The sequence below is a fragment of the Callospermophilus lateralis genome, unplaced genomic scaffold (assembly GCF_048772815.1).
Source record: "Callospermophilus lateralis isolate mCalLat2 unplaced genomic scaffold, mCalLat2.hap1 Scaffold_66, whole genome shotgun sequence".
Taxonomy (NCBI): domain Eukaryota; kingdom Metazoa; phylum Chordata; class Mammalia; order Rodentia; family Sciuridae; genus Callospermophilus; species Callospermophilus lateralis.
Genome location: NW_027514882.1, coordinates 6,809,636 through 6,953,814, shown reverse-complemented (window position 1 = coordinate 6,953,814; position 144,179 = coordinate 6,809,636). Strand labels below are relative to the sequence as shown.

The window sequence follows — 144,179 nt, the reverse complement described above, 5'->3', positions numbered from 1 at the left end:
GGTAGAGAGGTTTCCCATGTACTTCCTGACCCCACCATTGCACAGCCTCTCTTGCCATCCACATTTCATGCCAGAGTGGTACATTTGTTAAAACCGATAAACCTGCATTGACACATCATTATTATAAAGCCCATCATTTGCAGTCAGGGCAGGGTTACACAATTTTATGCCAGGTTTCCTTGGGTTTGCATATAACCCAAGCATATTCGAATGCCTGAGCATATTGGAATCATGCTACTTTCTATATCACATGTCTTAGCACCTTGAGTCTCCACCCATGGGGTGTGTGTCTTACTATGGTAATTAGGCTAGAGTCATTTCTCATACACCAAAATCTCTAATGCACCTACTTCCTAAAGGAGTGATTCCTCCAGGTGCCTTGTGGTTATCTTAAAGTTTTGTGTTTTTTTTTCATCAGCCAGTCAGCAAGCTTTAAGGACATGGGGCTAAGGACACTGAGCTGGGTTGCCCTGAGTGTTTTGTTTTGATTTCCAAAGGTTTGTGATTGTTTCTGTTTTGAGACTTAGTGTTCTTTCTGTATCTCTAAATTCCTATCTCATTTTCACTGCCCTGAAAACCTTCTTTGCTCTCTGTACATTTCTCCCTTCCCCCAGCCACTGACAACCACTGAGCTTTATACTGGCACCATAGCTTTATCTTTTCCAGAAGGTGATACAGTTGGAATCATATAGTGTGGAGCCTTTTCAGATTGTCTTGTTTAATTCAGTAATATGCATTTATTTTCCTACCTGCCTTTGCATGGCTTGATAATTCTTTTATTTTTTAAAAAAAAATTTTATTTATTCTTTTTAGATATACATGAAGTCGAGTGTATTTTGACATATTATACATACATGGAATGTAACTTATTCTAAAAAGGATTCCATTCTTGCAGTGGTACATGATGTGGAGATTTTCTGGTTGTGTATTCATATAGGAACATAAGAAAATTATGAGAAAAAGCAGTCATGAAATTCATTTGGAAAAATAAGAGACCCAGAATAGTCAAAGCAATCCTTAGCAGGAAGAGGGAAGCAGGAGGCATCACAATATGAGACTTTAAACTATACTACAAAGCTATAATAATAAAAATGGCATAGTATTGATACCAAAATAGACATGTAAACCAATGGTACAGAATAGAAGACAAGAGAGAATCTCACATAAATGTAAATACATGTATCTCATACTAGACAAAGGTGCCAAAAATATACATTGGAGAAAATACAGCTTCTTCAACAGATGGTGCTGGGAGAACTGGAAATCCATATACAGCAAAATGAAAATAAACCCCATAAATAAACCCCCCAAATAAACACCATGCACAAAACTCAACTCAAAGTGATCAAGGACCTAGGAATTAGACCAGAGACCCTATGCCTAATAGAGGAAAAGGTAGGCCCAAGTCTTCATCTCATAGAATTAGGCCCTGACTTCCTTAACAAGACTACAAAAGCACAAGAAATAAAATCAAGAATTAATAAATGGGATGGATTCAAACTAAAAAGCTTCTTCTTAGCAAAAGATACAATCAATGAGGTGAAGAGAAAACCTACATTTTGGGAGTAAATTTTTGCCGCATGCATGTCAGATAGAGCACTGATCTCTAGGATATACAAAAACTCAAAAACCTTAACACCAAACAAACAAACAAAAACAAAAACAAAACAAACAACCTCAATAAATAAATGGACTAAGGAACTGAACAGACACCTCTCAGAAGAAGATATACAATAGATCAACAAATATATGAAAAAACATTCAACATCTCTAGAATTAGAGAAATGCAAATCAAAACTTCTCTAAGATTTTATTTCATGCCAATCAGAATGGCAGTTATTAAGAATATAGACAACAATAAATGTTATTAAGGATATGGGGGGGAAGGCACACACATACATTGCTGGTGGGACTATACATTGGTATAATCACTCTGAAAAGCAGCATGGAGATTCCTTAGAAAACTTGGAATGGAACCACCATTTGACCCAGTTATCCCACTCCTCAGTCTTTACCCAAAGGACTTAAAATCAACATACAATAGTAATGCAGCCATATCAATGTTCATAGCAGTTCAATTCACAATTGCTAAACTGTGGAAGCAACCTAGAAGCCCTTCAACAGATGAATGTATAAAGAAACTGAGGTATATACATATTGGAATATTACTCAGCATTAAATTATGGCATTTTCAGGTAAATGAATGGGGTTGGAGAATATTATGCTAAGTGAAGTAAACCAATCCCAAAAAACCAAATGCCAAATGTTCTATCTTATAAGTTGATGTTTATCCATAATGGGGTGGGACATGGGAAAAATGGAAGAGCTTTGATGGGGCAAAGGGGAGGGATAAATGGGGAGGGGGCATGGGGGCAGGAAAGATGGTGGTATGAGATAGACATCATTACCCTAGATACATGTATGACTGCACATATGGTGTGATGCTACATCATATACAACCAGAGAAATGAAAAGTTGTATTGCAATTGTGTACAATGAATTAAAATGCATTCTGTTGTCATATATACCTAATTAAAATTTTAAAAAATTAATTTGAAGTAAAAGAAAGTTATGTCCAATTAATTTTACTATCTTTCCTATTTATATCCCTTCCCTGCATTCCCCTTTGTCTAATCCAGTGAACTTCTATTGATAATTATTTTTTTGTGTGTGGGGGGAGGAGGGTACAGGGATTGAACTCAGGGGCATTTGCTAACGGAACCACATACTCAGCCCTATTTTGTATTTTGTTTAGAGACAGGTCCCACTGAGTTGCTTAGTGCCTCACCATTGCTGAGGCTGGCTTTGACTTAGTGATACTCCTGCCTCAGCCTCCTGAGTTGCTGGGATTATAGGCATGAGCCACCACACTTCAGCTATAATTCCTTTAAATGGGAATAATATTTCATTGTCTGGATGTACCACCATTTATCTAACCATTCCATTACTGAATGACACCTTAGTTTCTTATCAGTTTTTTATGAGTTAAGCTTCTATGAACGTCTGTGCACAGGTTTTTGGGTAGACATGAGAGTTTAAATGATTGCTGGATCTTAGGGGAAAAGTGTCTTTGAAGAAATCTGCCCAAATATTGTCCAAAGTGGCTGTTGCTTTTGCATTCCCCGGAGCGATGAGTGAGTGAGGATCCCTTTTGCTCCACATCCTCATTGGCATTTGGTGTTGTCAGTGTTTTGGATTTTTGCTGTCCTAGAGGGTATGTAGTGGTGGAGATTGCTGCAGCATCACCAGATCATGGTTAACTGTAATTGTCCTGTACGAATGCTCTTGGAGGACTGAGGCATGTTCTGAGAGGAGCAAGAGTCCCCTCTGTGCTGACTATTGAGACACAAGAGAAGATGGCAGACCAGAGATGGAGATGCCAGAATTTCATTAAAACTGCAAGCTGTGGTCAGTTCTGTCTTGTGCAAGTGCAAGTGTGGGTCTGGCAAATAAAAAAGTGGCAATACTGAGTCTAAGCTAGAAAAAATTCAGTCCAAACTCTGGGGAGGCAGGCTTGGTTTTATTTGGTGCTTGGTTCATTATGAGCATAGTTTCTGAATTATAGTGTAATAGTGTGTGTCTGGTGGTGGTGGCGCGGGGGTTGGGAGGGTATCGGTTACCTCAACATGCAGCTTTTGTTTTCTGATAGCAGCTTGTGTAACCAGCTGTCAGATGGAAGGGGCCTCATTAGCAGAGCAGATTCCTGGAAGGTATTACAAGGAAACAGAAGCTGCCAGAACTTGGTTGGCCAGAAAAGGCACGTCTAAGTAGGTTTCTGATCCTCTTTGTCGTCAAAAAGGAAACATGCTCCCTTGTGAACAGAGCAGGGGAGTCGGGGCCAGCGTCATGACAGTGTGGCCTTTGGCTATAAATATGGATTGGGAGCTCCATTCATAACAAGGGTGCTGTAATTACAGGCACAATTTGACTCAGCCTTTAATTGACCTTATGTTCCTGAGTGATAGCCTGAAGCTGTTACAGCAAAGCCTTTGGGTTCCTAATTATGGTCTTCATGTCCCATTGGTTTCTCTTGACTCCACCCATATCTCATCCTCACATTCTCCCCACCCCCAGTTCGAGCCTGGCCTTGCATTTTAGGCTGTCATTTTGTCTGACCTTTCTCTTACACCCTTGGCTTTTTTTGCTTGGGCGGGAGGGGGGGTGAGGTCTGGCATACAATTTAATGCAAACAAACAGGAAGCTTAGAGATGGGAAAGTGTCTACTGAAAAGAGTGTGAGCCTACCGAAGAATGACTCTCAGCTTGCTCCTGATTCTGCCCTGATTACCCTGATCCTGGGGCCAATGAGGACCTACTGCATTTTGGGATATTTTCCTATTCTTTCAGGTGGTCCCAGGATCATTTTCTGCTTTGCTGGTCTCTGGCCTGCTTGTCCATTCCATTTTAAGCCCCCTGCATGGATTTTCTCATTGGTTTTGTATTTGAAGATATCACTTGGCCAAGACATTACAATTAACTAGGTGTTAGTAGGGATTTGTATTGACTGAGGAAAGTGGAATTGAAATATCTTGGTAATGCGATATAGGTAGAGGAAATTGGGTGTTAAATGTTCAAAGCATGGTTCCTGGTAACGTGCCACACCCTGCAGCCCTGTGGTTGAACTGTGTGGGATTCTGTGCTTCTGAGAACTCACACCAGCTGCGACTCAGTGGTCCAGCGGGGAAACTTAGGCCAACTGCAGACGTGCCTACATGAGCCCAGCTCTAACTTTGTTTTTGATCTTTGCTGTCTGGTAACTGTTGAAGGCAGAGGAAATAATTTCACCAAGAAATAAGGCTATTCAATAAGAAAGAGTAAGAAATGAAGGAAGAAATAAATGATGGAGGGTTTTTCTTTTCTGTTGTCTTTTTTTTTTTGCTTATCAGAAGAGAATTAACACTTCTTGAGTTCCAGGCTCATGTATGTGCACACACAATTCTTGCATACACACACACACACACACACACACACACACACACACACACACATATATACATAAAGTATATATATAGAGAGATATAAGTAATTCTATGAGATACTTACTTATATAAGTGTTTATATATTTAATTTTCACAACTCCCATATAAAGTTGGTTTAGTGTCACCATCATATAAGGCACATTGAAAGCTCAAGAAAATTGCTCTTTGAGTCAGAGTTTTTCCAATTTTGCATTTCGTAGAGATGATTATATACCTTTGTCCTTTTTCTCTCCTTCACTTCTTTTCTTCAAAAACTGTTTAGTTTGGTTCTTATTCTGTGCTCACTTCTACATTAGGTACCCTTCTACTCAGCACAGAGAAACCTCACTATGCACTGGCTGTATATATTTAGACTTTTACGTTTTAATAATCAGATTTGTAGAGGTCTTCAGAGAAGGGCACAGGGGCAACTGTGCACCCATCCTCCAGCTCCCTTGGAGTTGCTGTCTTACATGACTATAGTACAATATCAAAACTAAAGAATTGACATTGCTATGATCCATAGAGCTTATGCCAACTTCCCCAGTTATGCACACACTCATGTGTGTGTGTAACTCTATGCAGTTTTCTCACATGTGTAGTGTTGCATGACCAACACAATCAAGAGACTCTACTGTACCATTGCCGTAAGACTCCCTCATGTTATTCTTTTATAGCTCTAGCTCTAATTCTTGCAACCACTAATCTGTTATTCATATCTATAATTTTGTTATTTCATGATGTTATGTACATGGAATCATATAGTACATCTCACTAAAAACTGGCTTTTTTCCTATTCAGCAGAATTTCCTTGTGGTTTATCCAAGTTGAGGTGCATAGCAATATTTTGTTCCTTTTTGTTGCCAAGTAGTAGTCCATGGTATGGATGTGCCACAATTCATTTAACCATTCACTCCTTGAAGGATATTTGGGTTGCTTCTGGTTTGGGGTTATTACAAATAAAAGCTGTTATGAGCATTTGTGTACCAATACCTGTATGGAAAAGAGAATAGCTCTTATAATGTATTGAAATTAGTTTGTGCTTATGTATGAAAAAGAACCATAATGTAGAGAAAGTTTAGCAGCTCATATAGAGAAAAATGCACTTAAAACTTAATGCCAGTGGATGAGGTTGTTTTTCAACAGATATAATCTTTAGTAAACATCAGAGGTCACAAGAGATTTCAACCATCACAAGCCATATGTTAAAGCTTTCACTAAACTTTCTGGCTTGTATTCTGATTTTGTTTTATCTATCTTATTCTAGACAATATTTTCCCCAGAACCAATGTGTAGTATCTCTTATTTCTTAGCTCTTTAATAGAAATTAATCAGCTATAAAAGCCAGCAGAAGAGGTCTTCCTTGGCAATGGGTTGGTCCATCTTTGATGTATATATGTGTTTAAGGGTGAAAGCAAACAGAAAACAGGGAGGGCAGGAGCAATGCGCTTTTATTTTCCAATTTGCATTTATTTTTTTTTTAAATATCAGAAAAAAAAGAAAGTAAAATTACACTGGATTGTAATGTTAGGAAAATAACAGACTATTTCTTATTGATTTCCCATATCCTTGAGATTAAAATAAAGTGACATGCAAATGCTGAAAAAATTAGCATTCTGACATTAATTCTTTTATTCAAGTAGATCAAATCTGATGGAAGAGTTTTCCACAAGGTCCTTTAGAAAGAGGTGGTTAGCAATTCACATTAATGAATGGATTATGGAAACTATATTCATAATCTTATTTTTAAAGTACCATGCCTATACTGATTCATTTTTTGTTCATTCACTCATTCATTCAAATCATCTCCTAAATAATTATAATACTTTTGCTGATAAGCCTGGATACTATTGAAGCTCCATCCCATATTCTATTTCCTAAAAACTGCTTTCTTTTTCTAGCACCCCATGATCTCCTGCATTCATGACTTCTCCCTAGAATTACATTTGTCCATTTTGATCACTTGTCTGAAATCTACCTGTTCTTCAAGGTGCATTTCAAATATAGCCTCCTCTTTTGAGTCCCTAATGTTACCTCCAAGCTGAAAATTACATAACTTTCTTCTCATTTTCCCCAACATTTGATCTGAGTTCTTTTAATATTTTCTGCTCCATGTTTTGACTATTTACACACATTTCACATCCTTGCTACTCTATTGTCCATTTCTTAAATTCTGGACTCATTTTTAATTCTTCTTGGTATCTATTATTCTGTCCCCACCTTCCCTCTTTTCTTCCTTTCATCCTTTCATTCTTTCTTCTACCTTTGTTTCCCTCTCTCCTTCATCCATTTCTCCCCTCTCTCTAGGTATTCATATACTGATTACCTATTACATGCCAGACACTGTAACAGGGACTTCAGGTGAAAAGAATTAAAGCACAGACTAAGTCCCTGAGATGACTTGATTGTATATTTATTCTAAACATGAGGGATTTTTAAAAAATCTTATTGATTGTTAGACTGAGAAACTAAAGACAGCATAAAAAAGAATATTGAATATTTCTCTCCAGAAATTTTAAAGAAAGTCAAGCTATTTTTTACCCTTAAGAGAGGAACATTTACATGTAATTTTCCTTAATGCCAGTAGTCTGAATAGAATTTAAACTCCTTCCTGGGATTCTGTTAAACTACAAAAAAAAAAAAAATTATTGTTTTCTAAGTTTTGTTGACAGACATCAGCTAAGTGTCAGCTGATGACATCAACTGAAAATATTCCAGTAAGACATGAGGAGGATTCAAATTATGTCTTGGGATGACTTTGGTATACGAAATGATTCAGTAAAAATTATAGCTCTGAAATATTAAAAAATATTTTCAAAGTAAGTGCAAATGGAGAATAAGTGTTTGGTATGCTTGTCACTTACCTGGGTGGTATCTAATTTTGTATCTTGTTCCACAATGAGGTGCTTGATAAATGGTAGAGAGAATGCCATCCTTTAACTATTCTTTGTCACCCTCTTCTCAAAAAAAAAGTTCTTGCAGTGTTTTAGTCAGTTTTTTCACTGCTGTGACTAAAAGACCCAAACAGAACAATTGTAGAGGAGAAAAAGTTTATCTGGGGGCTCATGGTTTTAGAGGTCTCAGTCCCTAGACAGCTGGCTCCATCCCTCCGTGCCTGAGGTATGGTGAAAGAGTGTGGTGGAGGAAAGCAGCTCACATGATGATCAGAAAGCAGAGGGCATGGGGGAGAGACTTGCCAGGCACAAAATATATACCCCCAAAGAACATCCCCAATGATCCACATCCTCCAGCCACACCCTATCCACCTTCAATGACCACTCAGTTAATCCCATCAGAGATTAATGCACTGATGACCTAATCATTTCATTTCTAAACTTTCTTCCATTGTCTCACACATGAGCTTTTGGGGGACACTCATATCCAAACCATAGCATGCAGAAAAATCCTCCTGGAAGCTGGGAACTTTCACTGGTTACAATTTGTTGAGAGTGTAGTCAATCCAAGTGGGGATTTGCAGGGAAAAATGTACAAAGCTGTCAGAAGTTCAGTGCCCTGGATTTTAGGGGAAAAAACTGTAGAATCTGAAGGAGTTTATTTCCACACAGTGAAAATCTGTGGGAAACATTTCTTTTACCATAACATGAGGAAGGCATTTGCCACTGGGAGTGTGGGGCTAAGAGAGTGGGATGAGAGATCGTGGGAGCAGGGCAGGCTTTAGTGACCATCTTCATTGGCCCCATTAGAACTGGATCAGAGTGCAAAAAAAGGAAGGGAGACAGAGGGGTGAGTTGAGGAAGGCTTCCTTAAAACTCACTAGTCTCAGATGTTAGTTTTGTGCAGCTTCTCTCCTGCCCATCTTTGTTTCTGCTGCAAATCATTTGGTAGCAGAGAAGCATGGACACCCACCTGGGTCACAACTTTGCAAGAGTTTGAACAGATGGAGGGTCTAGGAATCACTGCAAGCCAAATGTGACTTGGAATTTTATGTTCCTGGCAATTACAAAGAAAACAAATGCCGTATGAGCTGTATGTCATCAGGAAGATTTTGATTTGCTCCCCAGAGTAAAACATAGATCTGTTTAAAATTTACCCAGCATACATGAACTCTTTGGGGCCTTGTTTGAATAGTTTATTCTTATACAAAATAGGGGATTTGAGGGTCTTGTGTACTTTTCAGAAAAGTGCAACTGAAATTTTACTCAATTGTTTTTATAGCAGAAAAACAAGTATTGGCATTTTTTTCTTGATTTTTCAAGACTGTAAATTCCTGTGCTTCAGATTTTTGGGATTTCATTTAAGTGCTCTCTCTCTCTCTCTCTCTCTCTCTCTCTCTCTATATATATATATATATATATATATATATATATATATATATATATATATATATATATATATATATATTTAGTACCAGGGATTGAACCCAGGGGTGCTTAGCCACTGAGCCACATTTCCATCCCTAATTTTTTAATTTTTTTTATTTAGAGTCAGAGTCTCACTAAATTGCTTAGCACCTCACCATTGCTGAGGCTGGCTTTGAACATGCAATCCTCCTGCCTCAGCCTCCTGAGCCGCTGGGATTACAGGCATGCACTATCACACCCAGCTAAGCATTCAGTTTTGAGAAAATAATCTGTAATAGCTTTGGTATTTTGAAAATCTTTGTATTGTTTCATGTGCTCACTATTTCAAAAGAATGACTCCAGAATTTGTAAATTTAAATTATCTCCTTTTTTACAGTAGTATTACAGTAGAATTAAAAAATAGTAAAAACTACTGAGGATTCCATATGTGTATTTTTTTTCTAGCAGTGATTAACAGATTCAGAACTGTAAGTGCAGGAGTGAACTTATTCCCCAAAAGCATCTGGTCACCTGTTGGTTGGGACAACTGCTCTGAGTAGTCAGTGTTTGATTCTAACATATTACGATATTAGAAAATAATTGCAAACTAACATTTGTATTGCACTTTTTAGTGGCACCCTGGTGAATGGGACCTGGGATCTGACTCATGGATTAGAATGACTATAGCCATTCTAAAGCTTTCTAGATACGTTTAGACCCATTTCTCTTTTGTTCTTTTAATTTGTCTTTATTTTTTAAAAACTTATACTCCCAGAAGCACTTTCTACTGGAGCTGGCCTGTGCTTCCTGTGTGACCTCTTTTCACTTGGGCCCGGATCTCATGGTGTAGGACCTCACCTGAGCCACATATCATAGGGTCCTGATGTCACTTACATTCTTTCTGTCCCCTTGACCAACAAGACCTTTTTAGGGCAGGGATGTGTTGGCTTCTTTATAGCTCAGCATCCAGGATGGTTCTTGGTGCCCATCATTCCTCGGTATTCTTGGAAAGCTTATTGATGGTGCCTGAGAAGGGGGAGATGTTGGAAAACTAAACCAGGAAGACAACTGATGCGGGCCCAGGCAGCCAACCTCCAGGGACAGAGGAAGATCTTACAAGAGGCTGAGGGACTGGGGTTAGGCTTTCACAGCCCAGGTTTTCCGTGTTTCCTGGGTCCACTCCATGTCCTCTTTACTTCTTCCCAGATACTGCAGCTACTCCAAGAGGATCATCTGGTCTTTTCAGCCTCTTGATTCTTGGAACTGTAATCTGTTGGCTAGCTGTGTTTCCTGATCTTCAGACCTATCTGTCCGACCTGACATCTCCACTTAGAAGTCTCACCGGCACCTCAGTGTAACAAGTCCAGATGGAACGTGTTCAGAGTCTTCCATTCCAGATTTGCTGGCTCCTATTTTAGGAAAGGGTGCCATTATCCATCCAGTTGCCCAAACCACAAATCTAGGGGTCATTCTTTCTTATAAAATCATAAATTTGTGTCTATTCTATTTGTGAAGTATTTCTTGAATCTACCTGCCTTTCTCCATCCATACCATCACCAGCACCGTTCAGGCAATCCTTTCTTACCAGGTGGCTCATGTGGAGCTACACTAAGGTCACAATAATCTTGTAATAAACCAATTACATTTTTTTTCTGCTTAACAGCTCTGCTTTGTTTTCAAATTGTGTTATTTATTTATTTATTTATTTATTTATTTATTTATTTATTTATTTTGCTGCTGTGATTAAAAGGACCTGACCAGAACAATTTTAGGAGGAAAGGTTTATTTGAGGGCTTCTGGTTTGAGAGGTCTGAGTTGAAAGAAAGCCAGCTCCATTCCTCGGGTCTTGAGATGAGGTTGAACATCATGACAGGAGAGGGTAGTAAAGGAAAGCAGCTCACATCACAGGGATCCAGAAGCAGAGAGAGAGACTCCAGCTCCAGATACAAAATATATGCTCCATACCCACGCCCCCATTAACCACTTCCTCCAGCCACATCCTACCTGCCTCCAGTTACCACTCAGTTTATCCCATCAGGGATTAATTCAAGGATGAGATTAAGATTGTCACAACACAATCATTTCTCCTCTGAACCTTCTTGCATTGTCTCACACGTGAGTTTTTGGGGGACAGCTCACATCCAAACTATAACACAAACTAATGTCCAAACTCTCTAACAGAGCACACCTGACCTTTTATGAGTAGCCTCACTTGCGTTTCCTACCAGTGTTCTCAGTCCTCGAGCCATATGGCACGTATTGCAGTTCTTCAAACAGTACATGTCTCTAGTCTGTTGAACATATTCTTTCTGCCCAGCACACAGCTGGTTTCTTCTTTCCCAGCACACTAGCTTGATAATTAGTTCATTCTTACATAGGTCACTACTTCTACCATTGCTCCCTTTCCGGCCTTCCCTGTGTGGCCAAGTGCCTTGTGCTCTGCCCATCTTGACATTATTATTGTTGTTTATAACAAGCCATGGCTTGTGGTTCCCTTCCACTCAATTACAAATTTCACTTGGGTCACCCTTGTCCTATTACCTAGCAGTGGGCCTCCTGTGTCACAGGGACTGAATGAAAAATTGGTGACTAGGTCACGGGTGAGAGGAGGGGAATATGGACATAAAGTATCTGAATTGCATAACATAGTAGAAGATCTTTTCAGACTCCATTTTTTGGCTTCCATTATGAACGGCTGGCTCTTCAAAGGGAATTCTTAAAAACCATGCTCAGATTTACCAGGGGAATAGAGAGAAAATTTTTAAAAATATATGAAATTTACCCACTTAAGTGGGTAAATTCCATGGTTTTCTGTGGGGAGCCATCCGTGAAAAACACATCAGGATCTTCTCTCAGCATGAAGCCAGGGAGGTTTTAGGTTTAACCTTGGGAAATATTTGTGGCTCTCCCACTCAATAGATTGCCCAAGGCACATGACCTTTTTCTTCATTCTGCCAGAGAGAGCTCTCATAGTAGTTCTGGAGATGGGCGCAACCCATTGGGAACTGGACAGCCCACCTTTAACTTTTTTTGGTGAATAACATTCTACAGAAGGCCTTTGATGTTTCCAGATTTAAATAAACCTGGTGCAGGCTCCATTTTGCTGTAGTGTGGAAGCTCCATCCACATAATCTATCGGCTTGCCTTTCCCACTCTCCTTTTTTTTTAAAGAGAGAGAGAGAGAGAGAGAGAGAGAGGGAGAGAGAGAGAGAATTTTAATATTTATTTTTTTAGTTTTCGGCAGACACAACATCTTTGTTTGTATGTGGAGCAGAGGATGGAACCCGGGCCGCACGCATGCCAGGCGAGCGCGCTACCACTTGAGCCACATCCCCAGCTCCTGTCCCGCCCTCCTTTTGAAAACATTTTCTGTGTCCTCTGATTTTTTGTCATTCTATTTTTTTAGCTTTTATTTCTCAGGCATCCCATTCCACTGAGGGGAACCCCATTCCCACCACCCATGTGGGACACGGGTGAGAGAGTTACATATAATCAGAATTGTACAAACAGTCCTAAAATTTGTTTACAACATTTTTATCACTCAGAAGAGAACTTCCATATCCATTCTTACTCATTCCCCATTCTTCCTTTCTGTTCTTCCCTCAGCTCTTGATAGCTGTTAATCTACTCTCTGTTACTGTAGATTGACCTGTTCAGGACATTTCATATAAATGGAATCATGTGTTTGTGACCTTTTGTGTTTGGCTTCTTTCACTTAGCAAGATTCATCCATGTTGTAACAGGTATGAACATTTTGCTCCTTTTTATTGCTAAATAATATTCTATTCTGTGGATAGAACAGATTTGATGGACATTTTGGGAGTTTTCACATATGGCTACTTTGAATAATACTTCTGTGAATATTCTTGTCTAAGTTTTTGTGTGGATATACGTTTTATGTTTTCATTTCTCTTCAGTATATCCATAGGTGTGGAGTTACTGAGTCATGTGGTAACTCCTCAGTTTACCATTTTGGGGATCTTCCAATCACTTTTCCAAAGCAGCTGCACCATATTACATTCTCATTGGCAATATGAAAATGTTCCAATTTCTCCACATTGTTACCATCACCTATTATTGTCTGTTGGTATTAGCAATTTTCCATAGGAATAGACCCAATAGGAGATATATGTTCATGTATATGTATATGAAAAAGTGCAGCTCAGACTGAGGCTGAAGGCCTGGAAGCCCCATGGAGAGTCACTGGTAGAAATCCATCTTCAAATCCTGCAGAACGAAGTCCTTGGATGATGGCAGCAGCAAAAAAAAAAAAAAAAAAAAAAATGCAGCCCCTCAAGAAGAGTCCAGAGTGCATGTATGTTCAATCTGTGCCTCCAGCCTATGTGGTTGGAGCTGCCCACTTTCAAAACAGGTCTTGCTGACACACATGATAATTGTCTCTGGAAATACTCTCATAGACCCACTGTCAACTGTGCTTTACCATTTTTTAGGCATCTTATCAGTCCAGTCAGCATGGCAACCAGGATCAGCCACCATGTCTGTTTTCTGGATCATTGCTATCCTAGCTGTTTGCAGTGGTGTCTCATTGTGGTTTTGGCTTGCATTTCCTTAGGGGGTGATGATGTCACACATCTTTTCATGTGCTCATGGACTGCCAATGATATATTTCCTTTGGGAAAATATCTATTCAGAGCTTCTGTCCATATTTAAAGATTTGAGTTAGCTTTTTAATTAATAGGTTTTTAAGGACTCTTTGTGTGTGTATATATATATATATATATATATATATATATATATATCCCTTATCAAACACATGGTTTGTGAATATTTTGTCCTGTATGTCTTCTTTTCATTTTATGATGATATCCTTAATGCACAAAGATTTTTAATTTTGCTCTAGACCTATTAAGTGTTTTTTTTTTTTTTCTGGTCATTTATGCTCTTGGTGTTATACCTAAGAAACCATTGCCTAACCCAGGGTCACAGAGATTTATTCCTTAAGAGTTTTATGGTTTTAGCTCTTAATAGTTAAGTCTATGATTTAGCTTTATTCTTTTATGTATAGATATCTGGTTGTCCAAGCACTGTTTATTGAAAAGACTGTTTTAGTTTCCCTCTGAATCCAAGGGGAATTGGTTCCAGGATCCCCTACAGATAAAAATCTGAGGATAATCAAGTCTCTCATATAAAATGGCATGGTATTTGCATGTAGTTTACACATACCCTCCTTTTTACTTAAAGACATTTCTAGATTATTTATAATACCTAATACCTGTAAATGCTATGCAAATAATTGTTTAGAGAATAACAAAAAGAAAAAAAAAGTCTGTTCATGTTTAATACAGATACAATTTTATCCCCCAATACTGGGTATTGAACTTAGGGGTGCTCTACCACTGAGCCACTTCCTTAGCCTTTTTTTATTTTTTGTTTGAAAGATGGTATCACTAAATTGCCCAGGCTGGCTTTGAACTTGGTGATTCTCCTGCCTCAACCTCCCAAATAGTTGGGATTCTGTGTATATAGCCCTGCATCCAGCCAGATGCAGTTTAAAAAAAATAGTATTTTTCATCTGTTATTGGTTGAATTTGTAGATATGGAACCCATACATGTGGAGGGCTGACTTTATTTTCTCATTGAAATGTCTTGGTATCCTTGTACATGTCAGGGTACTTTTTCTTAATTGTTCTCAATATTATTATTTGTTATATAAGTAATACTTAGTGTAAGATAATAATAATTAACATTGTTGAATCTTGAGTAGGTGCCAGGTACCACTTGAGTTTTACCACTTGGTAACACTTTGAGATGGGCAATGCTGTTATCCTCATGTTACTGCCAAGAAGCAGAGCATGGAAAAGTTAAATAACTTAAAACAGCTGGCAAATATCAGGGGGCAGGATTTGAACCTGCATGAGCAGACCCTAGAGCATGTGTTCCTAGCCATCATGCTATGCCTGATTGTGTCTTATTTATAATAGACATAAAAGTTTAAAACAATTAAAATTTTATTGTCCCAGGGAACTAATATCAACATTTTTATGTATAGGTAGGCCTTCAAACTGTTCTATGTGCACAACTCATTTGTCTTAACAGTGGGATTAGATTGCATGTACATTCTTGAACGGTTTTATTTACTCTATTATTTTTGGCTTTCCTTGCTCATAAGTCTACATCTAACACACCATACCTAATGTCTGCATAATATCTACCCCATGTCTGCAGTATTATTGAGTTTACCAATCTACTGTTGTTGGACATTTAAATTATTTTCAACTTAAAAAGAGTGATGCATGTATCTTGGAATATACTTCTTCTGATGTACTTTTGCCTTTTCATTAGGCTAAGGAGAAATTGCTTTATGGAAATTTAAAAAATATATAAAAAAATTTTTTAACTCTTTATATGTATTGAAGAATTTTTCTCCAGGACATTTCTGTTTACCATTAATATTTTATATTTTGTATCTAAAAGGGAACTCTGATACTATATCATTTTAGTATGTATTTTTAATAACCAGTATTACCAGTGAGATTGAATAGGTATCAACAATTATTATACTTTTCTTTTGTGAATTATTCATAGTTTTACTTGTATTATCATCCAAGAATTTCTTATATGCTTAAAATGTTAACCTTATGTCTTTTTTTTGCATTTCCCCCTAGTTTGACATTTTCTTTGATTTTTTCTTTAAATTTCTTTTTTTAATGTTTAGAAGATTTAAATCTAAATTGCAAAATTATCAGCAAAAAGAAAAATACAAACTTTCTTCCTTATGGTTTCTTTGTGTTTAAAAATAAAAAGTCAAAGAGGTAGCTCCTGGCTTCCACCAACTGGGAGGCAGGAATGCAAGCATAAATGCAAAAAACAGAACTTTTACTGTTTTCTCTGCTTGTTTTATTTCTAGCATTGGTTATCTACAGTCTCTTAGCTTACAGAGAAATAAAGCATTGGTTTAACCATTTGGCACTGAAAGTGTCAGTAGTGCGGTAGTCTACGGTGGAGAACTGGCATCTCCTCAAGTGGTGAGGTTTTCAGTAGTGTCACCCATTCTCCACTTGTGGTTTTCATTCATTCAAGTTTGCTCTTAGCATTTAGACATGATACCTTATAACCCAAGCAACTTAAGGTATATAAGATCATATGTTCTTTTAGGACAACTTGGTTCAAAAAACCAATAAGAGTTAATTTTGAGCTTCACTTATGGGCTGTCGTGGTTGGCATACCATGGAGATTTGGGGTTTTCTGCCATAGTAACTGGTTGTTGCTTAGGCATTGGAACCATTTTCTGCCCTCCTAATTGGATTTGTGGTTAAGACAATGATGGCAACCAGACTGACTTGACATGATTTAGAAAATGGATCTTTCTCCTTTTTAATCTGGTTTTCCCATATGTGTGAAATATATGTCTAATTTGAACTCTGGCTTCAGAAGTATCCTCTTTCCAAGTGTTTAGACAGAGAACTAGACATGTACCTGCCCTTAGTTAAAAAGTAATACTAAGTACTTTCTTTGCAAAATACTGTTTTTATATCTATTTTGCATTGAAGGAAACTCAGGCTTCTTAAGGTTAAGTAAGTTGCCCAAGGTAAAAGCACCAGGAAACATTTCTAGGAAATATATGTATAGATTCAATCCCAGGTTAGACTGTTAGACTGAGCTAGACACTGCTCCAAAAGGGAAAAGAATTAAACAACTTTACTGAATTTAAATCTATTGAAATCTTTTAGAAATAAATCTTAGAGCATGTTCATATTGGAAACCACTCTTAGTATAAGCATTGTAATTGCCATTTTATGCCTGGAAAATGCAAAGCTCAGAGATAAACTTGCCTAATTTAACAAAGCTAGAGAGAGGTAGGGCCAGGACTTCGAACTTGGGCCATCTGAATATAAAATGTATAGTTAAAAGCATTATCACATTTTTAGTTGCCTATAAACCAGAGGGCCACTATTCATATAAACTAAGAATTTTATTCCTTATTTTTGGTCATTGGTTTAGTAACCTCTGTTTTACCTCTGAAATTTTAAAATAAACACTCCCAAAAAACTGGGGGTTAAACAACATTCCTGCACTGTAATTGAGATTTCTATGCAGAACTGCAGACCTTGTCTCCTTCAATGAACTTGGAAAATATATGATAGGAATAAATGGGTTCTTTATAATCTCCAAGTTAAAAAAAGAACTTGACTATACTTCTTAAAGATGCAGGACTATAAATACAAGTCCTGGAAAGTGTTCATTTCCAAACAAACCATTTGTGGGTATTAAAATAATGTCATCTTATCTTTTCAGAAGCCACTACTGTGATGGAGTGATTTTTTTGAACTTTAGTTTGGTTGTCTGGATAGCTTTTAGATGTTTTAAGACCATCTTTTCACGACTTGACATTTAAAGCTTTTGCATATGAAGGCTTTTTTTTTTGATTTTCTAAGATTTTAGCAAACTACAGTCCTTTTATGTCTTGCCCTTTGTCAATTATTGCAATGCTTTGGGGCATTTTTCAGATCTGGTCTTTTACAAGGGTTTCACCCAGCCAGTCTCTTCTGTTTGTATAATCCCAGGGGTTCACCCATGTGGTCACTAGGAGGGGGAAAACTTGTCAGTGATTTCTTTCCTGAGGATCTAAACTAAATCTCACTTAAAAAAAAAAAGAATCTTTAAGCTGAAAACTTAGGTGTGTGTATTTTTTTAAAACTAGGAGGTGATTTTTGTGAATCACAATTGAGAAAGTCTCACCATTGTGTCTAAGAAGTGTTATTTTGCTGTGATTTTATAACATTTAAGTCATTGTGTTTATAGCAGGGCATGTCACAACTCATATTTGAAAATATTTCAAATTAACAGAGATACTTGCTTTGGACTTTCTTCTAATGCACTTTTGCTTTAGCAAAACTCATTAACATTCATGCTTTCTGATGCACTGAATGAGGAGGTGGAGGAGAGTTAGTTTTCTAGATTCTAAAACTACGGGCTGTACATTTTGGATTTGAAATTAGGTTTTTATTTAATAGGAAGTTAGTAAAATGAGTGGCTTCATTATTTTTTATTAGCAATAATAATATACTGAGTATCTCTATTTTTCAGGTACTAAATTTGTTGTCATTTAATATTAAAAATAACCCAGTGAAATGAACGTTATAAATTACCATTTTACATCTGGAAAATATAAAGCTCAGAGATAACTTTCCTAAGATAACAAAACTAGGAAGGGGCAGGGCCAGGACTTGAAACTGTAGGCCATTTGAATGTGAAATGCAGATTTTAAAGTAAGTTTTACTGGGTTCATGTAATAAATTGCATGAAAGTATGCAGTATATTTTGATATACACATATACCAAAGCCATCACCATATTATAAATAAAGAACATATCCATCTGTGTTAATCAGCTTTTTGTCACTGACAAAATACCTGAGAAAATCAACTTAAAGGAGAAAAGATATATTCTGGTTCGTGGTTTCAGTCCATGGCCACATGACCCCCATCTGTCTGCATCTGTCGTGAGGCAGAATATCATGGCAGGAAGCACATGGCAGAGCAGAGATGCTCACCTCATGCCAGTGGAAAGCAGAGAGAGAGAGAGAATGGAAGGGCCAGGGACAAGATATGTTCTCAAGAACACATCTCTAGTGGCCTGCCTCCTTTAATTGGGCCCAGTCTCCTGAAGTTACCACCATCTCCCAATAGCACCAACAGCTGAGGACCAACCCTATGGCACTTGAGTCTTTGGAAACATTCCAAATCCAAATTATAACACCATTACATCATGGCTTTCCTCATGGCTCTTTCTAATGTGCCCTTTCCTCACAGGCCCATCCCAGGCTATCAAATATATTCTTTCTAGTGTTATAGATTGTGTTTCATTTTCTTGAATTTTATGTATGTGAATTCATACAGTAGGTGCCTGTATTACTCAGGGTTCTCTAGAGGAACAGAATCATCAGGAAGTGTAATTATAAAAATGAGACCTATTAGGTTGGCTTATGCAACCAGAGGCAGGATATTCCACAATGCCTGTCTGTAAGCTGGAAGAACCAGTAGCTGTGCAGTCCAGGCGCTGAAGCCCCAGAACAAGAGGGATTAATGGTGTTACCCTAGTCTAAGACTGAAGGTTTCTGGAGAATCACTGGCAGAATCTGCTTTGGAAGAGTGAAGAAGCAAGAGTCTGGTATCCTCAGATGATTGCAACAGCAATTAAGAACCTATTAAAGAAGAATCAAGCTTGCATCTCCTGCTGCTTCCTTGTTCTTCCAACTTTTATTCCAACCAAGCCATCATCCTACTGGTCAGTGTTGCTCATACTTAGGGAGGGTCTCCATTTCAGTTGGCTATCCTACATGCCAGTCATTCCTAGGCCACCCCTAATTGTCATATCCATAAGCCTTTTAATCCTTGGCATCTCTCAATCCAATCAAGTTGATAACTCAAATTAACCATTACAGTTTCTTTGTTTAGCTGGCTTCTTTCAGTTAGTATTGACTATTTCAAGAGCCATCTATGTAGTCATACATATTATTGGTTCACTCCTATGTTATCAAATAATATGTGGGCTATCTGCTACTATGTTTAAATTCATTCACTGTTGCTGGGCATTTGGGTTGTTTTCTTTGTTGCTAAGAAAATTCATACATAAATCTTGGTATGGACATAAGCTTTCACTTTTCTAGAATAAATACCTAAAAGTGGACTCACTAGATCATAAAGTAGCTGTATTTAATGCTCTAAGAAACTGCTATGCTTTCTCCTAAACATGTGCCATTCTACATTCTGCAGGCAGGGTATGAGAGAGTTCTTGTTGCTCCACATACTTTCAATTCTTGGCATGGCCTGTTTGATTTTAGCCATTATAATAGGCTAACATTAGTGTATCATTGTGACTGCAATTTGTGTTTCAGTAACATCTAATGATGTTGAACATATTTTTTCATGTGCTTATTTGCCACAGGTGTATCTTCTTTGGTAAAATATCTGTCAATTCTTTTGCTTATTATAAAATTATTAGTTCATTGTTGAATTTTCATGAATTTGAGATACAAGTCTTTTATCAGACATATTGGAAAATATTTTCTTCAGTCTGTGGCTTTCTGTCTTAAAGAGCACAAGTTCTTAATTTCGATAAAGTCCAATTGACCAATGGATTGTGATTTGGGTGTCTTCTCTGGGATGGATTATGTTCTCCCTAAAAAAAGATTTGGAGTCTTTCTCTGTGCCTCAGAATGTACCTTTATTTGGAAAAAGAGACTTTGTAAAGGTTATGAAGTTAAAGTGAGGTCATTAGGTTGGGTCTGTACTCATAAAATATGGGAAATGTAGTCTTAGATACATACAGAAACTGATGCAAAACAGCTTTCACTAAGCCATGGAGAGAGGCCTGGAGCAGATCCTTCTTTCACATTTCTCAGAAGGAATCAACGCTGCCAACATCCTGATTTCTAACATCCAACATGGAGAGACAATATATTTTTATTGTTTAAGTCAACCAGCTTTTGGTCCTTTGTTGTGGTTGTGCATAGCAAACTAAAACTGTATCACAAAGATTTTCTCCTGTATTTTCTTTTGGAAGCTATGGCTTTTGGATTTATGGTGAGGTCTATGATCGATATTTATTTATTTGCACAAATATCAACTCAAAGTGAATCAAAGACTCAGGAATTAGATCAGAAACTCTGCAAATGCTAGAAGAAAGTGTAGGACCAACACTTCATCACGTTGGCACAAAAACCAACTTCCTTAACATGACTCCTAAAGCATAATAAATAAAACTAAAAATCAATAAGTGAGATGGAATCCAATTTAAAAGCTTCTGCACAGTGAAGAAAACAAGAACATGAAGAGAGAGTCTACAGAGTGGGAGAAGATCTTTGCACCTGCTCCTCAGATAGGGCATTAATATCCAGAATATACAAAGAACTCAGAAAACACCAAAAACAAAACAAAACAAAACAAAAACCAAATCAATAAATTGGCAAAAGAAGAAATACAAATGGTTGCAAATATATGAAAAAAATTTTCAACATCTCTAGCAATTAGGAAAATGCAAATCAAACCTATACTGAGATTTAATCTGATTCCAGTTAGAATGGCAATTATCAAGAATACAAAAAATAATAAATGTTGATGAGCATTTGGAGAAAAATGTACACTCATACATTGTTGGTGGTACTGCCAAGAAAATAAAACACAAATTAGTGCAGCCACTCTGGAAAGCAGTGAGAATATTTCTAAGGAAACTGGGAATAGAACTACTATGTGATCCATCTAACCCACTCCTCAGTATATATCCAAAAGATTTTAAATCAGCATATTATGGGGATTAAGCCACATCAATGTTTATAGGAGCTCAATTCACAGTAGCCAAAAGGAACAGACCTAATTTTCCTTCAACAGTTGAATGTATAAAGAAAATGTGGCATATATACACAACGAAGTATTACTCAGACTTTTTTTGGGGGGGCAGCACCTATGGGGGATTGAACCCAGGGGTGCTGAGCCACATCCCCAGGTCTTTTTATATTTTATTTAGAGACAGGGCTGCACTAAGTTACTTAGGTCCTCACTAAGTTGCTGAGGCTGTCTTCCAACTCATCATCCTCTTGCCTCAGCTCCAGAGTCGCTGGGATTATAGGTGTGCACCACCACATGGGCTGGGACATTTTTAATAGTAATATAGAGAATCAGTGACTTCAGTAATCTCTAATGTTTGCTTCTGTTTCTAAAATTCCATGGTTTCTAGTTAACTGTTCTTTTTCTTACAGGTAAATTTACTATTGTTCATTCCATGACAACTGAGGTGGAGATCCCAAAACATTTTTCATGAACTGCAGAATGCAAAGTCATAGCTACTAAAACTACCTGTATAATATTTTAATTTCTAATATGACCAAGTCACTTCCCACTGCTTTTGGAACTGGATCTGAGTGTCTGAGGTAGCTCAGATGCCCTCAGTGACCTGTGCCTGCCTGTTGCCCATCTTTGCTCCTTCACCTTCCCACTCATGCTCCATGAGCTTCAGCTGTTCAAGTGCCAGCTGTCGTGGATTTGTTGCCTGTGTATGTCCTGTTTCCCCAGCTTGGATTGAGTTAGCTGGTGAGCCAATGCTGGGGTTGGGGCAGGTAGCAAACCAGCAGTGAGGGGCAGCTCTGGGCCATGGGAGGGCTGAGCTGGTTAGGATATCAGTCTACACAGAGAATTGCAGTCCTTGCTCGTCAAGATACAATCCAAGAGGACCAGCAATAGTGCTCAGTGGGAAGAGGCAGCTGGGACAGGTGGTCAAAAAGGGACCAGAAGCCACCCCTGTATTGACAGTGTGATTTTTAGCTGCCTTCCAAGAGGACTGCTACTAGAGCCTTGGCTCCTAAGCACATGACCATTACTAGACTTGCACCCACAGCTCTGTTGACTTACAGTTGCCCCAGCTGTGTGATACTGGACGGATGTTTGAAACCTTCAGGCAACTACCTTCTTATAGATCAAACATACATAACAGTAGTTGGGATGATTACATTCTAAAAGGCACATAAAACTACAACAAAGTGCCTCGAACATACATGATAATTGATATTCCCATTGAAACTACAAGTGCTTTCAGGAGACTTCTTAAAATAAGGGTGCTCTTTATCACCCATGCCATCCATCTCTAGGGGCTCTCATAGGACTCTCTTGCCCTCACTCTCTTCATAACTCTGTTCTGGATTGACCAATAAATGTCTGAGTGAAACTTAAATTTTGTTCATTCAAGAATGTGATTATGATTAAAATCCATTAGAAAGGGATCTCTGTGTGTGTGTGTTTAAAAGTTACTGCCAAAATCAGCCATTGATGTCTTAGTGAGGAGGAATTTCAGAATCTTGAAAGATCTTATAGTTATAGCACAGCACACACAGAAATTTGCTACTGGGTTTAGAGGCTGAGGGTGCAAACAGGCAGGTGGGGTGTTCATAGGGGTATGGGATGACGTACAGATATAAAGTATATAAGGCATGGGTTGAGGGAGAGCTGAGACCAGGAGGGAACTCTCGTGTTCTGCAAAGAAAAAACAATTTGGTTTGAACCTAGGTCTGCTTGAGTCCAAGCCCTTGCTTCTTCCTGGCTAGCCAAATCTTGATTCTAGTTTTCAAAAGAATCAGTTTTTTTGAATAATGAAGACAAAGAGACTAAACTAGGTTAATGGTGGGGTATTCATTTATTTTTTTTCCCTGCAGCTATGATTAGAATTAGAAGAGCTGTGATAAAGAACAACTTCAGTGTATAATCTGAACATCAACTGCATTAAGTGACCACTTTTAAAGTGCCTGCAGCCCAGCTTGCTCTGGCCTCGACCTCTGTGTCATACTGCTGTCACACTTTGCCATGTTTCATTTTTTCACAGAGCTTGTTCCACACAAGAAACTCTCAGAGTTGGAATGTCACCCTCTCTTAAAGGCTCCATGACCCAGCCTTTTTTTGCATACTAATAAATGTAACTCAATTACATTTTTATCTCTAAGAAAGAAAAAATGAACTTCAACCTTGTTTAAAGAATCGTAATACCCTGAACATGCAGATTCCAAATCTGTGTTTGACAAGCGTTACTAGCCATCAACTGACAACTGCAATGTGACAATTTATCCAGCAGGTGGCAGTGGTGTATAGGAAGAAAAGCCACACTGGGACAAAGGTCCCCAGGATAGAGGAGAATGGGGGCTAACTTGCTACATTCTGTGGGGCTCTGCAAACACATACTGGCCCTTCCATTCTCCAGGTACCTCAGGAGTTGTGAGGGGGGTGTCCAATAAGTAGTATGGCAGGGTCCCTCAGCTTGGGTAACTCACAGATTTAGGGGAGAATGTGTTCTTGTCTATCAGGCAGGGTCATTCATGCTGTTCTCAAAAAATAATTTTTAAAAAGCAAACAACAACAACAAAAACCCAGATAGTTCTTTTCTGTACCTGGACCTTCAGTGTTTGTCCTTGATAAAGGGACAGAGAAATCCCAAAGGCAAATCTACACATATTTCCAGGCAGCACACTTTGTCACAAGACCTGGCTAGAGAATAAGTATTTATATTTGCCTGGCCATTTATAGGAGGCATTCATCTCCCCAGTGATTGTATATAAAATTTGATTCCTTCTGCAGTTGTGACCTATCAAAGGTTCAGAAAAAGAAGACAAATAACCACCCTAAAGCCTTGGATTTAGGAAGGAAAAAGAAACTGGTTCTATATTGAACATCTACTGTGGGATGGGTATTCTTTTTTTGGGGGGGGGGTACCAGTAATTGAACTCAAGGGGCACTCACCCACTGAGCCACACTCCCAGCCCTATTTTATATTTTATTTAGAGACAGGATCTCACTGAGTTGCTTACTGCCTTGCTAAGTTGCTGAGGCTGGCTGTGAACTCAAGATCTTCCTGTCTCGGTCCCCTGAGCTGCTGGGATTACAGGCATGCGCCACTGTACCCAGCTATCTGGGATGGGCATTCTAATTTAGAAGCATCATCTCACTTAACTTTTGTTACTATCCCCCAAAGAGAGGGGCAGCCTTCATTCTCACTTGATGGTTAATAAAACTGAGGTTGAGGATTCACAGTAATACCTAAAATCCACAGCTAGTAAATGTCAAGGTCAAGATCTGAAATCTGACTCCAGTTTATATTCTATGTGCAGTAACAGGCCTGGGGCATTTGCTTATGTTGTCCTTGAATACTTCTGTGAAGCACTTTGCAAACACTAATTTAGCATGTATGAATCACAGATCTCCTGGGACTCTTATGAAAATTAAATCTGATTTGGGTGGGACAGGGGTTTTGTATTTCTAATGACCCCAAAGGTGCTAGTTGGAGCCCTGTACTTTGAGTAGCAAGATTTCAATTTGCAGAGGTTCCTAATCTTTTTCATTGTCTCTAGTTTTCCCAGAACACTAGGCTCAAAGAAATTCTTACTATTTTTTAAGATATTAGGTCTAAATGACTTAAGTATATAGGTTCTAACAACTTAGTAGCTAGTAGCTATTTGAAAAAAAAAATCTGTAAGGAAAGAAAACAATACTCATATTTTCCTCTTAGATTTCCACAATTACTAATGAAATAGAGGCACTCCTTGGCCCTGACCAACTCCTTGAATTTTGGAATTAGATTGTATCCCCCCCACTCTCACTTTCTGTTTTTTACTGATGTTTTACCTTATTCACTCTTTAGCAAAGCAACAGCTGAAAACTCAGCTTATAAAGGGAATGATACTGTCAAAAGGAATTTTGTGCATGTTGAAATAGGAAACTACTGGAGCAAGTAGTTCACATGAAGTGTAACAGATTCCCTCAGAAATCCCTGCTGCATTCTAAGAAACTTAAAATACCCTGTGGCACCCTATGACTCCTTGGTACACAAATTGGGAACAGTGTGTTTAATGCACTCTGACATACATGAAAGCACTATGGTGAGGAGACCTTGAGAGCTTTGCACCAGATTCTTACTAAACTACTGGCTAACTCAGCAGGTTGCCAACATCTTGGAGCCTTTTACTGACTCCAGAGTGTCAACCAGCCCTTAAGATCATGCTGATATAATATCCATGCTTCTAACTTTTTTTTCAACACATCCCATGACCTCAGCTCCCCCATGAAATTAAGCTGATAAAGGACAGGGGTTGTGTCTTATTCAGCATCATGCCCAAATACTGCTGAACACAGTATTTGTTCGGCAAAAATCTGTGCAATAAATGCCTTCTGAAAAGAACTTAATTTCCTGCGTATGTGTGTGTGTGTGTGTGTGTGTGTGTGTGTGTGTAAGTGTGTGATTTTTATTACTATTTTAATATCTAAAATATTTTTATGTAAGAAAGATGCATTTTAATGACCAGTGTCTTAGTAATAATTTTTAAAAGAAATGAAGGTTTATAGTGGAGACCCTTGTATCACAGAGTTCTAGAAATGGCAATGGATGCAGATGCAGTCAGAGCTGAGATTCCAATTATAGAATAGCTGCTTACTACCACAGACAACTAGAGCAAGTCATTTGATTCTTTGTACCTGTCTCTTTCTGTTTAATGAGGTTCAAAATGATGGTTCTCTTCCCAAAAGAGGCTCTGAATGGGAAAAAACGTGGAGAGGGAGGAATCCCCATCACCATCTCCGTAGTTCTCTCAATGTCCCCTCCACACAGTCTAACTTGGCTGTGTGTGCTATGTTCAGCAATGACATTAGATCTGAAAATCATGACCAATGAGTGGAAATCCTCACTCCAGCACTACTTGTTAAATTATGGGGCTCTGCTGTGATGCAGGCATTTGGAAAAGAGCCATTAGGGAGGAGAAGGAGACATTCCATCTCTATCCATTTGAGAGGTAACAAATTAGGCATCATCAGTCAATTTATCTCATAAATTTATATTTATGTGTCCTTTGAGATAGCGACTTACACCCTGATCTGGGGAACAAAAGAAAGTGGACATTGGAAAAATGCCTAGTGTTTTTATTGTTTCCTTGAGATAATCCTATGGCATGGCTTGTCCTGAGGAATGGAAATTCCAAGCTCAGAACTCTAAGTGTGTCAGTGCATTAGGGTACTTCAGAGTGTCAGATCTACCTGTAACTCCACAGGAATGGGAAGTTATACTCTGTGTAATGTATGAAATGTCAAAATACATTCGACTATCATGTATAACTAAAAAAAAATTAAAATTAAATTTTTAAAAATAAAATGCAAAAGCAATTACACATACATATTCTCTCTCTCTCTCTCTCTCAGGCTTGCCAAACACCACAATTTCTTGAGCCAACAGGATGTGATGCCTCACAATAGAGAGTTAGGCCTATGCTTATTCATGCTGTAGTAAGACCTCATGTAAACATTGCTAGACTATTTCCACATTGTAGGAACCACTAGGCAAATACATCCATCTTCCCTGGAGGTTCTCAGAGGGCAGTCAACCCTCTGGTACAAGACTTGGGATGTAGCAGGGATTCAGCAAACTCAGTTCCTCCCTCTCTCTTTAGAGAAGAATTTAGGGAAGTTGACTGCTTGTAAGACTTTGGTGTGTTTTAAGACCAAAGCTGTGAGTCCTGGGTCTCTGAGGGGCAATCAGCCTTGCAGTGAGCTATTTTTGAGCAGGATCCCATGTACAGCACCATCTACAACTGATCATCCACATTATAGACATGTACCTCTGACCTATAGGAGCCAAAGAGAAGGCACCCCCTTGTCCTAACTAACCATCTTAGAAAATACGTTATTACAAGCAAGACAGAGGAGGTGTCACTTTCAAAGGACAAGCCAGTCCCTTTCCTTTGTACAAGCACACTATTTTAATGTCTGGTTCCCCTAGACTGCCAGATGTTCACAGTTTATGGACCAGTTTTCCATCAGGTTCCTCTTTCATGCTTCTAGCCAAGCTATGCTTGGCTCCATTTGCTACAGACCCCAACTCAAGACTTCCTTCTCTCTTAAGCAATGCTTGGTTACCTGGTCCTGACCAATCACCAGCACTCCCTGCCATGAAATCATCAAGATGGGGGTCCTGGCAGACTGTGGACCAAGTTGGGAGCAAGCCTGGAGTTGGCAAGGGAGCCTGAGATACCCTATTGAGGGGCTATTCTGGCAGTTGGAGCCTGTCAAATGACCTCATTAACCTAGGAGAAGGATGGTGAGATTGAATCCATGTCCAGTGTTCCCTTGCCAAGGGCTAATGAGAGGAGATGTCTCCAGGGTGCATTTGTCTGTGAGTTCCTCCCGACACCCTCATTAGAACCAATGTGAGTTTCTCTGAACATCTGCCGAAGGCGCTATCCTTATCAGCTTAACTAGCATTTTGATTACTGCCAAATCTTTAGATACTAAAAGGCTCTTCAAAAACAGAGTACTTGAGCTAATATGCTAATGAAAGCTAGAATCATACAACAATATCTATAATTGCACATACTTAAATGTAAACATTTGCTGACTCAAAAATTTCCATAATGAGTGTCGAGGCTATGGCCATACAGCACCCCTCCAACCCTTACACATGCTGCAGTATTTGATTAACATTTTTGTTTCAATGGGGAAGCTGTTGATTGGGGATTTAGGTAGTGGCATATAGGCAACATCCATTGCCAAGAGATCAGAGTTCAATCAGTTAGGAAGTTCCCTGAATCAGCAGGTTTGCATGAAGTAGGAGAATTCTCATCTTCAGAAATTGTTTGACCTATCTCAAAGAATATAAGATTAAACAGAAAATGAAGAGGAACTAACATTTATTGAGGACTTTCAATATGCCAAAAACTCTGCTAAGTGCTTTGACACTTTATTTAAAAGTGTTCTAAGTGCTTTGAGATAGCCTTTATAGCCCCCCTTTTAGGAATGGATGAAATAAAAAAAGTTCTTAGTTGTGTTCATTTTTCAGAGCTTTGAAGGTACTAAGGAGCAGAAAAGGAAATCTAGAGTTTTCTTGCCTTCAAAGCCCATGCAAAATTTTATGTAGTCAGATGGCTCCCTGCCTGTAAGTATTTTTTTTCTTTCTACTAACTCTGTGGAAGTAAAATAAACACAAGAATGGGTAGAAAATAATCAGTCTCTATCAGGTACTGCAGAATCATGATTGACAGGTAGAATTTCAAATCAGAAGATAATTATAAAGCACTGCTATATAGAAAGGATTGGACTAGCTGATATCAAGGTCAACACCAGAAACATGAGGTGATTGAATCACAACCCAGTCCTCATGAATTCAGCAAACAAGTTGTTGATGTAGGTCAATTTACATAAGAGGTATAATAACAGTAATGAGAACAAAAGACCATACTAACAAAAATGGCAGAGTCTTGGGTATTTGCATGCCTATGTCCAGTAGAGAGTTAGTTTGGAAAAGAAAAAGCCATCTTGGACTTGAAAAGATGGGTTAACAGAGGCTTTGAGTTGGCTGAGGTCACTGGGACCTGGAAAATATATGTCAGTTTGAGGGTCAGTAAATGTGGGAACTCAGCATGGCTGAGCAGGAGTAGACTTTCCCACCCATCCTTGGTCCATTTCTCCTGAGAATTGTCTATATGCTCCACACTACCTTGCCTCGCTCTGTCCCTTATTTTCAAATGAGAAAGCATGTGTTATAGTCTGTGTCTTTCTTTCCTTCTCATTTGATTTAAGGACAGAAATATTTAACAGAAGCAAAAAAAAGAAAAAGAAAAAAAACCCAAGAAAATCAATTTAAGTCATACACAATTCTAAAGTAGAATTTCCCATATTGCAGCAAAATCTATAGAATGAGTAGACTACTAGGAAACAGGAAAAAAAATCATGGCAATGGATCAGAGTATGCTCATCTGGGTTACATAAGTCAAAATGATTACTTTGATGCAAGACTTATCAGATATTTTATTATTGCATCAACGGATGCAGCTCTACCATGGAAATATCACCATGTAACAACTCCTTCTTCCTTTGGTTAAGTGTTGGAATGGATAAATTGTAACTATTGGCTATTATTCTTCAGTCAGTTACACCAAGGTCTCTGGACTCCTTTTCCAATAGCAAATCTACTGTGAAAAAAGAAAGGATTTTGCCCCTGGCTTGCTCTCCGTTTTAGAGGCTGGAGAGTGACTTCTTCCTTCAAGTCCTGCATGAGGTAGGAGAGTTGTGCTCAGCCACCTCTGTTGACTGAAGTAAAAGACAAATGAGGGAAGGAAGAGGCTAATGCAGATCCTGCCCAGGCAAGTGATACAAGGAGTCATGGGAACCATCCTTCTCTCTGAGTGAGTTATCTCGTGGTTTATAATTTGCCTACCTGTGAGTGAGTTTTGGAAAATGTGTGTTAATTCTGCTCCAGGACCAAATATTTAGTTATTATAATCCCCTACCTAGAATATACACTCGGGGAAGACAAAAACTTTTTTTAAGTTTTGTTTTCTAATGTATGTCTAGCACTCCCAACAGTGCCTAGTGCATAGTAGGTTCTCAATAAATACTGAGGGAGTAAAGGCTGAAGACTTTGCCACTTGTGGTCACTTGAACTCATCACTTTGGCTCAAATACTCTTCGCCCAGTTATTCCCATGGTACTCTCCCACACTCCCCATTCAGGTCTCTCTTTCAGTGTCCCCTCATAAGAGAAGTCTTCCCTGCATCCCTACTCAGGAAGCAGTCTCTAGCTCTCTCCCTCTTTCCATACCCACCTTTACTTTTCTTCCTAGCATTTATCCCTAGGAGAGATTCTATTGTCTGTTTGTACAATTATGATTATGATTACTATTTTGATACCAGGGATTGAATCCAGGGACACTTTACCACTGAGCCACATCCCCAGCCCTTTTTATATTTTATTTAGAGATAGGGCTTCACTAGGTTCCTCAGGCTGGCTTTGAACTCCTGCCTCAGCCTCCCAAGGATTATAGGCATGCACTATGGTGTCTGGCTAACTCTATGATGATTGACTTTCTTGCAGTATTAGTGCCTAGAACACAGCAAGGATTTAATAAATATTCATTAAAATACTGAGGGTTGTTTGAGGATTAGACTTCTGCCTGTTTTAAACTTCTTGTGTTATCAGTATAATTTATTATGTTAAAAGATTACATGTAGTCAGAGCTCAGAAAGGCTGTTTACTAGAAATGGGTGTGGATATAAGTGTGTGTGTGGGGTGGGGTGGGGAGAAATACTGCTAAACATGACCAGGTGGGGTCACATACATTTTGATATACAAGTAAGTAGGTTAGTGGTGAAGAAGGAAGGATGGATAAAAGAAAAAAAGAGTTGGAGGGGCTGGGGATGTGGCTCGAGCGGTGGTGCGCTCGCCTGACATGCCTGCGGCCCGGGTTCGATCCTCAGCACCACATACAAAGAAAGATGTTGTGTCCACCGAAAACTAAAAAATAAATATTAAAATTTTTTTCTCTCTCTCCCCATCTCTCACTCTCTCTTAAAAAAAAGAGTTGGAAAGAGAGGATGAGTGGGATGAAAGGAAGGGAAGGACAGAGAACACAAATTTCGTGGAACTTGGGACTCGTCCCTCTAGCTTGCCTGAATATCTAAAGGCCCTGACCTCTTTTGTCATGGTGTCTTTTTCTGAGATGTCTTTTTCCTACTTTATTAAATTAAATAATGGAATGCTGGGTGTGGTGGTGAACACCGGTAATCCCAAGAGATTGAGGCAAGAGGATGGAGAGTTCAAAACCAGCCTCAGGAAAAGTGAGGTGCTAAGCAACTCAGTGAGACATGGTCTCTAAATAAAATAAGAAACAAAGGCTGGGGATGTGGCTCAGTGGTCGATTGCCCCTGAGTTCAATCCCCAGTACCCCCTCAAAAAAAATTAAACAATGGAAAACTCTTAATAACAATCAAATCTTATCTCCTTCCAAAAGTGGAACTTCTGCATTCATATGATGCTAGAAGTCCAAACCACCCCATAGTATAGTAAAAACCTGGTTAAAGCCGGAGAGGCTTGGATTTGAACTCCAGCTGTTCTACCTAGTAGTCTTTAACCTTGATTGATTCACTTATTTATCTGGTCATTCTATCATTAGTCGAACCAGTTAATCAGCCATCCTTCTATCCATCCTTCCATCTATCCATCTCATCCAGGTAAGACTTTAAACTGTCTGACAAGTGAATTAGATTGTCTCTCTGTTTCTATTCTATAAAGGGAGGTAAAAGCTACTCTGTTACATTACTCAGTAGACTTTTTAAAATCCATGATACAAGCCATATCTAACATTTTGTGGGTTCTCAGTAAATATCAGTACATCTCCCACTTGCTATTCTCCCTACAAAACCATCTGCATCTCTCTCTCTCTCTCTCTCTCTCTCTCTCTCTCTCTCTCTCTCACTCTCTCTCTCTCTCTCTCACACACACACACACACACACACACACACACACAGTCTCACACTCTAATCATCATGAGTGTACACATTTTATTTTCTAACTTGCATATAAAGTTCTCAGGGACAAAAACTATACCTCATACAGAGTCTCCCTTATAGCCTGGATTATAAACACAGATCAGTAAGGTTTTCTATTGGATACATAATAAGATAGCTATCAATATTTCTGCATTTCTCTTTCTTTCCTCCCTTTCTCTCTGTCCTATTTTGAGAACTTGGTCAATGAGTCCATGTGACTTGGGAGGATCAGCCATCAGTTACTGGACACACGATCAACTTGAGATGGGGAAAGGTATTTCACCAGTTCTCAAGGACCCACTGACATTTCTGTTTCACTGGCTCAGTGAATTTGACCAGCTCTGCTGAAGCAGGAGTAATCTCCGAGCTTTTGGCATCTCCAGGTCACCCCCCGGGGAACTGCCAATGAAGATAAATCTGAGAGGCAGCAGTAAATGTGACTCCTCCCTAGAGCACTTGGGCAAGACCGAGCTTGCTGGGCAAGGACAAAGGCCATGTCCCAGCACTTCCAGATGGTCAGGCTCCCGACCCATTCCCACCACCTCCTGCTCTTTTACCTGCTGCATAGGGGGGCACGTGCAAGGCAGGTGTGTCTTATCTCCTTGGCCTTTTCTGTTCCAGGTCAGAGTTATGAAGAGCTGGGTTTATTTTGCCCTTAGGATGTCTGTCCTGAGCATCATATCTTTTAAGTAGATGTTCTGAAATCACACCTGCATGGATAGGGGACAGAGAGACAGAAGCAGGGTCAAGTGAACATATCCCATATAGAAGGGTTGTGCATAAACACAGCACATACACCTGGTGAAGGTAGTCAAACTTATTTTAATAAATGAAGTTTCCTTAGTGTAAGAAAAATACTTACACAGACTGCACTAGGAACATCCTCTATACGAAGGGGTTTGCATGCCTGATTTCATTTTAGCCTCATAAATCCCTGAGGAATTTAGTATTACCACCACCATGATCTACCTAAGATGATAGGTGAGATAAAGAAAGGACTCAATTTATTCCATTTCCTAGGTGTTGGATGGGGATTGAGCCTGGATTTTTTTTTCTCCAAAGCTCATCTTCCTTAGCCGGGGGGTCATTTTCTGTTCTGCAAGTTCTGTGCCTCACACTTCCACCCTTAGACCTTAATTATTGCCCTACCTCACCTATTTGCCTTCTCACCTCTGTTCTGCAGGTGAAAATTTTCTCCATCATTTAATAATGCTCTAAAAATCAGAACTCACTACCCAGACTCAGTTTCCCTGGTTCTTAATTAGAACTTCCATTTTGATGTTCCTTCCTTTTCCTTTACTACCAGTGCTGGAAATCGAACCCAGGGTCTCAGGCATCCTAGGCAAGTGCTCTACAATGGAGTTCCATCCCAGCCTGTGATGTTTCTTCTTACTACAGATTTCAGGTGTGTCTGGACTGTTATTTCTTACACATATGAAAGTTCCTTCATAGAAATATGTTTCATTTATTTTGTACCCCCTCAAAGTATGTTGTGAATAGAAATGACATTAAGGAAATGACCAAGAGTGAAGGAAAAAGAGACCAAGCAAATAAAATTTTTGAGCATAAGGTAGTGTCACATGTCACATCTAAGGTCTCATAGAGAGACATGTTAGCTGTTCATCAAAGTGCTCCATGTTTTTCCTGGGCATGGAGCGGATTATATTTCTAGCCTCATTTGTAGTCAGGTATGTCCTGTGATTGACCCACATCCATCTCCCCACTAATCCTCCTTTCTGATGCCTTATGCCTGCTGTCCGTTATCTGGTATAAAAGGCGGGATGTGCAGGGCGGGTGTATCTTTCCTCCTTGGTTTTTTTTGGTTTGACTCAACATTCAGGTTTGTCTGTGTGTTCTTCCCCTTTCTTGGCTTCTTTTTGAGATCACAGTCCTTAATGAACTGGTCTGAAAGATCATCTGCTTTTGACAGGATATGAAGCAAAAAAAAAAAAAAAAGAAGAATATAACATGAGTAAGGGTTAGTCCCACACTGGGAGCAGAGGTCATTTGTTCTGAAAAAGAAAAATGTTTATTATTTTTGCCTCTTCCACAGAGAACTTGAGTAGACTTACAGAATGGTCTACTCAAGTACAGACTAGAATAGAGAGAAAGGAAAACTGGAATTCTGTGAAACCCCCAATTAAGAGAATTTGAAAAGCAAGACAAAGAAGAACTTCAAAATATGGTTGGGCAGATATCAGCGTGGGTTTACATGGGTTTCTGACTGGGTAGGCTTTCTGTACTAATGCTCAATTTCCTTTGCCCAAGGCTTGCTCTCTTTAGACACCGCAAGGCTCAGCATGGAATCTGCAGCTCCCTTGATCTTGGGAAGTTTCCCTGGGGTGCTCAGTAAATTCCCGACTCTCTTTCACTTTTGGGACAGCCTTGTCCTCCTGATGGTTCACACGGGGGTTCCACCACTCGTCTTTCTTTTCCCTGGCCTGGCAGATCTCCTATTTCCCATCCTAGCCCCAGCCCTTTTGTCTTCTTCTGCATCTCTTTCTTTTTCTCAGTCCCCTCAGTACCTCAGGAGAGCCTTTGGAGTCCAGCAGCTACCTCACTTCATCAGATCATCACTCGTGGCCCCTGAAGGTTGTTACTGCTTGCCTTCATCCTTCTGTCACCAGCCCTCATTCACTGCTCCCAATGATTAATCTGTTGCTCTATTCACATCTTCCCAGACATTAGGGAGTAGATGCTTTCATGCAATTTTATTCTTAATGGCCTCTCCCTTCAATAAGTGCATGTTGAATGAGAATCAGCCATGCCACGTCCAAGTCCTAACTTTCTCATTTGTCAATTGTGGGAGCGTGGCCTTAATTTGTAGAAACTTTAATAGACTCTCAATACTTAAAGCAAGGACAATATTAAATCAGTGTGTGAATGTGTGTGTGTGTGTGTGTGTGTGTGTGTGTGTGTTTGCTCATGTTAGCAAAGCATCTGATACATTTGATATATTCCACATGTTTTAATAAAATGTTCCTTCTGCCAGGGCTCAGCCCCTAAATTTCCACCAGGCCCAGAGGAAGGCCCCCTCTTCATCAGTCTTTCCATGCAAACTCCAGTCCTGTGTGTCCTTTCTCATTTTCTGAATAGTCACAGAATTTTTGCTCAGGTAACACCTTCAAAGTTGTTAAAGGTGACAAATGATGAAGCCTGAGCGTGAATCAGCAGGAGGCCTCTTCTGGCCTTAGAAAAGAAGATGAAGATGGGTGAGGAATTTACTGATGTAGTTTTGATTTGTTCAGGTCTTCTCTTCCCTTTTTTAATGATAGCATCTTGTCTTTCATCTGCTTAGCAGCAATAATTAAATGTTTGCTGAATATATGTTTGAATGAATGGACTCCAACATGTTTAGCGTAAGGAGACATTCTGTTAGGATTCAAAGAAGCCAATTCCACAAAAACAACCAGGTTATTTGTCCTCTCTGGAAACTCTGAGCCATGACCCGAATGCAGTCTGGCTAGAGCTACAAATGTGAAGGAACATGGGGGACATTCAGAGGTTAACTGGATCTTTCAGATCCCTGCCTCTCCCTCCCTCTCCTCTTTCCCTCTTTCCCCTCCTCTTTTTCTCTTTCCTTCTCTGTTTCTTTTTTTCAGTAAAATATTCAGGTAAATTTCTTGGAAACATTGAAAATTAAATAGGTCAAATCTCTTCATTTTAGTTTGTGGATCTGGACATTTGTGGATCTGTCATTTGATCATTTATAAAATTAATGTTTATTAAAGCTCCTAGTGTATTTCAGGCCCTGCTAGAGTCTAGGAATAAAAAGGACAAGTAGATTGCTCTTGCCTTCAAGTTTTATGGTTTATTGAGCAAACAATGGAAACAACTGTTTCTAAAACAATTATCCTTTGTTTTAGAAAATTCAGTATGCCTGAGGAAACCACCATCACTTGGTAACTGTACATTAGTATGCCTGTATTATCAAAAAGTCAGTATACATAACCCCCAAATCAAATAACATTATTTTCCTCAGTCACATGCATAATAATAAACATTTCCTTTACCTAAAAGATTTTGATAATTTCATTCAATCATCTCCATTTAATAAACATTTATTGAAGTCAAACTATGTATGAGGCATTGGATTATACAAAGTTTATATATACAATAAAAAGGCTGTAAAGAAGCCTTTACTGAGTACCACTTATGTTCTAGGTGATTCCATGTCATTCCAGCACACAAGATTGGCCAGCAGTTTTTCTGATTCATCTCTGCCTGTACTTTCCTGGTTGTTTAATTCCAAAAGAAGCCTACCAAAACAGTGTACTATTAATCCCCAATTTGCAGATAAGGAAAATGAGGTTCAAAATGTCAAATAAAAGGCAGAAGGGGACACTGATGGCAGGTTATGGGATCAGAATTAAACCTGGGCTCTTGGAATTGTGAGTCTTCATATGCCTGGTTCAAAGAGCAGTTCTTAAAACATGTTCTCCCACAGCACAGTTAATTTCTCCCATATTGTACATACCATAGGTAGGAATGAATGAATTACTGAATGAATGAATGTTGCTTAGAATGGGTGTTGCCCAGCTGTGGGGTCTCTGGGGGTGCAGCCTGGCAATGTACCTGTCAGGGGTGTGTTTGCTCATGTTAGCAAAGTAGTGCCTTTGACCCTAGGGCACTACTCTGCACAAGTACATAGAGCAAGACATTTGCTTCAGTTTATACTTTAACTTCAATCGCATTTTTCCCCACTTTTGGAGAAATTCTGAACATAAAATATCTTGATGGCAAATGGGGAGTGGGAAGAGGAGGGGGGAGTCATAACCGGGTGAGGCATAAACAAAGGCTATGAATATGCAAAAGGCCCATCCATCAAAAGTCTGAGTGTCTCATTTTTAGAAATGGGTAGAGGCAGAAATGTTTCTGGTATTTTCATTACAAAGGTTATGCAAAAAGTCAGTTCTGGAAAGGAAACAGATTGACAATAAAACAGAAAAAGGCTATTTAAAATTCTGTCTTGATAGGCAAAGAGAGATATTTGAAATATTTTATTGGCACTGCACATGGGGTGTAAGTGTGCCAGGAAATACTGGAAACAACCTCTACTGCCACATCCCATTTATTGCCTCAAAAATGCCTTGCCTGGGACTCTAAACAGACCCACAAAAAAAGGACAATGCTTCCTCTTTCTCTCTCTCTTTAACTCTAATGAACCTGTCCCCAGTGCTTCAGCTAATATTTCATGGCAGACCCCACAGACTCATGGCTATTTGCCCATCCAGCTGGTGTTGGCTGTCACCAGAAGGCACAGTCTATCAGGTTTCAGGGGCCTCTTTTCTGACTTGCCTGCAAGCTGTACGGCAGAGCAGCTTTCCATGAGTGACATTCGCAGTGGAGCACTTACCCAAGTGCCTGTAACGAGGGTCTAGTTTGTCTAGTCTGTCTTCTGAGAGCTCCAGGGGCTGCATTTGCTCAGTGGACATCATCAAAGGAGAGTGGGTGTGCTTCTTATACTACAGGTGTGTAAGAAACAGTCCGTAAGGGTGCCTTTGGCTCATCCACTCATTCACTTATTAAATAAATACATTTTTGAGCACTATTTCCCAAATCAATCTTATTTTTTAAGACTGCTTCTTATACTTAGGTATGAAACTTTAAGCCCAAATAAGATGGATCATACACCCACCCATGCAGGCACACAGATTTATTTGCTAATTGTCATATATCAAATGTTCAGTATTTTTCCTCTTTCAGAGGTATTTTAAGAGTTTCAGAATAAATACCTAGACCGATTCTGAGTTAGAAATGAGTTAGCTCAGAGTTATAGAAAATCTTTTTTTTTTAATTTTAAATTTATTTATTCATTCTAATTTGTCATACTTGACAGCAGAATGCATTTCAATTCATAGTACATATATAAGCACAATTTTTCATGTTACTGGTTGTTCAGAGTCACACTATTTTGTGTCTTCATATATGTACTTAGGGTAATAATTTCCATCTCATTGTACCATCTCTCCTAACCCCTCTCTTCCCCTCCCTCCCCTTTGCCCTATCTAAAGTTCCTCCATTCCTCCCATGCTCCCCCGACATCCCCATTATGGATTAGCATCCACATATCAGAGTAGAAAATCTTGATTGAACTTCACCTGTATTTTGTCAGCTGAATCCTGCAAAATAGGATTATGTCTGTTTCACAGATGAAGAAACTGAGGCTCACAAAGTATACCTAATTTACTTAGTCATGCATCTATTAAATTACCAAGCCTAGATCCAAATCTAGTTCTACAGACTTCACTAGACACATCTCTTAAAAACAAAGTGAATTATTGAATCCAAATTTAACCAGGCTTCTAGTTTTCTACCATTCTATCTCATAACTATTAAGTAATGAGAATGCTTCCCAGTCCATATTATGAGGGCGGTTGAGTTGTGCCAGGAGAAAATTTAGGCCTCAGATGGATCTTCATTATTTTCTCCCTAGGTATTCCTGACATGAGAGCAAGTCTGTCTGCCTCCCCTTATCCTCCATCTTTCCTGAACCACAAATCCATTTGAACTTCCAGAGCCATTAGATATAATCATTGCCCAGGAGGAGTGAAAATCCAGAATGGACATGTGTCAGGTCTGAATGAAAAATGCATTAGCTGAGATTTATAGGAAATCTTCATTAGAGACTGTTCAGATTCTGTTTCTTAAGTTCCCTTCTGAGGTTCTCTGATAATTAGCACTCAGGTCCTACAATAGCAAGAATGGTGGAAGAGGAACAAATAAGATTAAATTGGCTCAGCTGATCATCTTCTCTTGAGATTTTCTGGACCTGTGGTGTGCAGAGGAACACAAAGACCAATTGTGCTAACATTTCAAGGCCATAGAATAAGTTCAACTCAGTTGTCTTCTGAGGAATTAGCCATTGTTCTCAGGAAAGGCTGGAGGGCCTCTCCCCCTGTGAGCTGAGATCATTGCATAGCAGATGGAGCCATTAACTGATCACTTGAGCCTGGCTTTTAGTGTCACTCTGGGCAGACTGATTGTATGTGACTTCAGCAGAAATCAATGCGGACCATTGTTCTTAATGTATATATAGACATGGCCAACTCCCCAGGACAATAAAGAAGTGTGCTGTTATCTTGGGTAGCTCCTACCTCCATCTTTAATGATAAAAGCTATGGGAAACCACTTAGAAGGGGGCTCTATGCTGAGGTCTCAAGGAAAAGTTACATCCTCATATGGGGAACTTTGCACCTAAATAACCCATCTTTCTCTTCTCTGTGAAGTCATGGGTCCAGTCATAGCCGTTGTACAGAAAATCACCCCAGGGAAGATTTGACGCAAATAGTTATGCATTCATGGTCAAAGCCATCATTTGTTCTTGGAGTTCTGGTCTTATCTGGTGATTGTTCTTTTTCTTCTCCCCAACTTAAGGTAGCTCTTCTTCATGCTTGGGTCACAAGGCTGCCCCAAGTGTCCAATAGCTGATTATTTAATTTGAACACAGGCTTTCAAGTCAATAAACCTAGGTTAAATATCAGCTCAGTTACTAACTAAAAAGCTATGTGACTTTGATGAAGTTGTTAAATATTAATGATGAGGTGAGGGTAAATGGAGCCCCAGCCCAATATAGCCATTTTTACCCTCTCTCCCTGGAAGCTATGATGAAAATTGCAAGACCAGCTTCTTTGTTATTCCCCTATAGACTGACACTCAGGGACATATGGGCCCTCTCTTCTCTGCCCCTCCCCCCCACACAATTGCCATTTTTACTCAGTTTTCTTATTTGCAAAACAGAAATAATAACTGCCTCATAGAGTTCCTATGTAGTTCACTGCTTAGCACATTGTACTCACTCTTCAAGAGATGATAGCTCTTATAATGTGCCATTTTCTACACCTCACTAGATAGCTGTGTATGTGGAAAATTCTAAGAAACAATTGAACCTTTTGTTTTCAACAATTAAAATGCAGTTTCATCCCAACGAAGCAGCCCTGACAGCACCAGAGCAGAGAGGGAAGAACCTGCCCCAGGTTGATCAGTTCCACCATTAGAGGGCCCCAGACATGCTAGGGCAGCTAGAGATTCCTCATGAGACTGACAGGGGCTACCTCTGCAAGGAGGCTGTATCGTCCATGGGGAAAACAAACACTGTTTTAAATCAGTGGGAACAAGCAGGACTATTTGCGAGAGGGGTTGAGAGAGGATTTCCAGATTTGAGATTCAAAAATATTTTCTATCACAAAAATTTCTCATGTTTTGGGGAACCCATTCTGCCCATGGGGTTATGTCATTGTGACCTTCCTGTCAGAAACTCCATAAAGAACAAGTACTTGGAGGGCAGAGCTATTTGAAAGTGTACCCTCTTATTGATCATTGCCACTGTATTTGCCTGTTGAATGTCAGTTTGAGGCCACCACCTCCTCCACTCCCCACTTGCCTTCTCAGAGAGAAGGGTGCTCTTTACAAGCAAACCATTGTAAGACCTGAGCCTATTTCTTGAACTAAGAAAGAGGATATTTCTAATTCCAGCTCTCGACTCTTCCCTCCTTTCCTCTTTGATTCATTCTCCCCTCCAAGCAGGCATCATACAGGGACCTGCCCTAGTCACATGATCCAGGGAAGTGTCCATCATCTTCCTTAGCAGCTTCCTATCATTTGGGGACTAGGGAGGTACCAGTTCCCTTTATATCTAAGGTTCTCTGGGTCTTCAGATTGCAACACAAAAGCTAGGGCATTCAGTGGTACTTGTTGATGGAGACTTTACCTTTGGGGTTGTTCCATAATTGTCTCTAGTAGAAAGATTTGTGACCCTTCATTATCTCTTGCCTTTTCTGGTTCAGCATGGTCTCTGAATTTTAACACTGACACAGTGGTGGCTTGTTCTGCTCTGTAATTGTCAATTTGAGGCCACCTACCCTCACCTGATGAGCTTGAAGTCAAATGTGCTGTGGAAATGAGGGCATTTTTATTATATAATACCCCTAAGGGGCCTTAGGGAGCACCAGGGATTGCACACATTATTTCTGCAGCTAAATATGAATCTTCACACTGAATGGCAGCAAGCACAGACCCTATGAAGATTCCAATCCTTCTAGGTCAGGTTTGGCTACCAAATAACTTTATGTTGAGCTTCACACAAACAGCATCAGATTTTTTTTTTTTTTTTTGGTTTTCAGAAATTTTCACATTTCTTAATTAGAGAATAAAGGATTGTGGATCTGTACTCTTTTCTTGGGTGTTGGTTTGGGAGAATAAGCAAAGCATGTACAAGAAAGAGATCAGGAATTGTGATTTCAGGATCTGAGGAGGGTTTGTAGGGCCCCAGATGCTAAACTCTTACAACTTCCTGACTAATCCTTTTCCCAAGAAACAAAGCCTTTCTTTTCACAGAGACACTTGTAAAAGCAAATAGGACTGAGAGAGGAGATCTAAAAACAGATGTCACAGTTCTCAGCAAATGTTAATGGCAGAGGTCACCTAACATTTTGAGAAGAGCAACTGAAAGGACTAAGGAACTGGATGCCTGGGTAGGATCCCCAAGAAGTTGCCGGAGGGCAATCCAGCCTGCAGAAACTTGAGGAACTGTTTTGCCGAGACCAGCTTCCATCATCTCAGGCTAGTTCTTTTTCAGGTGGATTACATGCTATCTCTGCAGCTGCAGAAGATTAGTGAGTTCAGTTTGAGGTCTGAAGTTGGTCTGGGAACTTTTTCTTTTGAGTCTCAGTAGCTTTCTCAGTTGGATGTAAGAATATACGGCTTAACTCATGGGCAGAAAATTTCTATCTGTAAACCTCGGATGCTCGGAGGCAGAAGCAAATGCTGGGTTGCTTGTCCCTCTTTAACTTGGTGAATTTGTGAAATCCATGTGTTCTCTTGAAAAACTTGGCTTTCACATCTGAAAATATGGGATGCTAGTGCCTGAGAGTATTAATAATATAATATGTGGATATCACCCAGCCCAGGACCCAGCACATGCTAACACAATCATGAGACTGAGCTGCCTTCTTTGTACTCTTAGTCTTGTGATTATGATGCCTACATCTATAACTATCTAAATTGATTTTCAGAATAATCTCATTCCACACCTGGCCTTCTCTAAAGCTGTTAATAAGATTAGAACGTTTCAAGGCACAAACCAATGACAGAACACCCACTTTCAGATCTTGGGAACATAGCAATTCTCTGTAGCCAGTGGATACTTGGGTGAGATGATGGTATTTTAAAGAATATCCTAAAAGTAATCAGGTCTAGATGTACTTGATGCAATCAAAAGTTTCAACAATGACAACCATCACCCAATGTGCTGTCTGGTTAATGCCCCCTCTGGCTATGTATAATTCATATCCTTTGCTACCCCCCTCTCTTTAACCTTAGAAATTCAGGCCAAAGAGTACGACGTTTAAAAATCAAATTTGTTCACTGAGAAGACCTAAATCCACAGTATTCCTCAAGGAGTGACTTGAAGTAGGGCATGCAGATGGTTTTGGATAAGTATACTTTGCCCAGCCTGATAAGCTGAGACTCCTTGTGCTGTGTGAATATGCAGACACACACAACGCTCATCTTAAAACTTTACAATGTAGTTTGTGAGGGTACAGGCTTTCACAAAACTCAGGACCCCACATCCCTTGGAAAAAATGACACGAAAGTAATGACTTCTGTTCCCCACCATGCCTCAGCTTAGCCATGCTCCATATAAAGCCCAACCCCAGTGCCACCAGCTACAACCTTCTTTGTAAGAAGGTTGTAACTTATTGGAAAATTGCCTTGCTCATCACAAAAATTTGTCAAGAAAAAAATCCAAAGCACTTACCAATCGGTGAGGGCCCCTGGATGAGAAGGCCAGAGATAGGAGGAGGCTTTCCTATTCACTGAGGCTGGCTGGCTGCTCTGCAGCAGAGGCTGCTGCTGCCCCGCTCCAGCTCCTCTTATCTAGGGACCAGCTGCTGTTGTTGCTATGGGGATGATCTGCTTCTCAGGTGCCAGGGCAAGGGGGATGGAGAAGGAGAGAGGACTAACCTCGCCTTAGTCGGCACTGCTCTCAACAGCAATAACTGAATATTAGAAAAGTACAATACACCAAATCCTGCTTTAGGTTTCCAGTGTGCAAACCAGAGAAATTCTGACGAAGCAATTACATCCTTAAACCCCCCTAACAATCCAGCAATAGTTTTATATTTTCTTTTTTGCCTGATATTGCAAAAATGGAAACTGAGGCACAGAGTGGTTGAGTGACCTTAACCTAATGGTGATACAGCAAATTTTAAATTGACCTTCAAAACAATTTAAATTTCAGTTCAGCAGACTTTTGACCACTCCTACTGTATCTTAGAATAATATGATGATGAGTAAAGGAAAAGTAATAATAGCAATCGCTATTATTGTTGACATGGTGTTAATATTCCCATGCATCAGGTACTTTTTCAAACTCTTCACGTGTATCAACTCATTTAATACTCAAACAACCGTGTGGGATGAGAGACTGTCATTCCCCATTATAATGATGAGAAAGCTGGGACTCAGAGTGATTAAATCATCTGCCCTAAGTCTCACCACTACTAAATGCTAGGGTTGGGGTTTGAACCTGGCAATTGGATGCTAAGTTCATGCTTTTAACCACTTTGCAACACTGCTCACCAGTGCATTCCAAGTAGCACAACGGCAAAGAAGGCAACTCTTTACTATGCAGGTTGGGACGGGGAAGCCAGGAAAAGTTGGCTCCTTCAAAGGAACTGAACCAAATGTTCCAGTATTAGGAATGCACATGTGGTATGCACCCTTTGGAGCCAAAGAGTGCCTAAGCAAGGGTGCAGGGGAAGAAATCGTGCTATGAGCTATCTGTGCTGATTGGAGGAGCTGCAGTTCACAATCATTGCTCTGGGCATCTTTATGCAGTGAGGACAGTCCCAGAGATCAGGTAGGGATCAGCACTGACAGAAAGGAAGGGCTTCAGACCCCTGAGGGTAGCCCAGATACCACCCACTGATGCCCAAGAGACGTCTTTTCACAGATGACATCTGATCACTATCAAGCACATTGTTTCCTTCCTGGAGGTCACATGCAGTACAGGTCTTGGGCAGCCCCTTTCCCCTGCTTGTCTCTGGTAATGGGTGATGGATGCTTCCCTTCCACTGATGAGCCTGTAAAAAACAGAACTGGAATCACAGTAAACTAGTTTGAGGTTGACTTGCAGGGTTAGGATTTCTTCAGAGGCCTTGGTAACAAGTTGGCAGGAAGTGGGCATCCTTGTCTGATTCACTTGGTTGCTTTCTTTTTGGAACCTTCTAGAAGGAAATGGAGGCTGTCCAAAGGCACTACTTCTGGTTAGGAAGAAAGGCCCAGGTTCTGTGGGATGGTGCCTAGATACAACCCTCTGTGCCCGGCTTCCTGCTTCATCTTGTCCAAAGCCTTTTGGCCACTGAGTGAGCAGCGTCTTCATCCAACCTCAGTGGAAAAGATATCCTTTCCTCCTGAATGCTTAACTTCTTTTTAAGTGTCACCTTTCTGAAATAATGGTAGAGCCACATACATGTAGTTGTAAAGAATAATAGCTGGAGAACACTCATACTGTTCTCCCAATAGCAACAGCTTGAACACTATAGTACATTATGGAGACCTGAATAATGACAAGGAGACAGGCAGAAACAGAGGCTTTCCACCACCACAAACCTCTCCCATCTTGCCCTTAAAGAGGCACCCCAGTCTCCTTCCTCCTCACCTTCTCTAGCACCACCAATTTCTTAACACTTGCCCACTACTTATCTGTTCTCCACTTCTTTAATGGTGTTATTTCAAAAAGGTTATAAAAATGGAATCATAGTGCGTGATCTTTTGTGTTTTTCTTTTTTCCTCACTCAACTTTATTCCCTGGAGATTCATCCAGGTTGTTGCCTGCATCAAATATCAAATGTGTGTGTGTGTGTGTGTGTGTGTGTGTGTGTGTGTGTGTGTATCACAATTTTTTATATCTCTGGTTATATACAAAGTATATTCACACCAATTTGTGTCTTCATACATGTACTTTGGATAATAATGTCCATCACTTAAATGTGTTCCTTTTTTATTGCTGAGTAGTATTCTAGGGTACACACCAGTTTGCTCTATGTACCTGTTGAAGAACATCTGGATTATTCCTAATATTTTGCTGTTACAAATAAAGCTGCTATGAATATTTGTATAGGGGCTTTTATATGAACAAAATTGTTCATTTCTCTGGTGTGGAAAACCAGAAGTGCCAGTTTGGGCCATTGCATGTTTAATTTTATGATGCCATTAAAGTAGTTGGACTATTTTTTAATCCCACCAGCAAAGTACGATTGCTTCAATTTTTCTGAATCTTCCCCAGCAATTTGTGTTGTCACTTTTTTTAGAGTCAGTCTTATAGGTATGCAGAAATATCTCATTGTAATTTTTATTTGTAGTTCCTCGATGCCTCATGAGACTTAACATCTTTTATGTGCTTATTTGTCACCTGTATGTTTTTATTTGTGTCTTTTACTTGCTTTCTAATTGTATTAACTTTTGTTGTTGAATTTTCAAAGTTCTTTGTATATTCTGGATATCAATCCTTTGTCAGAAATGCAGATAGCAAATATTTACTCTTAATTTGTAGCTTGTCTTTTTAAACCTTTCAACAGTAAGTATCTTTCATAAAGCAAAAGAAGTTTTTAATTTTTACAAAGTCTAATTTATCAAAGTAAATTAATTTGAAAGCATACATTGTTGAGATAGTTCCTGAGGCTTTTTAAAGGAGGTGAACTATTTTATGGTATTTTAACTTGAGGATTTTTTAAAATTAGTTACTCATGACAATACATTGATCTTGACATATCATACATTTGAATCAAATGGGGTATAATTTCTCATTTTTCCAAGTGTACAGGGCCTGAGGATTTTAAGAAACCCTTTCGTTACTTCCCCCTTATTTCACCTTTGGAGAGACATGCACACTTCCCTCAAGTTCAGGTGGTTGCTGCTGTTGATTTTTTCAAGACCTTCTACATGCACTTTAATTGATTTTGTCCCTCCCCCTTCTAAGGCAGATGTAAACAGCAACTGCGATGGCAGATGGTCATGTAAATCTATACCTTGGAGAGTTCTAAATAATATCCGCATGTGTGCAGTGTTGAAGTCATAGACCCTGTGCCTACAGCGCTCGCAGGGTAAGTGCAAGGAGCCATTGTGTCTAAGACATGATTTGTAGGTCCAAAGGGCCTCTGCTCTGTGCCTGAATTGGCTTCTGGCTTCTTTCCTGATGGATGCTTAATGGTAACTAGGGTTAAATGAATCTATTTTCATTTTAATCACAAATATCCCATCCTTATCAACAGACCCATCACAGGGATGAATATTTCCAGATGATTTAGACAATAATCTATAAAATGTCCACTTGAAAGATTTGCCTTTCAGGTCAATCTGGAAGTTTCTGTGTTGATGGGTGACAGGACTCTGACTGGACAGGAATTTGTGAGGTGGAGGAATGAGGCTGAATATTTTTAGGCATTTTGTCCAGAATTCTTGCTGGATTTTCTTGAATGTCTCCATCAGCCTCTCATAGAGGGAATTAGCTGTTTTAGATCAATATCGTGAAAATAAGTGTCCATGTCTTTGCTTTGAGCAGTTTTGAATGTATTTTAACTCTTGATAATGGGAGGCTATTTGAGTTGAACTAAAAGAAAATATAATATTATTGCTATTTCATTGAAATAAATATATGGAAAACTTTCTCTGTTTGATATCAATTATGTTATACTTAATAAGTATCCATTAAAATAAGAGAAAAGGTGAATACTTTTCCTTGATAATTTCAAAGGCAATTTGCATGAAAATTATTGTAGATTCACATATAGTTGTAAATGATAATACAGAGAGAGAGATATCCCCTATATATTGTGATTAATAGTGGCATTTTGTAAGGGAGAATATCACACTGTCTCCATCAGGTAGGTTGGACCAATATTAAAATCCTATCTTACTCAGATTTTCTCCTGTGTTAAGTTCTATACAATTTTATCTTCTGTGCAAGTTCATGTTATTTACCATCACAGTTTAGGTGCTGAATATTTCCAACACCACAAGAATCCCTCCTGCTATTCTTTACAACCAGGGTCCCTCCCTTTACCCTCCCAACTTCCAAGACGTTGCTGGCAACCACTAATTTGTTCTCCATTTCTATAGTTTCATCATTTTAAGGATGTTATACAAATGAAATCATATAGCATACAATCATTGGTATTTGTTTTTTTTTCACTCAGTATTATTCTGTGAAAATTTATTGAAGGTTTTACAGATATTATCAGTAGCTCATTCATTATTTTGGTTGAGAAATATCCATGTTATGAATGTACCACAATTTGTCCATCCAGTCAAATGTTGAAGGGTATTTGGAGTGACTCAAGTTTCACTTATTTCAAACAAAGATGCTAGGAACATTTGTGTACATGTTTTTGTGTGAATGTAGTTTTAATACCTCTGGGATTAATGCCCAAGAGTGCAATTTCTGGCCCACAGGGTATTGCATGTTTGATTTTATGAGTGTTTTCTGGAATAGGACCATTTTTCAGTCCCAACCAGTAATACATGAGTGAGCTGGTCTCTTTGCATCCTCACCAGCATTTGGTGTTCTCATTATTTTTTATTTCACTTATTTTGATTGGTGTGAGGTAATTTATTGCTGAGTTCTTTTTTTCATTTTTATTCTTTTTTTAAACTGCACTAATATTCTTTTTTATTTGTTCTGTTTAGATATATAAGACAGTAAAGTGTATTTTGACATATTATACATATATGGAGTACAGCTTCCCATTCTTGTGGCTGTACCTGATGTGGAGTTACAGTGGTTGTGTATTCATATATGAACATAGGAAAGTTATGTCCAATTCATTCTACTGACTTTCCTATTCCCATCCCTTCTCCCCTCCCTTCAATCCCCTTTGTCTAATCCACTTAATTTGCATTTCTTTGATGGCTAATGATATTGAACATGTTTTCATGTACTTATTTCCATCTTAACTTCTTCAGCAAAATATTTCTTCATGACATTTGTTTATTTTCTATAACATCTTGTCTAGATGAGAGGTTTCCCTTTACATAATTAAAACATTGTCAAAGTTTTCCATATTTAGTTGAGTGATTACTATGTGCCAGACATAGTTCTAAGCACCTAAGTAAGTACAGGACTTTTTAAAAATCTTTATAAGAACCCTACCTGGAGAGATTGTAATTATCACCTTCTTTGGGGGGTAAATTAAGGCACAAAGAGGCTAAGCACATACCTAAGAAGCTGTAGAAACAAGATTTAATCCCAGTCTGGCTCCAGCATCTGTGCCTTAAGTAACTGACCAGATTGTAATTTGAAAGCTGCTTGAAAGAGAATGGAGATTCAGTTCAGAGAAAGTCACTTTCAACAAGGTCTAAGAGGACATTTAGCAAAAAACTTAACTTGTTATGATTACTGTTGCCTCTACTTTGTTGTTGGATTTTACCCACATGTGGGCTTCTGTGCCAAGCCCTGAAACATATACCATAAGTCAGAAAAAGCAGTAGCTAATTTTTGGCCTCAAATAATTGAAAAGGAGTGCTTTTATTCAATTGTTATTTACTGAAGATTAACTTGGTGTTAGGGAATTAATATAAACAAGCTGTGGTGCCCATTCTTTTAGAGCTCATAATCTGGGGGAAGTTGATGCATAAAATTATCAAAAGGGGCATTCAGTTCTCTAGCAGAAATATGATCAAATGTTGCTTTGGGGTTTTTTTGTTATTGTTTTTTAGTTTTCTACTGGGTATTGAACCCAAGGGTACTTTACCACTGAGCTACGTCCCTAGCCCCTTTTATTTTTTAATTTTCTAGGAACATTTCAAGACAGGGTCTTACTGAATTGTCCAAGGCCTCGCTAAATTGCAGAGGCTAGACATAAAACCACAATCCTCCTGCCTCAGGCTCCTAAGTTGCTGGGATTATAGGCTTGCACCACCATACTTGGCTGATCAAGTGTTTTTAAAAGCACAAAGCAAGAAGCAAGAATTTATTTCTGGAGAGATTTGCAAGAGTGGTTGATATAAGGAGGACTTTTCATGAAAGAAAAGAAAAGATAATCAAGGGTGAGAAGTAGTATGATATCTGTCCGTCATCCATATATCTATACACTCATCTACTGAACCATATGAAGTAATGTACAGGTAGTATTTGATACTGCAGATTCAATGGTGTACAAAATACACTACCATAACAATCTCAAAGTCCCTTTGCATGGCAAGTGGCAGGAGAACATGGCAAAGTCTAGTCAACTTTTGAAAGTTGGAAGATGATGGCAACTATTTACCTGCCCTATTGAGACAAAAAAGTTCCAGTCTTTCAGAGGGGCAATGCATATGGTTTCAAGAACCACCAAATTTTAAATAAACCTTTGAATTATTTCTGATATTTGGTCTCCATCATAGCTTCTCCTCTGGGATGTGAGAAAATCTCCTTTATGTATGGGCTGGTCCCTACTTTCTTGGGTCAGTTGCTGACTTGAATATCTCTAAGGATGCACCACTTTCCCAACAAGACATATTGCTGGAGCTTTGGATGACTGGGCATCTGATCTGCAAGATGTAACCATTTTCCACTCTCCACTCCAATTTTATTTTAATCTCACCCCTTTGCCTTGATTTTTCTTTCATTTCCTATAGCTGATTCAGTTCCAGGCCTTGTTCCAGCAAAGGTACCACCTTCCCCTCTAGACTCCAGCTGCTGGTCTTTATCGCCTTGTCTGATTCAATGGAGATCCAGAGACATAAGGTCCTTAAGAACATTCTGACCAAAGAGACCAAAGTCACACTGACCTTGTGACTGTTCTGATTGAAAGGGCCACAAGTACACTCTGATCTAATTACCTTTTATGAAGTTCTCACTCCAATCTCCTAACTACATTCTGGTTAATTCTCATCAGATCTCCACAAAGTGTGTCCTCTCATGTTATAGCATAAGTGTGAAATCTGATTTTCAACGACCTGAGTCACTGGTCCATGCTGCATAGCTACTAAGAGATGGAGGTGACTTGAAGCCAGGTCTGTCTTCTCCAGTGTTTCCCTTAATCTCACTCTGGAATGAGTGTGACCCTTTCCCCAGCTGTCCCTGCAAGGGGGTGGGGCGGTCTCCTCGTGCTTCATGCTCTTCTCCTCTCTGGCATTAATGAAACGGATCTGACCCATCATTTGCTCCTTCAAAAAAACCAAGCTGATTTTTTTTTGAGTAACATGTTCTCAAGGCTGGACATCTGGCTTCAGTATAAAACGGTGATCACTACTCAGCAGAACAGCGAGGGAGCCGCGTGACTTTTATTTGATTACTAATCCAGAGCTTTACCGGAATATTAATTCTATCACAGCTTCTCTGACACTCAGTTAAGTGAGTGCTCTGAAGATGAGGAACATCTTGGAAATAGGTTGACTAATGCAACTGGAAGTCATTAAGGGGCAGGCCTGGACACTCTGGTCACCGCTTACCTCTCACAGCACACGAGAATGAATAGGCCTGGAGAGAACCAATCTGCTGCCTTCTTTCCTCGCTTGCTTCTATCCAGAGAAACTATTACAATTTTCCAAACCTGAGAATTGCCTGGATTCTGAGCACTGTCCACTAGAGAGGCAGCATCATAAAGGAACCAAAACTTTTCCCCACCGTGTCGCCAAGGCCTGTCCAACGTTGCTGTGAGCATTCATATAAGACTGCCTTGTTGGAGGGAGCCAATGAGGGAATTGATGTCAGCTACCAGATGGTGATAGCAGCAGACACAGCACACTGTTTATGGGGGCTTCTGAACACAGAGGGAGCAAGTACATATATTTTCCCAGAGGGCACATAGAATTTTAAGGTATGTGCAGTGATGTTTAAAGCTTTTGTTGCCCAGAGAGAAGTGTTTAGATATGCAGGGTTATCATGTTTGAATTGTGCTACAAAATATTAATAAGTAAGTTCATTAACTCTCTAGGAGCATAAGGAAAAGTGTCAACTAAGGATTTTACGATGTGGAAAAAATCTTTCTAAAGTTTTAGGACTGTGCCTCTTTGGTTTCAACTGTATGAAAAATGACACACAATTTAGGAATATGTGAAAGCAAATTTTAAACCCAGCATGTATTTAAAATAGCGGCTATAACTTCTGCACTTGATTTCAAGAAAATCACATGCCTCATATTACTGTACACATAAAGCCGAGTAGGAAACTATTTTGCCTTTTGCCAATGAAAAGGACAGCTACCCAGTTTCTGGCAAGGGTCTCTCTGCAGAGCTTTGGCCTTCTCCTCCCATCTGTCCCATATACCCTGGTTGAGCAGTGACAGCTCTAGAATGTCTATCTAGAAGGGGCCCAGGGGGTGCACTCTGGTTGGAAGGAGAGGTCAGAGGAGGAAGCTCCAGGCTGTATTTAGAAAGCACATGATTTTTACTAGACTGTATGTTCTTTTGGGTTTGGATTGGTGGTGCAGACTAAGTCAATCAGACCTTAGCTTTGCCAGTGCTTCCAGAGAGACTTTTCTTACATTTTCATCACCATCTGGGAAAATAAAATGAGACCAGTTGCCCTGAAGTCAATTTTTGAACCTGTATAGCAAGAATATCACCCTATCTTACCTCTCCAGCCTGGACCTGGTTGTCCATTATTTCCTAAACAATTTCATTCTTGTTTTTTCCTACGTATTCTTTATTTTTTTCCCCCAGAGACACATGTTAAGTTTATTTCCAAAAGCAGAGACACATTCATGGAAGAATATGAACTATCTCAAGAGTGAGAAGCTTTGGGGGTAAAGCAAGGAATACATATTCAAGGGAGAAGCCAACATCTCCAGATTGAGAGACAGCCTCCATGTGCATGCATCATGTGTTTTTGATGCATATACCATAGTGAGAAAGAAAGTGCAAGATCTGAAATCATAGAGAACTGAGCTGAAATCCTATCTTCTCTATTTGCACTCTGGGTGACCACAGATGATTTTTATCTCTGAGAGCTTGTTTCCACCTAGAGACGGCAGGGGATGAAAATACTTGTGGTAGAAAGTTGTGATGAATGTTAAGTAAGATAATACATCAAGGTATCCAATACAGGGCTTGGCTCATGTCATACACCTAATAAATACTTATTTTCCTCACTTCTTTTACATCATGTTTTTTTCTTACCTTTCCATTAATGATAATGTCAAGTTTAATTTAGTCAAATATAAATCTACTGGACAAACTTAGACAAACTCTAGATTTACACACTCACAGAATTTTGAAAATCATGTGTTAGAACATCTGGTAAAAGGGTATATAGCTCCATGACCATTCAAAGTATACACAAAGGAAAAGGTAGATATTTCTGCTACCTGTCAGGATATACAAATGACAAGATTCTAACAATGAAAGTGTTATGTAGAAGTTCAGGGAAACCAAGATGGTGGATGCAGGGAAACAGTCATGTCCCACTTCATAATAAGTCCCTGTTCACAATAAGTTACCATGACAACTCCTTCCACTGAGGATTTATCACCATGACAACTCCTGCCACAGGTTTGATATTTTTAAATGACCAGTGTGGGTCAAGTGTGCAATATTCTAATTAGATTTTCTGAAGTAACCAATGGGGAAAATTGGGCAATATTCTAATCAAGTATCCTAAGGTAACCAGTGGGAGCAAATGGGGTAAGGTCTTCAACCAGGACTGTGTAGCAAAGATAACACCTCATAGCTCATCACATAGAACGCCAATTTCCAGACATCTGGACCTTGAGTTCCTCTGTCTTGCTAGGCCTACTCTGCTCTATTCAACAGAGTGCTACTTCCACCTTCACCTTCAAAATATCTGTACTTTGCATGTTACTTATGTGTGTGTTGCTCAATTTTTTGTTTGGGACATGAGGGAACTCAACCCCATCTGGATATCCTGAAGATAACAAGAGGAGACAAGATAAGACACACAAAAACATAGTGTTCTTAACCATCACAATGCAAGGGAATAGACAATGCAAGGGAATAATAATAGATAATGCAAGGGAATCTGAGAATAAGCTGTTAGAGAAAGTAACTCATCCTAGGAGGAAGGGGACTATGGCTGCCTTCACCAATGGTAGAGAGAGCAGAGAAGGAAGAATTCAGGGTAGAGAAAAAAAGAGGAAGAAAAGAGAAAAGAAAAGAAGTCATAATGAGCTAAAGTGATGAATTAGAATCCTGAAGAGCCTTTGTCAGAGAGATTCTCCACCTGCTCTCTCTCACTTTCCCAAATGTAACAGAGTAGGTGACATGCTACAGGGAAAGGGAGGAGATCTGGAACAAGACAGATATTTTCCCTGAGACTCGTGGAACCTACTCCGAGTTAAAGATTGCATTCAAGGCAGGAGAGCTAACAGGAAACACCTGAGGCAGACCTTCACTGAGAATAAGTCAGCTACCATTGAATGTTGGGGACAAGCAAGAAAATCAAGAGAAATCACTCCGGAGTGTGTGATTAGTAATTGAAATTACTAATGTATGGATCCTAAATTTTTTCTGAAGGAATTGCCCTTATCCCACCATGAAAATATTTGAAGCTAGTAATGAAATGAATCTAATCAAAGTTAAGACAAAACCAGTATAACTTCAAATTTGATTGATTCATATAACCCCCCTTGAAGGTGCCCTTTAACAGAATTAATGTGCCCTTTGCTGGGGGTAAAATGAGGTTAACTATGGTTCCTTATTTTTTGTCAACTTTTGCTCTGTGAGCAAAATATATGACAAGAACAATCTTAAGGAGAAAAAGTTAATTTGGTGCTCTAGTTTCAGTCGACAGACAGCGCACTGCATTCCTTGGGACTCAAGGTGAAGCAGAACAACTCAAGGGAGAGAAAAGAGAGACACTGCACTACTCAGAGGAACAAAATATATACCCCAAAGGCACCCCTCCCCCAAATGACCCACTTCTACCAGCCATACCCTACCTGTCTACAGTTACCACCCAGTCAATCCCTATCAGGGGATTAATGCACTGGTGAGGTTAAAACTCTCATAACCCAATCATGTCACCTCTAAATTTTCTTGCATTGTCTCACACATAACCTTTTAGGGGACATCTCATCTCTAAACCATAACATTTATATTTATGGAATATGTACCTCCTCTTGTTCATATCTTTTGTCCAATTTTGTGTTTTTCTCCTCCTTTATTATTGATTCATATTAGTTTTTAAAAAGATCTATTTGGATTTTGATATATGCCAAACCTATGTATAGCAAACATCATCTACAATTTTATGGGGGTTGTCTATTTATGTTGTCTTTTGTTGAATAGAAGTTAAATGTGAATTACTTTAATATATGGCTTGTCCAATATGTATTCTGTTTAGGAAATGTTTTCATATCAAGGCTGTTAGCATATTTTTAAAATATGATATTTAAATCATTTGAATTCAGTGCTGGCAACATAGCCAAGGTTTTCATCAGAATTTTTTTTTTTTGAAAGAGGACATTAATTCTGATGAAATCTATGTCAAAACTATAAGGGCAAAATCTAAATTGAGCCTTTATAAATGACTCCCAGAAATGATAGGACTTTCAATAGGAGTTGATAGTGTGCACAAAGAAGAGAGGAAGAGAGGAAATCAAATAGTCACCATGGTAACTGTGGGGTTCATAGATGTACCACTGTACTTTATTAGCTAAACAGAAAGCCATAGCTGCAAAGCTGCTATTGTGGCAGCATCAACTCCATATTGAAAAGTTTATTATTCCCAGAAAATAGAGGCTTGCTAAAACTTGATATATTACTCACCAGTAATGTCACAGAACACAGTGGTAACCAACATAACCCTTTAGCAATCTGCATACTTGCTCACAGGTAGAAGGAAGCATATGATCTGTTAATGAGTAGCTTAAGGTGAACCATCTAGGCTAACCAGAAACTGAGTTACAGAAACCTGGGAGGACCAGACAGCATCAACCCCAGCCAGCCAATCTTCATGAGGCCTGCAGCCTGCAATTAAAAAATAACTTTGGGATTCTGTTTGTACTCCTTTGTTCCCTCTTCTTTAAACTTCACCTTTAAAATCTCCTCACTGGCCCTAAGGAGCAAGATCGACTTTGGACAACTTCTCAGTTCATTGACTTTTTTGAATAAAGGTCCCTTCCTTGGCTCACCACCTGTCTCAGACTTTATTGATCTGTCATGCAGTGGGCAGCTCTATTTGGGACTGGTAACACAATCCAGTTACAGCATGCCCACTGTGACGGTCAGCTTTTTGTTGCTATGACCAAAATACCTGACAATAACAACTTACAGGAGGAAAAATTTGTTTGGGCTCATAGTTTCATAGGATTCAGTCCACTTGGGGCTGGCTCCATTGCTTTGGGCCTGAGGCAAAGCCGATCATGGCTGAAGAGGGTTAATCAATAGATTAACCTACTGATGTGGTCAGAGTCTTTAGGAGCCAATTGTTTTTTAAAATAGTATGGAAAGTACATGAGCCTTTGGGGGGACATTCCAGATTTAAACCATTCCAACCACTTAACCCCCCTGAAGCAGGTGAGTGAAGGCTGGAGCAGAGTCCAGCTATGGCAGGTGGGAGGCTGGCTTCCTGCTGGACTCTTCCTATAGAGTCAGGTGCTGTGTGAAGCAGAAAACAGCTTACATCAGCAGACGTTAGCTGTCACCTTCTTAATTTATGTGAGTTCACCTGGTAGATGGGACTTAATTAATATCCAGATCATTAGATACTGAGAGATTAAGAAATGTCTTTTATTTTTTTTTTCAAGATTTCCAACATGCAGGAAAAAATATCAGAAGGAAGAAAATGGATTCTGAGCATCACTCAGCTATATTAAGTTCTTCTAAAATTTTCACAGTTTTGTCTTCCAAATTAAGTTCTTAATTTGTTCATCTGGTATTATTTTATTTTATTTTTCCACGTAGATAACGGATTGTATAAGTACTGTTTCTTGAAAAATATGTTCTTCCCTCCGTGATCTGCAATGCTATTTCTGTCATAGTTTCTGCATATGTGGAACTGTTTCTTGGTTCTCTGTTCTGTTCCATTTTCCAATTTTTCTATATCTGAACCATCATTAAACTGTTTTGATTAATCTATCTTTATATTTTCCTTGCTATCTAGCAAGATATATTACCCTGATCCTTATCTTCTTCAAAAGTATTAATGTTCTTTTTTGGGTCTTTCTTCTCTTTTTTCTAATGCTTTATTATATGAATCTTCAAACTTACAGGAAAATTAAAAACATTTTACAGGGAATGGCCATATCCCTATCATCCAGATTTTATTACTGTCATTTTACTGAATATTTGCTTTAATGTAAAACTCTCCACATATCTGTCCTTCTATCCTCTCACCCAAGTATGTTATTTTGGATGCATTTCAAAGTAAGTTGTTGACCATAATGGACAAAATTTACGTGGAAAAATCAGAACAATGATTCCTCTGTAGGGCAGAGCAGGACTGATCAGGAAAGAATATGAGGGAATTTCCAAGATAAATGTACTGCCTCTTATCTTGATAGTAGTTTAAATTGCACAGGTGTAAACATATGTCAAAAATCATTGAATGGTACATTTTGTGCTGTTCTTTGCATATTTAAAGAAAATAAAACTATAAACAAAAAACAAGATTTTATAAGTTAAATGCAAACTCTTACCGGACAAGGTTTTCTGGATTATCTTTTATCTGCCCATGATGTTTCCTTCCTGCCCTTGGACTCTTCCTAAAGTTCTGGAAGGTACTTCATCACTTAGAACTCAGCCAGAGATTCACTCTCTATTATGATCTCAGTAAAAGGAAAACTCTTGGTGGGGAATCCTTTGTAGGGCATGAATAGACTTGTCAATAAGTAAAGCTAAGACAAAGGCACATAAATCTGGATAAATAGAAAACTAATTACCACTAACTGCTTTTTACCAACATAAATTCCAAATTGATTTTAACATTAAATGTAAGAAACAAATTGCCCATTAAAAGTACTAGAAGAAAATACAACTGAACGTTTTACATTCTTTGAGTGTGAAAAATCTTTCTAAGCTGGAGGAGAGGATAAGAAAATTGGTTATGTAAAATTTAAAGAACTGTCAAAACATAAACCTATTAAACAAACTAAAAACTCGAAATCAATTTGCAACAGGTACAAAAATAATCAAATATCCTTAATCTATAAAGAGTTCTTACATATCAAAGAGAAAGAGAGGTTATTTCCTAAAAAAAACCTGAACATACAATTGATAAAATCATGTACAAAAATATAACTCTAACCTTCCATCTCTGAAGCAATTGGATTTGGTTAAAAAATTTCAGACCTGGTTCTTCCTATTATTTTTTTTTAAGAGAGAGAGAGAGAGAGAGAGAGAGAGAGAGAGAGAGAGAGTGAGAGAGAGAGAGACAGAGAGAGAGAGAGAGAGAGAGAGAGAGAGAGAAAGAGAAAGAAATAATTTTTTTAATATTTATTTTTTAGTTATCAGCAGGCACAACATCTTTGTTTGTATGTGGCTCTGAGGATCGAACCCAGGCCGCACGCATGCCAGGCGAGCGTGCTACCGCTTGAGCCGCATCCCCAGCCCTCTTCCTAGTGTTTTGCCCCTACTTTCAACTCCAGAAATCATCAGATAAAGCCAAATATGCTTCATAATTCAACCACACTTGAAGTCTGGTTTTACTTAGCCTGCCTCCAGTTTCCCTCTGCCAATTTCTAATCAAGGCACACTGAAGCTTCCCAACCTTTTCTTTTAAAGGCTTTTTAGTTCTTTGCCTGCCTTTGAATTTGTCAAACAAGTCATGTGGCTGATTCCTTTGCTCTAGCCAGCTCTTAATAGATATTCTCTGTCTGTTCTCATTTAAATGGTCTCCATTTATAGACCTTCATTTATAAACCCTTGAACATGTACTTCATAGAAAAATGAGCAATGAATTTGAATGGACAAATATTAAAAATCAGAGAAGGAGGAGGAGGAGGAGGAGCAGGAGGAGGAGGAATCAGAAAGTGTTCAAAATGTATGAAAATACATTTGAGCTCACTAGTATTTAGACAATCACAAACCAAGCTCATCTATCAAACTAGCAAGGATCTAAATATGTGATATGATTTAACATGGACAGGATATGGAATAAGATTCATTGGTGGTAAATGTATCTTTTTAAAAAATATTTATTGTTTAGTTGTAGTTGGGCACAATGCCTTTGTTTTATTTATTTATTTTTATGTAGTGCTGAGGATAGAACCCAGGGCTTCGCACATGCTAGGCAAGTTTTCCACCACTGAGCCACAACCCCAACCGGGTGAATGTATCTTTTATGTGAATATTGAGAGGAAGATACTATGGCAAAATATTGGCATGGTATAGAAGAGAGCCAGACATTCCCACTGTACCCAGTTTGGTGGGATGGGGTAGTGTGTGGGGTGCATAGCTGATAACTGACTTTGTAGAGCCAGTGGACCTGTGAGGCTACCACCAGGGCACAAGACAATGAATGAGGTGCAATGGGACTTTGTAATTGAAGTGGTAAGAGTCACAACATCATACCAGTTTTTGTAGTCAGGACTTGGGCCTGAAGTTCTTAAGATACCTTCTAATCTATGTTGAAGCATACTCTGACCTTCCTAGAATTCAAGCTATACAGGGACAAGAGTTACCAGTTATCGGGATTAGGGACATAAGAAGATTCACAGGGAGATATGCAGGATCACACAGGAGAGAGAGAACCTGGAAGAAAACTGAACTGAGTAGGAACAGATTTAGAGTTGATAGGCAGGATCTATAGCCAGTGGTTAGATGTGGCTCAGTTTTATGGAGAAGTAGGCATGGGCTGGCTGAGACAGCAGGGGTCAAATCATTCATACTTTCAAGGTTGATTGGCTCCTGACACAGATTTGGTCCTCCCCAGTATTTTGCCCCTATTGGGTTATCAAGAGAGCTACATGGGACCTGTCATGGGTTGGGTGAAGGGCCCAAGGAATCCCACATGAGAGTGGGACATCTCAAGGCTGAGCAGTGTCCTGCCATGCAAATTTCTTCCACAAGATAAGTTAAACAACTCAAAAGGATGGAGAGCTAGAGAAAATAAGGGGTATTTTGTCTTCTTTTATTTTTTAAATTATATTTGATCATCAAAATGTGTGTAGGCAGTAATTTAGCTCTGGGGAAAGTGCCCATTGAAAATTGTGTTGAACAGCAGAGCTCAAATCTCATTACATGAGTAATGGTCCAACAAAGCCTGCCTGTTCTTTGCCACCCACTTTAGTTTGCACAACAGAAATAACTCCTTAGGCAAGAAGAGGAGTCTGATGCAAATTCTGTGTTCCTACAGATGCCCTATTGTCCCTTTTCCAAATATAGCACTGAAGACTGTGGGTGGTGATGTAGGAAGTCATTTGGTTGCTGTGGGTTAGGGAATTAACGTGGAAAGAGTTGCCATAGCCATGGAAAGTGGTCTACGTTTTACCTTGACAGTGCTTTTTGTAGGAAAAGTGGATTCAGATAATAAATTGGGATGATACTCCTTTTATAGATACTAATTACATAAAAGCAGCTTACTTTTCATTATTAATAGACTATTCTTTAGTGATCAGTGAAGGTTAACTGTGGGTCAATAGCATCTTTTTCTGGGACAACTCATGAGAATGGTTCTGCTAAATATAATGTGACCTTGTCTTTTGTCTCTGAACAAAAGAAAAGAAGTGAAAGGAAAGAAGAAAAAAGAAAAGAAAAAGGAAAGGGAAGAAAAGATAAAGTAATCTACATTTCTTGGAGTTTTCCACATTACAGTAGCTCCCTGCTGGTTATCCTTCTTCCTTTCTTGTCCCGAGTCAATTACTCACCAAGTAGCCAGACTAATCATCTTAAAATGCATCACATGTTCTATCAGTGTCCTACTTTGTACCCTCAGATGCTTCTCATTATATGCAAAATTAAAACCAAATCCCTACCATGGTGTCTTAGACTGCTAACATTTGGATCTTGAATGTTCTCCAAAGACCTCATGATAAAGGCTTGGTCACCAACCTGTGGCAATGTTCTTTGGTGATAGAACCTTTAAAAGGAGTGGCCTAGCAGAAGGAAGTTATGCTGTTGGGGGTCATGCCCTTGAAAGGGATGTTGGGACTCTTTCTCTCCTGTTGATTCCCAGTTGCCATGAAATGAGTAATTTTCCTAGTCAGTCATTTCTGCCATGATGTTCTGCTTCACCACGGGCTCAAAATCAATGGAGCCAACCAACTGTGGACTGATACCTCTGAAATGGAGAGATGAAATAAAGCATTCCCTCCTTTTAAATTGTTTACTCATGTATTTGTCACAGTGATGGAGAACTGACTGACACACAGGCCCTAACTCATTTTACCCAATTTTGAGTCTTCCAATTCATTAACAGGATACCTCTTGTCATTTCATCAGGTCTTCTTTGATTTACTTCAGCAATATCTTGTGGTTTTCACTAAGAAAATTTTTATATATTTTCTTAAATTTATGTGCAAATTTTTTTCTTTGCTATAATTTACATTATACTTTAGTTTTTTTCCAGTTACTTACTGATAGTATGAAGAAATACCCGACTTACCTCTTAACTCACAAAGCTCCAGCCTTACTGAACTCCTTTCTGTAACAGAGTAAATTCCTTCCCAGCTCAGGTGTTTGTATTTGCTGCTGTCTGTTTAGAAACACCCTGCCGTAAATGGTTGCTTATTTTAAACCCTTCTTTGAGGTATAATTTACATATGATACAATTCAAGTAAATGATTTAGTGGTTATTAATATATTTACAAAATTATGCAACCATCTCCATAGTCTAATTTCATAATATTTTAATTATCCTTAAAAAACCTTGTATGCATAGCAATCACTCATTCCCCCAAACCATTCTCTAACCCTGGACAACGGTTAAGGAACTCTATGTTTCTATATATTTGTCTATCCTGAACACTTTACATGAATGGGAACATAAAATATATGGGTTTATTGTGTCTGAATTTTTTTACTCAGTATAATGCTTTTGAGATTCAGCTGTGTCATAGGAGTTGTCAGTACTCCAGTCTTTTTTATTTCTCAAGAATTCTCCTTTGTATGGATGTACCACATCTTGTTTATCCATTAATCAGTGGATAGATATTTGTGTTGTTTCTTTTCTTTTAGCTACTATGAATCATGCTTCTATGAACATTGATGTATGAGCCTTTGTGTGGCCATACATTTTCATTTTCTTGGGTAGATAGTGTTAAGGTCTGTAAACAAGTCAGGATGGCACCTGGTATTTTGCCAGAGAAATGTTAGAGTCTGTAAACAAGTCTGCATGGTGCCTGGCAAAATGCCAGAGGGAGTGGTTTGTGAAGTAACAAAAGTGAGCCATTAAGTGTGGAGATTCCTTATTGGTTGACTGCTGTATCTATTTTATGCTAATTAGATGGGCTGTGTGGATAGATATCACTCCTGTCCTACAATAAATGGCTTCCACTCCTGCTGTATCAAGGTACACAAGTCATTCGTCACCCCCCGTTATTTTGCTGCAGCTGGACTGCGGCAAGATAGGAGTAGAATTTCTAGATAAAGTGGTAGCTTAGCATTTTGAGCAGCTGAAAAATTGTTTCCAGGAGTAGCTACAACCATTTTCTATTCCCACCAGCAATGTAAGAAGGTCCCAATTTCTCTACATCTTCACCAATGTATGTGATTGGTTTTATTTCATTATTTTGATCTGCATCCCAGTGATAAAGCTGGCTTACTTTCCATACCCAGTGCAATGTAACATCCACAGTCACTATCATATTGCCTAATTTATTGATTATATAAAATATTATTATTTTAAATTTCATTTTGCATATTTGTTTACTTGTCTGTTGTCTATTCACACCGTGTCCCCAACAAGCAGAATGGAAACTACATGAAAGTAAGAATTTGTCTATATTTTTTTTGTTTTTGAGACCCTATAACAACAGAGCCTGACACAGAATATACACTCAATCGCTATTTATTGAATAAACTAGTCATCCAAATTAGTAAAGTGACTTATAATTATTAAACCAAAATTGGAATAAGTTTTTTGAAATGCACAGCTTCATGGAACAGAGACTCTGCCTTTGATATAGTTTTGGACTTGTGTCTTCTTAATTTCCCAAACTAGAGGTAATGGCTCCTTCCTAATGATCTACTATAACTCTAGATTTACGGACCAATCCTAGTCTTATGACTACAAGAAAGAGGAATTCAGAGAGTTACAGGGTCAACCAGACATTAGTCACCATCTGCTTCCAGTGTGACCACAGCTTGTGTCCTCATCTCCTGTTATCTGAACTTACTCTTGTAACCAGTGTTCACCTTAATTTGGTTTCCTGGAGGCCTTCCCATGAGAGGTTGTTCCTATCTGAACTATTGGCCAAAACAAAAATGACTGAAATGTCGAAGGAGTCTTGTTTTGCAGCAGGAGAGGCCAGACTAGTTCTAACAGGATTGTCTGTAGGTGCTTCTGTATGGCCAAGTACAGAAATACCCTCACAGCAGAGGACACATGTAGAAGGTGTAGCAAAAGTTGGTGTGGCAGTGATGCAGCAGTGGGTTGTAGACTCTAGGCATGAGGCATAGGGTTGAAGTAGATGCCACTCATTGGAAAAACAGAAAAGGAATGGTCCTCCTCTAGTAGAGATAAAAGACAGGAAGTTAGCAAAGGCTTCTGGGTGAGGGGCATCAATATCTTGTAGTTTTCACTAAGGAAAATTTCATATATTTTCTTAGATTTATATGAAATTTTTTTTTCTTTGCTACAATTTACATTACACTTTATTTTTTTTCTGGTTATTTACTGATAGTATAAAGAAATACAAGGTTGACATGTTGACATAATATCCCACGATCTTGCTAAACTCATTGTTTTTGTAGATTAATAGATTCTTAGGGATTTACTGTACAGACAATAATATCATCTGAAAACAGAAAGAATTTTATCTCCTCACAATCTCTCTGCCATTTTTTCACATTTCTTGCGTTTGCACCATGTAGAATGTCCAATAAAATATTGAATAGCAGTGGAGAGAGTAGACATTTCTGCCTTATTCTTGCTTTTAGGGATCAACAGTCAAATCTTTTACTATTAATGATGAGGTAAATTATAGATTGTTTCAGATGTCCTTGATCATTTTTGTGGACTTTACCTTTAACTCCTACTTCCATAGAGATTTTATTATGAAAGACTTGAACTTTTAATTAATGTGCCTTCTGAATCTGTTGAGGTGATTATATAAATCTTTCATATAATTTTTTTATTTTAAAAATGACCAACCTGTTATTGCTAGGAATAGCCCTAGTTTATCACAATTTGCTATACTTTTTATCCAATGAAAATATAATTTACTAATATATTGTTAAGAATATCTGTACTGACAATCATGAAGGATATCAATGGGTAATTTTTCTCTGAGAATATCTGTTTTTAAAAATATGGTATCTGGGTTATAATGTGAATATGCAAAATTTAATAGCTTTTATCTACACACACAAAAAATACACACCAATCAATATTCCTCCCATGCTCTGTCACCAATGCAACAAGGCTATCTCTCCCGGGAAAATGTAGGAGGTTGATTTCCATGTAGTTGAAATGTACTTCCATTAACTTGATCTCAGATTTTTGATAGGTTTGACCTTTACCTGACTTGTATTCATTGTTAAGAGTAACACTCATTTTAACTTTTTACATCCTAAGAGAAGGAGATCTCTCTGAAAGTGATCTCTGATGTAGCAAGGTGTTTTTAAATAATACACTTCAAGGGAAAATGAGTCTCAATTCAGGGAGTAAGTGCCTTCATGTTCTCTGCTCTCCACTCCATCCACAAGACTAGAGAAAAGGTCTGAAGGAATTTTGAGGAATCCAAAAGTGAAGATCAAGACCTAATAATGCAGACTTGGAGAGGAGGGATGATCGTGGGGCAATAACAACACTTGTAGGTAGGAGATGTGGTTGCTTTAAAAACAACAACAACAACAAAAACCAGTGGATATTTTTATGGAGAATATTTGAATGAGGTACTTTTTGAAGAAAAAACCCAAAACCTGAGAACAGGTAACCAAGAATAGGACCTAAAGGATAAATGAAGGGCCCAACTAAGAAGTGCTTACCTTGTGAGTTGCTTCTCCTTTGGAACAGAAGTCAAATTTAGCATATGTATTTAAATTATGTCCTTATAATCCTCTCTAGGTTATGTAAACTAATGGTTCTTTCTTTTTTATTGGTTCTTTTTACTTATACATGACAGTAGAATCCATTTTTATAAACTTATACAAATATGGAATATATCTTGTTCTAATTAACACCTCGTTCTTGTGCATGTACACAATGATGGGATTCATGTAGGTATTTTCACATATGTACATAAAAAATTATGTCAGAGTCATTTCATTGTCTTTCCTATTCAAATGCATGGTCCTCAACCCCATATGCATATTAAAATTACTTTGAGCATTTTTGTAAAATGCCAAGGCCCAGGTCTCACCCTGGACCAATTTTATAAACATTTCTGGGTGTATTTTCTAGGCAATGATATATTTTGCAATCTCTCAGTTTTAATTAATAGACAATCACATTTGAGAATCAGTAGCCTAGATACTTGACTAAAATTTGCAAAACCCATACAGGCATGGAGTCTCAAAGGGAAAGGAAACCTGTTCATACTGAATCCTGCTTCAGGGCAGGCTCTTGAAAGGAGGCTGATTTACAACAAGGGGGTCGGGGTTCTGCAGATAAAGAGTTCCTTGTGCTGGTGAGGTAAACAGCAGAAGAGAGTGCAGGGGAAACCCTGGAGGCAGACTATGCAATGGGAGTCAGCTCTATGATGCTGAAACCAACTCGAGACAACTCCTTTCATTTAGAGAGAGAAGCAACTGAGGCACAAGGGGGAAAGCAGTATTACTTGAGTTACATTGACTTCATTAAAGACTGGCCCTGTAGTTTCAATATTAGTTTTTCCTCAACTTCACATGAACTTGTGAAATTGTGATCTCAGGCTTGAGAGCCCTCTTACTGATTAGAAAATTGGCAGGGAGGGATGAACAAAAAAGTAAAATGAACTGATTATTAGCTATGTATGTTTTCATCCCCTAAATAAAAATTCCTCTGTCTTGTTTGTGTTTATTCAATGTTCATTAATATTTACATATTTATTTTACTGCATAATTATTGCAGATTTTATGCTAAATGTTTTGCAAAATAAATGGGATGTGACCATTATGTGAAGATTTTTTTTTTTAATTGTGCTGGTATTACTTGAAAAAATTGATTACTAAATTCTCTTTGGCCCAAGCTTAGGATGCACAGAACATTCATGAATATGTGTTAATGTGGTGACAACATAGTGAAATGCAGTAATTAATTCTCTTGTCCAGTCATTCATCAAATCATTTTCTTAACTCACTATGAGTCAGGCAAGTTTAAGGCCTGGGGTTAATATGTGAAAGAGAGGCAAGTCCTTTATTCATGAACCTTAGAATCTAGTAGAGGAGACAGTCAAGAAAACAAACAAATAATTATCTAGATAATACAGGCTATAAAAAGAAACAAAGTAGGGTAAGTGGATAGAGAATAGAGATGTGTATAGAAATAAGTCCTGTTTTGCATAAGAAGGTTTTTTGGTATAGTTTGGGCCCCAAAGGACCATGTATTAAAGTTCTGGTCCCTAGCTTAGTATCATCAAGAGGTAACAGAAACTTTTAAAGAGGTAGAGTCTAGAGGGAGGTCTTCTGGTCATTGAAAATGTGCCTCTGAAGGGGATTGTAGGATCCCAGCCCTTCCTCTTTCTTTTTCTTGCCAACCATGAGGTGAGAAGTTAGGCTCTACCACATTTCTGCCATGATGTGCTGCTTTGCCACCGGCCCCAAAGCAATGGATTATGGAATGAAACCTCCAAAATAAATATTTTCTCCTTTTACATTTATTATCTCAGGTATTTGTTATACTGATGGAAAACTGACACAGTTGTCAAAGAAATCTCCCTGAAGAGGTGACATTTAATCAGAGGCTTGAGAAAGTGTCAGCCCTATGAATATCTGAGAAATGCAGAAAGCCTTACAAAGAGGAAGCAGTGAGGAAAAGCCCCCAAGACAGACCAGAATGACTTTAAGATATGCAGGGTGGGATCATGTGCAGCTTTGCCAATCTTGGTAAGGAGTTGGGATTTAATCATAAGTGTGCTGAAAAGTCATTGAAGATACTCAAGCAGATCAATGTGCCTGATAAATGGTTTTAAAAGACTAGTATGGCTATTGATTGGCAAGTGGATAATTGAAAGAATGAATTAAGTATTATTATGATATCCCATTATGAGCATAAATGTCTGGTCAGGTGAAGTAGATTGAGTGTTCCAAGACACAGAATAGAAAATGTCCCTTCCAGCCTTATCTCGAGGGGATGCCATCATGATCTAAAAAGACTTAATTAATATGTTTGAAGGGAAAGGTTTCCTTGAGAGGCAATTCCTGTTGGATGAGGTCCCATGCTCTTAGCAAGAGTTTATAAAAACACACTTCCTTCAAACCATCGCAGACGTGATGATCCAGGAGGAGTCAGAGACTGCATCGTAACGACTGTCACCATAAACAGCTGCATCTGCTTGCTAGAAGAGCCAGGCACATGAGTCTGTGTTTCATATCTATGGCACTGGAACATCATTTTCCATTATGTTCTATTTTGTTCTGACAGACAAATGATTAATTAGCACAATCAGCCACTCTCCTTGAAAATGGCCATGGATCAATGTGTCCCCATCCATCATGTAATTGAATCAAGGCCCAAACACCTGTTTCCACTTCCTTTAAACAAACACCTGCCCAATAACCAACACAAAGCAATATTAAATCTCCACCCGCCTTGTGCATAAGTACGTCTTTCAACTTGACCTAATCAATGCTGAAAGCTAGAAAAACACAAGTTTCAGAGAAGACTATGTACTGCCTGATCTGTACAGATAATCAAAATGTTAGCATCTCTGGCCCAACCCAGACTGCATAATAGACTTGGCAATGGCTACAGTGTAGGGTGATTCAGCCTTTAGCTCTGGATGGAACTGGGATTATGTTTGGTTTTCCAGTTGTGTGACATGGAGCAATTCACTTAACCTCAGTAAGCCCTTGTTTTCCCATCTTTTAAGTGGGGGTAACAATAATTACTTAAAATGTTTGTTTTCTTAATATATAAATCACACATATAAAAGGTTTATCACAGTATTTAGCACATGATAAATAAGTGTTAGCATTTTTCTCATAATAATAGAATACTAAAAACATTTCTGTTGATTTGGGTGGGGTGGTGCACACCTGTAATCCTAGCAACTCAGGAGGCTGAGGCAGTAGGATCACAAGTTCAAATCCAGCCTCAGCAATTTAGTGAGACCCTGTCTCAAAATAAATAATAAAATAAAATAGGGGCTGGAGATGTGCCTCAGTGGTAAGCAACTCTGGATTAAAAAAAATTACATTTGTATATTATAATTCTGGTTAGGAGAAAGTTAATGCTACTCTCTCTTTTTTATTGATTACCACTTGACATTCCTGAATAGAATATATGAAACAACTATTTGAGGAATTTGAAAGTAATTAATAACAGGACAACTGGGGAGCAAAAATAAAAAGAATAACCCTTAAGGAAATAACCCCCACCATATTTCTAGGGCAGCCTGTAACTTGAAATTATGCAACCGGTACAAACATAAACAGGTGCAAGTAAAACATTCTGTCTTGGGCCGAAGAACTGCAAAAGAAGCTCCTGGGAAACAGAGATCTTTTATTCCTCCCAATCCTCCTCAGGCATGTCCCAGCAATGAAGTGGCTTATTCTCTCATGCAGTGGCAATTGCAACAGCAATGTAGATGGTATCAGGGGTAACAGCTCTAGCTCTTGATGCTGTTTTCTCTTTGCTTTGAGGTGGACCCAGTTACAGGAGATCTATGATAGTACAGGATGCTAAAACCATAGTTTTCTACCCAGAGCCTGGAAAAGAGACCCATAAAAGTGACATTATGGACAGGGATTATTCAGAGATTAAGAGGTAGTTGGAGGAAGGGGAACTTTAAATTCATTTATAAAGTCTTGGACTCATTTCTGAACCTTGATCAGAAGCAATCTAACAAAGGCTTTTAAAATTGAACTATAGTGTAGACCACCACTCAAGTCACAGACTGACCTGTGGGTGGTACATGCACAGAGCTAGATAGATAGGGCAGACAAGGGTGAGAAAGCAAAATTGACTCTGGAACCATTAGACAGATGGATCAGGACTAGAATTCAAAGCTAAGTGCGTTGATTGCCTTTTAGAGCAAGCAAGCAAACAAAAATCTTCAGGAACTTTTTAACAGAACTTAGAGTCTCATAGAATAATGTCAAAATGTCCAGAATACAATCTAGAATTACTTGACATATGAAGAACCAGGGAAAGTTTAATATCCTTCAAGGGAAAATATAATCACTAGATATAAAATGCAAGGTAACCCAGATGTGGAAATTATCAAAGACTTTAAAGCACAGTTTGTACTGATGAGCCCTGATATAAGTGTGAAATGGGAGACAGTCATTCTCATCAAAATAACAGAAGATGTACATTTGTTTGGAGAGAATAAGGAATTGTTTTCTAAACAAGTAATGAACATATAACTGTCCATGGCTTGCCCTACTGAGCTCTGGAGCCTCCACTGGGGCAGAGGAAGCAGAGGGGTAGATAGAACTTGGGGCTATGTGGAACAGACAAAGTGGGCAAGACCACTGAGCAAGAATGAGTGATGTTGCTGCTCAGGGCAAAAACCCTCCCCCCAACATACATCAGTGATAGGGCTACTGATCAAAGCAGGATACATTTCACATGGTTCAACAGCTTTGAATAGTTTAAGGAAACTATGCCACTAGGTAATACAAAATAGAAGGGAATACTTTTATTCGTAGGACTTAAAAACAAAGCAGTACATTTGACAAATAACAAGTGTCAATAGGAGAATATAGATGATCCAAAGTAAGAATAAATCACTTTAAAATATATATCTGTCATCAGTCAATGTATGAATGAATAATGAAAATGTGGTATATATTCACAATGCAGTTTTCCTCAGCCATAAAGAAGAATGAAGTTATGGCATTTGCTAGTAAATGGAGGGAACTGGAGACCATCATGTAAAGTGAAATAAACCAGATTCAGAAAGTCAAAGAATGAATGTTTTCTCTCATGTGCAGAAGCTAGATCAAAATAAGGGGGAAAATGCAGGGGGCTGGGGGAGGAGGGGGCAGAAATCCTATGAAAATAGAAGTGAGGTCAATGGAGTAGGGAAAGGGATTCGAGGGAGGGAGGAGGTATGGAGAGAAGGGAGAAATGATGGAATGAAATTGAGCAAGACTATCTTATGTACATATGTATGTAAGAATATAACACAGTGAATCTTTATATCTATAAAGCACCAATTTAAAAAAAAACTATAAACAAATAGAAGAAAAACTAGTAGAGTAGAGAAAGGGGAAGAAGGGAGGAGAGAAAGGGGAAGTACTAGGGACTGAACTGGAACAAATTATATTCTATGCTTGAATGATTATGTCAAAATGAACCCCAATTTTTTTTAAAGAGTGAGAGAGAGAGGGGGAGAGAGAGAGAATTTTTTAATATTTATTTTTCAGTACTTGGCGGACACAACATCTTTGTTTGTATGTGGTGTTGAGGATCGAACCCGGGCCACACGCATGCCAGGCGAGCGTGCTACCACTTGAGCCACATCCCCAGCCCCAGAACCCCAATTTTATACATAATATTACATATAACTATAGTGAACTAACACACACACACACACACACACACACACAAACACACACACATTTGGGGAGAGAAAATGCCAGATATTTATATTTCTTTAGTCTTGCAAACTACACCCTTGTGAGATATCCCCAATATTTTAAGTTTTAACAAAGAAAAATATATAGATGTTCTGTGACTCTGATACATTATAACTAGAAAATAAACAATTGTTAAATATACTGAGAAGAAACTGGTGGTACATTTAAGAACTGCATTAAATGCTAGTGCTTTCTTTCACTTCCGTTTTCCCAGGGAATGAATAAGACACTGAGTGTTTGAGGGCCTTACTAGTGTTGGATGGAATTCGAGTTCTCAAAGTACTCCATCAGGCATTTGTTAATATTCTTTGCGTGTAAGGTACTTTGCTCGCAGAGTGCTTTTCAACAGAAGGAAGCTGGCATTTGTTGAGTTCTTGCGCACTCATCAAAACAGCCATCGTACACTGAGCATTTACTATGTGACTGATATTGGATGAATTGCTGCTGAACCTGGTTTACTGCATTTATTCTGTCCAACCACCCGACATAGTTTTTCTTATTCTTATTTCACAGAGGAAGAAGTGAGGGAAAAGATAGCAAGTGGCCAAAGTCCTATGATTTGGTTCTTATGTGGTTCTTCTGATTTGAAATCATTCTTGATGTGGAGATTTCTTTCTTAGCTGAGAACAAATTCAGAGAGGAACATCCTATACCAAATCTTCTGGCCTGATAATGTTTTAAAATTAGACTATTAGAGAGACTGAGCTTGGGTCAGAGAAGAATGCCTTGTTTTAGCTTGTGTTTATATTCTCCAATTTGTAAGAAAGGCAATTTGACATTATTTTAAATAATCTATAATCCCTGCAGTTGTAGCTGCTGTTTGTTGTTCAAATTAGACATGCAACCAACTTGAAAACACTCTGAAAGTTTGTCTTTTCCAAGGGAAATAGCTTGTCTCCTTTAACTTCTTCACAAATGGCCTATTTTATTGACACCAACTACTATTTTATAGACACCAACTACTTCCTCAATAAAGAAGCAACAATTATAGCAGACCAGATTCTCATGCCAGTCAAAAGTATTTTGATTTTATTTTTCCACTTGAGAAAAAATATTTCCTTTTAAGGAAATAAGAAGACTCCATCTCTTTGGACAAAAGTTTACATGTAAGAGAATATCTGTAAAATCAACCAAATCTAATGGGCCACTTTTCTGAGGAATGTTTTTCTATGGGCTAAAAAATGGATTTCTTTACTGAAATCTACAAGGTCTACAGATATGCTTTGGTTCAGAAGAGTCTTCAGGGTTTCATCTTTGTGTCTCCATCATGCAACTTGGGTCTTTTCTCATGCATAACGAGACCAAGGAAAATGTGTGACTTGCTTTCCAAGGGCTGTTTCTCAGATCAACCTCTCTATTCAGAGCTATAGGACTTGAACACTGAAATGTGGAACCCAGATGGAATAAATTAAATCAGGGAAAGACCCTGAAACTTTGAGGTAGAATAAGCCAAATTGTTCCCTGGCCAGTTCTAAACTGAAAACCATCAGGTAGTGTCATTTTACTTTTAATTTCTTTTTAATTCAAAGGAAATCATGCCAATCTCAGTAAAAGAGTTCCTGTTATTCACTTTCTGCAAGTATTTATTGAAATCTTCTTCTTTATTTTCATATATGCGGTCTAGGTTTTTCTTGTAGAATCAACTTGAACATGGTTAACATCAAAGAGAGAAAGAGAGTCCAGGACTTTGGGACTTGGTGAGAGAATAGTAAGATACCCCATGCAGGGACAGAAAAGAGACTCTGGCCACTTTTTTTTGTGGGAGAGGAGCAGATAATAGCAAGCTGAAATTGGGCAGGATGAGAGGTTTAAAAAGATTGTTGTGATAGAAGTCGTCTCCTGGAATAAAAGCAGCTCTGAACCTCTTTGAATGAAAGAGAGGTTACATGTGATTAGATTTCATGCAATATTTTTCAAACTTTTCTAAGCCATAAGTATTTTTGTTTTTTAAAAAATACCTGCTTCAGCCCACTAGGTAGTGCAGACACAAGCAGGGATACTGTGTTTAAGTTGGGTTCATTGGTGAGCTTTATATAAGCCCTTAGGCCTGGCAGAACCATCATGATATGCCATTGGTTTAGCAAACCAGAGTGTGAACTCAACCCCTTACTGGTTGCTAGACCTTAGACTATATAGTCTCTCTCTCTCTCTCTCTCTCTCTCTCTCTCTCTCTCTCTCTGTGTGTGTGTGTGTGTGTGTGTGTGTGTGTGTGTAGATGAATTCCTACCTCTCAGGATTATTGTGAAGATAAGTGCTAAGGCACATGAAGTGCTTAGCTTAATACCTGGCCTATAGGCAAATATTCAATAAATGGCATGCACTCTCCTTACTATCATTATCTTCCTAATCATTAACAGTAGGGTTTACTGACCCTAATCACATTCCAGGCTTTGTCTAAAGGGTAGTGTGCATTGCTTCTGTTAATTTACACATGATGCCCCCAGGGCTTAGGGAGGTTAAATAGTTTATCCAGAATACATAGTGAGTAGTGGAGTTGAATTTAACTCATTGTGTCCCAGCATTCCATAGAGAGGGTCTTCTACATGGGACTCTGAGCCACAATAGGTTAAGCCTGAAATCCTGAATTTAACATCAGAGCTCAGTTGCTTCTTATTAATATGTTTTAGGACTCTGTTTACCTTTTGTAGGTTTGTCACTCCATCTCTGAACTCTTTCTTAGTGCACTCTTAGGTTTCTCCAAAGAAACAGAGCCAGGCAAAGGTAAGAGGAGATTTATTATGTGAACCAGGAAAGCCAGTGGTGTCATGCAGTCTGCATCCAAAGGCCTGACAATGAGAGGTGGGATTTGGAAGCAGCATTGCTAACCAGTTCATGGTGCATGGAAGATGACAAAGGCTCTGGCCTTTCTACATCTCAGTTTCTCTTTGTGATCTTTGCTGGAGAGTTAGAAGAATAAACTAGGAAACACTATGGAATATTTGGAGGTCTTTGGGGATTCCATATGCTAACTGTCACTTGAAAACAATGGGTCTCTTTTACTCCTCCATCATATCTGAAGTCATCTGCCTGATTGTCAGGAATAACCACAAACAAATCCGTTTTTAAAACCCAAACTTAGCTTCTACTATAGCCTAAAATAGGCTTCTTCTGTAGTCAGATCACTGTCCTCACTCCCTTCTGAGACTGTTAATTTATTTTCATCTCCCTCATTCATCAGGCGTTTGTTAATATTCTTTGTGTGTAAGGTACTTTGCTCTCAGAGTGCTTTTCAACAGAAGGAAGCTGGCATTTGTTGAGTTCTTGTGCACTCATCATAACAGCCATCATACACTGAGCATTTACTATGTGACTGGTACTGGATGAGTTGCTGCTAAACCTGGCTTACTGCATTTATTCTGTCCAACCACCTGGCGTGGTTTTTCTTATTCTTATTTCACAGAGGAAGAAGTGAGGGAAAAGAGAGCAAGTGGCCAAAGTCCTATGTGGTACAAGAAGCCAGAACTTGCATCCTGATAGTTTTTCTTAAACACAAGGGTAAAGGGTGGTACATGGCCCTTAAGTAGCTTTTGGTTTAGTGGGGAGGATGCATCCTCCTATTACTTTGCATTATCATTATCCTATGCAGATAATGATAATGCAAAGTAATAGGTTATAAGTGTCTTAATAAAGGTGCAAAGTGATAAAGGAGTTCCAAAACATAGGGATCCCTTCAACCAGAGATCATCAAAGAAATCTTGTGCTAAAGGTCTAGCCCAAGACTTACAGGAGAGATGTAGTCTTCCCTTTATCTGCAATGGATTGGTTCTGGGTTCCTCAAGGATACCAAAATCCATAGAGGCTCAAATCCCTTATATAAATTGGTATAGTATTTGCACAGAACCTACATATCCTTCCACGTACTGAAAATCATCTCCAGATTATTTATGATACCTAGTATAACGTAAATGCTAGGTAAACACTTGTTATGCTATTTAGAGAATATTGACGAGAAAAAGTCTCTACATGTTGAGACAGATGCATTTTTTTTCTGAATATTGTTGAGCCCTGGTTGGTTGAATTCATGGATGCAGAGCCTGTGGATATGGAGAGCAGACTGTAATTTGTATAGATTATCATGTACGGGGTGGTTTAGTGGAATAGCATTTAAGATTCATATGAAGGCCGAGTAGAATCTGAGACTGTAAAGCTATGGTGGTCAGGTTAGGGAGGGCCCAGAACCAGGTATTTCTCTTCAGTCAGCAGGTGTTATGGGGAAGAAGCAGGCAGAGATCACAGGCAAACTCAAAGTGTCCTGGAAAATGGAGGCCTAAAGTCTGATCCAGGTGAAGATTTTAAGAAGTTCAGAAAGAAAAGCCATTTGGTAGGTACAAATGCAATTGTGACTAGAAATAGAACCAGGATGCAAAGACCAAAAGAGGGACATGGCACAGGGAGGTGATGCAATGGGAGACAAGAGCAGAGGCTTGCTGCTTCTGGGGCAAAAACACATTTTGGTGGAATACTGCGTGGGAGGGGATGGTACGATCCTGTGATTCTCTTCATTTTTCTGGGATATCCTAAAAGTACTTCCTGGTACTCACCTTAATCAAGCAAATATGGCCCAAGTGGTGCCTGAGGGGGACCAACCAGGCAGAGGCCAGTGTGGTTCAGGGCTAGGGTTACATAGAAGGCCACTGCCTTGTGCTGTCACCAGGTTCTGAAGGGACTTCTGGAGACCACATTGTGGTGGGAAACTCAGCAATGACATGGTGACAGATTCTGAGGTAACAGGGAGTAAGACATGAGTAGATAAGGCAAAATGGTGGCTTAGAGTCTGTGTGGCAGGGAAATAGAAGATGCTGGACTGGGATTCTGGAGATAGGTGGGAACTGGACTGCAGAGGGGATATGTATATGGAAGGGAGCGATATGAAGGGAAAGGGAGAATTAAGGAGAGGATGGGAGCTTCCACATTCTGAGGAAGTACAGTCAGTGGAGGAAACAATGGGTCCTCCCCAGGGAACTTGGGAATAAAAAGTCAAAGAGTTTCCAAAATGCAAGGAGGATGAGGAGTGGAAGCAGGTGGTGAGGCTGGTTCTGGCGATGGCCAGTTTCAAAACAGTGTCCTACTTTCTTTGCTAGCGGGTGACCTCTGCCTGTCCATTCTCTTCTACAAATTATAAACTTCCCCAGGGCATTATTTTTCCACGACATGCTCCTTGCCCATTCCATTCTCCATGTATTCCCCATTCCATAGAGAGTCAGTGTCTCTGGAACAAGTTAATGTCAAACACTTCTCACTCCACATCACCCTCTGCCACATTACACACAGGATTCTCCACCATATTGTCAGTACTGAAATTAGCTCACTGAGTTGTTTGTTATTGTTTGCCATCTTCACCTGACTCGTGCAATGTAGTCATTCTGTCTTGCTCCTGGCTGCCTCTTGCACAAAGGGTCCCTGGCACACTGTAGGTGCTTCATCTGCACTCCCATTGGCTGACTGACTCAGGCCCTTTGGGTGCCCGGGCACCACTACATTCTGGATTCTCTTTCCCTCACCTTTGTCACTTCCCCAACCAGGCCTTTGAACACCTAATCTGAATCAGACTCTCCATTGTGTCCTCTTTCTTAAAATCTGGTTAATTTTCTTCAAAGCACTTACCCATCTTTTAATGACGAATGCATGTGTGTGTTTATATTCTCTCTCCCCCATCAGGCAGTAAGGTCTAGTAGGGCAAAGACTGTACACCACTTGGTTACCACTGTACAGCCTGGGTCAGGTACATAGTAGGTGATTAATTATTCCATAACCAATGAGTACATAGTATTCCAAATTGCTTTGAGTTTAATCATAGAGCAGAATATGAAAACAAACAAACAAAAGATAAAGGTGATGAAGGGTTGGGAGACAATTCTGGGTGGGGGTGGATTTAGGTCTCCTTGCTACAGCTGTTGTGAGCTCTTACATTGTACATCAAATCCACTTGGAACTAGAGGAAGTTATTTGTATCTTTTTCTCCCTCAGAACAACTTGAAGGAGGGGCTGGACCAGACTCTTCTGGAGCTGGTGATGGGGGAGACATCTCAGTTCTGGTCTCCTAGGCCAGTAAATCAAGGGCAGCCAACTGGACCACACCTGAGCAGGGAGGCTGCTGGCCACCGACCATGGCTGTGTGGGTGTTAGCACTTGAAGTCTGGCTACTGTTTTCTTCTGTCCAGTTATGCTGCTGCAGGTGTGTATAGTGTTCAGGAGGCTCCGCCGTGAGAAACTACAGCTGCTGAAGGAAAACAAGAATAAAAAGAGTGGACAATGTATAGTATTTGTACCAAATAGCTCACTCACTTGGGAGAGAGGCATTTATGAGGTCTAAATTCTCTAGAATGAGCTCTTTGAGCCAGGAGCACATTATGGTAGTACTTAGTTTCGATTGGCTCAAGAGTAAGTTGCACCATGCCTGTGATTCTTGTTCTTAATTGGAAAATAGGTGATAGCATTTCCCTCTTATTTATGGGGCAGGGGGGATGATGGAGATGGCAGTTAGGGGAACTGAGTTCCCAAGGTACTTTGTTCCTGAAATGAAGGTGTGGGCACATGATCCTGGAATCTGAAATGATGGCAAAATCGGGTTCTCAATGAATGCCCTCCTCCTCTGGCAGGTTGGACACAGTCACACTCTGCCTCCCATTGCTCCATACCAATAGAAGTCCTTCTCTGATTTGCTGAGCCCGGTCTCCTAACTGAAACTCCAGCTCTTCCACTTGCTGCCTCAGGGCCTCACACAAAGTTTGAAGTTGTTCAGCATCTTCCCTGAAGATAAATAACAGAAAACAACCAAATTTAATAATCACCTCTAAGGGCATTCTTACCTTGCCCCTCTCAAAATGTTGGTCCTGTCTTGGAAATTTCTTTTTTGGGCAGGGTATAGGGGATTGAACTCAAGGGCATCTGAGCACTGAGCCATACCCCCAGCCCTATTTTTTTTAATTTAGAGACAGGGTATCACTGATATGCTTAGCATTTTGCTTTTGCTGAGGCTGTCTTTGAACTTAGGATCCTCCTATCTCAGTCTCCTGAGCAGAGATTACAGATTATAGGCATGTGCCGCCATGCCTGGCCTGTCTTTGAAATTTTGAATGTCGCCTTCTCTATTTGATTAAGTTACAGAAACAGATATATTCTTCAGGAAGGTTGCTTTTTTTCTGGGGGGGTAAAGGGGGAAGGGGTGCTGAGGATTGAATCCAGGGCCTTATGCATGCTAGGCACGTGCTCTTCCACTGAGCTTTATTCCCATCCTTTTTTTTCTTTAAAACAACTCCATGATAGTATAATTTACCTATCATAAAGTTTACTGTTTTAAAGTTTACCTGATTTGTAGTAAATTTAACAAGGTGAGCGACTATCACCATCATCCAGTTCATGTACCATCTCCCCAAAAAGAACCCTCATGGCCCTGTACAGTTAAATCCTACCTCTATCTTATTGTTCAGGCAATGAACAATGCCTCTGCTTTGGAGACATATTTTTAAGAAAATGTTTTATTAGTACATTATAGTCATATATCATGGTAAGGTTCATTTTGATATAAAATCATTTTTTAAAAATTCTTTTATTAAAAAGTATTTTTTAAGTTGTTGATGGACCTTTATTTTATGTATTTATATGTGGTGCTGAGAATCAAACCCAGTACCTCACACATGTTAGGCAAGTGCGATACCACTGAGCCACAACCCCAGCCCAATATAAAATCATTTTGATATAAAATAATTTGTTCCATTTCAGTTCCCCAGTACTACACCTTTCCTCCCTCCCTTCCTCCCTCTCTTCCTCCCTCTCCACCCCCCCCCCTTAGAGTCTCTGACTGGCCTCTACTGATCTTTCTATTTTTGAGAGATTTGGGACACATTTTTAACCCATGTGAAAATAATGTAGATTTTCAAACCTCTAATAACCCCCAACATTTGCAATTGCATGAACCCTATTCACATCCCCTGAAGATTTCCTGCAGGTAATCCCCCTCCTCCCAGCCCACTGCCTTTCTTCTGACCTTCTCATATCGCTCTGGCCTTAAAGAGTAAATGTTCCCATCCAGCAAATGACTCTCACAGGCTCCCACTGAGAAAGCAAAAACAAGACCATGAAAGTTAAGGAAAACCCAGCCCATTTCTCATTAGCCCTGCTCCAGGGTGCTCACCAGTCCTGTCCTGCCCTGATTACCTTCTCTTGCTCCAGGTGTGTGGTCTGGTACTTACTTTTATTACTCCCTCAGATAATTACCTTTCCTCCTCCGACATGTCCCTGGAAAACAGTGCCTGCTGTCCTGTGAGGTGCTGCTCAATTTCCTCTAAATGCTCCCGGAAACTCTGGCATACAGTCTTCATGGCTTCCATCTCGAGGACTGTGCACTGAGAACCATTAGAAAGAGCTGAGAAAGGTGTCCTTTCTGATGCACTGGAAAAACTCACCCAGAGAAGGGAATGGGTCTCCTTCCCACAGGGGATCAAAGTTCTCCTGTTAATATACAAGGAAGAGAATAGGGAGACCCAGCCTTGGGCCTCAGGAAGTAACTAATGCCCATAGTTAGCTGAAACAGGAAGGCAGAGGTTCTTGGGCAGCCCTTGAGTGGCTATCATTATATTTCAAAGAGACTGGGTGATGTGGGGCTGCAAAGACATGGACAGAAGGGGGTGGGGCAGGCCAGCCAGAGGGCTTGTGTTTGGAAAAGTCTAGTCTCTCATTTAATTTTGTTTAACTTTGGTGCTGAGTACCAAGAACACTGGACACATCTGCTCAGATGGTGTGTGCTTGATTAAAGAAAATCTACTTAGAATATATTTTTCATGCGTCATAGCCCTGCTTAGCCACCATCCCTGGAGGTTGAGACCTGCAGCATCAGCTCACCCAGCTAACAAGCTCACCCAGAGTAAGACAGGCAAAGGTTGGGCATCCCATCCTTTCTGGGAGTTGGAATCTGGAATTGAGCTCCATCTACACTCTCCACCTTGCTTTCCATTTCTTCTGATGTGAATCATCCTTCAAATTTTACATTCTCTCTAGATCTGTGCCTATGCCTTGGTTTCCTAATTTAAACATATTCCTGCAGCATCTGAAATTGCAGAATGCTCTCCACATAACAACTCTGATCTGTGTTAAGATACTTAATCAAACTCTAGTATGGCTTCTAGTAGAACAAGACTCTGTCCCTAGAATGCTTAGCCTCAGCCCCTAATTAAAATGCCTGCCCCCAAAAAGCTCAGAGCTGCCAGGAAAATTTATAGTTTGCTTTAGTCAAAACCTGGCATAGACCCCTGACCTACCTTTCTTACATTATTTACTAAAAGGGGCTTAAAATTGTGAACATATATCTCTTACAACTCAGAGTTGTCTTTCTCAAGGACCCAAGAACCATTCCTTTGAGACATACTCCTCTGTAAGACTGTTTCCCAGGCTCTGTGGGAGGGTAGAATCCTAGTTCCAGTACCTGTCAGCTGGCTGAACAGCATTTACACTGACCAACCTTTTGTAAGTTTTCTCATATCTGACTCTATTAAGCTCCTACTCTTCCCTTTCTCTTATTTTCTTTAAAATGCCTAAATGACCTGTGTGTAAATCAGAATGGAGTTCAGTTCTTTCCCCTACCACCAGCAATTGAACAAAATTTCTTTTCACTGCTCTGACTTCCGTCTGCTGTATATCTTTGATACGCTCAAGCTCTGTCCATTTGTGGGACACTCTAATGATATGCTGAGTTTTTACCCAGCTGTCTCTCTTATTTTGCAATCTGGTTGGATCATGCTTTGAATAAACCCAGGACTCAAGACCCCAGGATCACTACCTACCCAACTCTGGATGGGGTTAATGCTTATTGGACCCTAAAGTTATCTCTACCAGGTTCCCCAGGCCCCATCAGTGTGCCTAGCTGCCTGCTCACTTTTTCCCTTCTCATTGACATAATTCTACTTAGGGGCAGCAATGTGTTTAGCTGAAGAACTACATTCCCAGTGTCCCTTGCAGATAGGACAGCCAATGGGATGGAAGCAGAGAGCCTGATGTGGGGCCTTTGAGACACTCTTTAGAGGTATCTGACATGGCTAGCAGGCCCACTTAACATTTTCTTCTCACCTTTCCACAGAGACAAACCTTACACCTAGGCTAATTCTTCCAGTCCTGTTTCTAGGAAGTCCCATATTTCTTACCCTTCTCCCCAAAACCACATGGCCAAGATCCTGGAAGTCCTATGTTCTTTTCAGAATTGTCATAATGGTAATACTTTCTTTTTGCTTTGAGAGTTAAGTTTTGAGTTTATCCTCCAAGTTTTATAATTTTCTATGCAATATTTAACTGCCTCAGTCCAAGTGTATGTGAACCAGCAATAAGGAAACTCTGAAGCATTATTGATGTTGGCAAGAGTGCTTGGAAGATGATCATATTATGGCTTTTAAAGCCAGAAAAGATCCTGGAGACCATGAGGGATTCTTTTACAGACACATATTCTGAAAAAAAAATGGTTAATAACTTTGTGGTAAAAAAAAAAAAATGGCAGCCAGATTTCAAACCAAAGCCTTCAGATTTATCTCTTTTCTTCTCAGTATCTGACTGGGTCACAAAGGGCCTATGGAGTAGCTAGACACATGGAGAAATTATCTGTCCCTCAGGAGGGAGTTGATCAAGTGGTTCAAGTGTACTCCTATAAATATCCAAGACTGGCCAGGGGTTCAAATTCACTTCAAAGTTCTGGGGACAGTGAGATTAGGCCCTTCAAAAGACATTGCCCAAGTTGGCTGGACATCATAAACATTAGGTTTTATGCTCCATCTAGATCTTTCAGGGTGACCCTTCATGATTGGATGGTGTGGGGTTGGATTTGGAAATAACCAATGGAATGTTCACATTCCCCTCAGTAATGTGGAAGATTCTGAAAGACTGCCATCTTCTGTCATTTGGAAACACAAAGAAAATACATTTTAGCCCTAGAACAGATAAAGAAACAGTCTGCAAGGAAGAATGTATTTTGTACTCCTTTTGGGGGGTGTCCGGTACCGGGATTGAACTCAGGAGCACTCAATGACTGAGCCACATCCCCAGCCCTATTTTGTATTTTATTGATAGACAGGGTCTCACTGAGTTGCTTAGTGCCTTGCTGTTGCTGAGGCTGGTTTTTAACTCATGATCCTCCTGCCTCAGGATCCTGAGCTGCTGGTATTACAGGCTTGAGCCACTGCACTTGGCTTTTTTTTTTCTTTCCAATTTAAGGACTAAGTTAAACCCTGATCTAATACAAGTTCTGCTCTACTGACCCAAACCCATTAAAATAAACTTCAGTTGTAAAAGAAAGGGTACCAATAACCATTGAACTTTCACTTTTGAATCAGCTCATATTACTTTTTAAATTTTGTATAATTTTGGTTTTCTGTAAAATTAAATCATAAACACAATAGAAGAATTTTCTAATATTAAGATCTTATTCTAGAAAGATTTTCATTTTTGAATTAATAAATAATTCTTGAGAAGTCATCTATATAGGTTTATATATGTAAATTTAATTATATCAACAAATCAATTTTTAAGTTAACAAATTATTATAAAGAATCAATTCACTTCTAAGAATTAATTCATATCAACAAACCTTTATCTTAAGATATCCCAGAAGACCTCAAAAACGGCCATGTGTTTCTCTGCAGTGAAACCACTGGATAAGCTGGAGGTATTTCTCTGTGTCATATTTTTACCTAAAATTGCTCTTAGTTTTAACTTCTGTTTGGAATTCCTGTTATATAAAAGGTGATATCCATGCCTGCCTATAATCTTCATTTGCTCCAAGACGCATTTTATAGTTAATTTTCTCCTAAATATCTTTCCTAACCCTTGCTAATACATAGCATTTAACTTAAAGTCATTTTTCTCTGGAATATTTTTCAGGCCTTATAAACCCACACTCACTCTGAAGGTGGCAGATGTTGCTGCACTGCGCACCCTTTTCCTCTTTGTTCTTTAAGTTTCTTTGTTTGGTTTCTGGGCTCACCAAGGAATGCCATCCCTTATTTTCACTTGTTCTCCTGTGTGTGTGTATGTGTGTGTGTGTGTGTGTGTGTGTGTGTGTGCGCGTGTGTGTAGGCATGTATGTATGTCTGCTACAAGCACAAATACACATGTGCATAGTTGCATGTGTCTTGATTGTTTCCTTTTAATGTGCGTTTCTGGTTCCTTGGATCTAAAGAAAGAGAAACATTAACATCTAGTAAAACTCTATATAGTATTCATTTCAGTAGGTATATACTACTAAATTAATTTGGTAAAAGTACCTTTTTTGTATAATTGCAAGCTCTAGAAGGGGAGAAGGCTAAGGCAATATGGGACAAGATATCTTAAACCGTGGGCTGGTGGCACACACACTCTTTCCAATTCCTGCTTGTTTAAAACCTACATAGCCATCTGAGGATGTCCACTGTGCATTATGGGCCACAAAGCCTCTCTATTTTCAGGAGAAGTGCTGATATGTCATAGCATCAACCCAGTAGAAGCATCTATTTCTAGATGACAAGTTGTTCCGCACAGATGGGACTATGCAGGTCCAAGGCCTAAAGTAGGAAGAATGGGAAAACCTCTGGTCTAGACTCAGGGTAACCCCTAGACCTATATTAGTCTCCTGTCTAAATAGCATTCTTGCCTAGTACCTGGCTCTGGGTTCCGAGCCTAAGTTTCTCTAGTGCTGTGTCCGTCTGTGTTCTGCCTTCCAAAAGCTTAGTCCTTCTACTTGCTTATATGCTCCCTAGTGCCAGATGCCCACTTTCTCCCTCAGTCCTCAAAATCATGCTCCTACAAATTTCTGAGGACTCCTCCAATACCTCATGTGCTCCAAGCCATGGTAGCAATGGTCTGACCAGGCTGTGCTACTTGATCTGCTGTGCTCCTAGATGCCTTGGCTTGCCTGATGAAGTCCTTCTAGAACTTGTGTCAGGCCCACCCATCATATCTAATATATATATATATATATATATATATATATATATATATATATATATATATATATATATATATATGTAATGTTAACATTAGAAAGTGATTATTTAAAAGATAAAGCATATTTCTACATGATCTCTCAACAAATAGAAATATCTATCAATGTAATGATAAAGCAAATAATTACATGAAAGTTGAAATAATTTGTCACATTATTCTTTCATATGTCAAAACTATTAGGCATTTGGAATATTTTTAAATGATACATGAATGAAGATTATCTTCTTGTAAGAGAAAGTTTTATTCAAGCAATAAGATAATACCTCGTCTGTTCACATCCACCCTTGAAAACAATACAAATTAATTTATTGATTGTGTTGAGAAGAGAGATTCCAAACATGTATCAAATGAGAAGTACTATCAATTTATCACTTAATATTAAAATCAGGTATCTGTGACAACAGATGAATATAGAGACTCAGTAAGACTATCCCTCATTCAGTGACATGACCACAATTGAACAAAGAGGGAAAAAAGGTAACCCAGTCTCCCATGGCACCAACAAAAGTGTCCAGCTGCAGGAGGTTATTTGACATGGTTGAGTCAATGAATACAGAAGCCCCAGAGTCTAGAGCAGCTGAATACTATATAGAGTTTTACTAGATGTTAATGTTTCTCTTTCTTTAGATCCAAGGAACCAGAAACGCACATAAAAAGGAAACAATCAAAACACATGCAACTATGCACATGTGTATTTGTGCTTGTAGCAGACATACATACATGCCTACACACACACACACACACACACACACACACACACACACACACACATACACACACAGGAGAACAAGTGAAAATAAGGGATGGCATTCCTTGGTGAGCCCAGAAACCAAACAAAGAAACTTAAAGAACAAAGAGGAAAAGGGTGCGCAGTGCAGCAACATCTGCCACCTTCAGAGTGAGTGTGGGTTTATAAGGCCTGAAAAATATTCCAGAGAAAAATGACTTTAAGTTAAATGCTATGTATTAGCAAGGGTTAGGAAAGATATTTAGGAGAAAATTAACTATAAAATGCGTCTTGGAGCAAATGAAGATTATAGGCAGGCATGGATATCACCTTTTATATAACAGGAATTCCAAACAGAAGTTAAAACTAAGAGCAATTTTAGGTAAAAATATGACACAGAGAAATACCTCCAGCTTATCCAGTGGTTTCACTGCAGAGAAACACATGGCCGTTTTTGAGGTCTTCTGGGATATCTCAAGCTGAGGCTCTTCCTCCACCACAGATGCTGAAGCCTTTTCTTCCAAGATGCTCCAGTCTTGGCTAGAAAAAGATGTGCTCACCATGCTTTTGGAACCAGACCTCTCTGACTCTTGCTGACAGTCCTGGGATGACACTAAGCTGTGGCTCTGATCCCCTGGCTTTCTGCCTCCGTTCTCAGCAGGACTCTGGCTGCTTGGGAAGGAAGACATCTGTAGGAGCAACCTTGACAAAGGGAAAGGTGTCAGGAGGTGGGGAAGGCAATAGGGGTAAGGTTGTAAGTGTCATCATGGTTGACTCCGAAGTTAGGAGACAAAAGTTACAGGCTCAAGTTCTACATCAGTGTGTGCTTCATCCAGCATCAGTTCATGAGGCTCCTCTTTCTTGATTAAAAAAATTAAAAGGATGGGGCTGGGGTTGTGGCTCAGTGGTGGAGCGCTTGCCTAGCATGCGGGAGGCACTGTGTTTGATCCTCAGCACCACATAAAAAGGAAAAAAGAAAGAAGGAAAGAAAGGAAGAAATAAAGGAAAAAAAAGAAGAAATGGTATTGTGTCCATCTACAACTAAAAAAATATATATTAAAAAAATGAAAAGGAAAGGTGGAATGTTCTGAAACCTCGTCTACTGTGACTCCATCATGCTCTGCCCCTTGACTGCACATGGCATGTGCCTCCAAACCCTTCTGAATCTGGCAACCATTTTAAACTTATCTTTCCTTCTAAGTTAGCCATGAGTGAGGTTAGGGTGGACCATGTGGGGTGAGCAATAAGGGCCCTCTTCCTACCTTGAAGGGCGGGGCTTCCGGTGGCTCCTCCAGAAACCCACTGCTGTCGGACTGACAGCTGTTTGTTCTGTCCACCCTGGTGCCTGTGAGAAGAAAGAGACCTTGAGTTCAGTAAAATAGAAACATGCTGCCAACGGGACCCCCTAGGTGCCCAGCATGTCAGAGAGCCTCCACAAATGCCAAGCATATAGGAATAAAGGAATTCCATTACTTTCTCTCTTAGTTGCTAAAGAGTTCATGTAAAGCTGCATCTCTAGTTTCCTAATTCAAAGAGGAAAGCATGTACTAGAGGAAGGGGCACTAACTTCTCTCAAAACTAAATTATAGCCAGGCACAGTCATGCATGCATGTTATCCCAGCAGCTCGGGAGGCTGAGGCAGGAGAGTTGCGAGTTCAAAGCTAACCTCAATAACAAGGTGCTAAGAACTCAGTGAGACCCTGTCTCTAAATAAAATACAAAATAGGGTTGGGGATGTGGCTCAGTGGTTGAGTGTCCTTGAGTTCAGTCCCTGGCACCGCCCCCCCAAACAAACAAACAAAAGACTAAATAACAATATGGTTGTGAGCAGATTCTTTACTGAGGGGAAGAAAATTCAGAAGGAGACCTTACATGCCTTAAATTCTACACTAATAAAACAGTAAAAAACTAAAATTTGTATGTGTGTGTGTATATTTACATATTCTTTTTCCTTTTACTAAATTGTTACTAAATTTTAGATAAGAATCTTTTCCTAAGCCAGGTGTGGTGGCACAAGCCTGTAATCCCAGTGGCACAGGAGGCTGAGGCAAGAGAATTGCAAATTCAAAGACATCCTCAGCAACTTAATGAGGTCCTAAAGCAACTCAGTGAGACTATTCTTGAAATAAAATATAAAAAAGGGCTGGGAATGTGGCTAAGTGGTTAAGTGACTCTGGGTTCAATCCTGGTACACTTCACACACACACACACATACACACACACACACACACACACACACACACAGATAATTGAATAAACAAAAATAATAGCAATGTGTATGGGGATTATAACAAAGACCTAGAAAAGTGAAAAGTCTGCAATAATAAGCACTTATTATTATAAAACTGAGTTGTGTGCATGGTAATAGCTACCCAAAAGATATTCCTTTAACATGTGCAATATGTACAAAACATTTAACTTGGGTAATAGACTTGTTTACTTATTGTCAGAGAAAATAGAGACTATTGATTGTGTATTTATTATAGAAATAAATATATTTTAAATATACAAATTAAATGTATATTTAATTTGTGTAATACATTTGATTTTACTGCTTTTGTTATAATTTTAACTCAATCAGTATTAAAACTTTCTAGATCCTTTCAGAGTTAGGAGAAAAATTTGTGCTTCTGTGAAAAAATAAATGATGATGATTGTAGAAAACTTTCAACAGCTCAATGCAGAATATAATTTTTTAAAGTATTATGCAACTGGCCCTGTCATTTTGGCACAACCCTATAGAGTGGACACCGTATCTTCAAATATTTTCTACATGAACCCCATCTTGCAAGCTTATCATACAAGCTTCAGGACCCCTGGCTGCCTGTTACTACTCACTCCCAAAGCCCCTCTGCAGTACAGTATGCAGACAGGAGAGAAGAGGACAGGACTAACTTCCACTCTTCACTCCCCACCCCCATACTACATAGCATTAGAAACCCAACAGGATGCTTGAGCCTTGTTGGAGGATGGCAAGGTAAACTTTGCAACCTCTTGTTCTTTATGTTTTGGTGTAAAATTTGCACCACAAACTGAAGGACTCCCAGTACGTCATTATTATTTCACCTTTCCAGATAATATCTAAGTAATTATTATTCTGGAGTATAAACTTCACATATGATGTTCGCCATTCCCCTTCTTACAATGCAAAATGAAATGATAAATTAGAATATTTGAATAAAGTGATGTGTTACAGTGTATTCACCCATGGACTGGGTGGACCATAACAGTCTGGTTCAAATGCAAATACAGATGTCCCTGGTATGGGTAGGAGATTGGTTCCAGGACCTCTCCCAGAATTCCAAAATCCTCAGATGCTCAAGTCCCTTATATTTAAAAAAATGGCATAGTGTTAGCATATAACCTACACATATCTTCTTTTGTACTTTCTTTTTTGAGTTAGGTTTTCTTTGTGGGAGAGAGGAAAAGTATTGGTGATTAAATTCAGGGGCACTTGACAACTTAGCCACATCCTGAGCCCTATTTTGTATTTTGTTTAAAGACAGGGTCTCACTGAATTGCTTAGTGCCTTACCTTTGCTGAGACTGCTTTGAACTCTTCCCTCAGCCTCCTGAGCTGCTGGGATTACAGGCATGTACCACCATGCCCTGCTACATGTACTTTGTGTTTTTAGGATGCTTTTTGTGTAATTTAAATCTTCCTAGATTACTTATATAGCTAATACAATGTAAATGCTATGTGTTGTATATGGTCAGTACAAAAGCTTTGTTCCTTTGAATATTTTTGGTCTGTGGTTGGGCTGTGGATGCAGAAGCCCTTCATGTATGGAGGACAGAATAAACAACCATATACATGAAGGGCGTCTAAAAAGTACAAAGAGTAATCTCCTCTAAAAGGGGTATGTTTGTCATATAACTGTTACTTTTCATTAACTATTTATAAAGCAAAAACAAACAAATCTCTGAAACTGACTTAAGGGAATCTGTGAGTCCATCAGACTTTGAGAACCTCACTTGTGTGGTGAGATCAAATGGTGGAGTTGGGCATTGTTCTGTCAGCAATGAAGCTTTTTAACTTGTGTTTGCTCTAAAAGTTGAATGCACGCATTTAAATTATTTTAAGAAACTCAACAAGCAAAATGTGGGACAATTTACAGATGGGTTAATTTCTTTAAGAGGTTCAAAATTCTTGTTCCTTTTAAAGCACCTTTTCAGCAACTAGACAATAACACCTAGATACTGGGCTTCCAAATTCTAAACATTCCCTTAGGGTTGTAGGAATTAAAAAAGACAAAGGATGAGAAATCACCTAGCTCAGGATGGCTATGATGGATTATTAAACAAACAGACAAAAACAAATGTGTATCATGTATCACTCCCCCACCCTCATATGAATGTGTATCACAAGGGAGGCTGGACTTCAGGGAAGTAAGTTGGGCTTTTGGCAAGAGTAACAGAAGTGGTACCAGCATTCCCAGGTCAGTTCCTGAAGCTAGCTAGACCAAGAGTGAGCAACCCAAGTCTCAGGATCCTCAAGAGAATTCCCCCTGAGCACTTAACATATCCAAGAGCCAGAGCTCTTCCTTACTCTGCTAAATGGGGGCCTTGACTTCCCACTTAGATGCTACCAGTCCTTGTCCTCCAGCTAGATCTTATTTCCCCAGCCTTCCACTCCTGGTTGGCTCTTGTTCCAAACCAGTTAGATAAATAGAACCCTTCACTACCAACCTTCTACACAATTTTGTTATATTGTTTCAATGGCTGGTTCTCCCACCAGGCCAAATTCTCTATGATGAACACTGCTGAAATGCTGCTAGGCTCCGTGACTGAATCATCTAGAAGATCTGGAGCCACCTATCTGGTTCAAATTCTGACTCTTTTATTTATGAGCTATGTAATGTGGGGGAAGTCTGCTTGTCTCTTTGTGTCTGATCCCTCATGTGGAAAAAATGAATATGATACTGTTATTTGTGGAGTTTTGATTAGAATAATATCCACTATTGTCATATATGTAAGCAATAAAAAATCTAATATATTAATAATGATGCAGAGCATCACTATTGATATTATTATTGAATATCATGAATGATCATTGTGATTAATATTAATATTTATTTTAAGTTTCCTTTTTCAGTACACAGCTGTCTTCATGAATTTCAGTTTTATCTTCCCAATTAGGTGGACCTGCCTGGTACAGGACTACTTCACTATTATATACATTTAAAAACATTTTGTGCCTGGGAGGAGGCCAATGCCTCAGGCACTTTATCTAAATAATCACTAGATGGCAGAATTACACCAACCACAGAGTGAGGAGCCAAATCCCTACCAAGAACCTTGGAATAGTTCAAATGAGCAAGCCAAGTCAACCTGAAGGCTGCTTTTCTGGACTGTAATGATAATAAAAGCTTCTGAATCCTAAGTGAAAATTTTTACATCTTAAATAGTCTGTTCATAGAGGCTCAAGGGAAAAAATCCTATGGAATTGAAAGATAAAGGAGGGAGAGGGAAAAAAAGAATAGTATGGCAGGCCAAAGTTGTATAGAGAAAGAGAACAACCTGAGACTGTTTGGATTCACTGTCTTCATCAGAGATTCTAACTCACTTATGTCATTGCCGAGTTCCTATCTCTTCCATCTTATAATGATAGAAAATTTCTGTGAGAGCTCAGGGGTAAAGCTGAGTCACAGACCAAGGTATCTTAGAACTGGAGTGGACTTTGCACATGCGGCAAATGCAAACACCCTTAGGAGGTGAGCAGGTAGCCTAAGTATGTGAAGCAGCTCGGTTCAGGACCAGAAGTGGTGTGGTGTGGGTTGTGTGGACTACTCTGGTTGTTCCTCAAGGGCATTTTTTAAAAATTAATTTTAAAATGTTTTCTAGACTAACAAAATCTCTCCATTGGCCACAGTCTCCAGGTAAGAAGTCAAGATGGTGTCATGTATCATATAATGCAGGAATCCCTTCTAGAACAATCCTAACAGATGTCACCTAGCAGTGTTCACAATTCTTGTTATGGGGAATTGTTCCTATGTGATTAGAACCTTAGAGCATATTATACTTTTCAGAAATGCTGAAATTCACAGAATTTTCCATTTATTGATCACAGTAAAACTCAGTGAAGTAACAAACAGAACATGACTAACCCCCTTTTCTGAAGACAGTTCTCTTGTACTTTCCAAGCCTTTCTCCTTAGTGTAGTGTAGTCCCCCCAGTCCCTTTAGATCAGTCCTCATAGGACAGGGTTTCCTACTGTTTTTAACCATCCTTCTACTTACTGGTGTATCAATAAAAACTGACCTAATTTCATGTGTAAGTAGATCTTATTTTGAGTTGGATCATAGTTATCAAATAGACTAGAAAGAGAATAAAAGGAGATAAGGTAAATTGCATAGCTTACTCTGACACTCAATATATGATAGTTTTATTAATATAATTAGTTTTCAATTCATATTCTTTTGCTAGTGGACTATATTTCCTTTGTTTCTTTCTCCCTCCACCCACAGTAATTCCAAAGGCTTATAGAATGTTTTTGTATTTAACAATCTTAACATCAAAATTTTACCCATTTCAAATTATAATTGTCAATGTTGAGAACTAAACGGTATCTACTGGCTCCCTAATGAATCTATATTTAACATTTTCTCTTCTATTATAACTTTCTATGACATGATCTAGAATTTTAGATCCAGTAATTGTTATTTTTTAAATATTCATGATAATTTATCTTATTCACAATTATATTTATAATTCTTCAGACTCTGCCTTGCCTGTCCACTCAAACAGGACTCCCTTATCTGGTAGGCTGCTATATATCTTGGACACTTCTTTTTCAGGAAGAATCCATGGATGCTCTATTTCCTTGGCCTATGCTTATCTGAAATGCTGCTTCATATGAACATCAGAAAGCATATTGAATATTTTTTTCATACAGGGGATTGAACTCAGGGACACTCCACCACTGAGCCACATCCCCAGCCCTATTTTGTATTTTATTTAGAGATAGAGTCTCACTGAGTTGTTTAGTGCCTCACTTTTGCTGAGGCTGGCTTTGAACTTGTGATCCTCCTGCCTCTGTCTCTGGAGTTACTGGGATTACAGGGGTGTCCACTGTGCCCATCACATCCACTGGAATTTAAAGTGTAAAGTTTACTACTCAAGAATTCTAAACTGGTCTGGTTGGTGCACAGCTGTAATCCCAGTGACTCGGGTGGCCAAAGCAGGAGGATTGTGAATTCAAACCCAGCCTCAGCAACTAGTGAGGTCCTAAGCAATTCAGTGAGACTTTGTTTCTAATAAAAATATAAAAAAGGGCTGAGGGTATATAGCTCACTGGTTAAGGAACATTGGGTTCAATTACTGCTACAAAAAAAAAGTATGTACCTGTACTATCTACTGGCATCTGACATGAGGACATTTGCTGAGATATCAATTTGAAAAACAAAAACAAAAATGAAAAAACCAAACCCTACATTGGACCAATTAATTGACTATTGTATTTTTAAATATATAACTCATCTGGCCCCTCTAGCAGTGTGAATATCTTTCTCTCTAAAAACTGTCAGATTAACACCTTACCTTGAAAATTGTTGAAAAGAATACTCTGGGGTAATATATTCAGAGAATGTGACCCAATGATGTCTGTCCCCGATCTCCATTCCCCTACAATGCTTCTGTCAGAGGTATGAAAAGACGCCAGGGTTCCTGGAGCTTTGTGGCATAGAGTAATCAGGGAATAATTGATGACCAAGGATCTTGGAATGAAAAAAGCTAGGATTTTAATACAGTTAGATATTTCTGAAATAGAACATTTCTATGACTCTATAAAGATTGTATTGTTTAACCACACTTATCTTCTTTATCTACAAGGATACTTATTTATTAGACATTTCTGAGATAAAAAGAAGGGGGAAGATCCAATTTTGAGTACTAAATGTTCATTCGTTATCCTGTAAGAATGTAAAGTAATGGCAAATTTTAATTTAGATCTTTGAAAACAGAATAATAGAAATTTCTAGGACTAAATGAACAGTCTCTCCACTTGAGATAATAAGTAGATTTTAAATTTTGACTTCTCTTGAGTGTTTAATTTCTGTACTGATTCAACTAGCATAGTTCTAGTGATAACTAGTCCAATTGTCCGCCCCCCCCTTGTGAATCTGAGTGGGAACAAACATTTATCTTTGCTTCAGTTAACTAGTTGATTGGCAGGTGATTACATCTAATGCTCAGACAGAAAGAAAAAGTAGTCCTTTTATATGGCAGCCTAGTTGATCAAAACTAATAACCCAAGTTGGAGAAGAAAATAAATATTGACCAAGTTAGAACCAAAGTTTCCATCAAAAGTTAAGCTGATGATCTCATCTCCAGCTGTACTCTAGAGCCTCACATGGACTCATGGCTCTGTGAGAAACAGAGGCTTTTCAGGGAGCATTATTCTACATTCACCCTCCCTGGCCTCCACTACCCTCCATTCCCATCATTGTCTGCCCTGCCTGTGCTCCAGGCTTTGACTTTTATTTAATCAATGGGATGTGCCAGAAGAAGAAGGAGATGGAGGGAAAGGAGAAGGGCACAGGATTACAAATCCATTGCCTCCTTTTCTAGGGACAATTTGAAAGTGGCTGCACCTTTAGGATAAAATATCCCTTTGAGTCTTTCTTTTAAAGCTCTAACTTTTATTGGTTCCAGGACCAGGATCACTCTGTTTCCCCAGACCTAAAAGTGACAATGGCTTTCTGTTCTTGCTAGCCTTGGGTGTTTCTTTGGTGGTTCCATGAATCCAGCCTGCTTTGGTAAATGGTCCCTTTTCAAAACTCTTTTCAGTTAAACCCTTTTGAATATGTTTTTTTTTCTCTGCCTGAGTGATACAACTACCACAATCAGCCAGACAATTTAACCCAGTATTCATGTAACATTGTATCTTTTTGCTTTAATTTGAATTCATTTCCTCTGTAACAAAAAGGAAATTTGAGTTTTTAGGGATCTCAAACCATCCAAGTTTGAACAAAAATGGAGAGAAGATTGGGACCTTATCCTTCATATCTGTCAAATTTAATCCTTTCATCTCTGGCTTGTTCACTAGCATTTTGATGATTCTCTAAAGAATGTCTTCCATATTACCTGTTTTTGGCACCAGCAATATTATTTTTATTGCATCCATATCATTTTAAACTCAGATAGACATTATTTTTTTTTTATATTCTCAGTCATTCGTATAGCAGCCTTTTCTAATCAGCTGCTCTGATTGAACATTGATTGTCTAGGCACTGATTAGAGAATTGTAAGACACAGTCCATCCTTTGAGGGGCTTGTCTAAGTGACAAGCTACAGATTAAGGTTAAAATATAGAGTAAAGAAAAATACTAAGAATGCACTTTATTGGGGCTGAGGCTGTGGCTCAGCAGTAGATCGCTTGCCTAGCACGTGCGAGGTGGTGGGTTTGATCCTCAGCACTACATAAAAATAAAAACAAATAAAAATAGAGGTATTGTGTCCAACTACAATTAAAAAATATTTTTTAAAAGAATGCATTTTATTTAATATCATATCAATGAAAAACACAATTCCCAGTATATTGTTTTTAGAGACACACAATTTACAAGGAATACCTCCTAAACTTCAAAGTAAAATAAATTAATCATAAAGCTGGATAACTATCTACCCTCTAGGAGAGAGATTGCTATACTTTGCTATATTGGTTCTTTCCACAAACATATGTCTACTGAAGGCTTACTGTGTGTTAGGCAATGTACTAGATTAGAAGATGCAATGGAGTGTAAGACTGTGCTTCTGTTCTCTAGAAGTTCCATCTAATGTTTCAAATCTAGAATCTGAGGATATTCAGCAGCCCTTGCAGACAGTAAGACTGCCTGTAATAAGAGTCCTTGGGCACATTTAGAATTAAGCCCCTTTGTCCCTGCAGCACTGACTCTTCCTTTAGGGCACAATTGCACTGACATATGAAGAATGAATTCAAGTGCCAAAAACGGTTCAGAAGAGATGTTCTCAATAATGACCACAGAAAAAGTCTAATCAAGCTGTTGTATCCTTTGTGATATTCATGAGAGCAGAGGGAAGCACCATATAGAAAGGACAGTCCTGGGCTTATAAACAGTAAAATGCAAACAGAAATACAATGGAGAAACACTTGTATCAAATGAGTGATGAGAGTAGAGGGTGATCACTTTAGGTCATCAAGGGCCAAATGATAAGAGGAGGTTAAACACCCACACCTAAGGCAAGATGATGGTCACTAAGTGACTTATTCCAAACTGATTTTTCAAAGGAAGTTACATCCTTTGGCCTCATTTTCAGAAAAGCGGTTTTAATATTGTTAGTTACATAAAATATATTTCATTGTGTTAAGTGATGTTACAATTCTTTTTTCTTGGACTTCTCTTGTAAAAGGAAAACCAGAAGATGCCTGTACTGTAACAGATTTTGAAACCAAATTCTTTTTTATTTCTTGGTAGAGTATGTTTTTGCCAAGTTTACAACCCACTTGAACTTCTGTCTGTTCTTTGATTTTAGAATCAACAGGGGTATCTTTGAGCACTGGAAAAAAATAATAGATTTAGCCATAGATTCTTTAAGTCTCAAAAAGTTTGCTGAAAATTTTTATCATATCCAACTATCTGTAAATAAAGACCCTTCTTAATAGCATTGAGTGTAGTTGAATCTGAAATATATTTCTTTAATTTTAGATGAGATCACTTTCCTTTGATAAAGCATTTATAAATCATGTTATAAAAAATTTTGAAGACATTCTGAGAAAAGCTCACTCTAATTTTTAATGGTGAAGAAGATAAGTTGCTTCATTTACCTACTTGATCAGCTGTTCCTTAACATGCATGCTTTTAAGAATCTGTTTTATATCCAGGCACCAAGGTAAATTCTGGCAGTTGAAAAAAATTGGGTATTATCCTTGCCTTCAGAATGCTATGGTAGAGTGGAATGCATTGCTTCCAACCTAGCTTTACAAATAAGGTTTAAACAAAGACTAAGTTAGTAACAGGTTAATCATAGGGATCTATGTTATACCCAGAAGGGGAGTTTCTGAAATCTGCTTTTAGCCTTTCTTGGCTCAAACCCTTTTCTAACATCAACTCTACCTATGAGGAGAGGTCCCCTGGAGGCATTCTTCTCTGGGGATTAGGCTATGAATCAGCAAAGAAACATTCTCAAAGGTTTGTGGAACTTGAGCAAGTGTCCAGAATAGGCAACACCTAGATGCCTATTCTTCTATAGACCGAAGGGTCTTCCCAAGAGTAACTGATCTTGCCCCCTCCTGATTTTCCCACTAACGGCCCTAATTATTTGGAACAGGGTACTGAATGTGTTGTGGAGTGAGGGAAGCAAATTGGGTAGTGGCTGGAGAAGATTAAGTAGAAAAGCTGATCTCAAGTTTGGAGGAACATCAGACTTTTGATCTAGGTGATGGAGTCACATGGTGAGCTCTGAGAAGGCACAAGGTTTCCTAAGGTCTGTTTTCTCTCCTTTCCTCAGGATCCCAGGGAGGCCACATCTGCTTGAAATGTCCCTGAGCATTAGCAATTCCTCTTCTGACTGCAAATATGCCTACTTCTGAAATTCTTTCACTGTCATGTTCAAACAGAATAGAGGTTGAATTTTCTTTCTCTGCTATGATTTGTAGGGTGAGAAGTGAATCTAAGCAAACTTTTCTTAAGACAGCAAGTATTTTCATTTAAAATTCCAATATTCTTCAAATTATTTATCTTCATTCTCTCAACCAAACTTACTGAATTTTAGGTTGTGTCCCTCAGGTGGTGTGGGTACGGAAGGGTACACAGATCTAAAACAGAAAATGGCAGGAGAGTGTGGTGATATGAATCAAGGACACTGAATTATTCAAAAGGTAAGAAACTCATCAAAGGGTCCCTGTAAATGGAGGAAATGAATTAGAATGTATTTCTCTGGAAATAACTTGATCTGAACTCTTTTATCTACATTCAGGATGTCTTTTTTCACAAAAATGATATGATTTTGATTTTATGCTAATAGGCATTTCAGTTTAATTAAACTACTGGGGAAATTTGGTTACTATTTCAATGAGCCTTTTGCCTAGGTTGAAAATGCTTAATACTGGAGATATGGTTTATTTGATAACCTAAAATGCAAGGCCTAATTTTATTATAGGTTATCTATAAAATACTTGTTATTGAGAAACTCATTTATATCAATCATCCTGTCTGCAAAGGTCTATCACTTTTTAAATTGTTGTTGTTATTTCCATTCTAATTACAGCAGTGCTTCAAATCTACTGAGGCTATAGCACTAATCATAGAATCTTCCCTTTTTTTCCTCTGAAAGATGCCAAATGCTTTAAAAATACCAAATGCTTTCAACAAGTTGATAGACAAACTATACTGGGAGGAGCTCACTTAACACTGATGTGCAACCACCTCTGGGGAAGCCCCTCCAGCTGTTTACCACCTCACAGTGCTGCCTCAGAGCAGTTTGCTAAAGAGGAAAGAAGAATGTCACTTGGAATGTAAGCAACAGGGGGTTTGAGGAAGAGAGAATTTAATTATCTTGATTGGAATATGACCAGGACACCCATCCCATACCCACAAACCACAAGATTAAAAGCATTTCTTTTATAAATAGAATGTTTGGGTTTGGAAAGGCAAAAGCAGGAGGAAGGATGTGGGGGTGTGGGGGTAGAGTCTGATAACTGTTTGAAAGATAAGCCACTCTTTTTAAGCTGGCAACATGTGAATTTTAGAAACCTTTTTGGTCTTATGTGGTTTTTGTTTTTGTTTTTGTCTCTTTTTCTTATGCATAATCTTCATGCTGCTTTCTGCTTTGGGCACAGAGGAAATCAGAAACAGGGCCATTGAAAACTGCTCATCAAGTGATCTGGAGAATTGACTGTGTGATTTAAGGTACTAGCTATTTTAGAAGCTGAAACAAATAGGCACTGAGGAATCAAAAAGATGACAGAACAATTGGATCTTTGTCAGCGGGTGGAAGGATGTGCTGATGAGTGGATTTCCTTCTTCTTTTCATGATCCCATTTCCCATTCACCTACTGCTCTTCCTAGAAGCACTTCTTAATAAATCAAACTAAATCAAACATCAACCCGTAGTCTATCTCTTGGAAACCTAATCTATGACAAGTGGTAGGGATGATTTGTAACTGAACTCTAAGATCTACATGTTTAAAAATCTACTGATGGCAATAGGCACCAACACTAGTATTAGATCCTAAAGGTATAAATATAAATATAATAAATAAAAAGTTAAATTAATAATTGTTTACATTTTAAAATGCAAGGTAAGCCACTAAGTAGAACCATGATCAATTCAAGATGTTACCAATATAGTGATTGCAAATCATAATTCTTGAAAATTGCAAGATTCCCAACAACTTCTATGTTTGCAAGTATAGTAGGAATCTTGCAGTATATTGTTAAAGCATTGTATAAAAAGCAGGCCTCTTAATAGAAAACCAAATTTGAATTCTTAGTAAACTCCAACACACTGCTTGTATTAATGCTTAATTAGTCACTTAGTGCTATTAGTAATTGTTTTGGTCATATCTAAAAATGGAAGTTTACAAATTTACACATACCTTGCTAATAAGAAGCAAAGAAAGAATTTTCATTTTTGAATGATTTAATGCCTCATTTTCCTTAAGAGAGTACTAAGGGCTATATGTTGATAATCACTGATCATGCTGTCACATTTTTGTCAATAAAAATATCACAATATTGCAAATTACTTTCAAGATGAGTCCCTACTACAGTAGTTCCCCTTATCCAGATTTTTTTTGGGGGTACCGAGGTTGGAACTCAGGAGCACTAGTTTGCTGAACCACACCCCCAGCCGTATTTTGTATTTTATTTAGAGACGGGGTCTCACTGAGTTGCTTAGTACCTCACTTTTGCTGAGGCTGGCTTTGAACTCACAATCCTCCTGCCTTAGCATTCGGAGCTGTAATAGGCATATGCCACTGCACCCAGCCCCCCCTATCCAGTTTTGTGTTTCACTTACCCTCATTCAACTATAGTCTGCAAAATATAGTAGAGTACAAATACAAATAAAAGAAGGGTTTTTTGTTTTGTTTTGTTTGTTCCAGGGATGAACACATGAGCATTTTAGCACTGAGTAACATCCCCAGACCTTTTTAATATTTTATTTAGAAACAGGGTCTTGCTGAGTTGCATAGGGTCTTGCTAAGTTGTTGAGGTTGGCTTTGAACTTGTGATCCTCCTACCTCAGCCCCCCGAGCCATTGGATTAGACATGTGCACCACTTGCCAAGCACAAGTAGGTATTTTGAGGAGGTGTAGAACAGAGAGGGGGACCATAATTTTATTATAGAATATTTTTATAATTATTCTAGTATACTGATGTTATTTTTTTTCAAAGTACAAAGAGTTTTATTTAAAAGATAGAACAGAGAGCAAATGAGACCTCTGGTCATAAGAATATTTTAAATGAAGGATGGTTGTGAACAAGAATATTTTTCCTTCTGGTGTTTCTTTCTACTGGATAGTTTACTAGTATATATTTTTAAGTCTATTATTCAATAAAAATCAGGTAGACTATTGAGGAATTATAATAAATATACACCTTGATTTAAATATAATTAAATATATTATTTTATAAAATAGACTCTGACTATAAGGGTAGAATGAACATACATATCTATATTTTTTTTCTTTGCAAGGTTTGTGTGCATGCCCAGGAAAGATGTGAGATGACCTTGATCATTCACATCTGGCTGACCATGAGTTGCTGAACAAATAGGAAGTGAAAACTAAAGCTGAGTTTTAAATACTTAGAATATCATAGGCATGCCCCAACAATATACAGAGCACCTTATCATAGGGTGCTAAATTTATTTGTTCAGGGCACTTAAGAAGATCTCTGTCATTAGCTTAATTAACTTAGTGCTTAACTAAGAAATTTTAGTAGAGACTTCAGTGACTGCAATGACAAAGAATAGACTTTATGCAATTCATCCTGAAGAATTACTTTAAAACAAACTAACTATAAAAACACAACTAAATCAACCCCGCAAATTCCTTAGGGTAATATCTGAATTTGATAAATTTCATATTATATTATTCCAAATGCCAAGTTTATTACAAAGTTTAAAACAAACTAACTATATTACAAAACATGAAAAGAAACAGGTAAGTATGGTCACTACACAGCAAAACAAAATGAAAGTCAATAAAACTTGAGAAAGTGCAGAAGTAGTCACAAGAATAATAAATTAGCCTATATATATAATATATAATATATGTACATATTATATATAATTATATATATATATATATATACACATACATATGTATATATGTGTATGTATATATATATTTTAAAGGAAAACAATTAAAGGAAACTATATCTAAACATTTAAAGGGATATGTGAGAACAATGTCTCATCAAGTTTGGAATATTGCCAAATAGATTTAAATTATTAAAAAAATAAATAAAATTTTAGAGTTGCAAAGAATGATAAATGAAATAAAAAATTCAGAGCAGGTTGTTGACATCAGAAGTGAGATTGCCAAAGAAAGCATCAGAAATTTTGAGAATAAGTCAACTTAGATTACCCAGCTGTTAAAACAAATAGAAAAAAAATTAAGAAAAACTAACAGAGCCTTAGAGATTGGTACATAATATGAGTTCAAGAAAGAGAAAAGAAAGGAACATAAAGACTATCTCAATAAACAATGTTTGTAACTTTCCAAATTTGATTTAAAAAATAATGAGATCAATCAAAAAAAAATCCAGTGAACTTCAATTAGTATAAATTAAGAGAAATACATATTTATATATATGGTAGTAAAACTCTCTAAAGACAAGAAATAATCTCGCAAGTAGCCAGAAAACAAACAAACAAACAAACTCATCAATACAAGGGATTTAACATTAACAGCTGACTTCTCATCGGAAACCGTGGGAACTGGAAGGCTGATTTAAAGGGATTTGAACTATTGAAAGAGAAAAATACCAATCAAGAATTCTCTATCCAGAAAAATTATCCTCCGAAAATAAAATATAATTTAAGAAATCCTAACCGAACAAAAACTGAAAGAATTCATTCATTCTTAGTAGGACTTCCTGTAAGAAAAACTAATGAAAATCCTCAGTCTCAAATGAAAGATTACACAGTAACTCAGAGTCACAAGAAAAAATAAACTGCACACTTATGATAACTACATAAGATGAAATACATTAACAGTATATTTTTGCTTATAATTTCTTTATTCTGTCATCTGATTTAAAAGAAAAAGTAATAAATATAAAATGGTATTAATGGAATCATAATGTATAAAAAATAACTTATGTGGCAATAATATTATAAATGAAGGTAGGGAATGAAACTATATTGGAGCAAAGTATTTACATGCTGTTAAAATTTTTGGTATCCAAGCTAAGACGTTGACAATTCCATGATTAACTCTAAAAAACTAAATTTAAAAATGTAATAAAAAACCAACATAATTAAAATAACATATTAGAGAATATTGCTTTAACTCAAAAGAATGCAGTATGGGGGCTGGGGTTGTGGCTCAGTGGTGGAGTGCTTGCCTAGCATGCATGAGGCACTGGATTAGATACTCAGCATCATATAAATGAAAAATAAAGATGTTTGTCCACCTAAAATCAAAAAATAAATATTTAAAAAAAGAATGCAGTATGTAGGAACAAAAGAGTAAAAATATATAAGACATAAAAAATTAGCAAAATAGAAGATAATTGATACCTTACCAATAATGGCATTAATCAAAATAGAGCAAATGCTCCAAATGAAAAAGATTGGCATCATGGATAAAAAATTAAAATATGATTCAACTATAAATTCTCTACAAAAGAAAAATTTTAGATTAGAAAAGACAAGTTTGAAGTAAAATGGCAGAAAAAGCATAGCACCCAAAAAAACTGGAGTGAATATATTTTTCATATTACATTATATTATATTGACATTAAGATAAAAATTGTTAATAAAAACAAAGAAATATATCATTTTATAATGATAAAATAATCAATTTATCAGGAAGACATTACAATTACAACCAAAAAATATACCAAAAACCAAGCTCCAAAATACATTAAAACAAACACACAAACAATCAAACAAAAACCCTGATGGATTTGAAAGGTAAAACATATAATTCAACAATGGTAATGAAGGACTTTAGTACTCTATTTTTAGCAATGAGTAGAACAATCAGACTGAAGATCGACAACAAAATAGAAGAGTTGAATAATACCATAAGTCAAGTAAACCCAATAGATATTTGAGGAACACTCCTCCTAACAGAAGAAAACACATTCTACTCAAATGTACTGCAGCATTCTCGGGGATAAGCCATATGATAGGTCATGAAACATGCCTCGATATATTTGAAGGATTAAAATATACAAAGCATATTTTCTGAGTGCAATATAATGAAATTTAGAAGTCAGTAACAAAAGGAACTGAGAAATTCACAGTTTTTTTGTTGTTGTTTTAAAAAGCTCACTCCCAAGTAAAGAAGATACCACAGGGAAATTAGAATATACTTCATGATGAGTGCAAACCACTGCAACAAGTCATAATTTATGGGATGCAGCCAAAACAATTTTTCAAGGGAAATTTTCAGCTCTAAAAGGCTTATATTAAGAGAGAATTCAAGTCAGTCATCTAAACCTTCACCTTAAGAAACTACAAAACTATCAAACTAAATGTAAAAAAAATGCAGGATGAAGGAAATAATATAGAGGAGAGATAAGTAAAATAGATGATTAAAAAACAATAGAAAGAATGTTTAAAGAAGTTTCTTCTTTGAAACGGTCAACAAAACTGACATATCTTTAGGTAGCTTGACCAAGAAAAAAAGTAAGAATGAATTAATAAATCAAAAATGAAAGAAAACAGTGTATTAGTAACTTTCCTGAAGGAACATGCATTACAAGACAATGAAATAAATGACAAATTTGATGACTTAGATAAATTGCAGAAATTCCTCAAAAGGTAAAAGCTATTGAGATTTAGTCTAGAAGAAATAAAAAATTTGAACAGGCCTATGACAAGTAAAGGTATTTAATTAATAATTTAAAAACATTCCACAAACGAAAGTCCATGTCTGTTTGCTTTGTTGGTGGATTCTACCAAATGTTTAAAGAATTACTAATAATATAAGGTTCTTAAAAAAACCTTAATAACTTAATACTTCAGAACTCTTCTAAAAATACCGGAGGAGAGAACATTTACCATATTAGCTTTCTGTCACTATAAAAAAATACCTGGGTAATCAACTTATAAAGAAAAAAGCTTTATTTTGGCTAACAACTTTGGAAGTTCTAGTACATGATCAGCTGGTCTCATTGCTTTTGGACAAGGAAGAATATCATAATGGAAATGTGTGGTATAGCAAAACAGATCAGCTCACAACCATGAAAAGAGATAGAGATAGAGATAGAGATAGAGATAGAGAGAGAGAGAGAGAGAGAGAGAGAGAGAGAAAAGAGGGGGCCAGGGTTGCATTATCCTCTTCAACGGCATGCCCCTAAGACCTGAAGATCTCCCCTAGGCCCCATGTCTTTAAAGTTCTACCATCCCTCAACAGAACCACACTTGTTACCAAACCTCTGCTATATGGGCCTTTGGAGAACATTCCAGATCCAAACCATAGAATTTTCCAACTAATTCTATGTCTAGATTTGATATCAAGTATAGACAAAGACATCACCTGAAAAGTCCTTGTGAACATACATGTAAAAGTCCCAAATAAAATACTAGCAAAATAAATTCAACAATACATGTAAGGGTTATGCACTATGTTCATGTGAGATACATCCCAGAAATATGATATTTTAACTAAAAATCAGTCTATGCCATAAGCAATAGGTAAAATTAAAAATCAAATACCTATGGTCACCTAGATTGATGCAGTAAAAGCCTTGGACAAAATGTAACAATTTCTAATGATCCAAACCCTCAAAAAAACTAGGAATAGAACTGACTATCCTCCACCTGGTAAAGGGCACATACAAAATTAACAGAGTAAAATTGTACTTAATGGTAAAAGACTGAATGTTTTCCCCCTAAAATTAAGAAGCAGAAGGGACATCCATTTCCCCTGCTTCTATTTACAGGACAATTATGTCAGAAAAAGAAATAAATAAAACGACATTCAGAATAAAAAGGAAGAATTAAAACTATGTCTATTTTCAGATAACATGGTCATGTGTGTGTGTGTGTGCGCACATATGAATATATATATATATATATATGCACACACATATATCTATATCTAAAAATCCACTAAAAACTATTAGAACTAAAAAATAAGCTCACTGAGGTTGGAGAACATAAGATAAATATAGAAAAATTTTATTTCCACATAGTAGCAATAAACAGCTCAAAACAAATCAAGAAAATAATTGCATTTATAACAACATTGAAAAAAAAATAAAGTACTTAGAATACATTTAACCAAAGAGCTGCAAGACTTCTGTATAGAAAATTATAAAACACAGTTTAAAGATATTTAAAAAACAAACAAATAAATGGAACTATACTCCATATACAGGTCAGAAAACTAAGGTTAAGATAACAATAGCCTGTAAATTGATTTTAAGATTCAGTACAATTTCTGTCAAAATCTCAGCTACTTTTTAAGGTAGAAATGACAAGGTGACCCTAATTTCCAAAAGGAAATCTAAACGATCCAGAGTAGCTAAAATAGTCTTGAGAGAGATGAACAAAGTTGGGGGACTTCTATTTATTTATCTGAAACTTACTTATAATGAAGACAGTGTAACTCTAGCATATGGAGAGACATATAGTTAATTGAAATAAAATTAAAAGAAGTAAATAGAAATAAATCTGTATATTTATAGTCAATTAATTTCCAACAAAGTTACTAAGATAATTAATTGGGGAAAAATAAATGTATCAACAAATGATGTCAGAACAACCAAACAGCCACATGTAAAAGAATAAAGTTGAACTTCCTAGCTAACATGATGTACAAATATTAACTCAAATGAATGTAGATAATTTTCAATACATAAAACTATGAAACACTTAGAAATAAACACAGTTGTAAATGTGATGAACTTGTACTATGCAATGTTTTCTGAGATATGAAACCAAGAACACTTGGGAGGCTGAGACAGAAGGATCACAAGTCTAGTTCAGTGGTAAAGCACCCCTTGGGTTCAATCCTTAGCATGAGAGAGGTGGGGGGAAGGTAGAGAAATAGAGATAGAGACTTCCTCAAAGTTTAAAAATGAGTTTTAAATGACACTGTCAAGAGGAAAAGACAATACATAGAATAGGAGAAACTATTTGAAAATCATATATATGATAAAGGGCTTATATCTGTAATATGTAAGAAACACAACTCAAAAATAGAAAGATAAATCACCCAACTTAAAAATGGGAAAAGAATTTCAAATTATTTCTTCAAACAAGTTATATAAATAGTTGATAAATATATTAAAAGTTGTTCAACATGCAAATGAAAACCACAATAAAGTACTACTAGAATGGTGAAAATTAAGAGGAGAGATAATAAACGTCAACAATGATTAGGAGAATTGGAACCTTCACTTTTCTGTGATATTGTAAAATGGTTTAACTGCTTTGTTAAACAATTTAAGAAGTTCTGAAAATGTTAAACAGAGAGCCACCGCATGACTTAGCAATTCCACTATTAGGTATACACCAAAGAGAAATAACAATGTATGTCTGCATAAAAATTTAAATGTGAATGTTCATAGCAACTTTATTCATAATAGTGAAAATGGAGAAATTACCTTAACATCTATCATCTGAGAGATGAATAAAATGAATTATATCCATACATGAGAATACTATTTATCAACAAGAAGGAATAAAATATAATACATACTATAACATGAATGAAACTCAACCTTATGATAAAAGAAACTATTCACAAAAGACACATAGTGTGTGATTCCATATCTATAAAATGTATCATATAGACATTGAGATAGAAAATAAATTAGTTATTTATGTAGACTAGGAAGAGAAGGCATCAGAAATGAAGAAATGACTAATAGATATGGGATTTATTTTGAGAATGATGGGAAACTAAAATTAGTGGTGATAGTTACATACTGTGAATATCCTTAAAAATCACTAAATGGCACATGCTAATGGGTAAAATTTATGGCATGTAAATGATATGTCAATAAAGATTTCATAAAAACAAATGACTATAAATATGCTTTGTTTATTTCTTTAAGAACTAGGAAGTAGATGGGAAAGTGTGTATGTATATGTGTGTGTGTGTGTGTGTGTGTGTCTGTGTGTGTGTGTATATATATTTCCTAGAGGAAACTAAACCATAAACAAAAACGAGAACCAGCCCGATACATAACTCAGAACTGCCAATAGCAATGACTTCCATAACTGGAGGTAAAGGAAGTATGGAGATAATAGGATTGGGTAAAGGCTATTGGTGAAGCCAGTAAATCCTAGATCCTTCTCTTTACAAGGCCACCATATTGAGTGGTTCCCCAACTTCAACACCCCCCTAAATGATATAAGTTCATTCACTGGACCTTGGAAAACAGAAAATACAGTGACCTTCATCTGATACTTCTGCTTACCATATTATAGATGTGCATATGTTGGATATTGAAAGCTAAAACATCTAAGCTCTTCTAGACTAGGTTCCCAGATTGCCAACTTTTATATATCTATGAAAGATCACCAGATATCTAAAATAACTGCCAACATAGAAGATAAAGACCATAATAAGCAAATGGAAAAAAAAAATTGACCAGGGGCTGGGGATGTGACTCAAGCGCGGGCTGCTGGGTTCGATCCTCAGCACCACATATAAATAAAATAAAGATGTTGTGTCCACCGAAAACTAAAAAATATTTAAAAATTCTCTCTCTCTCTCTTAAAAAAATGACCAGAAAAAACTTGTGGTGAGAAGAAAAGTTTACAGGTACATACATGAACATGCATGCATATACATGAAATATCACTACATTCAAAGAGATAAGAAAAAACTTTGCAATGATTACACAAGAAAAGAATGCTGGGGGCATTGAAAGAATATAGCCTTATGTCAGTTAAATACATAAAAACAAATGAATTTGTGTTAGTTTTCCATCACTGTAAAAAAATACTGTATAATCAGCATAAAAGGAGGAAAGGTTTATTTTGGTTCACAATTCCAGAGGTTTTAGTCCATGGTTGCTTGGCCCTCTTGCTTTGAGCCTATGGCAGCACAGTACATCATGGCAGGAACACATGGCAGAGGACGTCTATTTGCCTCATAGTGCCATCGCACTGAAAGCAGAGATGGGATTCAGAGCACACTGTTGATGACCTAATTTCCTTCCACTAGGCTCTGCCCCCTAAAGGTTCCACCACCTCCCAATAGTGCCATAAGCTGATGACCAAGCCTTAAAGGAACATGACAGATCCAAACCATAACAGAATCTAAAGACATTAGATGATGAACTGAAAAACTCTTCCTGAAAGTAGAGTTAACTAATAAAGATGTAGAAAATTTGAGAATTTGGTCATAAGTGCCAACATTCAAATAATTTTAACTTTCAGAAGTAATAGAGGAAAAATAGGATTAGAAATTTATTAACAGTAATGTGAAACTGAAGGGCATTGATTTGTGATTTACCCTGAGCACCCAATCCAAGATGAAAATAGGCTCCTACACATCAATATGAACTTCTAGAGTACTAGAAACAGTAAGAAAATGTATAAGCTTCTAGACAGAGAGTAAAACAAAACAGGACTCTGGCTTCAGGCTTCTCAACAGTATAGCACTGGAAGTAAAAAGACCATGGATCACAGCCTTCAGAATTCTGAAGGAAATAATTTTTAATCCTGAATATGATGCTGAGCCCACATATTAATTGTGAGAACAGGATAAAAACATTTTCAGATACCCACGTTCTCAAACAATGTATATCTTTTGCACACTTCTTAGGAAGCTAATAGAGACAGCCCTTCATCAAAGTGAAGATAACCATCAATACAGACAAGATCAAAATATAGGCGATTAACAAGAATCCAATCCAAGGGAATCTCCAAGTTGGTGATGTTAAGATGTCCTAGAAAGGCATGGGTACACCAGGCAACCATAGCACCATCAGGTTGGTGGGAAAGGCACTCAGAGGGCCCAGATTTGTTCTCTAACACTGCACCTTGGAATCTAGTAAAATTGTTGGAGTATATTCTATTTAAAAAACAATCAATAGAGATGCAGGAAGTGTTTAAAGAAGAGGAAGAAAAGACATGAACTCTAAGAGAGAGAGAGAATCTAATCCAAGAAAAAGGTGAGGTGAAACAAGGATGACGGTTTCAATCACCTTATCTAGAGAGAAAAAGAATAGAAATTAATAGGGGGAAGAAAAGAAGAGTAAATTCAAATTGTTAGATTTCCTAGCCTACCTGATGTAAAAATTTACTTTGTGAAAAAAAATACTGAGGATATATTGGGCAAGATGGAAGAGTTGCCAATATACAAAAGAAAATAGTGTCAGTGATCAATCCTAACAATCATAAAAAATCAGTCAATCTGTGATCTGGGAACCCAGTCAAAATACTTCCTGGAAATGTCTTGGTTTACACCTTTTTTAAAAAATCATCTCTTTGTAAGCTTTTAATTTCCACTTCAGTTTCCCTGATAAAAACTTCAGTTGGCATAATATTTGATAGTATTATTTGAAAGTCATTGTCTGGTGGATATTTTTTTTAATTCCTCTAAGCTTTAAGTTCTTTTATCCATATGAAGTCAGAGTAACAGACATGTATGGTACTGGGCTACATTTTTTTTTGCAGAGTTTTATCTAAGTGGTTTTATTTAAGCCTGAGGCTTGACCATCTTGAGTCCTCTTTCTCTCTCTCTCGTCTGTCTCACTGCAGTATAAAGATGGTTAGTGAAGGGTTTGGCTTTGTTGGCTTTTATCACAGACAGATACAGCCCCTGAGAAGCCTTTGTTGATCCTGTTCACTCATTGAACAAATAATCACTGAGCTTCCAGTAGGTGTCAGATCCCACAGAAAAAACTGTGGGATTATCAGACTATGCATGTCAGGATCTTTGTACTCCCATGAAATTATAATTTCTTCACTTTATAGTTAAATGTAAAGTATTCTTTCAATAGTCATATTGATCATAAGTAAGAATTTATATTATTAATTTGTCCCTTAACACAACAGGAATAATAATAATAAATTAGAAATTTGAGACTCCCTCAAATCTACACATTTTTTTAAAGGAAAGTCATTTAATGAAAACAGAATACCTACAAATCCATATTGTGTTACATTTTATAAAACAAATGTAAATCCTATTGGTTAGCGCAGCCATCTGTGACCAAGGTTAAACCTATGAGAAGGCCATGCAGGTGGGCAAATTGCACATGATGGAGGAAATAGACCATGTCAGATATCATCATTGAGGTCTGTGTGGGCACCAGAAGCTGGCGAGAGTTGACAGCAGAAGAAACCAATCAAAATCTCAGCTGCTCTGGCTCTGAGTCCCTCTCCAACCTCTCTTCGCAGAAAGAGGACCAAGCCTCACCTCTGGCTTTAACTTTCCCAGAGAAGGTGAGGAGGGGAAATGCCAAATCTCTTTCCAAGGCAAGAACAGCCAGAATCAGATTAGTTAGGGAAGGAAGAACCCTAACACCCAAAGCCTCTTCTGCACCAGTTCCCTTCTCATTGGGATGCCTTATTTGCTCAACCCCATACAGAGCCTCATGTTCATTGTAAAGAATCGTGTTTGCTACACAAAGCAAAACCTGGGATGGTGCTTCCAACAGACCCCTGAAAAGGAGGTGGGAAGCTAAGTCCCAGAACTCCCACCCTGGGACTTCTGGCAAAACATAAACTCCTTAATTAATAGCCCAGATTTCCTGATTCACTGTTGACCTTGGAACTGTTTTATGCTCACACTTGGCCAGTGAGACAAAAAGAGCCTGAAATACATCAGCTTTACCTTCTTCCTTTTTCCTCAGAAATTGCTACCAGCTACCTGGGCCACTGTGGCTCCTTCCACAGTGACCTCTTCAGGCTCAAAGACCTGTCAGACATTTACTCTCCAACCCCCTTGCCAAAATCCCCAACTTAAAACAAAACAGAGGTTTCTTGGTTTCGTATCTGAGATAGACATGTTCTCTGAAAAAGTTCAGAAACACATCTCTTGTTAAACATAAAAGTTCAATTTTTGTGAGAGGCATGGCAAAGCAGCCTCCTGCTCACTTTTCTATCTGCCATACAGAGGTAAGAGTGTTTAGATGACAATGATGATGATGATGATGATGATGATGATGATAACAATAACAGTAACTAAGCCTGAGTTCAAATGAATTCAATCTCTGGCTAAAGAATAAGCCTTATTTTGTTCTCTCACTCTTTTTTGTATGAATCATTTCAAACAATATATTTTGATTTTAATGTTCCATTAGAAACTTAGCAGTGTTTTCTCTATTGAACCATAAATCTAGTTTTCTCTACATTTTAATATTAGGCTGGTATTTTAATCATTCTAACATAGTAAAATTAATTTTTTCTTTCTTGCTAGGGAAAAGAGGGGTGGTCTAATAAGAATAAAATTTTAAGATCAGACGGATCAGTGAATCCAAGCTCAATTTCTCACTAGTTGAGTGATCTTGATCCAATTCCTTATCCTCTCTGAATCTCTCTTCCCTCATCAGTAAGATGGGAATAATGTTCACTTATTCCCATGGTGGTTTCAAGGAAGAAGTAAGAATTTGAAGTGTTTTGTGTAGCACTGGCACATAGAATGCTCAATAAAGTTTTATTTTCATTTCTTATAATCCTCGTGCAAGCACCTCTGTAGATGGAACAAGAGATAGCTACAAAAACGCATGGCAACTGTCCTTAAAAGAAGTAATGATTTAGTTAAGAACATGCATTATGTACATAGCTATTTACAACACAAGGCAAAGTGAGCTAAGGTCTGTGGTACAGATATATATATATATATATATATATATATATATTTTTTTTTTTTTTTTTTTTTAGGAGTACTGAGGAAGGAGTATCCCCGGGAGTAGGGTTCTTGGAGGAAATAATAGATGAGGTAGTAAATGAGCTGAGACTTGAAGGATGGACGACTTTTGGCATGTGGTAACTCAGAAGTAGATTGCACGGAAAGGAAAGAATGAGACATTAAAGTAGAGAGCGTGAAAGTAGAGAATTTGGGGAGATGATGAGCAACCCAACACACAGAGTCTAGGCATTGGAGAGGAAGGACGGCTGTCATAATGGGATGAGGTCAGAAGAGAAAAGACCTTGAATTCAATCCTATAGGGATTCACACTCATGACACGGACAACAGAAATCAATTAAAAAATATGAATGAACACCGCAGCATACTTATAGAAGTAAAAGTCCCCCCAAACAAGCGTAGGGTGTTGTATCTATAGAACTTAGCATCAAGGAACTTCCCCTTTGATGATAGTGGAAAATACCAGGCTTCACGTTATTGGAACGTAATCAGTCAATTAAGAAAAGTACTGATTGCAGGCTGCAAAATATCCCCCTGGTGACAAAATGTCTGTAGAGTGGGTGGGGAGGGGGAGGGAAGGTGTGATAATTAAAAGAATTGTTACTTGTGATGTCACAGGAGCCAATATGTTAACTCTGCATGCTGGGAAGCTAGAATGCTCCCAGCTGCCATGGGGAGGGAGGATGCGGTTGATCCCTGGCACCACTCATTGGGACAAGATGAATCACAAATGTGTTAATAGTGAGGTTCCATGTCATAATGTGCCAGATGGAGGTGGTTACATCTCTGATTGATTGCCTCCTGGCCAAGATAGGGGTTTTTCAGAAGGCGAATGTCTCCAAATTGGCATTGGAGCTCTGGGGATCAGCAGGTCTTTATTATGGTCAACATGGACCGGACATTCTCAACTTTATGAAGTGTGGCTGCCCCCAAGACATGGCAGCCAGAAACAGTGTCTGGACCAGGAAAGATGAGATGAAGGTGTGAGATGTGGAAGAAACCCGTTTGTGTTGGACAGAGCTCTAGGCTAAGCATGGTTATGAACGAAACTCTATGGATGCCGTGGAAATAAGAGCGGTGGTGATGGGAGTGGGAAGAGGCAGCAGACAGCCTGCTTGTGAAGGAAATAAATAACTAGACAGAGAAAAAGAAAGGGAAAATAGAGAGGGAGCAGGAAGACAATGCTTCCAAGTCACAGACACCAAATCCCCACAGCAGATGAGCCTGGATGCCAGACGGAGACCACCAGGCAGAGACAGAGCAGAGGACACAGCTCGATGACCTTCCTGTTGGTTCCCCTGCACGCACCCTGACGGTGACCACCCAGCCTTTGTTGCGGCTGCTTTCTTCCCCCAGTGCAAGCTTCCAAATATAAACAGCCAACTACAAGGGCAATAACTGTGGAGTCCTACTGGGAACTAAGGTAGCCTCTTATGCAGGCCCTGGGTCCTAATACAGGACAGTGAATAAAGCTTCATTACAGAACAATGGAGTTAGCTGCCAGAGCCTACAGATTTGAATAAACAACAAATAAGCAACATCTGCTCCAGCATATTTGTATGGTAAAAAAAAAAGTCACAAAATAAAAGAATTTGTAAATGCCAAAAGCAACACTAAACTGCCAGTGCTACTGTAGAGTGAATTTTTAATTGCACATGCAAAGAGACAGGCTGCGGGTCTAACATATGTCTTGTTGCCGCCAACCTGGGAGTATAGATGAATTTAATTAAATAAGGATTATCCCTTCTCCCCAGTACAATTACTTATTTATAACAATGATAAAATTGCCTAATAAAAAATTGAAATATTTTAAAAACAAGGCAGAAAACACCCCGCTCTCTGTGCAAGTTGTTCAGGGCTGTTGAAGTTTGAGTGTGTCTTTTAAAATTAAGTCTATGCCTATTGCCAAGGAAGAAAAAAGAAACCTTATCATAAAGCCTGCTGCAGTTAAACAGCCAGAAACTACATTATGGAGAAAAATAAAGAAGATACAGAGTGGCATGGGAATTGGCTTTTACGGGGTGTACAGAAAATTAAGCAATTGGACTCAAATTGAGGCCAGGTGACTGAGCCAAGGGACAGGGCCACTGTGGCTTGTTCTTCACCAGTGTCCTGGTTTTACTCTGTCTTGTGAATAGGCAGTTACTGATGAACAGTATCCCTTACCCATATGCATTGATCCCCCGAAAACCAATAGCACGACTCAAACCAAACAACCAACAAACAAGATGAGCTGAGCACCTCATCCCTCTTTTAAGTGACAGCTGAGTCCCTTTTGACCTCTGCATTAGCAACTCAACTCATCAGGGAGGACAGTGACAATAATCCAGGAATGAAACTATCAATGGCAAAGTAGTTTCATGTGTAGATTACTGAAGACATCAGTATCTTCAGAGACTCATGATTTCAGTTTCTTTTATCTTTGAACATTGGTGTTGGCTAATTGTTTTGCAGCACTAGGGTTTAAGGCAAGAGCTGCAGCACCTGGCTGGGAGCATTTGCTCAAGGTCAAGTCAGAAAGCAGTTGGAATCAGAGAGTCAGGGTTCTGGAGTGTGTGGCTGTGGACAGCGGCACCATCTCTATCTCAGTTTCCTCATCTGTGCAATGGGACTAGGAACAACAGAATCTACCTCCAGGGAGGATTCCCGAATTAATACATGTAAAGTGCCTGGAACCTCAGCTGGCAGAGTAAGCACTTACTATAGGTTGCCAAGGATTTAAAGGGATGCCTTAAAAAGGTTTTCTTATCTGTGTCTGGCTCTTTCCCAGATGTTACCATCTTTCTGTCTATCTATTGCTTATTCTACATAATTCACTAATTACTAATTTCTTCCAACATTTACAAGTTTCATGAGACTTGAAAGAAATGGAGGCTTCTCTTTTCCTCCCATCAGTATCCCCAGCGCCCAAAATGGGTTCCTATGCATATAAATATTCGTTAGATGTTTGTGGAATACATGGATTCAGGATAGAAAGAGGAATAGATTTGTATTCAAAGGATGTTGGCTTGAATTTTGGTCTTCCTCAGCCAGCTGTGTAAATTTAGGCAAGTTATTTAATTCATTGATGTCCAATATCTAAAAGGGAAAGAGTAGAATGAGATTGCATTTAATAATATAATTGAAGCTGTTTAGGACAGTGCAAAACCTGTGTATCAGTGTAAATTATTACTATGTTAACAAGGAGCTGCTCCCTGATAAAAACTGTAATTGATTTGGAATATAAAGTTAAGCAACACACTCCTTGTACATTCAGATAAATCCATTTTCTGAGACATGCTGCTGTAGTGAGTCTGAAACTTGAATTTAGAGGTCTGTATTACTTAGGACTAAATGCAGTGTGCAAAAAATAAAGCAATGATCTATAAATTTGGAAAGAATATATAACTGAATACATTCCTAATTTGGTCAGCCCTCTGTATTTGTGGGTTTTACATCAGCAGATTCAACCAATCACGGATGAAAAATATTTAAATATAATAATATGACAATAAAAAAACTACAAAGAAAATAATAGAACAAATATATAGTGTCTCCACTCCACTACACATTACAAGTAATGTCGAGATGATTTAACTATATTAAAGGGTGCATGTTGGTTTTATGCAACTATAACACCTTTTGAAATAAGGCACTTGAGCACCTATGATTCCAGTATCTGTCAGGGAGTCCTGGAATCAATCTTCTAAGGATAATGAGGAATGACCCTATTGCAATCCTTGTCAGCAAAGTAAATAAAAATACCATGTCATACATTGTCAGAATAGTCACGAACACTCTGCATATAATATATTGTTGCAGAGTTAAGTCACAAGTTGGTGGATAGAATGGGAACTCTTCTTGCTAAGATGAAAGATGCTCAGATGTGACTCAACCCATGTGAGGAGGCCGCCTGTATGTTGCCAAGAATTTAAAAGGATGCCTTGATAAGTTGGGGGCTTCTTTACAAGTCTGGGGATGCAGAGTAAATACATCAAGGGTCCTACCCTTAAGCAGAGCACAATTTAGCATAAGAGAAACATAAGCAAAAAGATAGTTTCTCTAGATGAGACCAGAAGAGATGTCATTTAAAAAGGGAAGCAGGAGTGAAAAGGAAGAGGAAGAGAGGCAGAGACTGAGAATTTGTCTTCTTCAGAATGGAGAAAGTTCTAATGAACACCTCAACTCCTTTGAAATATCATCAAAGAATGAAAGAGGGAGAATTAATAAATAGAATAGTGTTTAGTGCCAATCAATCAGGAGACAGAATATAAAAGATGTACTCAAAGTTAAACTCTTCTAAGTCTGCTTCAGAGAAAAATTCCTATTAATAAAATCTTAATAATTTATTCTTATTAAATTCTCAAGTGTACTCAATCTGTAAACATCAACATTTAGGGTTATCTTTGTTGAATAATTATTTGTAATGTTTGGGATAAATTAGGAGATAAGCAAATAAGGGAAAAAAAGAGGTGCAATCCTATTATCAAAGATAGGCATTGTCAACACTATGATCGATTATCTATCTATCTATGGATATATCATCTCTATTTTTGTGGGTGAGGGTTAGATACTTGCTACAAATTAAATCTGCACTCCACAATATGTAAAAGGAAGAAAGAAAAATATATTACCCAAAACTAATTGCACTCAGATGGTCACCAAACTATTAAGTGAAGTTCATCTCCTATGCAATTTTTATGTATGTTATAATGATGATATATGTGATTTTATGTAAGAGAATTGAGACAATTTTCTGTGAGAATGTATACTTTATGAATTATTTTTGTCTCTTAACTGTATGTCTTTAATCACTTTGTCATGAAGGAGAAAAAGCAGTCAAACTTTAAGAACATAAAGAAATAAAAGACAAAGGATATATACAAATACAATTAGAAAAGCAAAATAAAATTAGAGACCAAGACATAAAAACACTCATGCAGAAAATAAATGAAGAGCTGCAAAATCTATTTTTAAATCACAAAAGAACTCCGGTACAACTGTTATATTTAAAATTAGGTATTAATTACTATGAATTCCATTTTAGGGAATATATAGATGTGCGCATGTGTGTTGCATCTTATATAATTCTTTAATATATATAAACTTTGTGTTCATATATAAATGCTATGGAAATTTTATTGTTTTACATGTTATAAATGTTATATAACAAATAACCGAAATTAACCAATTAATATAATCAATATGCTAAATTAGGAAATTTAATGTACCATACTCATATTGTAGAATGATAATAAAAAATTTATCTATATAGATAAATATAATGTATTTATATAGATAAATAAAATGTTTATTATCAAACAGCAATGATAATAAACAATTTATCTATATAGATTAATATCATAAATATAAGGTAGAGATAAATTAGATACATAGGCATATAAGATATATATTAATATTAGCAAACTTGTGTGTTAATAATGCACACACAAAGTAAAAGTACAGAAATATGCAAAGGGAATGTATAAACACCAAATTCAGAAGCCTGGTTAATTCGGGGAGGAAAGAAGAGAGGGAGGACATGAGATCAGAAAAGGTAAACCCAGGACTCCTACTGTATCTGTAATGATTCCTTTTAAAAAAATTCTGAAGTGACTATGACCAAACCAAAGGTTGAGTTTTAATAGAGCTTTTGGGTGGCTTCAAGGAGTAAATATTTGTAGTGTTTTTCTATACTTTCCATTCATTTGAAAGATTTTTCAGATATTTCATGTTTTTTTTTTAACAATTAATAAAACCCAAAGATATCAAAAGGAATTTTGGTAAATAAGAAGTGTGTAAAATGATCAATTTTCACACTCATATCCAATCTAAGAAATACAAATTGATATTACTCTAAGACAATGAATTTTTAAATTAGCTGAGGTTGGGCTGGGGAAGTGGCTCAAGCGGTAGCGCGCTCGCCTGGCATGCGTGCGGCCCGGGTTTGATCCTCAGCACCACATACATACAAAGATGTTGTGTCCGCCAAATACTAAAAACTAAATATTAAAGTTCTCTCTGTCTCCCTCTCTCTCTATCTCTCACTCTCTCTTTAAAAAAAATAGTGGAGGTTTAGGAGTCTGTGAAATCTAATATTGGCCAAGAAACACATTAGAACAATGTGTGTCAGAAACCTTCATCTGTGTTTACGTCCTGACCTTCAAGGACCTGCTAGAAAGTTATCCTAAAGGACATAAAAGAGCTATGAAAAATTAGAACTAGCCTAAATGTCCAGTAAGGAGGATTTTTAAAATAATATATAAAATGGAATGTCAGGCAATCATTAAAAAAGAGAATACAATTATCAGGAGACAGGATATAAAACACTAAATATCCAACACTAAATTTTCTAATTTAGCATATTGATTATATTAATTGTTAATTTCAGTTATTTGTTATATAAAATTTATAACATATGTGAAACAATAAAATTTGCATAGCATTTATACATGAACACAAAGTTTATATATAGAGAGGAATTATATAAGATGCAACACACATGCACACATCTAAATATTTCCTAAAATGGAATTCATAGTAATTAACACCTGGTTTTAAATATAATAGTTGTACTGGAGTTCTTTTGTAATTTAAAGAAAGATTTTGCAGCTCTTCATTTTATTATCTGCACGAGTGTTTTTGTGTCTTGTCTATAATTTTATTTTGCTTTTCTAATTGTATTTGTATGTACCTTTTGTCTTTTCTTTATGTTCTTAAATATGACTTTTTATCCTATAAAAGATTTAGTGCTTGGATTTTACTTACCATATCACTTGTTTTTGCTTTCTACATTACTATTTCTCATGTATATTTTTTAATCTCTAATTATGCTCATTTTATTATTTTCATGACTTCTAGAGGCAGTTTATTTTACTTATTGGATAATGAAAGTAATCAATGCTATGAATTTGCCTCAGATTACTGATTTTGCTACAACTCTGATTTTAATAAAACATCTTTATCATTATTATTTAAGTTATCTGAATTCATAGTTTTAACTTATAATTTTCTGCATTTTTATTTAGGATGGTAAACACAGCCATTAACTGTTGGGATTGTTTGTTTATCTGGGTTTGGAAATTGTTGTGTCTACTTTTACTATTGAATGCAAATGTTATTATAATATACATTCATGTCTGTGGAAAAGTGGCCTTTACTTTTTGCATCTGTATGAAAAAAATAATGAAATAATCTTTGCATTTATGCATTGTTTGACATTTAAGTAGATATTTCAAGAATTTTGGCAAAGAACATTTATTTCAATATTTTTGTATTAAATGAATGTTATTAATTATAAGATTAATATCTTTTGATCATCCTTTTAATTTCATGCTCTTTCTGTAAAAGACTGAGAGAAATATTAAAACATTATGTTTTTATTGTTTCCATTTTCTGTGGTATTGCCAGAAGTTATTGCTATGGAGTGTTATGAAAATAACATATGCACATTGCAACAAAAGAAAATTAAAAGATGCCAATTAATTTAACACATTTCAGTTTCCCTTCTGTTAAAGTATTATCATTAACAGTTCCTTTTACATTCGTCCAGAAGCATTTTATGCATACTTTCATGCAATAAAAACATACTATTTTAATACAATAGAGTGCATATACAGAATCTTTTGCACATAGCTTTTTTCTCATTTAACAACTCCATTTTTTATTTTGTTTTATTTTGTTTTGTAGTGCTGGGGATCAAACTCAGCGCCTCATGCTTGATAGGCAAGCATTTGGCCACTGAGATATAGCTAAATCCTCAGGACACATGAGAGATCTTTCTTTATCAATACATAAAATTTTTCCTCATTTTTCAAAATAATGACTGAATAGTTTTTAATATAGGGATGTATCATAGTTTCTCAAAGAAGATTATTTTGGGGTGTATGTAGGTTGTCTTTAGTTTGTTATTATTGTAGTATGAATTATTGTAGTATGAATCTTTGTGTGTACATTGGAGTCAGTTGGCAGGTTAAATTCCAGGGCTGAAATAAATGCATCAAAAGCTACATCCATTGTAAACTGTCAGGTCACACCACAAAGTAATTATGACAATTTAATTTCAAACCAATAGTGGGTGTCTGTTTAACACTTCTTCTCTCACTTTATATTATTAAACCTTTAAATATTTGCTAATGTGATAGATAAAAAAATGAAGTTGAACATGTTTTGCCCTTCCTGTGGATCTTTTATATTTATTCCTTCAGAGTGCCCATGTATTTCCTTTCCCTATTAATCTAATAAGCTGATCTTGCTGTTTTTCTTATTGATTTATGTGGGCTTTTAAAAACATTAATAGAGTCAGCTTTTATATATTGGATATTAAGCTATTTAGAAATAGTGATTTATGATTGTTAATTCTTTTCTTTTAAATACCTTTATTTTATTAATTTATTTATATGCAGTACTGAGGATTGAACCCAGTGCCTCACACATGTCAGGCAAGTGCTCTACCACTGAGCCATATAGCCATAATTATTAATTCTTAAATGAGGTTTATAATTTTGGTTAATTTCTAATTTTCTATTTTATTTTTAAAATTTTCCTTTGCCTTAAAGTATCTACTATTAGATTTTAATATTATAGCCCCTGATTGGTTTTTGTCTTTCTTTTCTTATCCTATGGCCAGTCTTTCACAATTAACCTTCCTTAATAAGTTTGTAATAATAAAGTACATTTAAATAAACATTACTGTAATTTTTAAATCATAAGTATTTTAGCATTTTATTTTTTCATAAGCTTTGATAATAATTAATTAAATTTTAACATATGTTTTGTGGATTGTACTACTTGAGTTCATTTTTCCATGCCATTTTTTTTTTGTTATTCTAGAGTGCTTTAAGTAACATCTTATTTAGAGGAAGAATAAAAACAGCTGATAAACAAAGGGTCTTACGTGTGTTAACTTATTTAATATTTTAATAATACCATGAAATAGATGCGGTTATAAATCCTATTTTTATTTTCTTTAGATGAAGACTTGGAGATTGCATAATTTGTCTAGAGGAACTAAGCTGGCAATTGCTACACTGTAGTATTGGAATCTAAGAAATCTGAAATTTGCTTCCTAGATCCATGATCCAAGCATGCCCTCACTCTGTGGAAGACACTGTCCTAGAGGGGAAGTGGGAGATACAGTGGGTGACTCCTTCTATCTTTGAAAATGACTTCAGGCTACTTTTATAGATAAGAGAAGAATATGGCCAGGTATAAAATCATTGGTTCTTACTTTTCCATTTCTAAATTATAGTATATTAGTTTATTTTCATCCACTATTTAGTGTTATTGATGAGATGTTTTAATTTTTTCTTATTTGTGATTAATTTATGCTTTTCTATCTGGATGTTTGTGGATGCTATATCCTTCTAATTTATGCATTTTACTATTATCATTAGGTTTTCTCATTTCATTGATGTGCCTGGATTTAATAAAAACAAATTTTGATGCAACAGTTATTTAATCAAAGCATAATACACACATAAAAAGTCAAATTGTACTAAAAGAGCATGCAATGAAAATAAATTCCTGAAAGGTAACCATTTTACTTCCTTTCCAAAAGGGATTCTTCTAGTCATGTAGTTTATTTCTAAATAATGTCTATTATTGCTATTTCTTAATTTACATTAGCAACTTATTACAATTACTATTGAGTGTTTTACATGCTCAAGATCTTCTTATCTCCTTTCATGAATTAACTCATTTTATCTTCCGAACAACTATGTGAATAGATTGCTATTATTTTACATTTAAGGAAATGAGGAATAGAGAAGTAAACTGACTTGCTCTAGGTCACATGAAAGTAGTAACTAGCTATAATTTGAGTCTGGATCTATTTGGTTCTATCATAAATGACAGAATTGGCTCAATTATACTGCTATTCTACTTTCTATCATTATCACCTGTCTATCCATCTCAATATGTATGACTCTAATATTGGTGATGGTGTTATATCCTTATTTTTACAATCTACTTAAATTGAATATTGTACCACTACATGTAAAATGTAGAAGGCTTATTGTATTGTTGCTCCATTTACCAATTCCTCCATCCTCTGTGGTATAAATTATCATGTATTACATCAGCATATGGCATAAAACAACACAATACAGTGTCCATCTTGCAGAGCAGGTATGCTCTTAATGAGTTTGTTTTATCTGAAAATGTCTTTATTTTATCTTTATTCCTGATTATTTTATCTTTATTCTTTTATCTTTAGTCTCCATTTTCTCTAATGAGATGTCTCAGCATTCAAATCTTAATTCCCTTATCACATTTCTGTGCCTGCTTTGAACATGTTTTCTTATCTTTGATTTTTATGACTTTGATCATAACACTGTTTAGGTGTAATTTTATGTTATTTATTCCACTTTGAGTTTACTGAACTTTGAATCTATAAATGTCTCTGTGAGAGAATTAGGAAAAATTTTCACATTTATTTCTTCCAGTATTTTTCTCATTAGTCCTTTCCTTCTCTGTCTGTAACTACAAATGCTTCACCTTTTTATATTTCTTGTCTCACAGGAACTTGAAATTCAGAAAAAAATTTATGTACTTTTTAATCTCTTTTTTCCCTTGTTCTCCTGATTGTTGGATGATTATTATATCTCAAAGTTCACCAAGTCTTCATTTTATCATTTAACCTGCTGTTAAAATTATTCAATGGATTTTGAATGACAAAACTGTAATTTTCACTTACAGAATTTCCATTTCATCCTGTATCTGTATTATTTCCATTTTTCTTTTGAGATTTGCTATCTTCCCATTTATTATAGGACATTTACCTTTACATTCTTCAGTGTGACTCTAATAACCCCCCTAAAGCACTTACTTGCTCACTCCAACATATGGATTTTCTCATGGCTTGTTTCTACTAATTACCCCCCCACTATGAGTTACATTCTTTTATTTTCTCATATGTCCAGTAAATTCTTACTGTGCCTGGATATTGGGAATTGTACATTGTTTTAGGAGGCAGGAAACTTTCCTGGAATCAAATTTAAAATGGAAATTTTCCTTTAATTTTAGATGAAATTCTTTAAGTCTTTTCTATGCATTTGAGTTCACATATTGGCCAGAGATATGGACAGATTTCAAGATTAGAATTCAGGGATTTTCCAACCTCTCTCTTTTCTGGGATTTCCCTTTGACACACACATACTTACACACACACACTCACTTTCCAGCTATTGCCATTGTCCCAGGTTCTGTCTTCTGATTTTTCTGGGTAGTAAGACGACTATTGTCTGTTGGAGGGTTAGAATGGTACCTTCAGGTTAAAAGTCTTCATAAAAAATTTTATTTATTCAAATTTGTTACATATGAGAGGAGAATGCAGTTCAATTCGTATTACACATATAGAGCATAATTTTTCATGTCTTTGTTTGGGACACAAAGTAGAGTCACACCATTCATGTCTTCATACATGTAATTAGGGTAGTGATGTCCATCTCATTCCCCAGTTTTCTACTCCCATTCCCTCTCCCTTTCCCTCCCTTTAAATGATGTACATTTACCCATTAAATAGAACTTTAAATCATTTCCCTCTTCTCTTTATGTTACCTTGTCATTACCCTTTACCCTATCTAAAGTTCATCTATTTCTCCCTTGACCCCCAATCCCCATTATATATCAGAGAAAACATTCAGCATTTGTTTTTTTGGGATTGGATAACACTTAGCATTATATTCTCCAACTCCATCCATTTACCTGCAAATGCCATGATTTTATTCTCTTTAAATGTTGAATAATATTCCATATTGTGTGTGTGTATGTGTGTGAGTGTGTGTGTGTGTGTGTGTGTGTGTGTGTGTGTGTCCAGTAAATTCTTACTGTGCCTGGATATTGGGAATTGTACATTGTTTTAGGAGGCAGGAAACTTGCCTGGAATCAAAATTTCCCTATCCATTCATCTACTGTAGGGCATCTAGATTGGTTCCACAATTTAGCTATTATGAATTGTGCTTCTATAAACATTGATGTAGCTGCATCACTACACTATGCTGTTTTTAAGTCCTTTGGGTATAGACCAAGGAATGGGATAGGTGGATCAAATGGTGGTTCCATTCAAAGTTTTCCAAGGAATTTCCATACTGTTTTCCATATTGGCTATACCAATTTGCTGTCCCACCAGCAATGTATGAGTGTGCTTTTTTCCCCACATCCTCACCAATACTTATTATTGATTGTATTTTTAATAGCTGCCATTTTGACAAATCATCTAATCAATAAATGGGTCAAGGAACTGAGCAGACACTTCTCAGGTTAAAACTCTTTTAATAAAGGAAACTGACCCAGTGTATTCTTTTCTTCCAAGTGTTCAAGTGTTGACTCCCTATCCCACCCCCACACCCTATTTGCCTGCTCTTGTGTACTCTTTAGTGTCTTTAGATAGGCATTTAAAAATATTTTGTCCAGAGTTTGTAGTAATCTGTGGGATGACTGGCCCATTAGGAGTTACTTATCTATTATCAGAAATAGAATCAGATAATGTCAATCATGTCTGAAAGAAATCTTAACTTTACTTACTGGAGATTGTTTTCTTTGCAGATATAATCTCCTCATACATATATTCATTTCCAAGGATTTCTAATGTTTCCTTATACTCATGCTTTGAGTAATAGGGGCAATTCTTCTGAATATGATTCTTAAAATACTCAATCTTTTTGTGGTAATTTTTCCTTGTGTTTATCCATTTCATAAGGAATAAAAGTATGCCATGTTCAATTTTATAAGGAGGATTCATTTGGAAATTTTGACCTCTAGTAAACACCTCTCTTTAATCCCTAGGTGGTTCTTCCTTTACAATTGTCTGCAATTGGATTGGGGTTTTGGCTCAGTAGTACAGCACTTGCCTAGCACGTGTGAGGCACTGGGTTTAATCCTCAGCACCACATCAATCAATCAATCAATCAATCAATAAAATTATTATGTCCCATCTACAACTAAAAATAGTTTTAAAAAGAAAAGAATTGTCTGCATCCTCATTCACCATTATATCCCACAGCATTATATCGCCCTTATAGTACTCAGAGCTTCTGGAATGTAGATGATGGGCCTTTATCTTTTAAATAGCACTTTTAATTATTTCCCTCTTCTCTTTATGTTACCTTGTCCTTTCAGTGATGAATTTTCAGGGGTAAAGGTAGGACAGTACATCTGGGGCTTTGAGTCTCCATTTTCTATAAGAAGTCACCTTGCTTAAATTCATTTAGAAATTTCTGAAGTACACCTTTCCTGCTAAGGTACTTTGCATGTGTAGAGACCATACAGACTTAAAGTGATTTGCAATTAAATTTTAAAGATATTTGAAGAGATTATCATATGCCTGTGTATTTGTGTATAGTGTGTGTAACGTATGGCTTAAAACGAGGTACTCTTATCTCTCAGGGTTGTGTGGGCTAGCTAGCTCAGCTGGGGGGCTGTCACTTGGATTTGGGCATCTGGATTAGAATCATTGGAAAGATTAACAAAGTTGGACATCATTGAAGGCTTATCCACCCGGGAGCGCATTCAGGGATGTCCACCAAAGTGCCTGCACATGTCACTCCAGGTAACTTGGGCTTCTCAAAACATGGGCTCTGGGTTTTCAGCAGGACTATTTCAAGAATGAACTTCCCAAGAGCCAGGAATCAGGTGAGTGGGCTAAGGGCTACATCACTTCTGCATATTCGGTTCATCAAAATATTCCACGTGCCTTTATATTTCAAATTAAGTGGTCAATTAAACTTTTAGTTAAAATGCAGATATGATGTGTATATTGTGTATCTAAGTAATTACATATATAAGATCATTACCTCATTAATTCAAGTAATTTTTCTTATTAGATTTTAGTCCATTTTTTTTTTCATTTTGTAAGTTAACAACACTCTTTTTGAAAGTAATAAATCTCATTTGTGGTCCAGATTTTCTCCATTAGGCTAGCCTTAACCTTATCTCGCTTTACTCTCTCAGTTTGAGGTTAAATGTAGATTAGTAATTCTTGGCCTAACTTCCTAAATCATTTTTTTGGCATAATTGGAATGACTTACATGATATCAGTAGACCTCTTAAACGAATGTCAAAGAAGGCAGTTTTTATTGGTAGGGGGACCTCCAGCTTCATTGAGAAGCATTCAATTAGATAGAAAACAGATACTTATTTTTGTCTTATAAACCTCAATGCAGGTTATGTGGTAATTACTTCAAAGAGCAGGATAAGAGTTTATGTAATCAGCAGGACCCTATAATTACTAATGCATAATTTCTAAACAGCATTTAGCAAAATGAGGCCTATACATACACTTCATAATGGAAAAGATGTGTTTGACACCACACTAAATTAAATTAAAAATTTGCATATTTTCTTCCAGGAAATGCACTAGCTTCATCTGCTCTATTTTGCTTGATTAATCAATGCCTCAGTCTAGCTCCATTATAGGATCACGGAAATGCTGAATCACTTTGATAACTGCATGAGAGCATTAGGTTCAGGAGTGAAGAAAGACTTCCTCTTCTGTGACAGGGATGAGGGAGCACCCTTCTAAGAGGACATCTAGAAGTCAAATCTAGACAACTTGTTTCCACTGAGAGTTGAACATCAAGGTCATACAAAGTTTAGAATGTAAGTGCTAGTAGAGAACTTAAAAATTTTCTGGACTTATCTTTCATGATGGTTAGGAAGAGGACCAATAAAAATATATGACTTGTGCAATACCAAGCAGTTGGTAGTCTGAATAGGAAGGTATTCACCTAGTTAGTCCTATCTGAAATCCATTCAATTAAGGTAGGCAGATCATAACTGAGTTGGTGTTAGACATCCACAGACTCCATTAGCCCTAGGGATATCAAACTTTTTTTCCAAGTAAGTATTTTAAAATTCACATGTATACATTTGCACTAAGGCTAGATTGTTAACAGCTAAAATGATGCATAATGTAGGATATCTCCAGGAGTAATTCAAGCTCTCTACATATTTAAGAAAGTTAAGCCAGTTGTTTACATTCTCTTTCTGAAAGGTCATGAACGCAGTCATTGACCTTGATGACTTCTTACCTACAGTTCCTGAAGTCAGGTCAAGAGAATTACCAGTTTCTTCTTCAAAGCTCTGGACCTAAGCCATCAAATTGCAACAATCTCATTAGAATTTTTTTTCATAAAGATTCACTTCATTTAGTTAACTGTCTACTGGCAACCAATAAGTAGGGTAAACATGAATTCCTCAGCTCAAATAGTTTACAGTCTACTGGAGGAGATGGGAAGGATGAAGTACCCAAGATAAGGATATAAAGAGTTTAGGGGAAGAGAAGAAGGCGAGGATACACAATTCTTCTTGGGAGATATAAATTTTAACTGAACTCACATAATAATATTATTATGAAAGACTTTTTTGCTATCAAGAACACATTGAATATATTTGGAGAAACTAAGTTAATTTGGCTTGCTAAACTATGGGGAATAATTCAAAAAATTGAAGTGCTATATAGTGCCTAGATGGATAAAAGAAAATTTAATTTACAAATCAATGGAGCAGAATTTATTTTTGATATTTATTAGAAACTAATAAATAATACTCTATCAATGAGAATAAGGCTATGTTAAAACAAAATAATAAATATTACTTTAAAAATGGTAATGTACTTTACTATAGAAGCATGTTGCAGAAAAAAGAAAGTATAAGAAAACAGTTACTGCTAACATCTTAAAGTGTTTCTTCGAAAGTTTTCTTTTTCATAAATTTATCCTGCATATGATGATGTAGTCAATTTTTTTCATTCAAAATTTAGAAGAAAAGCTTTCCACCCACATCATACATTTTCTTTGAAAGCATCATTTTCATGACTGCCTGGTAGGCCATAATTTAAATGTACATTAATTTACATAACAACTCTCCAATTGTTGGAATGTTTTAAAAATTTTGCAACTAACAATAAAATCTACATATCATTTTATTTATTGGGGATTGATATCTAAATATTGAAAGCTGAATCAAAGGACATAAATATTTTAAATATTGTGATTATATGACCAAAAAAAAGATGCAGGACTAAACATATTTTGAATACATTTTTATGTCTTTGTGGGGCAGGGAGGGCTGGTGATAGATTATATTTACTTAATTAAATCCTATTCTTCTTTTAATATTTTAGTTAAGCTTTATTTCCCATAATTTCCATGATCCTCTTAGACCCCCTTGGCTGGTTAAGAATCCTTTTAATTGCTGCCTGGATACACCAAAACAAGTCTATAGATTGCCTTAAAAGTATGTTTGCAGACCTGTCACTGTCCCACGTTATGATTTTCTAACACTTCTCTGGAGCTCCCTTCAAAGCAGATTCTATTACCAATTCTGGGCTGTTCTGTCTGTGGCTGGCACATAGAAGGCTCAATGGAGAGGTGACCCCACCTGGAGATTATATGAATAGAAGAGAGTGGAAAGATGTATGTATTTGGGGTTTGGGGGACTAAGAAGTACTGGTAAAGATCTAAATGAGAGTGAAAATTAGTGTGACTGTAGGTGACATCAAGGAGCAGAGAGTATGTGAGAAATAGGTCAAGATATATGAATACCAACAAACCCCAGAGGAAATAAAACTAACCCCCTAACATCAAAACCCACTGGATTCTACTGCTTTGCCCCTGGCACTGCAGTAGGCATGGCAGAGGAAACATTTCCAAGACACATTCCCTGGTCTCCAAGCTGCTGAGAGGTGAGACCTGGAGGGGCCACTGACTCATTTGCAATTTTCTTACAAAGCAAGCTGTGAGGACACAGCAGGGAATTGTCAGGGCAGGTTTCACTGAGAGGGCAGTAGTTGATGTGACCCTTAAAGGTGAAACGTGAAGTTAGCATACTGATCATACAAAGCACACTGAGATGCATCATAAAACAGTGAGCACAAGCAACTCATGGATTAATCTGTGAGCAAGACAAAGAAAAGGAAGTGAAGAAAGTTCATTTCATACTAGATTATTTCTGACTCAAGCAAGTAGAATAGCTTTAAATGTCTTAGACTAAACTGAATTTGGAATAAAAATCATTGACAGCATGAAAGATAGTTAAGTGAGAGTTGGAAGGCAGGTTATACCCCTTAGGATGCTGAGCGCGTAGGTACAACACTGACCTCTTCCATTTCAAAGGAGTATGGTTCTTCACCCACAAGATGAGACATGTTCCTGAGCTTGTTTATGTGGATCAAATTCTCCTTCCGAGCTCTGTCCCTGACTGATCCCTCAGGCACGTAGGAAAGAGAAGCCTGCTTGGCCAGCATGGGCGAGCAAGGCCACTGCTTGCCCAGAAGATTTTGGGGAGGGTGACAAGGTGTCAAGTCATCACAGGCTTGGGCAGCCCAATGCTCCGCCAAAGGAGACACATGGCTTCGGTTGTGGCTGATTGAAGCTGCTGGTAACTCTGTCCCACACTCACAAGGTTTGGTAGAAGGGATAACAATTCTGTCTTTCATCTTGAAAGATTCGGATGCTTCTGGGTCACAGGCCCTCTGGATATTCCATCTCGAGGCTCTCTCTAAAATCTTACTTGTTCTTCTTTGAGGCTCTTTAGCCCCACTCACTGCCCTTATCCGCATCCTGTCTCCTCCAGCTTTCTCCTCTGCGGGGCTCTGTGGGAGGTTGACATCATTCAGCAGAGATGAGAAGGCATTGGTTTCCAACTGTTGGAAACGATCTGAAGAATACAAGGAACACAAACGTTTTACACTGAGTTTTCTCAGCAAAACTGCACTGATGCAGTGGATGGTGTTGTCAAAATTGAAAAGTTGGTTGCCATGTGATTTTCAAGACGGGAAGGACTTTGAACTCTTGAAAGTAAATTTTTACACATATCTTTGCTCATATGGAGATGATTCTCCAGTGTAATGAGAAATCCTTGTGCTATGGAAAAAGTCAACACCTCTTAAATGTAGCTGAATATACATAGCTATATGGATTATTTAACACCTCATTTTCAGGTGTTAATTTATTAAAAACTATGGACATGTATTAGTCTATCTACCTATATGTATTAAATTAACTGTAAAAGAATGAACCTGGCTTTTTCAACATGAAGCAGCCTGAGTATTCTTTTCACAGCTTCATGGGGTCGATATCTCATCATGGCCTCCATCATCTCCATCATCTCCAGAACCAGAGAGTGTGGAATGGTCTAGTATATGGAGCCAGAAGGCCTGGATCCAAATCTCAGGTGAATCATTGTTGGAAATTCAACCCTGACTACATGAATGAATAGATAGTGTTAATCTCTATGCCAGGAATAGAAAATGGTCAATTTTTTTCTCTTTTTTTCTCTTGGAATCATGACTGTTTTATATATGTGTCATATTTGCTGCGAGCATCAAAAAAAAAGTTGTAAAACACCCTGCTATGTAAGTATCAGTCATTAAAATAAATGATTTCAATGTGCAAGACAGGAAGGAAATGTATTTTCCTCAGTCTTTCAAGAGAAAGAAGTCGAGAATGTGAAAATGCATTTGTCCTTCAAAATAAAACCGCTCATCTTGTCAGTCTTTGTGGATGATCTGGTTTCAGTATTCAAGTAATATATGACTTAGCATAGGGGGAGACCTAATGTAATTAAGAGTTCACTTGAGGATGCTTTGCCAGTTTGAAAAAAAATGGTGAAAAAATATTTTTGGTATCTGAAGATAATGAAGCTACAGTAATGGAAACAAACACTGGATCTATTTCACAGCCCCCTTTTTTTTAATCCCGGTGACAGCATGCCGGGTTGCATAACCCAGCGAGGGCCAAGGACCACATGGGAGAGGAAGGTGCTGTCCTCTACACATTTTTTTCTTCCACCATCAGAGCAATGCTGGTGACTCTTCCCTGTGCACATCTTTACACTTACCTGCTTCTTTCATTGGAAAGGAGAAGATATTAACTCATCCAAAACAATATGAGGGATTTCCAATAGAGGACTGTGTTATTCTTTCAACACCTATAGGAATTTGGGTTTGGAATGTTTCAGAATAATTCTGATTAAATTCCTCCCCCCAAGTTAAGCTTTAGTTGAAACCAAAACTCTTTTGTGAGCCAGAGGGTAAGATTGAAGCATAATTCAGCTTTTATGATTGTCTCCCATCTACCCCATAGCAGGTTTTTATACTTAGACAAAGCCTATCAAATTAATTGGTTCAGTCAATTCAGAGAACACAATAGTCTGAAGAGTTGGATGAGTGTCTTATTTTTGCCTTTGGGTAGATTGAACAATGGACGAATTGATTCTCACCCTCATGTTTGAATTTTTTTTTTCTACTGACTTTGAATGAGACATACATCTCCAATCTATCTTTCTAACAGTCAACACATTTTGTTATTGCTAGTTTTACATTTGCCCTTCTCAGCAGTCTTGAATCGAAAGTGTATTGTTATGTAGCAGAAATAAGAGGGCAGTCATTACAGGATTATGGGCAAACTCCTAGTTCCTCTAAAATCCATGTGTCAATTTCATTTGTAAAGTGTTTCCTTCACAGATCACCTCAAACACTGCTCAAGTGTTAGTAAATGTTCTTATTTTTCCCAAATAAAGAACTGATCAAGAGGCTTGCATCTCTGTGGGACTCAGAAGAGGAGACAACAAAGAACAATATTAGTTGCTTCTAAAAAATAAAGAAAATTCACATCACAACGTGTTCAGGTTGATATACTCCCTTTCAAAAATCCCATTGCTTCAATTTTAAAACCCATTTCATCTACATGGAAATAGAGAAGTAGAAACTAAAATAAGAAATCCACATGAAGTCCTGATTTCAGATAATTATTTGATTAAAAACAAAACAACAACTTCAGCTCCCTTGACATTCCTTCAGTGAATTTATTTATTTAAAATAATTTATTTCAGAAACAGAACTTTGCCGTTTTCCCCATGTAGAATCACTCAAACTCTGTTCCATGGAGATGTTCTTTGTTGCTCCAAGAAGGGGTTCTAAATTCAAATGATTTTAAAAATGCTGCATTTCTCCTCTAGGACACTGAAAATACACCTTTGATTTATTACATCAATCCTGTAGTAAATAAACTATAAGATATCCTCCTTCCAAATTATTCAAGCACAGTATGTGTACCTCAAGAACATCCTCAGGAATGTCCTAAAGAAAAGTCTTCCACTAATGACCAGTTGGAGAAACAGAACAATGTCCAATAGCTATAAAGATTAGGCAGAGCTAGTCTACAAATCTGCAGGTATGACAGATTAATAACTACCACTTATAGCTCAGGTTGCCAATGGTGTGTGTCTAAGCCTCACAGATGAGAAATTAAGGTGTCACCTAATGACCCAGAAGAGCCTTGTCAGACCTTGGTTTCTCTGCTTCCTGGGTATGTGGCTGTGGTATACATTAGAGCTGCTCACCAGTATTACTAGTTTTCCTCTTGTCAGGGGCATATGGCAGGATTACATCTTCCTACCCCTTGGGGTTATGTAGGCCTATGACATGTTCTGGCCAATGGAATCTGAGAAGACCTGATATGTGTAGTTATGGGCAGAGGATTTAAGTGCTAACTATGGTTTTCCATTTCTACCCTTTTCCTGTTATTGCAACTAGTGACATTCCATATTGGTGGTATGTGGGGTGGGGATGGGGAGCAATTCCTCAAGTGAGGACAATTTGGAGCAGATTGATCTTTCTTCCAAATATACACACCAGACCACAGTAGACAAATAGACTGATCAAGAAAGAAATCTCTTCTGCTTTAAGCTACTGTGCAAAAAGAACAGAATGTTACTACACACAGCCTACTAGTCTGTCCGTTTAATACTCTGGTCCACCCGGCCGGCCACTCACTGCCTTTGCTGAGGTGCTAACAAGGTCCTCACTTACCATACAAGTTAGGATTCTCAATGTCCATCCGCTCCTTTTGAGCTTCAAGAAAAACATGGATGTTGATCCCTCTGGCTGCTGAGCCACAACCAAGGAATCTGGCTGGGATTTGTGTGCAGATGTCTGGCTTGTCAGCGCCAAACCCCAGATCTAAGAGAACCTCCACTGGGTCTTTTTCCTAAAATCCCAGCCATTCAGGAATGCTGTGATTAAAAAAAATGAACATATATATGAGTCCCTTTATCCATAACACCTCACTGAAGCCTAAGCCACATTTTTCTAGTCACCCAAACTTCCAGAAACTGAGTGGAAGAGGAACCTGAACAGACAGATGGTGCCTTCACTAGCGTTCATATATACTCACTTAAAGGACAGTCAGTCTCTGCACCGAGGGACTGCTCTCTTATACTTTACATACAATATCACGAGTTCATCCATCTGGCTTTTTTATTTCCTCAAGAGCAAATGTTAAATTAGACAGTGCAGAAAGATTGTGGAATGGATGCCAAAGATAGTGCACTGTCAACCACAAAGAAGTGGTAATTGATGGCAAGAGAAAAAATAGGAAAAAAAAGTCAACAGAAGACTGGTAGAAGAATATTTTTAAAGAGTATTAGTGTGGGGCATACTCAGCTACATAAATCTGTTGAGGATATTAAATGCAGAACCCCAGGGCTCATGTTTACGAATAATGATTTTAAATCCATAGGTAGGATTCATATGTTCTGTCTCTTCTTTTTTTGGACTTGGTTGATAAACAAATGTTTGTATCAAATTGTTCTAGTCCGTTTTGGCGCTGAAAATGATAAATATCCATTATCTGGAATTTGTATTTATGTATACTAGTTCACTTCCCAGTTATTGAGCTTTTCCTGAGTTGGAACTTATAAAACTCATGGATTCTGGGAATCAGAACTTTTGATGATGTTTTACCATATTTTCTTTTTTTCTCTTTTTTACTTCTGTCTTCTTTTTTTCCCCTTCTTGTTTGATGCTAGTGTTCACCTTGACGTGCAACACTAATGAGCTTATTTGCAATAGTTGAGATGATTTTATGGTCATGAACTTTTAGTCTCATGGCCAGGCCTGCTTAATGAAACCACAGGGAACACATTTACACTTGCAAGTAACATTTGCCTCTTGATTCAGTCAAGTAAGAAAAGGTAGTCCAGCAACCTTCACTGGGAGCTGAAATGGCTTGGCTTGTACATTTAGTTATAGAAATTACTTGAAGAACTGGGAGTGCCCATCTGTCAATGACATGGACATAGGAACAAAAGGAGGTTTAAGGGAGAAAAAAAAATATCTGGCAAGAAGTCTAAATTAGTCTATTGACAAATCCATTAGTCTATTGACCTTATTGCACAAATTTTTATTCAGTCCATTTATGCAAATATTTATTGAGTGTCTGTCATGTTCTAGTCTCTATGCTAGGCACCTATGGCACAAAAATGAACAAAGGTAGTCCTTGCGTTCCAAAGGTACAATCTCATGGCCAATAATACAATTATTGATTGGTTTGTCATTTTAAATCTTTGCAAATCATTATGAAAATATCACTATTTTAAATTTTTATTGAATTTTGCAAGAAATATTTAAAATATTCTTAACATGTTAAAAATTATAATATTACACACAAATATCTTTCTTACTTTCCTCATTGTCCCCAGTAATTCTGAGTCTTTTCTTCCTAAACCTATGTATATTCTTCTGGACATTATTCTATGTAGCTACATACATGCTCCACATATCTCACTAGCTTGTTTTATAAATAGTAACACACTCTATGTATCTTTCTGCATCTTGTTTTTTTCCCTTAAAAGATATGCCTTGAAGATCTTTCTAATAGGTGCAGATCTACAGGATATAAACTGTATATACAGGGCATATCTCTGCCTACTTTTTTAATCATTGCATGAAATTCCATAAAATGAATGGGCCAATGGTTTATTTGGCCATTTTTACATTAACAGATATTTAGTCTGTTTTCCACATCACTGACTCTTATATTGTTCTTGCAAATTGGAATTTGGAAGTCCTTTGTTTATTCTCTCATCCGTTCATTCAGCAAGTTTTTCTCAAATCCTTATTTATAATTTTATAAAATTGGTTGTTGCCCAGAATGTATTTCTGGAGGAAAAATGTGTGGAAATCACATACCTTTGTGGTACACTTGTGGTAGAATAGCAAGAATTGAAACTGGTCCCTCTGGATAGGGTGGGGGTTTCAGAAAACTGATGCAGAGACCTACAACCAAGGGGTAATGCCAACATGAGAGTGCTGATTGAGGTAGTTCCTGGGAGGTCATTGTCAATCTTTCCCTTCCAGAGAAAAGGTGCATTTCTCTTAGTTTCTAACAACCCCACAATGGCCACAACTTTGAAGAGACCAAGTGTGCAGCCCAGGGCCTGATTCTCGTTTCAGAGCACTGTGTTATAGCAGGTGTGAGAATTTAAGTGTTAGGTGCCCAGCTACTGCTCATTATAAAGGTGACAAAGTGTCATACTCTTGACAGATGGTACATCATTGGGGAACCTTTTCAGGAACACAGCTTTGTTAGTTTCCAACTTTGGGGAAGAAGTTAAAATTATGTGCTGAAATAGGCACAGGGAACAGTCACTGAAGCAAATCCATGTTAATTCTATAATGGAAAAGAATTTCATATTGCATGGAGAAAGATCTCAAAGTTCTGTCCCCAGGGTTCTTGTGGCCATCCATATGCAACAGTAACAAACTCCTTTATTACTGAAAAGAAAAAAAAATGAATCACTCTATGCAATAGGTCGGCATTTGGAAATCATTTGAAAGCACTTTCAAGGAGAGTGGAACATTATTATTATGTAGTTCAGTTTTATAAATCTCAGCTCTACCATGGGTCACATCTAGCATCATCAAACACAATAGACAATACAATTAGAATTTATCAAAGACTCCAATGCAGAGGGCAATGTTTCCAAGGACATGGAGTTCTCTTACTTGGGCTGCTGAATTTGTCTTTGTTCTGTCCACATTTAGGAAGAAGATCTGGGGTTTGCCACTTCCTTGTTTAACTGCTTCTTTTCATGAAGACTGAGAAAGAGCATGTTTCTGGATAATGTGAACTCCAGTTTTAAAAGACTATTGACTCTTGAGGTGCGGCAGAAAAATATCCTTTCATTTATCGATTCATCTCTGTTTATAGCAACCTGCTTAAGTTAGTTTTTATTTTGCATTTATGGGTCACATCTTATTTTGTAATGTTCATCAGAGACATCCAGGAGCAACTCTGGCCTTGAGTCCAGAAGAATTCATGTCTAGTCACTGTTCTAATAAAGTGGGGGTGGGGCAGGGAGCAGAGCTGGTCACTGAATCCAATTCTCATCTTCCTTTTTGAGAAAAAAGACGGTTTTCTGGGAGCTTCCTGTGATCCTTGTTTCACAAGAAACAAAAACAACAATCCTTAAAGGGAGGGAAAAAATTAGGAAAAATGGCATTTAAAGTGTGTTTTGGTTTAGATGTGGTATCCCCCAAAACCTCATGTGTGAGACAATGCAAGATGTTTTGGAGGAGAAAGATGGGGTCATAGACTTAATCTAATCAGTGAATTGATTCCTCATGGAATTAACTGAGTGGTAACTGGAGGCAGGTGGGTGTGGCTGGAGGAAGTGGTTCATTGAGGGCGTGGCTATGGGGTATATATTTTATATCTGGAGAGTGGATACCTCTCTTGCCCTCTGCTCTCTGATCATTATGTGAGCAGCTTCCCTCCACCACACTCTTCCACCATGATACTTTGCCTCACCTGGAGCCCTGAGGAATGGAACTGGCTGTCTGTTGATGGAGAAACCTTTCCTCCTCTACAATTGTTCTGGCTGAGTCCTTTAGTCACAGCAGTGTAAAAACTGACTAAAACAAAGTGTGAACTATAGAAGTAAGAGGGATATAGCTATGGTTTCTGGCTAGTTAGAATTATCTCAAAAATGCAAGAATGAGAGCCCAGGAAGCAGAGTTCGTAAACTCAGGAGATCTCAGAGTTTATCCCAGCATTTTATAAACTAGAGTATGCCCAAGAATCATCTGAAAGACTTGAAGAAACACATATTTGTTTCTGAACCCTACTTCAAGGATTTGTAGTGCAGTAAGTCTGAGCAGGGAGGGAGCTCAGGAACTTGCTTTTCTATTAAGTTCCCAGGTGCTGCTGGTGCTGCTGGTCTGGGAACCACACTTTGAGATCTAGTCTCTCCTTGTATCAAGAGACTCTCACTGCTTTCAATCTAACTTTAAAAATTGTATGCATTATTATCCAGTAAATATCATGATAATTAAAAACATTGGCCAGATGAAAGTATGAATACAACTGTCATATGAACAGGTCTTTATGAATAGCTGTACTGTCACTGTAAAATGTCACTGAGGCACAAGTTCTAATTAAATCGCCTCCCAAGTCAGCATTTGCTGATTTAATTTGTTTGTTCCTTTATGACATCTAAGGAATCTCTATTTCTCCAAGGTTAGTGAACACGTTCCAGGAACTCAACCAGTGTGACTTTTTGTGAGAGCCTAGGATCCATGGTATTATTGAGAAACTTTCTCACTTCTACTTCATTTAGGAAAGATTCAGATGTAACATAGTGGGGAGAAGGAACTCTGATTCTGCTACCTACCTCATGTAGTCTTTCACAGTCATTTGAACCATTCCTTGTTCATGCAAAGAAACTGGAAGAAAAAAACAGTAGAGGTGAACTTAATTTTCTTTTATCTCATGGGAGATTTTCTTATATCCAAATGAAATAATGCGGGACTGAATTTCCATATTACGGGTTGTATAAGCATGGAAGAGAAGGTATGTCAGGAGTGAACAAGACAGAATATAATGAATGGCTAAACAGTAAGACAAAGCCCTGGAAGAAATATACTTGTTCAATGAAGCGAGAAGTCAGGAGCGAATGGAGGAATCAGTACAGGTTTCAATGGGGGAAATGGGATTTATATTGGATGTTTAAGAATGAAGTGAATTTGATGAATGGAAAGGAGGTATCACCACTAAAGAAGAGAAAAAGGTATCTGTAAAAAGAGGAAGGTCTGAGACTGGTCTGATTACATCGCAGAACACGTGGGGAGGCTCTCTCGTGGAACCTGTGACCCATCAAAAGCACAGCCTGGGCAGGCAAAGAAACACAGGGGAGGAATTGGCATTTACTGAGCATCTTCCATTAGTGGGTACCATCCAATCCATCCAAAAGCCATTTGATTTAGGATATATCCTCATTTCTCAGAAATTTAGTAATGAGTCCATGATCAAGAGTAACAGATCTAGGAATTTATTACTACCTGCATTATTGATTTTAGCAATAGCATACTATCTATTTAGCACAATGTATTTAGTATAATCTACTCAAGCAACAGCTAACCATGTTACACGCATAATACCAATTTCTACAATAAAACCACGAAATAAAACCAAGATTTTTATTGTTGTTCTTATTCCCACATAATAGAGAAGAAAACTGAGACTCGGAGAGATTAAATACATTTCTCATGGTCACTAAAAATGCCATAGCTTCTTTTTTTTCAAAAAAAAAACACACTGCTAATAGCATATCTTATAGTTGATTTGAAAACTGAAAACAAGAGTTTATAAGTATTCGTCAAGACATGAAAAACCAAGAAAAGTTTTTGAGCAAACACATAAATGTGAGAACGATGATGCTGCCAGTCCATTTGCTGGGCAGTGGAGCTGAGGACAGAATATCTCAGGATGAACATATATTAGATATCCGAGGCCCATTCAAGGGCTCTTGCAGTATCACACTGTGTGTCACGACACCACATGCAGCTGACATCTGCAAAGGGAACTATTCCCAGTATGAGTACATTTTATCACTTACTTTCCCTCATGGCTTTCTTGGGTACAAATGTGGAACATGCACAACACTGGGAAGTGTCCCCACCCTGTACTTCTATGAGAACATGAAGTTTTTCATCAGAAGAAAGAGAATGCAGGTTGGAAAAAGTTTTAGATGAACAAACCCGAGTGATTAAAATATATGAAAGAATATTGAAAATAATAAAGATCTTTCATTTGGAGCCAGAATTCTTGTCTGGGTGGTAGAGGCAGGCAATGGTCTATATGTAGGCCTCAAGTTATCCATGAACTAACTTGTTTGAGAATGTCAAATTTGGTGGATGGAAATAGGGATCTCCATAATTTTTATAGCAATAATCACATTTTCTTATTCTTTTTAGATATAGACAGTAAAGTTTATTTTGACATATTCTATATACATGGAGTATTACTTATTCTGGTTAGGATTCTATTCATGTGGTTGTACATGATGTGGACTTTCACTGGTGGTTTATTTATATATGAACATATGAAAGTTATGTCTGATTCATTCTGCTGTTTTTCCTACTCCCATCCTCCCACCCTTCCCTTCATTACTCTTTGTCTAATTCAATCAACTTCTATTCTTTCCTTTCCCCGCACTCACACTCTTATTTTGTGCTAGCATCTGCATATCAGAGAGAACATTTAGCCTTTGATTTTTTGGATTGGCTTAATTAATTTAGCATTATAATCTCCACATCTATCCATTTATTGGCAAAAGTCATTCTTTTTATGAATAATACTCTATTATGTATATACCCCACATTTTCTTTATCTACTCATTTGTTGAAGGGCACCTAGGTTGGGTTCCATAGTTTAGCTATTGTGCATTGGGCTACTATAAACATTGATGTGGCCTCTCATTATATATGTATGCTGAGGAGTTGGATAACTGGGTCAAATGGTGGTTCCAATCAAAGTTTTTTGAGGAATCGCCATACTGCTTTTCAGAGTGGTTGTACCTGTTTGCAGTCTCACCAGCAATGTATGAATGTGCCTTTTCCCCAACATCCTCACTAACATTTATGGTTACTTTTTGTTATGCAATTATGACTGGAGTGACATGAAATCTCAGTGTAGTTTTAATTTGCATTTCTTTAATTGCTAGAGATGTTGAACATTTTTTATATATTTGTTGACTGTATTTCTTCTTCTGTGAAGTGTCTGTTCAATTCCTTTGCCCATTTATTAATTGGACTATTTAGTTGTTTATTTATTTTGGTGTTCAGAATTTTTTTTGAGTTCTTTATTTATCCTGGACATTAATGTTCTATCTGAGGTGCAGGTGGCAAAGATTTTTTTCCATTCTCTCTTCACATTCTTGATTGTTTTCTTTGCTGTGAAGACACTTTTGAGTTTGATACCATCTCACTTCATAACTGCTTAACAGAATTACATATCAGCAAGACATAAACAATCATAAGTATTTGTGCCTCAAACAATGGAGCATTGACATACATCAAACAAACTCTTCTCAATTTCAAGAATCAAATAGACCACAACACAGTAATACTGGGTAACTTTCACATGGCTCTCTCATTACTGGATAGATGCTCCAAATGAAAACTAAATTAAAAAGGTCCAGAACTAAAAAATACAATTAATAATTTAGACTTAACAGACATACATAGAATATTTCATCCATCATTGACTTAATACACTTTCTTCTTAGCAGCATACAGATCCTTCTCCAAAGCAGACCATATCTGAGTCCCCAAAGCAACACTTTGCAAAAAAAAAAAAATAGAGGTAAATCATGCATTCTCTCAGATTACAATGGAACAAAATTAGAAATCAATGATAAAGTGAAAAATGGAAACTACTCTAACACCTGAATACTAGCAAAAGAAACAGTGAGAAAATTTTAAAAAATACTTAGAGGTAAATGAGAATAGCAACACAACATATATCAAAATCTCTGAGACACTATGAATGTGATTCTAAGTGGATAGTCTGTTGCATTGAGCTCTTTCATTAAAAGAATTACATCTCAAAGCCCTAGAAAAAAAGCAGAACAAATCAACACCAAAAGCAATAGAAGACAGGAAATAATTAAAATCAGAGCTGGAATATCCATCATTTTTAGCAGATTTTTTTTTAAAAAAAAAAGCTTAGTTACCCTGCTAGGAAAAAGGAACACTTGTTCAGAAAGAAAAAGACAGAGATACATTGTTAAGATGTGTGCAAATAGAGTATTCTGAACTAAGCTCAAAATATACAACTACATTTAGAGACAGTTTTGCCTTGCAAAACAAATGTAACTCTGTCACTATGGCAGTCAGATGGAATGAGAAACATAAATTGATTTCAAAGGTTGAAACAGATAAGGATGGTCTCTGTGCTTCAATTTCAAGTCCACTGCCCATGGCAGACATCATTAATCAATTGCATTACTTTCTCACTGAGCCTGGATAGGCTCTCAAAATAGTCACCAACACCTGATTGGGACTGTCTTGTGAGATGGAGTATATTTGCCATCCTTTGTTTAGATTAAACTTCCTGAGTGAGTAGTTGAGAAAAACAGAAATTTCAGATCTTGCACGTAAATTTCAGATGTCAACAACTTGAAGAAAATACATAACTGGTTCATAAAACATTATAGGGAATGCCTTCTTTGATTTTGTTCTTTCTTGACCCTGTGAGGCACCTCCAGGAGAAAGATTTGACAACTTCCAGACACACGTCTTTCTTCTAGGCATTACTAATCCATTGCAGCACAGTTGCTTACTGAACCCAACTCAGTCTCAGCACAACTCCAACTCATAAAACCACTGCCAGTTGATTGAAATTGTCACATGAAAGAATAACTTTTGCTATTCTTAGATTCATTAATGTTATCCATCCAAGCACAGTATAATTTTTAGGCAACTATTTGTAATGATTTGATACCAAGATGAAATAAACAATAAGTGGCCCAAACAGAAGGTAAAATAATTTCCTATTTCCCTAACAAAAATTTCCCATTTTCCCTGTCCCCTATCTTCTTAACCAGCACTACCTGTAACTACATCATTGCATGTAACACATAAAGTAAGCCTACATTTATACCTGAGTGAGGTCATCTGGAGAATTCTGGGGAGTTTCTGATCAGTTTTCCTTGCCTAAAATTTCCCACAGTCCTGGCCATTTGGCTGCAGGTTCTGCTGGTGCCTCAGTCCTCATTACTCTCTGTCTTTTCCAGTTGTCTGCTACTACTCTGGGGTTCTTAGAAAGTGTGAACAAACAATCATGTCCAGGCCAGGGACCTGCCATGGTGGCCATAATGATTTGCTCAAACAGTCAGAGAGGAAATGACCCATTTTCAGATATTGATGAGAAGAGTTAGTTCAGCCTTGCTGAACTTTCAAAAACCCTAGCCCTGAAGAAAATCTTGTCACCCAGAAAAAAATCTAGCCATGTAGAATCTGGAGGCTTTCACTCAGGACTTCTTCATAGATCCCAGAGTCCACACAAATCTTCCAACCACACTCTGTGGATCACGTCCCTAGGCCCTGCCACTGTTGTTACAAGCAATTTTGGTAGCCAGGAAACCAAATGTTGCATCCAGAAGAAAGGAAGGTCCTAGGGTAAGATGCTGTCTAGGAAGTGAGAAGCGGATTGGCTTGATCTCAGTGGAGGGTTTCTGTCATATATGAAAGTCTTAGGGTTTTAGCACAAGCAGGGAGAAGGATCTTACTCTCCTGCACCCCACAGCTAACACCCATTGCCCTGCTCCCTGCCATCAGCAACAGTTAGGGGATGTTAGCTGCCTCACCTGAACCCCACCATCACTGATGAAGAAATACAGCATTTACATTCTTTCCTACACCCCTTTTCTCTTTCTTCTTGATCTTGTTGAAAATGACACAAATGTCTATTTGTAGCCAATGCATTCAGACATTAGCCTTTTCTGCTGCCAAGCTTAGATTTTTTTGGAGAAACTCAAGCCAAGGAAAACTGGTATAATTTTTGAAACATTCATAAGATGAGCCTGATTTTTTCAATTGTGATAAAATCATCAAAAATTAATTAGGTTCCCTGGTTGATTTCCATTTTACATTCCTTGGCTCTCTAGGTCCTTGGAGACCAAGTGCTATTTTCATGGTGTCTCTGTGTGCAGACTTCTTGGTTATGGGGGTAGTAGTGATTGGCCTTCTCGGCATTTGGACTCAGGCAGCTAAGAGTCTTGCACAGAGCAGAAACTTGACTGTTAAAAGAGGTTTTGTTTTTGCCTGTGATTCCTTGCCTGTTAAAGGCTTTTTTTTCTTTCCCAGTTTGCTAATTTGTAAGGTAAACTGCCTGGAGCCTGAGAATTGCTTTGTTGGGGTCAGGTCCTGTTTCCCTTGGCCTGTTTTCAATAATGAACTTGAATAGAGACACAGAAGCTGGTAGCCCACAATGTGCCAGTTCTCACAGGGATTGGGATTCCTAGATTTGCCTAAAAACTTGGAAAAGCCAGTATTACAGACCCAGGTGTCTTCGGGGCAGCAATCTGTTAAAGGCAGTGGGTTCTTCAATTTTCTGCAGTCTCCCTCTTACCTGCTTTGTTCATTAGCGATTACCTGCCTGTTCCTGGAAGCTTCTGATTAGAGCAAGACTCTGATACAAAGGGAAGGCCATGCCAGGACAGACAAACTGCTCCTGTTATCCCAGATCTCCTTAGGCCTCTGCAGGCATCAGGCTTGGAGATGCCCCAGGCAGAAGGTGGGACCCTTGGATGCCTACCTGTGTCTCTCACACAAAGCTCTGCTAGCTAGGCCCTTCTCAATTTCACACTCGCCTCTCTAATTGCTTGGGTTTGATATTTTCACCTCTTTCTTCCTTCTGGGATACCCTTGTTAAAATTTTAAAACCAGATTTTATTTTCTAAAAGCACTGGTGGAGGAAGAAAAAAAATTACAAATTAAGTCCTGCCATCCTCAAGTTTCCTAAAGATCGGTATAGAGGAAAATTAAAGTGAGAAAAAAGTCCCTGCTGTATCCAGTACATCCCATTCCATGGGTAAAAATTCCAATTCTGATTCCCTTCTAAATACTTGAGTCTCTAGCCACCCTCCCAACTGTGAGGTGGACTTCTGCCATCTGAAGCAGCAGATACCGCACTTAACCCTGCAAAATGTATTACTGGAGAAGATGTAGTTAGATATGCAGAAGGCACTAATTAGCACCTTTATTGACTTAGAAAGCATTTTTTATTTTGGTTTTCCTAAGCATTTCTGACTGATTCATGGAAGACATTTGATTCTTTGGAATATCATCCAATAGACTAATCAAATCACATTTTTGCAGGGCTCTAAAATAATAGCATCCTGCAGCTTTCTGCATATTTAACTCCTGCATGACCACGATACTTAGTAAAGGCAGTCAGCAGTGTATTGTCTCCATTGGCAAATTATCAGCCCATATTCTTACAAAAATGAGATTCTTACATTCTGCCTGATTCTCATGCTCAAAACATTAAAGCAAATGGAATGCTGGTCTCTTCTCCCCACATCCCACCCGGTATCTGTTTATTTTTGAGATGGTGAGACTCTTCTTCCCCATTCCACTGTTAACCCCAGTATAAGTCCTTGTCAGCTCAAACCTGAGTCGTGTAACTTCTTCCCAACATGTGCACCTTCTTCCCCTTGCCAAGATAAGCACCAAGGTCTGCCATTTCTCTCCTCACTGTACTGAGTTCAGAACTCACCACAACAGAGATGTGGTAACATATGGTTTCCTGCAATTATTATCCTAGAATATTCATGTCATCTTTTTCAGGGGAACAGAGATCCTCCACCCAAATCTTTCTCATTCTGGTTACAACTATCTATCCACTTGAAGAGGAACTAGAGATGTGCCATCCTAGTCCTATGACATCAAGCATGATTCCTTCATTCTGGATTTTAAAGACAGTTATAATCTGACCACACCGTATTTAGCAGAGAAAGTTCTACCCTTGTTCTCTAGCCTGAAACCAGATCTCCAGCTTGATTACTTTCCCACACGTGCTTAGTTTCTTCTCATTTTGTTCAAATTCCTTTTATTTCCACCAAATTAAACATTTTTTGCTCTGCCTCTTTATTTTTTTTTCTGATTGGTTAGCTCAAATCTCCCTTCTGAGATTTCTCAACCTGACAACCTCATCTTCATTTTGTTCTACCAAGATTCTTTTATTGACTACTTTTGGTACATTTGGAGAGAGACGATTCCTACACTAGCAGGGATCACAGCTGTTTTCAGGGAGAAAGATCATATCCCTCATAATGTGAGGCAGCACAGAAGAACTGCCTCTTGATTAGAACCCAGAATGGAAGTTACGGGTGTTCAGAAGAGAAATCGTGTCTCAGTGCAGAAGTCAGGGAGGGCTTCATAGAGAATATGGGGCTTGGTTCAGGCCTCCAGAGAATTGTGTGAAGTTATCAGAATGGGACTGACCTTTAGGCAAGAGGAGTTGGATGAAGGAAGGTCAAGAACCAGGAGTGCAATGAAAAGAGATAAGGGGAGAAGGTTTTGTAGAAAAGTTGGTGTAGGTTACATTTGAATTGTGAGATCCTAGAAAGTCAGTGACATTCCTGAGAGTACAAGTCTCAAATTCTACATTTTTGTACTCTTCACCTAGAACAGGCCTTTGCTCTAGACATATTCTCTTGACAAGCTTTAAGGGGACATTTATTCTGTTTAATTGGATTTATTTTGACCTTTTCTTATGATATAGAGCACGGGTTTTAGAATTTTATTTTCTAAGTTCTTAGTACTTGATACGTTCCTCCTGGAAATAAATTTTACTCTTCTTTTCTGAATATTGAAAACAAAATATCTAAATATAAAAAAGGACAAATAAATTAGTTACCCATCAAGTAGTAACTAGCACCAAGCAGAGCTTTGAGCCAAACTGCCATTTTTGCTGTAGGAGATAGTTCTAGTTTTTTCATTTACATAGATGGTTGGATATGTTGTTAAACCAGTGCCAATTATACAAACCTATGTGTTGAAGCATGCATTCATTATATGTGTCTTACCTTTGCATTGTAATGACAATGTACTCTCATTGTTGGGTAGTATTGATATTTAATTTGTTTTCTGGTGATGGGAACAAGTTTGCCACAAACAGGATACATTCTATGGGCTTGCTTATACTTAGATAGAGTCTGAGGTTAAGAATGAGTCAGCGGCCTGGAAAGAGGAATTTTAGCACCCGTGGCCATCATCCCTAGAGCACCATGAGGGATCCCACAGAGGCTCTGAATATCCTATGGTTATGGTTGTAGGAAGATTTGTGGATCTTGACTGTGGCCAAACTGAGAATCAACTGCTTGTGCAGTTAGTATGCACTAAGCAGAGGTTACTCTGCACTCAGTGGTGGGTATTCCTGGAAAGGGAAAAGAGAAAACAGTTGAAGGATGACCAGGAAGCTCTTCCTTGTAAGTCATCCATGTACCCTGAGCAGCAAATTCTATGGGGATATTTAAAAAGAAGGCTGTGAGAGCACTCAGCTAAAATGCCCTAATGTTCACCAGAAGACAGCGCAGAAGTAAGAAGAGAATCCTTCAGGAATTGCTTTAGTCTGACTTGGGATATGAGCAAGGGCATCCATACAGTCTTCAGCAGTGATTGAAATCAACATAGGAAGAAGGTATAAGAGAAGGTATTGGCACCATTAAAAGGAGAAACCCAAATAATTTTGGTCAGCAAGTAAGCTTGGGTGAGCAATGTTTCTTTGGAAGAGAGCTCAAAGCCCCAAGAGCATAGGTCCCAGAGGGCAGCCCAGGTTTGTCCCACAGAAGGCCAGGCAGAGGCACCAAGCAGGTTAGTACATCTCAGTCACTGATCATGCCTATTTACCCTGTACGCCTGCTGCGGCAGCCACCTGTGAAAGCAAACGCATGTCAATCATATATGCAACAAGGGTTTAAAATCTACAATCTGGGAAGAACTCCTACCCCTTTACAACAACAAAGAGAAAATCTGCATTTGTCTTCCTTTCTTGCAGTTATCATTTCATTTTACTGCTCCCGTTCACCTTGCAACTTCACAGAGTAGTTTTCTGTCTCCACTTCTTCTGCT

General features: G+C 37.8%; 1 protein-coding gene and 1 pseudogene across 1 annotated transcript; both read right to left on the bottom strand.

Annotated features, from left to right (window-relative positions):
• Window positions 1-32,577: 32,577 nt before the first annotated feature.
• LOC143389835 (protein phosphatase 1 regulatory subunit 17-like) lies at window positions 32,578-37,499 on the bottom strand (annotated as a pseudogene).
• Window positions 37,500-75,874: 38,375 nt separating this feature from the next.
• Window positions 75,875-134,976, bottom strand: LOC143389834 (protein ITPRID1-like). The gene is given in 12 exon segments (XM_076842613.1): window positions 75,875-76,054; window positions 76,473-76,584; window positions 78,052-78,199; window positions 81,715-81,786; window positions 82,077-82,098; window positions 83,929-84,210; window positions 84,784-84,866; window positions 124,507-124,564; window positions 126,576-127,135; window positions 130,290-130,492; window positions 132,450-132,536; window positions 134,933-134,976. Coding segments are annotated over 10 exon segments (1,545 nt in total). The 5' UTR covers window positions 130,318-130,492; window positions 132,450-132,536; window positions 134,933-134,976.
• Window positions 134,977-144,179: the final 9,203 nt, after the last annotated feature.